The sequence below is a fragment of the Anoplopoma fimbria genome, chromosome 24 (assembly GCF_027596085.1).
Source record: "Anoplopoma fimbria isolate UVic2021 breed Golden Eagle Sablefish chromosome 24, Afim_UVic_2022, whole genome shotgun sequence".
Classification (NCBI taxonomy): Eukaryota; Metazoa; Chordata; class Actinopteri; order Perciformes; family Anoplopomatidae; genus Anoplopoma; species Anoplopoma fimbria.
The window spans coordinates 16664990-16809168 of NC_072472.1; the positions used below are offsets into that span (position 1 = coordinate 16664990).

The window sequence follows — 144179 nt, forward strand, 5'->3', positions numbered from 1 at the left end:
TGATTATAATGATAATAGCTTCAGGCATCTCATCATGTTTTGTATTTTGTGAGTCAGGGTCCTGCTGGCTTATGCAATACTTCCTTAAGACTGACAACAATACAACACAGTGGCTGAATGTATGAAAATAAGCAAAGAGTGAAAATCATATACTCTGCACTGATCTTTTACCACAGAAAGTTGTTTCTGTTTCCACGTGTCAGTAATTTGCATTTCAGTGCACATTGTTTATATGTTAAAATGTCTTTACACATGTTAGTGGAAAAATGGACCTACTCCTATATCTCAATGATGAAGTAAGTATGTAGATTATTTGGTAAATGTATAGCAGAAAAAAGACACACCACCACATCATAATGTTTCTCGGATGAGTGTAACAAAAGTGAGTCAATTAAGATTCTAATATATAGCATTGGTGAGGACACTAGGCAACCAGTGTTTAAGAAGCAATAAATCAGTGCATTTGCTACCACTTGCACAGTCTCTGCGATACGGCCTGAGATAATGCTGCTTGAGTGCAGGACTACTGCTGCAAGAGTGCGGCTCCACATCTGATCACAGCAGGGAGGGAGATAAAAAATGTATTTTAGGGAAAGGAGAGAGACCTACATGGCCTGTATACACACATTGGGTACACACACACACACACACACACACACACACACACACACACACACACACACACACACACACTCTCACAAGTCAGCAGTGTACTATTGGTCCATACTAAGATGATGATGCTGGTGTGTGCGCATCTCTTTCCTTTGCACCACACACACACACACACACACACACACACACACACACACACACACACACACACACACAGCAAAACCCAGCAGAGGCTGCACCGCCTCACACACCAACTCTGCAGTGACGCGAGGAGGAAGACGGGAGGCTGCTCTTATTATAATTCAACGTCAGACCAAGTTTGATAAACGTCCCCCCCCCCTCCCCCCCTCCCTCCCTCTTCTCGCTCTCTCTATCTCCTTCCCTCTCTCTCTCTCTCTCTCTCTCTCTCTCTCTCGCTGGCCCTTTTCAGTGGTCCTCATCCACAGTAAGGAGATAGGCTTTTTCTCTCCTCCGCCACCTCCATCTTTGAGATAAAGCACTGGCTTTAGGTTTCCAGCAGCAGCAGCAGCAGCAGCAGCAGCAGAAGAGGGCTGGCGCTGCGGTTGCGCTGGCACACATTCAGCGTGGGCTGCACACAGTGTGAGTGAGAGGGACCCGCCGCATCTTGTGGATTTCTTTTGCGTACAAGCCTCGTGTACATGGTTCTCCCCGCTCTCCCTCTGTCACATCCAGACCAGGAGTTGGTTTCACTTCCCGGAGAAAAATGTGGCATCGCGCAACAGCGACAGTCCTGGTTCTGTTGTATCTGTGGGGGGACTCGCTGGCCGGGTTTCCAAACCAAATCAACATTGGTAAGTTCAATGGGATACTCTGACTACATGTACATGTCTTTGTTCACATGGTCTAAATAGGACACGTCTCTGCAAGTCGCACTGATTATATGATTTGCATAATGTGTTACCAAGTTCACTTCTCATACAGCCAGAAGATTGTGGGATCCTGCGCGTCATTCTAGGTGGTTTGGTAAAAAAAAAAAAAATAGGACTGATCCAAATAGTGCAAACGTTTCAGTATCTGCAGTGCATTTTTTTTTAGTAAGTGACAGTCTAACACATTCGTTTATTTGCTTCCTTTCTATAAATGAACTGTTCAATTACAATATCCTGACCACGGGAGTTAAAAGAAAGTGCATTGTATGTAGTGAATTCATTAGAGCATTGTTATATGTGTGACATTTTCTTTCCTGTAGGCGGACTGTTCATGCGCTCTACGGTGCAGGAGCACAGCGCCTTCAGGTTCGCTGTCCAGCTGTATAACACCAACCAGAATGCGACCGAGAAACCCTTCCACCTCAACTACAATGTTGACAACCTGGAGTCCTCCAACAGCTTCTCTGTCACACACGCCTGTGAGTAGTTACACAACGTATGAACCGGTTGATGAGCAATTTCTCTGCTGCAGAACAGCAGGAAAAACCTCATGATTTCACAGTTTATGTTTTAAAAAGAAGAAGCTGTAATGAAGAAGAAATATGTATTGCTGTAAGTTTCTCAATGGCCAATTGGAAAATTGAAAGGCTGAAATTGGTGTTTGAATAAAATGAATTGGCCTAAAGAAAATAGAAAAACAGACACCTGCCAAGGGTCTGAGCTAATACAAAAACTCCTCTGTTATGCCGTCCAAAACTCACCAGCTGGATGAGCATGATGGGGCCTGTAATTGGCCAAACACAGTGATTTTGTAAACTGAGTAATTCAGTAATTCCAGAGACACTGTTGAGCAGCACTTAGATGACTGCACTTGAATGTGGGGAAAACAAACATTGCTATTCTGGTTGCTGTAGTATCTGGCTGTGACATCCGATAAACACCATAAGCGATCATTGCCTGTTATAAAGTGTGTTGCGGTGGCGGCTACTGGTTAAGTTGGTGGTATTATGCAAATTGTTGCATGTGATCTTGTCTTTCTCCATAAAAGTTCCTGTCTCTCCACTATCAAATGAAAACATCTAATTGTAATTTATTACCACTCAATATAATGCAGGATAGCCATCTTTAGGTTACCCATTTGTCCATGTATTTGGGTCCATCAGGCTATTTGATTGGCAACCCCTTTGATAATGATTTAAAATATCACATAAGGTTATACCAACAGCACATTAGCGTAAGCTCTTCTTTCTACACCTTTGATGTACAAATAGCCTACTGTATCAACTGTTACATGCTGTATTCCATGTAGTCATCTCTACGAACATGATGGATTTGATAGGAAGGGCTGTGGAGTGTGAGATGGCCTCATAATTGGTCTACCAGTCACTCCTCTGCCATGTGGGGCACCAAGCTCTGCCGGAAGAATTAATTTGTTATCCTTCTTCCCACCAACTGCACTTCACGCTTAAGGATCAGCTCTCCAAACCCTGTCAGCTGCTGTAGAGACGGCTGTGTAACCTAATGAAGTGAGAAAAAGGCCAATAAAGAGAGGAAAATTGAACACAATCGTACCTCATACATCTAGGGCTCGACTATGATGAAAACGCAAGATGGTGTTGAGATGATGTAGTCGGTGAGAGCAGCGGGAGATAGCAGTAGAAGTTTCAGTGAGATGCAGGTCTACACACACATCTTGATGCGGTTCGACCGCAGCCTTGCACTGTCGGATGCTGAGTGATCACATAGGGGCGTCTGTGGGGTCGGTGCTTAGCTCAAGGGCGCTTCAGCAGTTGTTACTGAGGAAGAGATGAATATTACATGCTTGGCTTGTCAAGATCAGGTGTAAAGCACAAACCTGTTTTTCATTTCAAGGAGCCCAAAAGCAAGCTGTTATATAAAACCCCTCATCCAGAAGGAACATTTCTTGTGACAGTGTCAATGAGCTGTTTTCCCTCCAGTCATCTTTAACCATGGGTGAAAGAAGGTCCTTTGCATTTAATCTAGAGGATAGTGCTTTTAATATTGTCATCTTATCTTCTGCTTTTATTATACAAGGTATTGAATGGAGCTAAAAATATGTTTTTCTTCACCATGTGGTGCCCTGTACAGTTAACCTGGGTGAAAAGAGGCCTGTTGAATTAAAATAGCAATAAATGTATATTTTTTGGTTCATGCAACTATTAAAGATTCAGGCCATAGCCAGGAATCCATCTGACTAAACCTGAATACATTTTTTTCTTCTTAAAGGTTAAAAATAAAAACAAGACAATCAGGAGGATTCATTTTGGCGAGATAAGCTGATGCAAGCTAAGCGAGATGCTTCCCAGTTGAAAAAGACCACAGAGCAGCTCATTATGCAGACCAGCCGGGCCAGATTGTGACTAAGAAATTGCTTAAAAACGCACCAAACTCAATTATTCTTATTTTTAGTAGTTTGGATTGCATAATGTCCTGCTTGCCTGGCAGGTGTTGATGTAGCAAATGAATGTGATTATTATGATTTGACACATTTCTATTCTGGCAAGAATGACAGGTTAGTCATTACTGTGCTTTCCCACAGCCCACATTGGTCATTTTTTTAATAATAGATTTTTAGGTGAGCAAGTGTTAAGAGGGGACTGTCTCCAAAACTTCCACTTTTGTATTTTGTATAGATAAGAGGAATTACTTTTTGCTCCTTTGTTGCGCTTGTTGTATGGCCCCTGAGTGGAATAATGCAGGACAACAGTGCTGTCCTCGAGCTGGGTCAGTATGTAATGATTGTTACAAATCCCTGATGGCAAATGACTGTGTTATTGGCAGTGTGGATCAATAGGTGGAAGGCTATAGTCCAGCAGCAGTGTGTGTGTGTGTGGCTCCAGTTTGTTCTCCAGTATGGAAAAATCAATTCTCACCAAGCTTTCATTTTCTCTATCTGTCTACTAATTTATGGCTGTTCTCCAACTTCCCCTGGCCAGAGACACTGAATTTGATGCAAACCTGTAAACAGCCAATGATACTTTGCAGCAAACTATTCCCAGATATTGCAACTTGATTGAATTGATGCCGACAAAGAGAACTTCACTGTGCTTGTTGTGTTTATTATCTCACCAATTTGTGGCTGGCTGGACGGGAAGCTGCAGGATGTATTGATGTGACACCTTACCCCAGGCTAGGACATATTGTGTGCGTAAATGCAGAAATGGGAAGGTTATATCCATTAAGACTGGGGTCAGGGCAGGAAGAGACAGCAAAGATAGAGCCCCTGGCCCGGCTGGACAATGGGGTAAAGGTTAAACCAAGTGCGTGTTGGATTATAGTTTTTGGAAATGCTGACACAGCAGACCGTGGAAAAGGATAATTTCGCCTTTTCTTCAAAGGATTTATTCAATGTATAATTAAGTATCCATGCTTATTATGCTGATTATCAATACACAATTCTAAAATGCTTGTAAATAAATTACACATTTTAAAACATTTATTTCTGAGTACATATTAACTTACACTACATGTTGCAAATGTCATGTCAAAAGCCATGCATTTTTAAAGACCTTCCTCCTTCAAATATCTTGTCCATAGTGGCAGCAACATTAATCTATTCAGACCAGAATTTTTCCAGAGATGAACTTTAAATTCAATAAAATGTCATTGTGACAGTGTGTTTCTTATTAGAGCGTTTGTTATAGCCACCCATACTCCCTCTGCTGTGACTCAACCAGTGTGATGCTGCTCAGACAGAGGCTAATGTTAGAGCACTTCACTGTGTAGGCAACGGACAGTTCTACTAATGCTGCATCGACCAGTTTATGCAGCCAGATCTCCTCCTCCTCCTCCTCCTCCTCCTCTACTTCTTCTTCTGCATTATTAGGACTATGGTGAATACATTGACTCATAAGACGTGTCCAAATAAGGACAATTTAGTTTTTTGCAGTGCTTGTATGCAAATTTGGTATGTGAAAAAGTATGCTTACAACACTGATGGTTTGAGCTAACACTATCCCTTTATTCTTTAACTTGTTGTTGGCATAGAAACGCTGCAGGCAGGGGATAGAGGAGCAGCAGCACACATCGGCAAACTTGAATGTGCAATATAAGATACTTCAAGATTAGATGTGTTTTTACTAACGAAGAAAAGGAAAGGATCATGTTCAGCTGGTGTGAAAGTCACATTGTTCAAAGCTAGCTGTGGAGGCTTAATTGTGAGCTCTAATGTTGTAGTATTTATTACTTTATTGAAGGAATAGAATAGAAATTTAGAAAGTGAGATGAGAAGATTGAAACAAGTCTCAAATGCTAAATGTACAGCCAGCATTAAAACTGAAAAGAGGGGAAAACAGCTCCAAAGGTCAAATTTACTAATTACAATGTTGCATCTTATTTGTGTCATTTGTGTAGAAACCAGAATGCAAAAAGGACACCTTGAGATATTACAGAGGGATTATGTGCCCGACTACTGTTGGTTGGGCGCAATAACTAGTATCTTATTGCCTCTGTGAGGTTACCAGGCAACCAGTGAAAACATAACATTTTGATTAGTAGGCTTTTGAGTTGCTGGCCTTAGGGCTGAGCCAAGCTAGCTGTTTCCCCGTTTTCTGTCTTTGTGGTAAACTGAGCATATTTACTGCACAAACACAAGAGCGGTAACAATCTTTTCTCTCAGAACTCTCAGGAAAAAAAGCAAATGCATAACGTATTTCACAAAATGTTTTACTATTCCATAAAAATGTACAAATGCAACATCTCACACACAGCCATCATTTCAGAAGCTGTGAGGTTTCTGAAAGAAAAAAAAAAGCTCATCAGAGGATGTTTTCACTAGTTGGATGTTTAGAGTTGAGAGCTTTTGAAAATATTAGAATATCTTAAAATAAATGTAAATTTGGCAATGCTTCACACAATTTTTGCTGTATTAACCATAGTACAACAAACATACGGGAACATAACTAAACAATACGTAACAATCTTGGATCCATCATAACTCGTAATTATTTAAACCAACAAATCATGAATGATGAATGAGCACCAGAGACAAGGTTGTCAAATTGTTTGGCCTGAGGGAGAGCATTCTGCATGGTAGTTTCTACCTTAATCCACACTCTCTCTGGCCAGAGTAGTAGAGGTGTATACATACACACACAATAAATTGTTATTCAATCTGTTTAGTTATTTTATTCATAGCAGCATCAGAGTCGCGGAGTTCACTGATAATCACAGGACAAAAACACAGTTTACGCCTAAATGCAATGATCAAAACATATTCATCACCTCCACTTAGATATTTGGACAACCAGACATCTTGTATGTTTGTTTTCTATTTGAAAGCTTTAAATGGATCCTCTGGATTTGGGAGCCCTTGAACAGAAAGCATGTCCTTTTCTGACGATGCACTGATAAAAATATCCAAGTTACTGCCGCTGCAGCCAGAGTCCTGTCAGTTCTCATGCCCTGCCCCAAGTTGACAAGTGCTCATCCTCAGATGTGTCATGGTGTTCTCATTGGGGAGCATAATAATAACAAAAAGCTTTCAGGATATCTTTACAATAATTGTGTCTAACTAAAGCATCATTTCACTTGCAGGCAATGCCGTTTACTAACCGATACTTTCACTGACATGAATACATGCTTTGACCCTTAGTTTAATAAGAGCTTTTAGGGCATATGGCTGTGGGGTAACACAACACTCATGGGTCATCATGCAGCGTGAATACATTAGCTGTCTTTGAACAAGGGAGTACTGATGCTAAAGAAACGTCCGCAACCACAACAGTAGCTTTTAAATAGCAGTTGCCTGAAGACAGATCAGTCAGTCAAGTGCAAAAAGCAAAATGTATTTGGCCACACAGGCTCACAGCACAGTAATTGTAGGAAAGAATCTTATTTCTTGTTTTTCCTCAAATGGTCATGAAGCCGTAAAATGGCGGAATAGCACTGGATAGGTTTCGGGGGCAAGCCACTGGAGATGTGTAGTTAGTCTTTCATCCTGTGCATCAGAATGTGCGTACATGTCAGCGCTGTAACGGAGCGACGGTGATCACTACTGACAAGCTACAGTGATGCTGCAGCAGTTTGTTGCAGTCTTACACAACGTCCTTCAGGGAGGCTGCCTCTGAAAGCTCTGCTGTTATTCACTAAATGTTACCTGAGATTATCCAAGGACAATTACAACTACACAGGATAACTTAAAATAAAACCAAAGATGCCGTCGGGGCAGTGAATAATTTAGAGGGGCTGCTTTTATAGAAAAAGAAAAGAAAAGTTGGATGAGCCCTAGCTGTTGGATGTCAAGAATTAAAATCACATCGAGTGCTTCAGTGTTTTTGGTGTTTTAAATTTACAGGAAACCACATTAGTTTATCATTCATACTTGATACTATATTTTCTCCGTAGTGAGACATTTGTGTCACGGTATTTTACAAGACTGAGCACCAGAGGTGATGATTAGAGTTAATGAATTGTGAAAATTTTAAGAGTTGTGTTTAATAATGCATTTTGAATCCATAAAATGATTTAATTTCATGGACTAGAATGAAGAATTTTGATTTTGTAATGAGTGAATTGAAATTACTTTCCATACAGAGTCATACAATTTCCCACCCTACCCCTTTTCTTGATGGGTTTTTGACATAAATCCATTTTTCAGTGTCCTCTGCAGTATTACAGAGTTACAACCTATCAAATTGAGTTGTTTTATTCCTCTGTTTCTTGTTACAGTGGTCCTTGGACGATGTTTTTGCAGTGTATGCAAAACATGTGTAGGTGGAGTGTTCGCAGCGCTTTTACTGCGGTGCAGTGAAATATTAAAGTGTATTCTTCCGTACAAGACTCCAATAGCCACAGGCCATCTCTGTGTATCGCTGCTGTAGATTTTCTTCAGTCGTGTTCTTTCAGCACGTGGGTTGAATCCAGTTGTATTTCTCAGATTAGGGATAATCCAACAGTGTTGCCATGATCTTTATGTATAATGAATATCTGCAGGGGGTAACCTGCCGGAAGAAAATGTGTGCTTTCACAAAGCTGTAATCTGTAGAGAAGAGGGAAGCCAACATGAAACCACACCGCCTCAGGAAAAAACACCTACTCAAGCTTCAGTCCCTGTATGCCCTCTGCTTTCTCTGTGGTCGGTCAACTGGGATGAATTGCACAACAATGCAGACTGTTATGCGGATACAAATTTTAAACGCTTGAATGTCATAACACAGTAATCATTTAAACCTGCAGATTTTCATTTTTCATAATTTATTGAAATTGAACTAGCACATCTTAACAAGCCTTTGAGTAGAATGAGTGCAGTTTATTAAACTCAAACTACAGCGGGTAAAATAAGTATTGAACACGTCACCATTTCTCTCAGTAAATATATTTCTAAAGGTGCTATTGACATGAAATTTTCACCAGCTGTCGGTAACAACCCAAGTAACCCATACATACAAAGAAAACAAAACAAATAAGTTCAGAAATTAAGTTATTTGTAATAAAATGGAATGACACAGGGAAAAAGTATTGAACACGCTTTTTGTTAGTAATGACAGCTTCAAGACACCTCCTGTATGGAGAAACTAGTCGCATGCATTGCTCAGGTGTGATTTTGGCCCATTCTTCCACACAAACAGTCTTCAAATCTTGAAGGTTCCGTAGGCTTCTTCTATGAACTCTGATCTTTAGTTCTTTCCATAGATTTTCTATTGGATTCAAGTCAGGTGATTGGCTGGGCCATTCTAGCAGCTTTATTTTCTTTCTCTGAAACCAATTGAGAGTTTCCTTGGCTGTGTGTTTGGGATCATTGTCTTGCTGAAATGTCCACCCTCGTTTTATTTTCATCATCCTGGTAGATGGCAGCAGATTTTTATCAAGAATGTCTTGGTACATTTTTCCATTTATCCTTCCTTCAAAAGAAGTTTGCCAGTGCCGTATGCTGAAAAACAGCCCCACACCATGATGTTCCCACCTCCAAACTTCACTGTTGGTATGGTGTTTTAAGGGTGATGTGCTGTGCCATTTGACCTCCAAACATGGTGTGTATTATGGCATCCAAAGAGTTCAATTTTGGTCTCATCTGACCAGACTATATTCTCCCAGTATTTCACAGACTTGTCTAAATGTTGTGCGGCAAACTTTAAACGAGCTTCGACATGCTTTTTCTTCAGCAATGGAGTCTTGCGTGGTGAGCGTGCATACAGGCCACGGCGGGTGAGTGCATTGTTTTCTTTGAAACAATTGCACCTGCTAATTCCAGGTCTTTCTGAAGCTCTCCACAAGTGATCCTTGGCTCTTGGACAACTCTTCTGATAATTATTTTCACTCCTCTGTCAGAAATCTTGCGAGGAGCACCTGGTCATGGCCGGTTTATGGTGAAATTATGTTCTTTCCTCTTCCGGATTATGGCCCCAACAGTGCTCACTGGAACATTCAGAAGTTTAGAAATCCTTCTGTAACCAATGCCATCAGTATGTTTTGCAACAATAAGGTTGCGAAGGTCTTGAGAGAGCTCTTTGCTTTTACCAATCATGAGATTTTTCTTGTGTGACACCTTGGTAATGAGACACCTTTTTATAGGCCATCAGTTGGGACTGAACCAGCTGATATTAATTTTCACTGACAAGGGGCAGGATTGCTTTTTAATAGCACCTTTAGAAATATATTTACTGAGAAAAATGGTGATGTGTTCAATACTTATTTTACCCGCTGTAGATGAGATGCTGTGAACAGTCACTACTTCAAAGCTCATGTGCAATTCAGAAACATGATGCATTTGGTATCTTTTTCATCAGCCATGTTAGAGGCTCAACATCAGTCCATCAGTCGGTCCCCCACTTTGTTCCAGACTGAAATATCTCAACAGCTTTTGGAAGAATTGCCTTGACATTTTGTCCAGACATTTCTGTTGCCAAGAGGATGAATCTAAATGAAGTTTGGGGATCCTCTGACATTTCCTCTAGTGCCAGCTGCAGTTTTACATTTTTGGTTTTGACTGAAGTATCTCAACAACCAGTGGATGGATTGCCAAGGAATTTGTTTGCAAAACTAATGACATATCCGTCTGCCTCAGCTGCACTTTATGTTAAGCACTATTCAGGAAATGTTAGCCAGCTACAATGCTAAGTTAAAATGATAAACACAATTCCATGTTTACGTAGCAAAATTAATGCAGTCAATCCAATCCATATGCAAATAACATCTCATAGTCAATTTCATTAGAGTCCATTGTGAATTATACTGTTTGTCAGTAGCCAGTTTTCCATTCAAATTTTAAGCTATTATTGTTAAATCCTGTGAAAAAGAAATGAGAATTAGGCGCATCTCCATCAACTTGGAGCAAATAAATTTGACTACAGCATTGTTTAGTCAGAAGTTGTGGCTTTAGGTTTTGCATTACGCATGGCTGTGATCCCCCAGTAAACAGAGTAGAAGAAGAAGTAGAGCTCGCTAACAGGCGGCAACCTCCAGTTCAGAAAAGGAATCCAATGCTAAAGAATTGCATTCTTTCTAAATGACCCTACTTCTCACTTGATTTATATTCTCAGTGAACATTGTGAACATGAATTTATGATCTCATTCACTAGTTCCAGGCCTTCCTTAATACAGCATGATGACCATTTCGTAATTATTATCTCATTTAGAGTAAAATAGATCATAAAGCAGGTAGGTCGTCGCTACCTTGTGATTGACAGGTAACTACCACGATGTGTTCTGTGTTTTTGTCTTACAACATTAACCTGCAACCTCACATGTTTTCAGCTAATGAAAATTAACTGTAATGTTTTATTACTTAATTATGTCTGTTTTCAATCCAAGCCTTTCATTTAACATGCAGCCACTCATGCTAATTCAAAACCTCGTCTGCTTTATTCTTTCAATCAGTACTGATGAAAATTGAATTACAGACTTATCTTTACATATCTTCTGCTGAGACATTGCCTATAAATAGAATGCATTTTTTCCCATGCCTGTGCATAACAATTGCATTGAAAAGTTAGCCACGGGGCATACATTGGATAAAAACATAATATATACTTATCATGGTTCTAAATTATTTAGGTTTTCCCGCATTATGAGCTGTAAAAACAAAAACTGTTGTTGAGTAGGTTTGCCTCTTATAGTCCAAAGACATGCAGATAATAAATAATTTACAGAATATAATATGATTCATATGTATGAATCCAATACCATACACCCACAATAACAAAAGTAAGTTTATCCAAACTCTTCAATGTTTCAATACATGCTGCCCAGTGCATGTTGGAAGGGTTTGACCCCCTACATGCATCTGTTAAAGCAAAAACTGAGGGTGAAAATTGGTTCTTCATGAACTTTGTGAACTCTGATGGTCGCATGGCTACAGCTGTTTAGAAACACCTGCAACGCTCTATAATGTGTTGTTGCTCAGGTGTCAGACACAGTCACAGATTTTCCCACAACATCCCTGTACGCTCTGTCCAGCTGACACTCCAAACAGCGACTGGCAGAATTCAAAGGCATGTTACCTGGAATAACAGGGGAGGGATCTTGGTTTTATGTTATGACCCTGCAAACAGTCATTCAGAAGATAGCACAGCATAGCTGCTCAGCTCATTTTTGCCAAGGAAACACTGATTCTGCGTGTCTGTCAGTCAGCACATTTCCAAGATTTGTTGCATCCTCTGTCCAGCCTAGTAATTGTTTCTCATTAGAAGATCCCCTTTAAAACTTAAGAGAAGAGAGATATTGAATAGAATAATTAGTCTAGTGAACTGGCTTCAGTTAGAGAAAATCTGTGTGGCATGATGGGAAATGGATCACCTTGATTGACAGTTCATAGTTCTTTCCACAGTTGTAAATCATATAAAGGTTCAGAACCCCACATGGGACATCAGGGGAAACCTGATGTGAGAACCAATGTGACATTACATACATTATTACGGTATACATTTGGCATTGTGATTCATTCAGTTTATGTCCCCCTTGGTATTGCATGTAATCACCATTGTGGTCCCTGACTCTTCATCTAGCGCCAATGTTAGCATGCTAACACGCTGAACTAAGATGGTGATCATTGCAAATATTACACCCTGAGCATCAGTGTACTGACTAAGCCCTAAACTTAGTAGTACTGGTTGTTGATTCCGTTTATAGTTTCCGACGTGCGCCCAGCGCGCTCCAATTACCGCAAAAACGAAGACAGTTCAGTTTATTTTGCTGGTTTATTTTCCTTCCAATAATACACAGCCGCAATAATTCTAACTCAAAATACATGTAACAAAACAATAAACCCGAATTCCTCACTAAACTAAGATGCATTAACACACGGGGACACGGGCACACGGGCACAGTCGAAAAACTGTTTGCTTCCCCATCAACAACAACCTGTGATCAGGTTCAATCAGGTTAAATGCCTCACTCTGCTGACCCGAGGTCAACTGAACCACACAGCCCCCTAGTGGCACGGGGTAAAATTACACGAAAATAAAGCACATTTAATATGGCTCCTACAATCAGTATGTTATCACTGCCATTGTTATCATGTCATGTTAGCAGGCTAGCATTAGCATTTTGGTCAAAGCACTACTGTGCAACAGTACATCCTGACACTTAGTCTTGTTAACTATTCATGCTATTATATTTGAAAGGTGCAAGTAAATCAGATGTTTTCGAGCACAAGGGCGGTAAAGAGGTCTTACATAATATAGTTAGTATAGTGTATAAACATGTATGAAGGATTTACTTTGTAAGGCTTTGAATAGATGTGAGAGCTCTTCATGCTTAAAGACAGAATTGAGAAACATGCTTCACAGTAGCTGGTTTAACGTCTGCTTGTTCGTTGCACATTCTGCACCTCTATAGGGCAAATGGTGAATATAGTGTATTTAGTTTTTCTAGTTTGTCTTTGACCCCATCCTTTATATTTTGGTAATTTTGGGACCGCAGCTGCACGTCTGAGTCAAGTCCTCTGCCTTCATCTCTTACCGCTCATGTGACCCTGGTACAAATTGGGTATTCCCATATGGCCAACACAGCCTCCCTCTCCCTCGGGGAAACAAACTGAAGTCCTGCTGCTCTTGTCTCCTCAAGTATCACTTCAGGCACGGCTCTCAGACAGCAGCAGAAAAATTACGTTCTACCAAGAAGCCGCACCCGCAGAAACAGGTTATTTGTTATTGTCACAAAAAGTAGAGTTGTTGTCCTCACTTTGTCCAAGTGCAGTATCCAATTCCCTCAAACCTTAAGGCTCTCACCAGTGACTCAGTCCAAGAGAACTCACCTCCTCATCTCAGCGTGAGGCCTCCTCTATCATTTTCCTCATTCTCACTTTCTTGAATGCAAGTAAAGATTTCTCACTGTGTGCGGTGTTCCCTTTTCAGGTGAGGACAGCAGCAATAGAGCTTTAAGGATTCACTTTGTAGACTCTGCTCTGCTGTGCACATACACCACAGGTTCATCCCTTAATCAGCAAGTTTTATGATAGACTCAAAAAAAATGATTCCTGCAGCTGTCAGCGGGATAGACCCTCAAAGCTACAAAGCCCCGAGTTTCAGGAAGACGTAAGATAGGGTTGGTGCTACTGGAGCTGCAGCATCAACTTGTTAAGTTGGATGAGATGGCAAGAGCTGAAGAGAAGCAGAGAAATGGTTGAGGGTGAACAGGAGAAAAGCAACAGTAAAGACAGGCAGAAGTGGGTGTTGGTGATGGAGGAAATAAGACAGAAGTGGACTGAACGAGAGGGGGATATTTTCCAGGTGGACATTAATCATGCATATAAAGCGTATTTGTATTCTGAACAGGAATGCACAGAGCCTGCAGTGCAAAGAAATAGCTCCACATCCCCTCTGTTGTAAAGTAAATAATGCGAATCTTCATTTCTGACCATGATCAGGGGGATTTACAGCAGCTGACTAGTGTTTACTGCTCCATCAGCCCAAATATATGATTTCATTGGTGCTTTAGCGGAACAGGCTGTCTTTTTCACAAAAAGCTATTGTTCCCATTTTGAGAAAAGAACTGAATGATATTAGATAATGTAAAATCTTTTATTGCTCCCCTCTATTTTCTTTTTATTAGCATTAGGTGAATATTTGAAAAATCTGAGTTGTGGTGAATAATGTTATCTGCCAAAAGAGCCACTGCGAAGCACCCTGAATCCAAAACTGGATAGAAGAAAATTCACTCTGACATTTTTTCAAGGGCGAGGCTTATTTAACTGTTTAGGAAAGGCCTATCGAGTCCTTATGTATGTTGACTTAAAATGAATGCTGAGAAAATGGAGGGACAGAGGAATAATAAAAATGAATGAAGGAAAGATTGCACCAAGCTATGAAGTATGTCTGTGTGTCTGAACCCCAACCTAACACGTGGAGAAATCATAGAACTGTAAAATTGAGTTCATTGTGTTTGCAGACATAAATATATATATATATATATTTTTTAATCAGATTTTACCATCTCTCTCAAGTGCAGTTAAACCTAGCCAGTGCCTTTTTTCCCACAAAGGGGACACATTTAAAAAAAAACTTTAAAAATATTTTTTATAACCTTTTGTGGCTCCAAAGAGGCTTAAGTGATGTTACTTGAGGCATCGTCAGTTTGGGTTTAAGACTACAAGTTTGAAAAGCCTCCTGTCAGTTGCATTGTGGGTAATGTGAGCACAGGGCGGTTACTGTGACCCTACAAAACACATTTTTGGCCATGACTCAATAATTCATACTATAATTTATACAAATTTCATATATGATAAAATTATGGATGTAATCTGCGACTTGACTGGTTGGCGGAGGCATACTACCACAAGGCCGTAATTCTAGATTTTTAGTCTGACAATGTGTGATGCTAAGGCAGTAGAGTACTCTTTTAGCATTTCTTTTGTACCCTTACTAAAAGTGAAATTCCTCCGGTTTCTTACAGGGTGGACTTTCCAAAGAGTTGCTGGATTTCAACCTACAAATACTATCAGTTAATAACATGATAACAACATAATTAAACATTGATTGGAGATACTTAGCAGCCTCACTGAACTGTGTTGGAATCAGAAATATGAGAGCAACACTACTGGTCAGAAATGTTGAACATTTGCTTCAGTTATTACTAACACAAAGACAATGGTCATATCCCTGATTGAGTCCGGTTTAGTGTTACTAAAACCATGTATTATGTACAAATAAAAAAATAAATGTTAGCACCTTGTAAGTCCAAGTGTCTGATGCACTAAATGTTTATGTCCGGAGCTTCAGAAGGCCCGCAGATGGCGGCAGATAGGGCTTGTTATAAATCTTTTATACTGCAGCACAGCCCGGCGCTTGCACATTTGCATGCTCATGTTTCAGGGTATTTGTCCATTAAAGAGCTGTGGCCAATGCACTGATTTCCCCATTATTTCTAGTTGATTACCCAAGCAGTTGCATTTAGACCAAGGAGAAGTGAAGGGCACCGGGCAGCGGAGCATGGCCATGGGGAGCAGACATCCCACATGGCACCCAATTATTCAGATCGCCGCTGTGTCACTAGAAAGATTAATGCCATCATGAATCCCCCCCCACACCTCAAGCTTGTATTAAAGTTTGTACCCTCACATTTGCCATTAGCGGACTCAGCTTTTTTAACTTTCAATATGTTAGGACATTTTGACCTTAACTTTGTTTGAAAGGCCAGTTTCCTGTCTGTCGGCATTCCTCCTGACTGAAAGAATAGCTGATCAGAAATGACTCTGTTTTGACTCTGTGCTGGTCCCTGTCCTAACCCTGCTCTCTGTCCCCGTCACCAGTCTGCTCCCAGTTCTCCCGAGGAGTCTACGCCATCCTCGGCTTCTACGACAGGAAGTCCATGAACACTTTGACCTCCTTCTGCGGGGCGCTGCACACCTCCTTCATTACTCCCAGCTTCCCCATTGACGCTGACGTGCAGTTTGTCATCCAGATGAGGCCCGGTTTGCGAGGAGTTGTTCTCAGTCTGCTGGACCATTACAAGTGGGAGAAGTTTGTCTACCTTTACGACACTGACAGAGGTAAGAGCGGCCCGCTTGGAGAGTAACACAAACACAGCTATTGCAACACCACAAGCTGTCAGTTGAAGGCAGAGGAGTAGTGCAGAACATCTCGTGGCTAGAGAAAGTGGAAAAAAGTAATTGGCACGCCAAGCCCTGCTCATGCAGAGGTGTTATTGTACAGAGTATGTGATCAGTCTTTAATATGTAAATCCCTCATTCCCAATCTCCATCCTAAGTGGTCTGATACATTTTAATCTATGCCGGTAATGATCCTGAATTACCTCTCTATGTGACTGAATGCTGCTGCAGTCAATAGCTCCTCGCTTTGGAGGAATGAGTCATTCACAGGTGCTGCTGATCTGCCGCCGTAGTACGACTCCAGCCGCCTGAGCCTCTAATCCTCTCCGATTATCATTTAGCTCTAATTGGATTATATAAAGAAAGAACACAACATACTGTAACTTCTGCATCTGCTTAATGGCCTCCCGTTCCACTCATGTAGGCCAACTATTTACAGACTTGGGTCTTTGTGTTCCTCTTGAGGGTCAGCATCTGGAGTGGCTGAGTTAAGAAAACAATTTGTCTGTGTAGATTGGACCACAAGCGGGCCATAGACTGTTTTTGGCAGCAAAGATATGTGTGATGTGCTTCCATTTGTGTGTGTATGTTTGTTTTTTTTTAACTCATGTTTAAATCACTCAAAAGAAGTAGAGATTTTCTAGGTGCAGTCTCTGCAGATAAATGTGCCAAACGGTTCAGAACTCTGCATTCCAAGTATTTTTAAACTGACATAGAGCATTTCTAGGACAAGTACACTCCTTCACTTCCCCCGCCTCACTTTATATATTTCAAGGTTAAAGTGGGTGTCTAAGATAAGGCTCAGTCATGAAACTTCTTTTCCCAGAGCCCTTTTGTGCATTTTTTTGTGATATTTTTTTTTATATAAATGTGTATATGTCTTAGACAAAGTAAAAGCTTCTTGAAAGTCTTATGACAAACAAAGATAAGAGCAACACTTCCATAATTGTGATGTATATGTTCATGCCATGTTTGACCTCATTAACGAAAGAGGTTGTTAGTGCTCTCAATGTGGGAGGGGACCTCGTTTCATTGGCTGGCTGATATGTCTCAGTGTTTTGGTGACAGATTGTAGAAGATGATAATTGGTTGGCTGGCGTGGTCGATATAAAATGATTAAGCGGTTTATAGCCTCTCTTGGGCACAATCACCCTTCTCAGAAGTGCTCCCTGATGTGACCCTTAGAGCTTGTACCTTTTTTTTCGGCCTCTCTCACCTGCTGTGTCGAGGCTGACGGGTCCACCATCTGTAAAACTCTGCCCGTTTCCACAGTGTGACGTAGTGGAAGCATTGTAGTTTAGGATAGATTCACACATGCCGCACAGCTTGTGTTTGCTGAGACGCTAGTTAGCCGTCCCATTTTGGCTGCCAGTCCCAGCCCGCTCCTCCCCGTCAAGGCCTTGAAGCAATATAGCCAACATTCGTCCAAATATCAGTTTAATCTTCATTATAGAAAGAGGGCTATATTTAAGACCGAAAGAGGAACTTGAAGGGGGTTCTCGAGAGACTCTTTTGTGAGTGACTGTTGATAGTTTGTGGAACAGTATGACAGTAATAGGCTGTCGAGGCGTTTTGCAATGCTACGTGAAAGGCCTGTCCCTTAACAAGACACTGACCGGAGCCTTTTATCAGAACAAAAGCAAAGGCATCTTAAAGTCAGTTTGAAATTGGAAAAATCATTCAAATGAAACAGTCGATCCCCTGCTGTCTATCTTGGGGAAGTGGACTCTGTATTCCCTTTCATCACAAACCATAAGATTCATTTTTTTTTTTTATATAGCCCAAAGGCATAACTACCATCAAAAAGGTATCTGTATGATAGGATTTTGACTGTAATAGAAAATAAAATGCCCAGAGATACCACTTAATGTACCCATGCATAAACCATCAAATATTACTGTAATTTTTTTATTTGTATCTCAAATTGGAAATAGCATCGTCATCAAATAGGTTCAGCTTCACTTTCATGCCTTCCTCTGACAGCAGTATTGTACTGATATATACTGCTTTAACTGACATACTTGTAGTAGTGATCAAATAACGAGAATGTTATGAGTTTGTCTCTCACAGCTGCTTCGTACAGATTCAGAGTCTGTTTCTGTTTCAAGCAGTCCGTGTCTCATTAGAAGAATTAATTCTTTGACAAATATAACTGAAACTACACAGATCTAAAAAAGCACAACAAAGACTTACGCCTTCACACACATGGGTCTTTAAAAATATGTTTTTCTGCCGCAGTGCATCATCACCTATTTATCCTGGACGTACAGGCTATGAAATGTCCTCATTAAACAGACTAATGGCTGCTGGCAGAAAAGACCTCTTGAACCGAGGAACATCTGGGCATAACCAGCTGGCCACTGAAAGTAGGACCACACCAAGTTATTTCATATTTACATAGTTTACTACAAATCACATATACTGCTTAAATACTTTACTAGGGGTGCCACAGTATACCATTCATGTCAGTTATTAAAACTTAAAAGTGCAATAATTCTCATAAAAACGATGCCAATTTACAAAATAATTCTAATAATGAACCAATCCTCCTTGGTTAAAAGCAGCTACAGTGTTAGAATGACAAAAAACATGCTGTGTATATAATTGGGTTTTGGCTACAGTTCTTTTAATGACTTCTACTGGTTGGCTCTAAGATAACAAAGATTGTACTGATGCCAAGAGAAAAAAAATTCCAACTGCTAGATACAATCTGAAAAACATTTCCATAGAAAGAATCAACAGACAGAATAACTTCTTCTAATGTGTGTCTTGGGGGTGATTTTGAGAAACGTTGTTTCATTAAGAAAATATTAAGAGAAGTACATTATGTTCCCCATTTTATACCGGGAGACTGTGTTGTATTACAGTTTGCATCTCTGTTCTAGTCCTCTCCTCTATGATGACCTCTACGTATTCTGATTAATGCAGTGGTGTGGATGTTGTTGCAGACAGAAAGTCTGATACTTTAGGACTGCAACTGTCTCAGCTTCTTTTTTATAATTATTTGTAGCATTTAATATATTTAGATGGTGGTGGAAGAAGTACTCTGAGGTTAAAGGCCTGCATTGAAAAAGTACAAGTTTTAATCAGCATTATATACTTAAAGTATCAAAGGTAAGATTATTCATCATGCTGAAGAATGGAGCGAGACTGTGTAACTTTAAACAGACTCAACCGCACAATATTCCTCTTACATGAAAAGTTGAGTTCATAAGAAATAAAACACATCCTTGTTTAATCCAACACAAAACAGGAGTTTTGCTGTTACGACTTTACTTAGGTTGATATCAGTATTATTAGCTTATGGTGGCTAATGGTAACTTACTTAAGATGGAATGTTTTTAGCATTTACAATCATCCAATGAAGCAACATAGTCGATCTTTAATCTATAACACAGTGATACATCAAATTATATGAACTTATCATATGTTTTGTGTCTGAAAATGAATTTGTTAAGTGTCTTTATCTGTGGGATAATTGCAGACCATTAAAGAGTATAATATTTCCATCTGAAATTTAATGGAGTAGAGTTCTTAAGTAGCATGAAATGAACACACTCAAATAAAGTCCAAGTACCTCAAAATTGTATTTAAGGACCGTGCTTTAGTAAATGTCCTCCAGATTCATGAACTCTACATAATGCAAACGAGATCTGAATCTCTTTTTGTTGCCATTAAAATGAAGGACTACAATCTAACAACCTTAACTGCATCTTTTTCCTGCATTCTCCTGCTCTTCTGACAAATTACGATGGTGGAGAATTTGCATTCTATGTGTAATCACACTGCCCTGCTGCTGAATGTCTGGTTGGTTTCGTCTCCGCAAGGAAACGTCTGATTAATTGCACACTGCTAAAGAGCTGCACTCAGCAGTCAGGCACACAGGCTCATTAACAGAGAGTGGGAGAGTGGGAGAGTGGGTGGGAGAGAGAGAGAGAGAGAGAGAGAGAGAGAGAGAGAGAGAGAGAGAGAGAGAGAGAGAGAGAGAGAGAGAGACCGTATGGCACAAAGCAGCTGTTCCACTCTGTGAACACCTTACAGCACCTTCACTTCGAGATGGACATATATCAATAGGCCTTGACCCCCTCCTCTCTGGGTAAATACTGTTTTCCTCCCAGGCCCTAATATTGGAATTCATCAATCAATCTCCTCTGCTTGGAGAGAGCTGTCATCCTCCCTGTTCAAGGACTCTATTATGCCTCATAGAGAACATAGAAAGAACAAAGGCAAGTGTAACTGGGAAACACATGTAACAGAATAAATAACTAGTGTCTGATAGGTACTTTTTAGTTAAATGTGTTTCAAAGGACTCTGTAGAGATGCAAATGAAAAAGTACAAGGCTGACACTTAAAGAAAAAAGATTCTCCAAGGTTAGACAGAACTGTGTCAAATTTAATAAACTTTCAAAAGAGAACAGTGTCTTTTTCTGTTGTTTTCTTAAGGAGAGCATGTTTATTTGGCTCCATGTTTTCGAGAATCCTCTCTGACTCAGTGAATGAATTTAAGATTATCTGTGGGAATCAGATTGCCTTAAATTTACATCAGGGAATGGAGTGTGTTTTGAAAGGCAGTTTTAGATGCTGTGTGAGTGAGTGTGTGTGTGTGTGTGCAGGGTGACGTCACCGGTGGAAACTTCAAAGAGCTGTGTGCATTCAGTGAAAAGATACAGCTGAGGCGGTAGCTGTAGTGTTTCTGCATGAACCAAACCTCTTCTGTTATTAAGTGCTCACTGCGCACTGCCAGACGCTCAAAATGGCACCAATAGATCCATGCTCATCCACGCATGCAGAGGCAGTGCAGCTTGAAACCAACATCAAACAACATGTAAGCTGCAGACTTTCTGCTCCACACTGCAGTGTCAAGCCCATTGTATCTTCGATTTCATGTATATGAATTATGAATACAAAATATCAAACATATTCCAGCCCAGGGAATGAGAATTCATAAAATGTGATGCTTGTATTTCCTGGCATTGGATGATTTGCAAGTTACAGACTCAGGAGATTTATATGACACACTTTGTCATGGACATTCTTGCTTTCAAACATTAAGACACATTTTCTCCATTGAACAGATTGGCCGACAGGCTTCCATTGCAGAGATGTGAACACGCTACTGTAGCTACAGCAACCTTCAGAACGACATTACATAACTTTAAACAGTAGCCTCCCTTTTTCAAATCTTTGTTCTGTGCTTGAAAAGGGGAGTTGCAACACTTGGCCTCATTACAAATAGTCTGTTCTCTGGGCAGCTCTACGTGACCAGCTGAATATATGCGAACAAAGTCAATACTGCAGCAATCTAGGATGCATGCATTGCTTAACTGGCAAAAGTGGACAGAAAATGTTCATGTGGATCATTCCTCTGTGTCCTTTTACACAGCTTCCCGGTATAGTTTGCTTAAAACAACCTATATTTCAGTGTAAATAAAAGGACACCTGTATCAGTGCAGAGATCATTGTTTCAGGACCTTGGACAGTTCCGACATCCCTCATAGCTTTCAATGCCCTCTGTTCTGTGAGCTGTTTCTAATCTATTATTTTACCATCCTTCACGTTTTCCTACTAATAAAGTATTTTTGTATATTACTGACTAACTAAACAATACACTTGAATTAATAGGTGGAGAAAGATAACAAATGTCGATGCATCCATGCAGGGATGAGAATACACTGACTACATGGTTTGAGTATAAAAATGTGAATCATGTGCTGTTGCCTGTGAAACAGCTCTCTCTACCACCATCATCAAAACATCCATAAGGGAATATGTTTTGTCAAAATGGTGTTCATCCCATTTGCCTGGTCGAGAAATCGACCAGGCAAATGTCTACACAGTTAACATAGGTGGAAAACACTGCTGTTTGAGGGAGTTTGAGAAGAATCTGAGCAGCAACAAGGATTTTGCTTATAGAGCTAATCCCTCTTAACTAACTCAAGTTCATTACATTTTAAAAGTTAAAAATGTAATCAACAAAGGAGTGCGTTGGGTGGGTGGAGGGAGTTGCACCGGCAGATAAATAGTGAGAAGTGTCAGGTAATAATGTTTGTGCTGTACACTTCTAGCTGTTGCTAGCTACACAGTTGTGAATGAGCCGATGATTGCGAAACATAAATAAAATGCTGTTTGTCAATACAAGCACGACTTCATTGCTCTGCCTGAACTAGTGCTACTGTTCATTAGAACAAATAAGCAGAAGGGAATGTCGGTGTGTGTTTAGTGTTAGGCTAATCCAGCAAATTAACTTGACAACCTAAATCACTTCATCATAATCTTAATGTAGTAGTGACATAAAGAATTCCTGCTACCACTGTATAGGTTGTAAAATGCTTGGCAGTGTTATTGCCTCACAGAATGCATTGTTAAATTGTCTAACCCTACTTATGTAGACACTTAGTGTAGATTTAATTTGTCATCTGAACATCATGGCCTAAAGCTACTTTCTTTTGATCACCCTGATGTTAGGCCATTATGTAACATGGTGGTGATGTATGATGAGCTGTAGCTCAATATCAAATGTCTGCCTATGTATGCACCAGGTTGTAGACTGGGTTTTCAAAAAGTAAAGGTATTAGAAAGAGTTTGGGAGTTTGGTAGACATTGGTGCCATTCGCCATGAGCACTGTCGCATTGAGTCACAGAGATTTCCTATCACCTATTAATGACCTCCAGAGGACAGACAGGAAGTGAAAGATGGAAAAACAACTTTTTGCAAGAAGAGTAGTGGTATATCCGATTGTGGATGTGTCGTATTGTTGCCTAAAGTGGGACAATAGTTAAATGTGTGTTGTAATTACTTTAGAGAAGCTGTTACTGTTATCTCACTTACTTGTGTTTGTTATGGAGGCATTTAAATTAATTTGAGACCTGCGACATAATATCAATGCTTTCCTTTTCTTTCCACCATCCTTATCATAATGCTGCAACTTAAAATTACAAATCAATACACATGGTAATTTTATTCATTGACTATCTAATGAGTAATCTGTAAAGTGTCATCCAATTTATTCTCCTGTTATTATTACTTTTTGCTCCTGTCGGCTCAAGGAGAATGCAGGGGCAAGCAGTTCAGGAGCAAGAGGTTTATTCCGGCAGCCCCTCAGCTCTACATTGTTGTCTCTGCCGCTCACAGAGAATGAAATAGCCCCGTCTTCAAATGAATAGAAAAGAAAATGAAGCTGTACGAAGACGAAGAGTGAGGGAAGGAACAGAGGAGTCAGCAAAGCCTTTGTGCCTAGTCCTGCGTCAGAAAACAGAAAATGGCACATGGGGCCAAGCACTGTCAGACATGCTGTCAGATGCACCGAATGTGTTTTACTCCGTGAATTCGTAGCCCCATTTCTCCTTTTCCTGTAAGATCCAGCTTGTCCTATCCAATCTGCTCTAACCTTTCTGCTTAACGTGGCCGTGTAAGAAACCAGGTAACTAATAGAGCGCCGCTCTGCTTTAATGGCACTGCTTTGTTTATGGCTCGACTCTTGTCTCTGCGCTGCTCAAATGTCTCTCATCTATTTCAGGACATTTGCTTTCAGGATAACACAAGGCCATTACAACAGTAGTCTTTTTGCATTATGAAAGAGATTGATGTGATGTGCGCCTCCCTTTTTTGCCCCAGAGAATACGCCATTTTTATTTGCTTAAGCGATGGGAGGGTGTTGTTTTTTAGGGGAGCTGAAACAGGCAGTTAGTGCAGCTCTCACTGATGGGCATGAGCCAGTTTGCTCCATTCCTTTTTATGTGGTTCTAATACAAATATATTCGCTTTATATGTATGTATGCTTTATGTTTTTATGATGGGAGAATCTGAAACATCTTTAAGTGCAACAAAAGTAATGAAATGTGAATACAGCTTACATAAATGATGACAGGAAACACAAGGAGAAAATTGTCAACATTCTGTTCACAACTTTGCAGCCGTCATTAAATATAAATAATCAGTTTGATAAGCTCTTATCAGAGATTTGGCAGGAGTGGATGGTGTGGGGGTGCAGGGCTCTTTGCAGTTCAGATGATTTGGAACAGGGAGCTGTTATCTGCATTGGTCTGTATTGGGAGTAGGCGTTGTTAGGCTAATTGTGCTCAAAAGTGTCCTTTCACTGACATTTGGCAGCTTTAATGGTTTTTATTTACCCGGCTTCTTTGTGGAGCCGGATATAAGCTTAGAGATTTTTGGTGATTCCTCTGAAGTAGGTTCAGAAGCTTTGTCTGAGTCCCCTTTTGGTGCCGCGCTTAACTTTGCGCTCCCAATGACAACAGCGCAGTTCAGCTGCCTGCATAAGAATTTTTTAAAGAGGTCACCTTCTCTAGGGAGGGGGAGGGACGACTGAGTCACAGTTGAGACCACACACCACGCTCAGCCGTCACATGTGAGCCGCTGCTCAAGACAGACAAGTAGAAACACACGGCCAGGTGCCAGCAAAGCATCAGTCCATCTCTTTCTTCCAACTCTGTTTGTCACAGAGGAAATAAATCTCTTGGTAAATGCATCATTCTACATTTGATCAAATATTTTTCATTCGGGATTTAAAAAATGTAGGCCTCAGCAAATTTTTTAGTGGAGGAAAGAAAGACAAAAATGAAACAACATACCATTTAGAAGATGCTTTAATACAACACACTATACATAGCTGAGAGTCACCTACATTTTCATTTTTCAAAGTTGAACCCAGTAGTGCTGTAACCCTTTCTAAAAACCAATCGTCTGAGCTGCAGAGAACATCGTATCAGAGGAGTGCTGTGTGCTACTTAGCTTAGCTGCAGGAATTCCAATATCATATTCTTGTCCCATTTTCTTTTGGGTTAATAGTATGTTAGCTTTTTAAGACAGCATATATTTGTGTTACTCTGTACCGGGTTTTTAGCAGTTGACATATTTTGGCCACCTCATTTAGTTTGCCCCTCAGCCAGATTGTTTTTGGTTCTCTGCACTGCAAATGTCACGGTCATTTGCATGATATTAAAACTAACCATCGTCACCATGTCACAGGTCTGGTTCATGCCAGCGCTTATCTATTCAAGAAGGCTATTGTCGTCTCTTCTTACTCTTTGAGAAGCAGCCACTAAAAACAGACTTTAGTTGTAAATGATGAAAGAGCAAGCTGTCCAGTTGAGTACTGGTGCAGAATGAACTGCAGAGGAAACAGATGTTGCAATAGCTCAAAGCTTGCTTTTCCCTTTTGTGTGTGTGTGTTGTGTTTCTCTCTATGTACTTCTGACTTAAAGGTGCTTGCATCACTCCATCAAATGTCAAGAAAGATTAGATCAGATTTACAAAAATCAGCTATGTAAATGTGTCTTCGTTTATCAACGTTATTCTTGACTTACAATATTTACAGCCTGACTTCCTATTAACATAAACTGCATTAATAACTGACAATTGCCTATTTACTTATCCAGCAGCTTCATTATCTTTTATTTGGAGTCGTCTTCTTGGTCACCTGGTGAAGTCCAATATTAACTTCACCAAAACCTTCTGATGAAAGATCCGCTATGTTCGCTAGCTAGTCGCTTACTTTGTCTGTCATGTGGTACTAAGCAGATAGTGTACAGTGGTGCTTTTTTGATGAAAACCGCTGCCTGTAGGCCACAAAAAAACAATTTATGAGAGCCGTTAAAGTGATGTATCATTAAGCGATAGCCATCAAGGACAGTAGAACCTCTCCACAACCTGACAGACATAAATTTGGCGAGTGTAGACCCAAAGCCACATTAGCATTCATTTGGAGTTGTGATTTTGGACACTTGACAAATGTACGTCCATGCCCGATAACTAAAATTTAGCACCGAGGCACTTAATGCTTTGCCTGACATCAGGGCAACGTTTGTAAAAACATTTTACTTGAGTGAAATAAAATTAGTTTTGCCCTGCTATATATAGCCTTGTGACATTATGGTCCTGATTTTGAATACGTATTATTTTTCAGGTCGGTGCTGAATAATTGACTCTCTAAAATGCCCTTGGTGGTTGTCCTGCCTGCTGGCTGTTGTAAAACGCCATCTGTTTACAAAGTCAACCAAAACTCTTGGACCAAAAGACTTTGTCATTTCTTCACCAACTGATAAATCACATCAGTGTTAATATTCACCAAGAGACCTTGGATGTCCTTTGACCTTCAGATTTCACATTTATAGTTATTGAAGTTAGAGTACACCATATGCCATATTGAGATAATTTCCCCAGTTTAGGACTTTCAAAATACAAGCTTTTATGTCCACATATCTTTAACATCGACAAGCTCATATAAATGTTAAAATCCCAAATATCCAGCTTAGTTTACAGACAGAAAGGGAATGAAAATAAAACTCTCAGGGAATCGCTTGTAAATCCCCCCAAATCCTTTTTCTTAAGCAGCTACTAACATGTCTCAAAGTGTCATGCAGATCCCAGCTTATGGTGTTCAGTGCTATGGGACAGAAGACTGGGAGGAGAGCTGACACTCAGCTTCAGCCTTTTGCATTTCCCCTCTGCCACCAGAGAGATTCACTGTGCTGGATTCTTGCATTGATATCTTGGACGATGACAGAGACGATCCAGTCTGTGGTCAGCTCTCGATCAGACTCTTCACAATAGACCACAACGGGACAGTTGCACTGAATCTCCTTTTTAAATTCCTTAACCTCCCTGACTGGCGGACATGTAGACACACATCTCTGTCTCTTCAGTCTGACTGGCTGGTGTGGTGGCGCCCAGCGAGAGCCACTTGTCTTTAAAGGCCATACCTGATCCGAGTGCTGTCTGCCGAGCACTTCACTGTGAAGGTCACCAGTATGGGAAATGGAGGGCAGACATGTCAGTTGAGCCGCTGTGCCCTGAATACTTAGGAGCTCTATTGGGAACATGCCAGCTCACATGTCCATCAGTGGCGTCACCAGTGAGAATGGAAGAGCGAGTTGAGAAGAGACGGTTCTTTTTTGCTGTGAATGGATGATTTCTGTAAAAAACATTTCTGATTCAATAATGCACATCAGTCAGAAGTACAAGTCAGCACTACCTTACGTGAGGAGAGTCGCTTTTTTTAAAACTCTGTTATTTGCACATGAATGCTAAAGACCAAAAGATAGAGATCTAAAAGCCCCCCTCGTGGCCCCAAAAGGACCGGGCTATGCTCTACATCTACTGAAGGAAAGGTCTTAACATAAGTAACTTGTCAGATGTATTCAGAATCAAATTCAGAGGACTACTAATTTCAAAATGTAAAACAAATCTGGGGGTGTGGCTAGAGGCCTGAGGCTACAGTTGCTGCTAATGGCATACACACACACACACACACACACACACACACACACACACACACACACACACACACACACACACACACACACACACACACACACACACACACACACACACACACACACTCACAGGGGAGTACTCTTTTAAGGAGATTCTACAACCTTGTACACTTTAATGAAACTAAATAAGAATTTAGCTGTAAGGGAAAAAAAGACTAGTTAACTCTTACAGTACATTAAAACAAATGGATGATGAGATTCATTGTAATAAAATAATCTGAGCTAATCTTCCCTCTGAATCTACAAGAAAACCAGTCTAGAGCAACTCCACATTCTCTGCATGTAGTTTGACTGGACTGGACTGCATCAGAATTTGACAAATTTGAAGGTATTGTTTGAAATACAGTTGGTCCTGTTGAGATGCAAAATGATGCAAAAGGATAAGATGTCTATAATTTAGTTTCCTCAAGCATTATACATACACAGACACAAAGATACACATAATATCCCCTGCAGACATGTTTAAGACATTCACAAAAAAGACAATCTAAAACACATTAGATCGGCTTCGTCCTCAATCAGTAAATTTGCAAATATTATCTATTTTAAAGTTTAACTAAGATGTCTCCTACTTTACTGAAAAGTCCATTCTCATTTATGTGCATTGGAGGCTTCAGGGCCCCACATCACACTAGTGTCATTTGACTAGCTGTGATGTCACAAAGTCGTGCTTTTACAAACACATCGTAAAATCAGCTTTAACAAACTTTCCTCTTTCGGTGAATGAATTTGAAAACAACCTTCTTGTTTCAAACTCTGCACAAACATCATTCTGCACAGTGAAGGTCAAACATCTAACTGAGGTAAAAATAAGGGAAATACATTTTTAAGTGGAGAGGGACTTTAAAATTCAGGTCTAATAGCAGTAACAATTAAATTATTCAAGAAATAAGGAACTCTAATATTAAAAGGGCATGTTCACCAGTCTTAGGGCCTCACTGAGGCTTTATAATACCCAAACCTTTACAAATAATGCATGGATAGCTGTTTAGCCAACCCAAACCCTGTCTAAAGTATTAATGAGCACTGATAAAAAAAACTTAACTTAGTAAAGCATGCATACAGGAGGAGATATAACAGCATCAGCAGCCATGATAGTTAAGAGTGTCTGAGCTGTGCTGCAGGGAGGTAGGTCATCACTTTACTGTGATACAGTATGAGAACCAGTTTCCATTTAGCCTGTGTAATGTAAGCTTCCACTAGAGAGGCTCTGTGGCCGACTTGTATTTACATAAACACATTTCACACCGGCTTTTCAGCACCCGTTATAATATCCCTTATTTTATGGAATCAGCAGAGAAAAGGGTAACGCAGCATGTGATGCTGCTTTGCTCTGCTCGTTTAATCCAGTCAGCTGTAGTGTGGTGGCTGTGGTAAACCTTTTTCAGTTAGTTATGACTCGATACTGCAGGTAATGAGCTCCCACCAGCACTCGACACATTGTGTGCACTGTTCTTCAGATAATGGAAATATGCAAATGTATCATGTACATTGTCATTATCTGTCTTGGGAGCTGTTTATTTATTCGGTTGTTTGCTTGTTTTTAATATATCTTCTGCTTGATAAGTTGCTACCTTTTCAAGGGTCATTGGTCATTCTACATGGTGCGTTTTTTAATGGCTCCAGTTCTTCCTAGTTTATACTTTCTGTCTCATGGCCTCATTAGACAATGGACTGGATTTGTTGAATTGCATCCATTTTTGTAAGTCACTTACGTTGAGGGGTTTGACACTGACATTAGATACCAGCTTAGATATTTCACGCAACTCAAATAGCTCACTGAACTCAAGACCTAAACAAAGATTTTCTGTCAATCAGCCAAACACTTTGTTTATGATATTCTTATACCTATGACTCACAAGAATAAATACAAATACATAACCTATTGGTATGAATGCACCTAATTTATTTGTAACAAATGCTGTACATAACAGTTTAAAATTAACTTTTGTGATGTAAAATTTCCTGTAATTCTGTTGTGTTTTAGTTATTTTGACACCATTATTGTTTGTCCCATAAGACTGGCAGCAGCAACATTGCAATACACAATTTAACTCTTAAAACTTAAGTAATCGTTTAATTTTATGATAATGTAAAGAAATAATATACAACACAAGTTGTTTAAAGTGCTTCAACTGTAAATTCGGAACGGTCCTATGATTCTTAACCTTTATTTTATTTTAATATTATTTTTTCAAAAACCCAAGATCATATTTTATTATCCCGTATGGTTGTAAGCATCTATGTGACCCTTAGCTCATGGGACAGTGTATGTGACAGTGTGTGTGAGCATGTCACTGTGTGTGCCCTCACATAACAGATGTTTTGTTGAATCAGCTCCATGAAAACGTCATATAGCTCAGCAGGAGATGCTTCTGGTTGACTGGAACAATACCAGAAATCAGACAATTCACCTTCCTTTTCTTTTATCTGCACCGACTACAAGGCCAAATTTACCAATGCCACCTAGTAGCTGATTATATCATCTCTGATTTTACCATAATGTCATATTAATGGATAAAAAGCTCAGTAGAAACAAAACTTTATGAACAAGAAGTATGATTTAAGGTGTGTAAATCAACCACAACATGTTGTTGTTTTTTCCCAGCCGAAGCTCTTGTTTCTTTTCCAAAATAAAATATACAAAAGCCGCAAGTGACTTTCCTCACCTTCACTGTTTCAAACAAATATAACAAAGACTTTCTTGCTTCTCTCCCTTTTAGCTAGAGTCACTGATGTCTCTCTTTTTGGCGAATGTAGAAAGTGCCTTTGTGGCCCATCATGACTGCTGACCATGTATCCTTAACCCCTTTAGTAAACGATCAGTGGAACCACACAAATTCCTGTGGGTGTTGGCTGTTCAGTGTCACTGCTCAGCCAAGGATCTGTTAGCTCAGCTTCTTCCTTTCATACACCTCATCTACTGATTCATCCCATGGCACACTGAGCTCTGCATTGAGTATCGCCCATTGTGCTTGCTGAACTGCATCATTAGCAGTCCATTTCACTACATTTGCTGGAGTATGTGCCTCATGTCTTATTGTTGTGTCAGTGCTCCCTACTTGTGTTAACTTTAGCCTTAAATTTGCAGGCGAAAAAGAGATAAGTGAAGTGACCTCCTGTGACACACTGCCAAGGCAGCATGGGACATAGCCATTTCCCAATTAATAGTTAGTTAATTATGCTCTGTAACCTCTCTATCTTTGTTATGGGCGTCACAGCTTTAACTTAATCTTTTGTGGGTATATCAACCTCTGTGGACTCTTGTTTCATCTTCGTCATTATTTCTAATGAGTTTTCTTATTCCTAAACCTTTGTAATGCAGCTCTTTCATAACTCAAGTTAAAAGTCATTAATTGTATATCTGACAGCATGGATTTATAAATATATACATGTACTGCAAAAGCATCCAATGCAAGAGCGTGGAATTCCCAAATTATTGTTATCAGTGTTCTTTCTCTTATCCATGTACTCTAGCAACTGTCCGTATTTCATTGTCTGGAGACTGTTTGAATAACACAGACCTTTCTATCATCATTTTTTTTATTTCTTAGGGAATTTTATGTTTCAGATTTTTTGTAGTTGGAATATAAAACTGGTCAAAAGCTGTTCAGGCATTAAACATGTTGCTAACCATAATAGAAAGCCAGCATACCCTCACAGCTCTTCTTTACAGCAATTTCGATTCTCACTCTCAGCATTTCCCTGCTGGTGTGCTCTTTAAAAAAAAAAAAAGAGTTGCGTGATGGAGCTCTTCTTCCTCTGCTCCTCCAGGTTTTGCAATCCTCCAGGCCATCATGGAGTCGGCTGTAGCCAATAACTGGCAGGTGACAGCTCGCTCGGTGGGAAACATTGTGGACCCCACAGAGTACAGACGCATCATCGAGGAGATGGACCGGCGGCAAGAGAAACGTTTTCTCATTGACTGTGAGGTGGGCAGGATCAACTCCATACTTGAGCAGGTATTGTATTGAGCCAACACACACTTCTATTTAACAAAAATAACTGGAGACAACGTTTCTGTCCTTAAACACCCTTATTAAGCCTTGTGGATCTGCATGTTCCAGTAGAGTAAACGCTGTATTTTCCTCAGTTTTTGCCTTGAACATCATCTTCATCTTCACACTAAGTGACATAAGGCACTCTCCTGGCTTTGTTTGTTCCCAACTATTCATTGATTTTTTCTTATTACCCTACACATCCAGAGTGCATCATGATTGCCTCAGATCTCAAGATTCTCATTTAGAAGACAATGTTAAGGCAGGCGAGATGGGTACTCTCAATTAAGGCTTGTTATTTGTTGTTTTTTGTTCGCACGTTGTTTGAGGTCACCTGGGTCTCATTCACGTGGAGGAATTAAACAGCTTCCTCAGCCTTGTTTCCTAGGTGATCATCAGCTACAGTTTTCCCACATGAGTCTTGATTCAGATTCAGTGTTTGTTGAAGCGTGCTGCTCACTGTGGCTGCACCGTGGAGAATACCTTATTGTCAAAAACGTATTAAATGAGGGTTAACTGGGAATTTACTTACTCACTCAGAAGATCATTAGTTTTCATTTTGAGGAATAGAAGCTCTGTAGCACATGATTATTTTTAAATGTATTTGCGCATTGAATAGAAGCCTTGATTTCACATCTTTTTTTTTTCTTCTTTTGATCAGTGGTCTACTACACTTGCTTCAAGAAAATGGATGACATTTTATGTGTATAGATAAATGTTGATAACTCATGGGAGTTGTGTATGTCAGTTAGTGTGATATAAAGGTGAATGAATGTGATAACACTTGGAAGTGTGAATTCACATTTAATTAGCCTGATGCCTAATTATGATATATATTATCTTTTATTTCAACTCATAGCTTTCTTTAGTGAGTACTTAACCCGATCCTTAGCTAAATGTGTGACCTAACTCTTAATATAAAATAAAGTTAGTGCTGACACTGAATATCTATATATATTTTACAGTTAAATGTATGACTTGCATTCAAGTAGCCATTTTAGTGACACTAAAAACTAGTTTAATGCGAGACTGCTCCCGGCATAAAAATTACAGCACTGGTCTCTTGAATCAACCTCTGTTTACAATTTTTCCTGACGAGCACCATTTTGTGTCCATACAAATAACTACTGTCCTGCCTTTGGAGGAAAAATGGAAGTAGCCTGACATTGTTATACTGTCGCACAAAGTGCTTGGTGAGAGGACAATAATCAGGGTAGAGGTGACTTGTTGAGCTTGTAAAGTGTGACACTGGAAACTGCACCTAAAACCGAATAGTTTTTATTGTGTAAGCCAAACCATAAACAAACAGTAGAGGGATTTGAAAGCTCTCATATGAGTCGTTTTTGAGTTCACTGACAAATGGCTGATCTTGATGTTTAAGTATAAGACTTTTTGATAAATAAAATGTGACCAATTTGACAGCTAGAAGTTGTCTGTTTCCCTCCAGTTTGGGTCATTGCAGCTACTGTACTGCAGCTACTCAGCAGTGCAACGTGTTAAAAAACCATTAAGCCCACAAGCATAGTTTGTTTTCTGCATGTGCTCATTTGAACCATTAAATCCTGAGCACATCTTAACCTTCTGTTCTTTGCTGAGATATTTGTCTGTAAAGGCTTCTGGCCTCTGCGTAATGATCTTCATTATTGCCGGCCTTATGAGTTTTACTCTGACCTTCACTGCAGATCTGTCTTCATTTTCTCTGACGTGGGGAAATATTTCTAGTGACAACACTGAATGTTTTCACTAATTAAGCGATGTTTGTTTCTCTCTGCCCTTCACGTTGATACAGAGGGTTTCTTCAAATATTCTCAAATTGCCTCCATATTAGATTGAAGTTATTGAAACAGATAGCTGTCGGTCACTTGGTGTCACGTCAGGCCGATCCGATCATAATCTCTTTACTGTGGCGGATTAATGCGAGTGGTGGCCTTGAAGGCAGCATCTGTCAGACGAGTGTCTCCCCAGATGCTTGATAGCAGCAAGACATGCCTGCGTCTCTAGAGAATTATTCCTTATACAAGCTGTGACATCAACACTTGCTTTAATGTAATATCACCTCCCAGTGTAAGTAGGACACACTGTCCCATAACAGCAACAACAATGAGCCTACTATAAATAGCCTACCCTCCTAGCTTGAGGGGAGATCTCTCACAAAGGCAGGAGTGAGCAAACACAACCGAGATCACTCAGACATCAGGAAGCGACCATCCTGGACATGATTTATTTTTAAACCAGTGTTTAGGATTTGACCCCATAAATGCTATAATTATGTAAATTCAATTATATTTTTACCTGCATTTAGACTATTATGTTGTGCGTTATAAATTATCTATATGCAGATATCAATCATTCATTTTGTGCTAATTACCTTTGTCAAGGTAGTTCCACTTGAACAGGGCTTTATTTGTTGATAAATGTTCTGTGGGTTTTTTAGCTCACCTCTCACCGGCTTTGAAAGTTTCAGTCTGCTCAGAGTAAAGATGGAGCGATAAACACCTTTAAGGCTTCTCATCTATAACAGAAGCACAGTTGATTTATAATCCCTGCCAGAGGACCTCGAGCCTTCTCCTTTACAGTGGACAGAAGATGCACAAGAGTCAGAGAGAGAAAAGAGAGCTGGGGGGAATTGAGCCGTGTAGTCTGAGTCTCCCTGTCTAGTACTGTGAAGGGTAAATGGGAGTGTGCTGAACACCCAGAGGTGAACTGGAGATTACATCTGTGTGGATGTTATTTAATCCTGTATGTGAATTGTAGTTTTGTATGCTGCTTTAGTGGTTTCAAAGGCCATGACATATAAAATGGTTTCTGTAGCATTAACATTTTCTCTAAGGGGGTGAATTTTTTTTATTTGTGTTTTGGTCCCGAATAAACAGTCAATTTAAACTAAGACTTGGAGCTTACGGCGATGCTAGAGGCTGTGTGAAGGTTATACTTACTTCACATACTTAGGTTGGTAATATTTTCAAATGTAACATGTTCATCATCCTAGTTTAGCCTGTTAGCTAGCATTTGAATAATTAGCAGTAGACACAAAGTACAGCTGAGGCTGATGGAAATGTCATTATTTTTGCAGGTATTTGGTCATAAATCAAAGTATTGAGCAATTGACAAGTTCACCTGGTGATGCTACATGAACATGATAAACACAGTCCTTAGAAATCGTAGTTCATGGGCCTTAAAGTCAATGCAAAATTTCACTGCACTCCTTGCTATACTTTTTGAGACATTACATTTAAAATCACTAATGTGAAGCTTGTGGAGGCTTTAGAGGAAAAGTCAGGGGACCACCAAAGTCAATAGGATTTATCCTCTGAGAACTATGAATGAATCTTCAAAATATAATGGCAATCCATCCAATAGTTTCACAAGATTTTGGAGCAGTAGTTGGATCCTGGTTGGAGCTGGCCAGTATTACGCTCTGATTGGCCAGTCTGCGTTTAAGGGGCCGGACTTAGCAATGGGTAAATTCCCCACAAATAAACCACAACAACAAGGCAACTATCTTGGCTCAGACCTTAATTTCCTTTTCTTTACTTCCATTATAAACAAGAAAACATGGCTTCTGAAAAAAGAAAAACAAGTTTTTGTAGAGTCTTCTTTGTGGTGCTGGCATCCAAACGGGACCCTAGAGAAATCTGAGTTTAAAGCAACCGAAAATGAAAAACAACATCAAACAGGCGTAAGCAGGAGAGTTGGCCAGTGCGCAACTGCAACAAGGGTAGTAAGGACGTTACAACTTCACACACATTTTTTATTTTGCTGAAATTGGCACGCGATCAGAAGACTGTTCAGAAGTGTGTAGCTGATGGCTGCTGGAAGCGGAGGAACCATCAGGCTGCCCACAATCCCAGGAAGACTGGCAAAAGAATTATTAAAAAATCCTAATTTAAGCACTTAAATTGCACTGAATCCATTCAATAAAGAATAAAGGTTATGTTTTTACATGTTTTAACAATTTAAATATTAATAACTGGAACTTAAGGGCTAGAAAGGAGCAAGGATATTAAACAATTTCAAGGTTTCATCAAAATCAGTCTTTCCTGTGTATAATTTGCAGATGGACAGAAAGACAGCAGTTTCATAATCAGGCAAAACTACTTTCCATTCAAAGATTCAGTTTTGAAGTACAATAGAGCTATTAGAGGATTTTTGGACTAATACAGCCATGCCCTTCCTCTGCTATATATTAATGCAATTCTTTGACAGTTAACTCATTCCTCACATTACTTCCTTTTTTATGTAGTGTAACAATAATTAGTTGACTGGTGAAAGGGGAGAGTCATCAACCTTAGGATGCCTGTTCCACTTCTGAAGAAGGTAGCTGACAAATCACTGTAACAAAGAGATGCCTCCATAAGTGGGAAGAGAGTCGAAACCCTTTTGAAGGCACTTGGGCAGACATCCAGCTCTGCACCGGACTGGGGCTCCAGTCTGCCTAATTAGTGTCGATTCCTGTAGGAATATTATAAGCTGATCGTTCGGCTCAGGCCTGCTTCAAATGGCACAGACCTGCTCGTCCAGACAGGAGGGCAGGAGGAGCCCCGAGGACGGACAAATAGAGATAATTGAGACCTGAGACAACTGCTCTCTGTCTGTCCTTCCTCCTGTCTCCATCACAACACAAGTTTATGGCCCCATATTTCTGATTACATCCTCCACAGAGAGGTGAATGCTAATGCATAGACATTAACATGAGTCTGTGTGTGTTAGCTATGATTCATTTGATTGCACTGCACCAGACTCAGTCCTAGTTTAAAGATTGAATAAAAAAAAGGGGTCTAAAGTTAGGAGTCATTTTGCATTTTTAGAAGAGAGTTAGAAGAAAAGATTGATACCACTCTGTCTGTTAAATATGAAGCTATAGCCAGCACCCAGTTATCTTAGCTTAAATAAATACTTTTAAAAGTGGTCCCACAAGCTTTGTTTGTCCTTGAAGGTTAACAAAGGGGCTGAATGTGCTGTATATCCTTCCTTATTAAAACATTTGAAAGGTAGATTTTTTTTGTTAGTGGTTAGGTTTTCTTCTTTTTTTTACCTTTACCTTAGCTGACTCATTGCAGCGTTTCTTGGCAATTCATCCGCACCAACTGTCGATCAGTGGAAGAGCATAAAACAATGCAGGAATGTGCATCACGTCACTCGCATAAATGTATGTCCTTTTCTCAGTCATAGGGAAAATGTCATGTTTTGGGCACACTAATTGCCCATTATAAAATCCAACAACATTTTGGCAGATATTCATGTCAGTCAGTCTTCTTGGTAGGACTCATAACAAATCCAATTTTTATCACTGCTGCAAGATAAGAACATTAAATGTAGAAAAAAGATGGCATTTAGACTCTCCTCTCCATTCAATGGATATTAAAAATGTAGGAGCCAGTCAGTACAATCACTGCTGCGGGTTCCTTCTTGCTTTCAGGCCTCAGGTCTTCTTTTCCCCGAGCTGTTTGAAGAAGCTGTTTTGTGAGAAATGGATTTTGACAGAAAGGAAGATAGTAGTCCTGTGACAATAAAAGTGAAGCTCTCTTAGTGACGGTAGTGCCTGACCTTATCCAAGTTCGTGGTGGTTTCACAGACAAAAGCGATTATCCCAGGGGACCATGAAACTGGAGCATCAGGATCCTAAAAATATTTGTTATGCCCAGATGCTTTTTTCCAGAACAGCAGTGCCAACAGAGGGATGGAGCAAATCCCACAGTAAATAGAATAAAATACTCCTTTACAAGAGCAAGTGTACTGCTCATGTAGTGGCAGAAAAAAAAAATTCTATAGTTATGCAGCTAGTTTATGTTTTTGAATGTCATCATATTTGTCTGATGCTGATCTTCACAGGGTTTTCTGGAGATAAAGATGTACATATATTACCTACAATTTTTTTAACATCTTTGCTCAACCAATCAGTGATAAACTATTCATGCTGATATTGTTTTTTTGTTGAATTGTGACACAATAAACAGCATTTTCTGATTATAATCCATTGTCAATGTAATATATAAATGCCATGGTATATTGGTAAAAACTATTGTATCAGTATGAATTTTAGATGTTTACAGTGAAACCAGAGGGCTAGAAAATTTACATTTGAAAAATTATGATAACAATAATTTTGTGGAAACTGAACATTTTTTTTTGCTTTACATAGCTTTTGTCTTTTAGTAATTTATTTATTTCATTTTGGTTTAATCGTTAACTGTTCTTACTTTGAACAATGTTTTTTAGTCAACCAGAGCTTACAGTTTTTAGTTTGGTGTTGGCTCACCAATTGATTGTGTAAGTATAAAAACGATCAAACAAACCAGATATCTGGTCAGTCTCCGTGCTCGTTGCCAACCAGATGATTACCAATGCAGCTGTCAGGGAGATTTCCTTTTCTTTTTTTTTCATGCAAGTCAAAACATTTTCAGATTGTCTTGAAAAAAAATATTTGACACAAAAGCCAAGTGGTAAATCTATTAACGAGAGGTGCATTAAAGTACATAAAATCAACAGTGAAGGACTGAGGCAATTTGACCATTTGGATAGTAAAATGCATTTGCTATACACCACAGCTTTATATTATGATTCATAAAATATTATATATTTAAATCATGGCTGCAGAAACTTGTAGCATTTAGCATTAAGCTGATGTTCAATAAACCAAGAAACGTTTGTGTTTATGACATTCCTTGGCATTCAATATAACTTTTCCCTCTCCTGTTTGACAGCCAAATAAAATAAAATCCCCAACATTATTGTTTGTTTTCGTGTTGCTTCTAGCTACAGTTAGCGATAAATGTTTGCAGTTGATTATTTTCTAACAGCTAAATGTGGTTTCAGTCAGAAACAGCAGTTGAGGTGTCAGTTTTGGATGCTCATATAGATGTTTGAAGTCTTGTGCTTTCTGCCTGAGTGTGCTGGTGACAAACGGGGGTTGTAGCCAGTCACTCCAGGCACTGCAGCTTCATTAAGTGCTCGCTGTGCTGCTACACTTGGGTCACTGCGGCTCCATCTCACACGGATGAAAGGAAATTAAAAGCTTTTCAAGACAATTTGTAAGACAATAAGCAGAAAAAGCATCTAGGATTTTTATTTTGGGGCTTATGAGGGAAAATGCAGCATGTGATGGGCTGTCAGAGTCGGTGGGGAGAGGTGCAAAATGCTGGGCACAATGAAATCATTTTGCATTTTCGAGGAAGGTAATTGGATTTATTGTTGGAATTTGTCAGAGTGTATAAGCCGGTCTGAGGGCTAACCTTGGAGCAAGGACGTTCCCCCTCCAGAGACAATTACGAGACAATAAGGGAGGAGTAAGAAGAGGAGTTTGAAGTGCACAGGTGTGAATGAAAGCACAGGTGTGAGAGTGCATGCACTGAATAAGAAACTGGGCAGTTATTACATCATTATACGCCAGGCCTAAATGAAATATATGGAAATAGCACTAGAGATACACCACAGGGATTCATGTTCTTGTTGCAGTGCTGTTGTAAAATCTCTCATCTGTATTCAAGTGCTCTATAAATTCTCTCCAACATGATATCACTATCACTCTGGACATCTAACATTTAGCTGCTTTCAGTGCATGAGCACACTTGTATCAAAACTGTGGGGGAGTGTAGAAAGTGAAAAGACAGGGAGGGAAAAAAAAGCAACTATCCACCCCCACAGTTTCTTTTTTGAAGCTTCGTAATCTACAATGCAGAATCAGAATCGAGGGAGATATGGAGAGAGAAAGGCAGCGCGTGAGATAGAGAGAAAGAGAGAGAGAGGTTTGGCCGGTGAAGAAGTTTAAAGAAATGAGCCAGTGCTGCTCTCTCTGTGTGTCTGCTCGCTTAGACAGGTGCTATACAATGTTTTGGGTTTAATTAAGTCTAGTGTGCGACTGACACGGGCGGAGCATAAAGCGGCAGACTGTAGAGCACAAGCAACTGCAGAGAGAGAGAGAGAGAGAGAGAGAGAGAGAGAGAGAGAGAGAGAGAGGATTGCCAGAGCCTTGACCTTATTTTACATGTTGAAGTTAATGGAAAGGAACAAGTGCTGTCATCACAGTTTGTCCGCTCTCTGTGTGTGTCTCATGCAAACACACACACACATACGTACAAATGTGGTGCGACGCTCCCACTCGCTCTTGCAAATGTCGCTCTTAAATGTTTTTTTTTTTTCATTCCCTTTTTTTTAACCAAATACTCTCTGTTATGAAATCAAAGGTCTTTGTCATCTCTGAATCCTAGCCCTTTAAAAGTTGTCAGTGTTATGAGACCGGTATGTGACTCATTGTGTGTCTCCTCCTGTGACTTGTAGGTGGTGACCTCGGGAAAAAACAGCAGAGGATACCATTATATCCTCGCCAATCTGGTGAGGACTTGCAACATGACACAATCCAACAAAGCTCAGAACAACACATCTCGATGTGATGCAATGCATTGCAAAAACATCCAACACTCTCTGTAGAATAGTCAAACTTTTCAAAAAATAGTGATGATAGACTACCAATTGACTGCAGTAATTAAACAGAACAAAGTAATGAGCCACTGATGGGAAAGCTAAAGCAGTTTTTTTTTCTTTGCTGCTAATGATTTCTCTAACCACTAACAGCCACTTGTGTTCTTTGCTCTCAGGGTGTTTCCAACATGAGCATGGACAGGGTCTTTTCTGGTGGAGCCAACATCACAGGCTTCCAGATCATCAACCCAGACAGCCCCATCGTCCAGCAGTTCCTCCAGCGCTGGGAGCGCCTAGATGAAAGAGAATTTCCAGAAGCCAAAAACACTCCACTGAAGGTCAGTGAGGCAGAGCCGCCAATGCTGCAGTAATATTTTATTAAACATCTTCAAAGACATTTTTTTCTCTCTTCCCTCCTTCTCCAAGTTTTTAGGTAGTAACTCTGTGAAACCAGAGAAAATATGTCATTCTGAATCATTTCAGTGAGACGCTCCTTAAATAACTTGTCACCTGCTTGCCCTTGAATAGCGGCATCTTTCACACTCGCGCAATTTTAATGTCAATCATAGTGTGAGGCTTTGATTTTTTTTACTTTTTACATCAGTGGCACTGCTCTCTGTGTTCATACACCAAGTACTGCTGCGGAGACGATAACCTTGCTTTGATAACAGCACAGTCTGCATGATGTGCGTCACTGCGGTTTCTTGTGACCTTTGTCTCAGTACACATCAGCGCTGACCCACGATGCCATCCTCGTGATTGCGGAGGCCTTCCGGTACCTACGGCGCCAGCGAGTGGACGTGTCTCGCAGGGGGAGTGCGGGAGACTGCCTCGCGAACCCTGCTGTGCCCTGGAGCCAAGGCATCGACATAGAGAGAGCCCTCAAAATGGTCAGATGTCTCTTCAAACAGCTCTGCTTTTTATTTTATTTACTCTAAAGTTTAATGTTTGCTTTATATCACTCTATTCTGCTTTGAAAGTTATAGATTGTATTGTTATGGTAAAATATATTTAATTGAATACAGCATGTTAGAACAATCTTTTTTTCATATCTTCATCACTTTGTCTAAGCAAAAAGTGAAAGCAATGTTTCTCTTCCCTTAAATATCTGTAACTTCCACTATTTTTGCACATTTTGCCAGACTTGTTACCCCTTCACACTGATCTGATCCCTTTGTCTGCCACAATACTTGCCTATAAAATATAGGGAAACCAAAAGGCACTAGAGTGAACTTTGGACGTTGTATTTAAAGACCATTTGTTGCATGTTTTCATGTTGAGTTTGCTCACATGTTGTACAATTAGGACAAGGGTTATTATTCTTTTCTTTGTGCCTTGCAGGTCCAAGTACAAGGTATGACAGGAAACATCCAGTTTGACACATTTGGTCGACGATCTAATTACACAATTGATGTGTATGAGATGAAGTCAGGAGGCTCCAGGAAGGTGAGTGTGCACACAGCCGTAAACCTCTGTCATAATTTGATATTTTGTAATCAAATACACTTAACAGGATCAGCATATGATATAGATATTAGAACTGTATGTTTTATCCACTAACATAAATCCAGGCAAGTTTCAACTCTTCAGTCAATAATTTTGAAGAACTTTAGTGTTTCCGAAAGAGCTGCCATGTGATTCCAATTATAAAATTTGATGCTTAAACCACAACCCAGCAAGTGGTGCGTCTGTCTAATCAGGTGTCTGAAGGGTTCATGCTGATGTCTGAATAAGCTGTCATCACCTGAAATTACATCAAGCAGACCAGCAAATTGTTGTATGTGGACTTGCTTTGCAAGATTTTAAATATCTGATATGTTGTGTATTATTATGTGTATGTGTTTATTTAAATGTGACTTTTTGAATTTCAGTCCAGTTTTCAATGTTTTCCTTAAAGAAATTCTCCAACATGGCCTTTAATCCACCATAACAATAAAGCTGCTAGGTGGGTGAGCATCTTGTGTGAGGCAGGCTTTAAAGCTTCAGTCCTTACAGAAGTATTGAGTTGCACCTTAAAGCGCACCTGATATTCAATTGATTGTTTTCTTTATGCTACAGCATAGAGATGTGCTCTGTCAACAAGATATCCTTTTTTGTGATGTAGCCAATAAAACCTTTTTATTTTACATTGTATTAATATACTTATCAGCCTTAGAGACAGACAGCAAAGAGCTAAGAAATGGGAGTCACAGCACACATTAGCTTTATGTTTGTACATTTGGCACAAAACAAGACACACGTCTTGTTTTGTGCCTTGGCTTAATGAACAAGAAGTGCACTCGTTCAGAAAAGTCATTCAGCCATTTAGCTTGACAGCTGTAGAACTTGTCAATGTATGCTAGTTAAGATGCTGAATCATTTGGTCCTTTTCTTCAACACCACTAACAAAACACTGTCTATCCCCTTATTAGCTTGTAAACTCCAGTTACCCGAGAAAGTTTGTTCACAAACGCATGCATCGACCTGCCTCTTCAGAAGATTGGAGGCAAAAAGGTCAATTCTGATATGTGTCCACGGTGCTACTTTCAATTATAAATCTATTAACAATACATTCGAAAATCACTAATGATTTTTGACAGCATATAGGAATAATTTCAGTAGGACTTTTACAATGACATATCTCCAGATACACTACACTCACACATGAACATGAACCCTTAGTGTGATCCCTCAAACTCTGACAAACTCCCAACAATAGCTGGCACCAAAAAGGAGGTGGCCCTATACTGTCCACATAGTTTAGCTCACATGGCAAAATGCATCACAGCGCCCTGCACATCCAAACAGTGTGAGACAATCTGCAGTGACAACAGAGTGAGTATTGTTCGTCATAGCTACCAGAAGTGGGAGACGTTGACTTCTTCTTGGCTGAATAAATCAGATTGTAACAGAAATAAACATAATTCATCCACAGGAATCATCTCAGGTTCAGTAGACACAACAGGCTAGTGTTTTGTTTTTGTGTTACATTATACTGTGTGTGTTATGTGTCGTATTAATAGAACAGTAGAACAACCTACTGCGCTGGCTAGATAAGGCACATTTAGACTATTAGATTTGTCTTGCTGGTAGTCATTGTATCAGTCTTCCAGAGCTCTATTGGTGCTGCTTTCATGTTATGTAAGAGAACATTTTTTGAGCCAGGAATAGCTTACTCCTACTCTGCTGAAGTGTAGCCCAGGTGAAGTGAAAAGCACCACTAACAAGCTTTTTATAAAATCCTACATCAGGCACAACTAACACTGTCTCCTGCTGTACAGATAGAGCCGATCTACTCACACATTCTTGGAGGCTCTACTGTAATAGAAAAAACGTCTTTCTGCTTCCTGTAATAACTGTGAACTTCTGTGTCATTTTCAGATCGGCTACTGGAATGAGTACGAAAAGTTTGTTTATATTATGGATCAGCAGGTCACCAACGAGTCCTCTTCTGTGGAAAACCGAACAATTGTGGTCACTACTATTATGGTACACTCTCAAGCAGGTTTTAAATGTTTCACCCTAAGATTTCTGCCACTCAAGGTCAAGGTGTCCATTGTTGCAATCTGTCCTGGGAGGGTAGAATTATTTCGTTTTGAGTTGCTTTCCATCCACTCACTACATGTTGAAACAGTCGATTCACAAAGAGTGTTTCAACTGTATCCGTGTGGGTGCCAAAGCATTTTGGTTTTTTTATATTACGGTGGGCTGTTGTAGTAGTGACATCACAATAACGGCTTTGGTAATGATAACTATAAAGATAGACACCATTGTTTCTCACATTCAGTGCATACGTAAGTAAACATGTTTCCCTCTCATTAAGTAAACTGTCAGTGACTTCGGGGTAAAATAGCTGTGTCTCACTGGAGACATGAAATGATCTGCACACAAGGAGGACATAAACAACCAAAGGCTGCAACCTTTGACTGTTTATCTCTTTGTTCAAATTTACTTTGGCACTGAATTGTAATGTATCTATTGTAGGAATCTCTAAAAAAAACAGTGCTCCCAGTGTAGCAAGCTTAGGGTTAGACACAGTGATAGTTTCTGTACACACCGTTGTCACAGTTTAGTAACCATCAGCCATTTTTAAATGTAACATAAGGTGCTCCTTATCTTACATTTAAAACCATGGCCTCTCGTTCCTTCTGACTTTGCCTATTATGTTTTCATCGTAGACAAATTCAGAATGTAATAGCCATTCTCATTTCAATGTGGAGTAACTCATTATCCTCATGACCAGGCAGTAAGTACAACAACAGTGAGGAAGGGAAAACAGAAGAGTAGTGTCACTGCATTATTTTCTCACTGCCAGGCATGCCTTTGATTTGAATAAAGACAACTATTGTTTTTGATGCATCACAGTCATGTCACTAACGTCATGTTGCTTTTCTTACATTCCATAACTTTAAAGTTAAATGTCATATTCAATGAAAGGCAATCCTATTATTATAGGGTGCGCCTCTTTCATTTTGTTTTTTTATAACATTGTACATGACTGCAGAATAGAAGAGAAGTTAAAGAGGGACTAGTTCCATCAACAAAGGAGTGAAACTGTTGGATGATGTGAATCAAGTATCAGTCTCCCTGATGATGGCTTTGATTGTTAGTGAAATAACCTCTGATAAAAATGTCCATGCCGTAAGGCAAAGTAAATCACCATTGCAGAATATCCTTAAAGTGATATTAGTTCATAATAATGAGGTTTGATAGCATTTCTGAGGAAATACATGATAATTTATTTAAATCCAAGGCACAGAGGTGATGTGGAATAGTCAAACGATATAATCAAGACAACAAGCAGATTATTTTATTGTCATGATAGAAATGAATGAAAAGAACCAGTATGACTTTTATTTTGGTCATACAACTACTCTTCTGACATGGCTCACATGTTTTTTGAGCTTAATATTTGTTTTATGTATGAATTGACATCCATGTTTTTGATGTACCTCTCTCTGCTGTCACTGACGTTTACTTTATGAACTGGAAAAGTGCTCCATTCATCTTGTCCTGATCCCTGTGCCACGCTGATGCAAAGCACATGCACCCTCCTCTATCATCCATTTCCACACTTTTAGACTGCGGATGGGGTTAGCATGAAGGAGTCCTGACATCCTGCCTTGCCACCTTAATACGTGTTAGATGCTTTGCTCATCCCGCTGGCCCATTTGACCTCTTGTCTGCTGCAGCGGCCGGCTTTTTTAGTCTGTCGAATCCCCAAATAACATGCCTGTAACTGATGCTGCGTAGATCCTTCTAAACTCTGCTCTGTTTGTCTTTTTATGTCGCCCACATCTGTTTGTCTGTCACCCCAGCATGTGTGCATGCTTTCAGTACCAATCACGTCACAGCCTTGTGTGACCCATGTGGTCTGGCCACTGTGGATGTGTGTGTGTTTCTTTACAATGAACTAAAAATGTGTCTAATTAACAGGAAGCTCCGTATGTGATGTACAAGAAAAACTATATGCAGATGGATGGGAATGACAGATATGAAGGCTACTGTGTCGATTTAGCTTCTGAAATTGCAAAACATGTGGGGATAAGATATAAGCTGTCAGTAGTCCCGGATGGGAAGTACGGAGCCAGAGATCCGGAGACCAAGACGTGGAACGGGATGGTGGGTGAACTGGTTTATGGGGTAAGTGTCAGTCCGCCTGTGTAGTTCATAAGGGGGAGGGGCTTAACTGTTCATCCTTTATCGTTTCCTGCTACTTAACCCTCTGTTTAGTTCAGAATATTTTAAAGCATACTAAATGAAATAAGTATCTTCCCCATTTAAACATAGGAGAGGTTTTTATAAAACTCACTCTACCCATTTCTAGTCAAAATAAACCAATGTTGCAAGATTATATTGAATATCACCATGTTAATGTACTATCAATCAAAGTGGGCTGAGTGGGTTTTGGAAAGCCCTTCTTCAACTATAAAATTGCCTAAACAGGGTTTTTATATCATGCATCTTGTGGCTCACTCACACTTGAACTGGCTTTTACAAGATGATTTGCATATTGTATGAGACCTCAGCTGCTGAATGAATAATGTTACGAATAGCTCACATGGCAGACTGGAATTAAAACAAAAATCTGCAGGCAAACCGTGATTCAGTGCAGGTTTCTCTATTTAAAACATGTGAATGCACTGCTCTTCTCTAGCCCTCTTAATATTGATAGCCAAGACAGACAGAGATGACCTTTGCTATTTTTATTATATCCAGAATGAATATTGGACACTTTGGGCTGAGAGGCCTCCTAACTTGATCTAAGATATGAATCCTTTTTGTTAAATATTTCCATATTTTGATGTTTAGTTACAGTACCACCAAGCATCTCAATGCAACATTTTGTCACCACAGTTAGAAACTAATTGACCAGCCTGCTAGGCGTTTTGCAGAGGATCTGATGGAGGTGAATTTAACAGGCTGATTCACTTTTCATGGACTGCTTACGTAAGCTCCTCCACCTCTGTCTTCCAACCCTCTGTTTGATTCATGGAGGAGATTTGGACCGAGACAAAGACATTAGCCAACACAAATGCTGAGTGACTCATTTTTAAATGGCAGATATCCTTCTCACAGGCATTATCACAGGTCTATTCAGTATATTCTAAGCTGTCGCATTAAACTGTGTCCAATCTCTTTAGTCCTTGAATTCACTTTTAAAGCTGAATGCCTGGGCACGTATATGTGATTAGAAGACAGTGTGACTTATATATAGTCATGGTTATTGCTTTGACTTTGAGTTTATCAGTGTTTCTTTTATTAAGTCAAAATGTTAACCTTTGGTTGGTTATTTGTTCTGTAAGACTAACTCCCAGTGTGCCTGTTCCCATTTTCACAGAGAGCTGACATAGCCGTGGCTCCTCTAACTATAACGTTGGTACGGGAAGAAGTGATAGACTTCTCTAAGCCCTTTATGAGCTTGGGCATCTCCATTATGATTAAGAAGCCTCAAAAGTCCAAGCCCGGGGTGTTTTCCTTCCTGGACCCACTTGCCTATGAAATTTGGATGTGTATAGTTTTTGCCTATATCGGCGTCAGTGTGGTGCTCTTCCTGGTGAGCCGTTTCAGCCCTTACGAGTGGCATCTGGACGAGAATGATGAGGCCAAAGACCCTCAGAGCCCCCCAGACCCTCCAAACGACTTTGGGATTTTTAATAGCCTGTGGTTCTCCCTGGGTGCCTTCATGCAGCAAGGATGCGATATCTCACCAAGGTTGGTTGTTGTGTTACTCCACCACCCCTCAGTTGTCCTCGTCATCTCTCTGCATTTTATAGTCCCATACATACATCTCCCTCCTGCCATGGTGCATATAGGTTATTTTGAGCTTTGGTATTGCTGCTGTCCTTCTAACTTCATGCTTCACTTCACTGCATGTTCCTTCCATTTCTTTCTCTGAGCACACACACCTTTGCTTTGAAACTGCATGCCGGCAGTGATGCTTTGCATCCACAAAATAACTTATATCCACCATGCTAGGTTATTTTGAGCTTTGGTATTGCTGCTGTCCTTCTAACTTCATGCTTCACTTCACTGCATGTTCCTTCCATTTCTTTCTCTGAGCACACACACCTTTGCTTTGAAACTGCATGCCGGCAGTGATGCTTTGCATCCACAAAATAACTTATATCCACCATGCTGAGGGCTGTAAAATGCAAAGGGGTCATTACATTTCATTCAGAGTAGCTGCTCGAATTCCTCATGACTCTTGGAGGGCTACCGTGTTTTTGCTGCATGTCCCATTTTACGGTCATCTCATTGGTGCATATAATGCATTTTGTGGGGGGGGGGGCCTGTTTCAATCATCTACATTACATTATTATTTTTTTCAATACAATGGTCATCCCCTCTATTTGTTCATCCATCCATCTCTTTATTCATCACTGTTGTGGTGTCCCTCGCCTCTTCTTCAAGGATTTTTGCTTCCATCATCCTTTCATCTGAGGCGCTTGAAGATTGTATAGCAGCTGGTTGAAGACCAAGAAGAGGTTTTCACAGGTTCAAACTAGTCTGAAATTGGATGAGTGATTGATGATTTGCTTCTGGAAAAATGGGTTTTTAATGGTGAAAACATTTAGCATATTTAACATTTCTTTTTTAAGGGAAACAGACAATAGATAAACCCTTTTTATTAGTATTCACTTAGAATAAACATCTGAAAGATAGGGACTAAAACTATGCAAGTTAAAACATAATTAAAGTATAAAAGTACAAGTATATATATATATAAAAAAGAAATATAATAATAATCTTAAAAATATATATTATAATAATCTAATAACCTGATACAGTGTATGTTCTTAATGAAAGCCAGTGAATGACCAGTGCATATGAATACACTTTCATTGTCTATATTGTGACTCTCCTGCTCAGTGGGATGTCAGCCTGGTAAGTTGTCCCTTTAGCAGGTTGAGACTCTGACTAAACATACTGTAAACTCAGGTACCCAGGTCTATAGTTGAGCATAACTCTTGTCAATGCCATGACAAAGCATAGAGGAAGCAGCTTCTGAAAAGCTGTAATTTGCAGAGTTCAATAATTTAGGAGGAAACAATCAATAAGGCAGAAAATTGGAGATCATATTTTGGCTCCCAAGTACATTAAGTTTTTGATGCAAACTGCTGATTCTATCTTTTTTGCTGACCAATACTATATAGCCCTATAAACAAGCAATTCCCAGGTCACTATAGTCACCAGAGGATGAAGTAAACTAAATATTTACAACTTAAAAAGCTCCACAAGAGTAGAATAAATCCATAAATAAGCTATGAAAACAATATATTAGGATAAATCCAGTGCAGTACATCTGCAATGCAGTGATGTGGTACAAATAGACCCTCATTTGAAATGAGAAATGGTAGTTCATCTAAGAGCAGCACATTTAGTAAAATATGTGTGTGATGGTGGTAGTCGGGGATGGTACCAGAGAGAATAGTCAAATTCAAAAATATGAACCCAGGGTTGCTCTGCAAGGCACAGATTTAAAGTCGGAGCCTTTACGCTGATCTGGAAACTGTGAAGAATTGGTTAAGGGCCAGTGAGCAGGATGGGAGTATCTCTGTGACGGAGCAGTTTGGCTCATCACACCCTGAATTCAGTAGCAGACAGAATCTCATGATTCTTTTACTTCAGACTTGTTCTGTCTTCTCTGGTCTAAATTTGTGATGGAGAGCAATACATTTTACAACAAATAAACTAAACGTTCTAACAAATGTCTGCACCAAAAACTGGCTGCAGCTTTAAACAAACAGATCCCACAAGTTAATAAACTTGCAACCTGAAACACCAAAAAAGACCAGGACCTGCTTTATTTCACCGAAGACAGAAAATGCACACAATATAGCAGTACTAACTTTGAGCTAGTGTTATCCTTGGAATTAACCCAAGTGATCTTGGACGGAGTCTGGAGAATCGCTCATCACAGGTCTGGCATCCTTCTTCAGGCTGCTGGAAATCTGAAATCTGAGTATTTCTTGGGATGGTTGCTCACCTGATTTAGCTCCAAAACTAAATGTGGACACATTTATATTGAGTTAATGAGGCTTATTATTACTTCCAACTAATTTATCAATCATCATTATCATCATACACTGAGTTAATGATACTTCTCTTAAATTAATTTATGCAAATAGCTTGGAGCAGCAGGGACATGGGGATAATATCACAGTTATCATCACTTAAAGTGGTTAACCTCTCCAAAAAGTATAAAAATCCTCAAATTAAGCACAGGAGACTCTACGGAAAATGATCTTTCTTCCCGTCCCTATATTGTAGATTCTGCTATCAGGTCTCTCTGTCTCTGTTTCCTCCTCTCAGATCTCTGTCCGGCCGCATCGTTGGAGGAGTGTGGTGGTTCTTCACCCTCATCATCATCTCCTCCTACACGGCTAACCTGGCTGCCTTCCTCACCGTGGAGAGGATGGTTTCTCCGATCGAGGGTGCCGAAGACCTGGCCAAGCAGACAGAGATTGCCTATGGGACGTTAGACTCTGGCTCCACTAAGGAGTTCTTTAGGGTGAGTGTCTCAGCTGGCTGTCATCCATGCTGTCGCTGCACTGTATAACGAAAGCCGCTCTAACAGTAGTTAAAGTTGGCCAAAAGTTCAGAGCTGAATAAGTCCCTGGAGCTCTTCTGTGGGTTTTGATTTATTACCTGCCAGGTAATAAATCGAATTAATAATCAATGATAGAATGTCTATAATAGTTTTTCCCCCCCTGATACAGCACTTCCAAAGTAGGCTTCTAATATTACAACTACACTTGATTAATTCAGTATATTAAAAATCAGTGGTACACCCAATTTAAAATAACAAAACTAATTAAGTATCACTAAAGGAGTTTGATTTAAAAGACATTGCTCATAAATGGAAAGCCTAGATGAGCTTATATTTTTTTAATGTAAGAGCAAGTGTAGTCAATGATTTTTACAAAACTAAATTATTGTAATAGGCCTATGGTTTATATTACATTTTTTCCACAAAATGAACTTCGGTTCTCTCCATCAAAATCTAAAGTTTTTTTTCTTTTGTTTCTTCACTCTTTCTGACAACATATATAATTCAGCTGTGCAATTCTTACATTTATGCTCCCTCATCCAAAAATCATCAGAGTCATAAACCAAACTTTGATTATACTCCTCTAATATTCAGATTAATTCTTATATACACTACTCAAACAATTATGTCAAGGTCACACTGTGCATAAACTTCTTAGTATAAAAAAAAACAGATAAAGCTGTAACCTTAAAACACTAATAATTCAACTTCACTTAGTGTTGCCATTATGAAAAAACAGATGACAGATTGTGTAAGCTTGAGGGTCTTAAGTGAATCATTTTGAAACCTATGTATCAATTTCAAATTCTGCATTAAATTGTGAAGATGTGGTTCTTTCTCAGCCTCTGAATTGTTGACCACATCTCTGATTTGTTCAGAGATTCATAAAGAATGAGTTCAGACTGATTATCAGGTCAGTTCTGTGTATGTGTTTGAAACTTGAGGGGAAAAAAACTCCCAAGAAGAACTACAAGATTATAATTCCAATTTGTGGGCTTCTGTCACTGAACTGCAGTTTCAAAGAAGATGTCCTATCCCTCGGAAATGGAAATGTCATTCACATCCATTGTACGACCCTGAGCTGTGTCTATTTTAAGTCCTTGTCGGTCTCTTGGTGTGAGTGCTCTGAGTGAGTCTGAGACGTTTGATAAATACAAACCCTGTGGACCCTGTTAGACTCTGGTGTGATCAGGAACACACTGTGTGTTGGTTTTTTAAGACTCTGCCTCGGTCCACAGGGAGTTATAAAATCACATATTACAATCTCAGACAGCTTGAGTAAAGATACTTAAATACAGCAAAGGTAGAGCAGCTTGTTTCTGTCTGTTAGGTTTGGTTATCTGCTCCATTTCACTCTCACAGCTGGCAGGAGAGGGCTTTATTGTTAGGACAGAGTCAGTCCAAACATAATCAAATAAAAGCATGCATAGCTCTAAAGAGAAAAGTGCATTTGACGGTGGAGAGGAATGATTTTGCAAGGATGTGAGTGAGTGGAGGCATGTGTAACGTTTCGGGGACCCTACCCATTTATAAAAGCGTTCAAGCAGAGTGGCATGGTCTGCTGTGTGCCAAGCTGAACTCGGGTCTAAAAGCATTGAATTGGAGCAATCAACATGATCGGTGTGCAGAAGGTCATCTGTAACTTGCTGTCTCCTCCACTGCAGGACTTTAAAACATTACTTGTGAAAAATGTGGGTGTTCAGAATAGATTTTATTTAGCGAAGAGAATGGGAATCCAACAAACTGCGGCATGTTGAAAGTTATTGATTATAAAATATAGAATTTTAACAGTTTCAAATATCTGTTAAGGGGATTTAGTTAATATAACATCTAAAGGGGAGGATAATAATTTCATATTAGATGTGGCTTTCTCTAAAATTACAAAATAAATGTATTTAATAGAGCACATCCTGAGTCACAAAGCTGTGTTGATTTTCTCCTCTTTTATTGTGTAATAATTCAAACTAGACTTCTGTGATTATGACTGCAGGGACAACAGATTTGAAATTAAGCAGGATACTACGGAACAATAATTCAGTTGTTAAAATAGAAACTTTCAGCAGACTTCTCCATTTGTCTTGTTAACTTAATGTTATAAAAGAGATGATGTAGTAAAGAGAGTTTTAAATATATGCAGCAGCCCTAAAATACCCCATTTGACATGTCTGTTAAAGAAACATTCAAATAAAAATATATCAAATTGATGTTTTTCTGAGGCTTCCTGGTGAATCATCGCATTGAAAGCAGCTCCATATACAGCGCCCGTTGTATGTGGCAGGCTGTAATTTGTCAAAGGTGCTCCTGAGGAGATAATTGACAGGCGTGTAGGGATTTCATCCTGAGTGACAAATATTCTGCCTTTCTTCCTCCAAACTGGAAATGTCAGTGCAGAGAAGCCATTCTGAGAAACACTTATTGAAATCTAGAGATCCAAAGCTAATGATTAATAGGAGCTGTAAATACTATTTAAAGAAGATCATCTTCAAAGAAGATCACACAGCTTCCGCATACACATAATATACAGTGATAACCAGGCTTTGCAAAGCTTTGGAGTTATAGTTTTACTCAACTTTTATCCTCAACTAGATTTATTTCTGCTAAATATCTGCTAAGTATCATATCTGGTTCAGGGTATGTGTACAGGATATTCAAAGAAATATGCTCATGCGCTTTCAATACCCCTGTAGTGTCTGCACACTAAATATGCAGCAGGAGCTAGCAGATGATTAGCTTAGCTTAATTTAGCATAAAGACTAGGAGCAGAGGGAACCAGCTAGGCTTGCTCAGTCCAAAAAATTCATCAGCACATCTGAAGCTCTTTAATGCCACATCCCATTTGCTTAATTCCCATTTTAAATTACATTTCCCTGAATTACTTCCAGCTAGCTGTGAGACTGGCAACTTATTTGGATCATTCAGTTTGTGTGCAATACTGTGTGTGTGTGTGTATATTTATAGAGAGATTAAAGCGGTGCCAGTGAATAATGTTAGCACTTGTGTGAACGGAGAGGACAAGTAAGAAGTAGTTTGTTTACTTTCTATTGCAATATCAAAGTGTTTTCGTCATCATTTTAACATTAATCACAGTGGTGCTGCTAATTCAGGTACATTATTCATTTGTTTCAACTGAGTAAATGAGTTTTAATTACATACTTCATCATGCACCTAACTTAGAATTGCATGCAGATAAAAATAAAACACCAGAGAGATTGCACATGCTTTGTTTGGCCTGTCGACTCTGTTACTGGATGACAGCGTGACAGACGCACACAGAGGGCCATGAATCACTCTCAGCCCTTCAGTCAGCTGCAGACACATGGTGTGGTAGCTGGAAGAATTTGAGTTGAGACCAGTTTATTTCCAGAATGATGAGGGGCACTAAACCCACATCCCTCACTTGCCCCGTTTGTCAGTTAAATTATAGTTGCTGCAACACAAGTCATAAATAACAATTGATTTATTGAAATAATTTGTCTTTGTTAAGCTGCGACTGCTGTAGTGAGAATTATGACTCTGCACGAGGAGTTGCACAGAATTCAACACAGGCGACCAACCTGCCCGCTGACAAGCAAGCGTCTTCATGTAACCCAGAAAGGAATCGCTGTTTTCACACTACGGCCAGGCCTGTCGTCAGCTATTACTGTCATTTTAAGAGTGTTTACATGAACCCTCAACCGAACTGAAATCGTGCATATGTCAAGAATGATTCACTTACTAGCCTGAGCCCACAATCCATTACATCTCCAGTGAATTATTTACACAACACAGCCGTACACACCACCAAGCTGACTTAGATTGTCAATTCCCTCTGATGTTTTCCTTTACTTTCACATACCAGATGTGACATGGGACTGACTCACACAACCACTGAACATACAATCTGGATAAAACCAGTCATGCACACTTGATTTCTGTATATTAAATACTTAAAATAAGCATGTAAATACAGACGATAGGGCCCGATTATCAAGGACAATAAATAAATAGAGCAATATGGAAGACCATAATCAGATAAATACTCCATTTCAAATTCCAAATATACTGTTTGTTGTTATTGAGAAATATATAAGACCATCAATAAATGATACAATGAAAATAAAATGTAAATCATATAAAATATTCTGATTTTCTCAGAGAACGTGCTCCAGAGTTTTGGAGGTCTAATGTCAAATGCTCGTTCATACGTTTACGTACTTCCTTTGCTTTATGTTGCCCAGGCGATTATAAAAACTGCTTGTCATGCCCTAATCACAATCCTGACCAGCATCCCCTTGAAGACATGTAGAAATATGAAAAGTTTAAACTCAAAATGTCCTCCGAGGCGCTTCTCCCCAACAGAGCTCAGCAGAAGGTCATATTAGCCCAGTTTGCTGCAGCTCCTCTATTCTTCCCCTCTATTGTAGACAGCTGTGTACTCCAGCTCCCCGGTGACCAGCGATCAGCCTCTCGCTGGCCATTTTTAGCAGCGTACTGAGTGTCAGAGGAGGGCTGTGCTGTGCATGTCTGTAGCTGCTCCAGCTGGCAGCTGACTGGGCCACAGAGGTGAATCCATCAGTCTCGGAGTACGCAGGTCAAATGTGTTAAAGACAGCCATTACGTTCAAACAACAAATAACACAAACTATATGAATTTGCATTTGGCTTGGACCATTGGCATGTGGATTCATTAATTATTTTGTTATAACAGATAGCTACGCAATAATAACAGTCAGATCATTGGTGGTTTTAATCTTTTTTTCGATGATGTGGAATACCAAATTAAGGGGAAAAACAGAAACATTTTGAGAAATGTATAAACCTAAATAAAAAATTAGAACATCTTTAACAGTAGATATTAATTTCCTTATTTCTGAAGACATTTGGATACAATGAGGAAAATTGTGAACATAATCTGTCAGCTGCTTTTAAAAAAAAGGTGTACTCAAAAAGACCTTCACAGGTGGTTGTCTGTTATATTTAGCATCATAACATATTAAAGAACAAGATTATTTATTAAAATGATACACATTAAAGTGCTGCTAAAGCACAGTAGTCAAACGATTGGACTGATGACTTATCATATTGAAATGGAAATTAAACTCTAATGACTGTGACTCCAGCTGTGACCTGCTGGTATGGACACAAACTGAAGAGGAGGAGGTCATGTCTGTCTGTTAATATTGATACCAAACATGGCCTGCATTTTGCTTCTGCTGAGCTGCCAGATTGTCAGACTTCATGCTGCTGGCAAAAAGCCATTTATTTAAAGGGTGAATCTACTCTGAATCAGAAGATGCAGAAAACTGTTAGTGCACTTACCTCTATTTGGGGAAATTTTGAAGCATTTCGCACTTCTGGCCACGCCCCAATCTGTGATGTCACAGCAGGTATCTTCGACATCATGGAGCGTGGCCGGGAAGTGCAGCAGCAGCTTTTTTCCCCATGTGATCCAGAGTTGATTTAAAGGATCAGTTTGACATTTTTGGAAAATATGCTTTTTTTTTTGCTCTTTTTTTCTGTGGGGTAGATGAGAAGATTGATACCACTCTCATGAGGAGAGTGGTATCAATCTTCTCATGTAAGTTTTCCCCAAAATGAGCTCTTCCTTTTACTCAAACCCACAGCGGCTCATTTTGTATGTTTTCATGGTTTTTAATTGCATAACTAAACTGTTTCTGTCTTTTCTCTGTGTCCTTAAATGCAGCGCTCCAAAATAGCAGTTTATGAGAAAATGTGGTCATACATGAAATCAGCTGAACCCTCAGTGTTTGCCAAAACAACACCAGACGGGGTTGCCAGAGTACGAAAGTCGAAGGGCAAGTTCGCCTTTCTACTCGAATCCACAATGAACGAGTACATAGAGCAGCGGAAACCATGTGACACCATGAAAGTGGGCGGCAACCTCGACTCTAAGGGCTATGGTGTGGCCACACCTAAAGGCTCTGCATTAAGGTGGGTGGGATATTATAACAATATCCTCCATGTTGTTATAGTATTCCACCTACCCTGATGTCTCCTTTTGCCATTCTCTTCTTCCTCACCCCTTAATTCTTCTTTTTTTCTCCAAGTTCATCAATGAGTGAACAGTATTATGAGTTTAATCAACACGTTCAGACTTTTTCTGTTCTGTCCTATCTATCTGGTTTGTGTCTCTGTTTCTTCTTTCTCTTAAGGTTGTTGGTTTATAAGTCACTCACTAAATCCATTTGAATGTCGATGTGTCATCTTTCCCAACCTTTGTTTGTTTGGCCCTTCAACCTCTCCTCCCTCCCGGTTTCTGTGGTGCCCTTTTGCATTGTTTTTTGCTAGTTACAATGCTGGTCTGTCAGTTGTGATGAATGTTAAGCTGCATGTTGGATGTTCTTATCTCTAATTCAACAATGACAGAATGTCCCCATCCCGCACACTTCAGTTACAAGCAATGTAACCCTCCATGCCACCTCTCTAATATTTAACATTTTCTTTGCTGTAACAATGCTTCTTACCCTTCCACACCAGTGAAATTCTTTACCAATTTGTCCCTTCCGTGCTCCCCTTATGAACCATTGATACTTATAACAATTTTTTACTAATATTCTATATTAGATTTCTCACGGACCTGTTCATTTTCTTACAAGCTATGTTTTATCGTTTCAAGAAATGCTGTTAACCTGGCAGTGTTAAAACTGAATGAGCAAGGCCTCTTGGACAAATTGAAAAACAAATGGTGGTACGACAAGGGAGAGTGCGGCAGCGGGGGAGGTGACTCTAAGGTCAGCCTCAATGTCACCAAAGTCGGGTATCCTAGAACAGAGTAATCGGCAAGGCTGGCGTCACACCGACTGTAGTCTTCGGGCCCAAATATCATATAATAAGTTAAAGATGAATTTGTTTAATTTTACATTTTTGCAATTGTGATCAACTGGGAACCCTTTACTTGGCTAATGGAGGAATATAAAGCAAAATAGTGTGAAATAAAGCAAAGTGCAGAAGTAGGACAGAGGAAGATCAGATTATAAAGTCCCTAATATTATCTTTGTGACAGAGTAGTTGTTTACTATATTTTTGGCCTGTAGTTATAAAAGACAAAAAACATATTTCCCTGTGTTTTTCATTTCTACAGGCCAACATGGCAGCTTTGTATCTTCATATAAACTAATGCCAGAAAAGCTAAGATTTGATCTTATTCCACGGTCAATATATCGTTATCGAACAATGTGCAGTACGAGCTATCCAATCTGCCGCCTGGGTGTTAGGGCAGGCACGGGGAACAGCGTTGTCTTGAGGGGACTAAGCATCGCAGGCAAACGTGAGAATTCTAATGACAGACTGACAACTAACGGTCCAAACTTTTTTGTCCAACATCCTTTCATCGAAATCCAGCGTAAGACTGACAGAAATCTTTGGTTGGTCTTGACTTGATCCAAGGCCAGTCAAAGTCTATCCATGGCCACCCTGACCTGGTAAACCCTGCAGTAGTGGAGCATAAGATACGACCAGGGGCTCCATTTGTACAAGAGGATTTGAATTGAATCTCTTTTTTGTTGAAAGATTTTTTTTTTCATAGTGAGCATAAAACTGATGTACAAATATGTGTAAAGATGCATTCAGACCTTAAAGTGAGACCATGTGACTTTTGCTACCCAGCGGTCACTATGGCCACAAGTGGATATTACAGGACAATGATGATAAAATAGTGTTTTACTTTTTGTTTTAATTTAGTAATTTATAACATAGAAAATTAAATTTTGACATACTACAACAGAGAGGAGTCATAGAATCAGGGTATGGATGTCAGTCACAATACCTATAATTTGAATTTTGCCACCAATAGGTCCTGCTCATGGTGACTAAGTGAGGCTGCAGAAAATAAGTATTGAAGTAGGGCTTAGATTTATTGCTTATAAATGTAACTTTTATTTTGTAAAAGGAAAAAGTGTTATTTTTTCTCTCAAAAGTCACATAGTCTCGGTTTAAATGTCATTTTAAAACAAAGAAGTGGCGTTACAATATAGAAAACGCTTAACTTATTATTGTTGTAAAGCCTTCTTACTTTTTCATACTTTACCTTTTTATAACAGAACAGTTGGGACATTTTTTTCCAATGAGAATTTCTTCAATCAAATCTGTTGTACAACCTGTCTATAAATGAGGCCCCTGATCTTTTTGTTTAAGGGCTCCGTATTAGCCTTCAGCTGTGGATCCATCTCTGCCTCTGCTCTTCAGCTTGTATCATGACCACAGTACACTTGGCATATTGCTAGAAAAGAGACGGGGCAAACTTTGCTGTTATTGCTTCTAGTCATCCATTCCTGAGTGAGCAGGACATGGATACTAACGGTGGGATAACGCAAAGAAGCCGTCTCCTCTCACTGGCAATTTGCCTTTGGTTAGAGAGAGAGTAGATGATCAGTGTAACACTCTCACTATCTGACTGCCACATTTCTTTGTCCTTATTTCACTTTCAGAAATGCAGGTGTGGGTAATTACACAATGAGATGGAAATATATTGTATGTAACTACCACTGAGATAATATGACATTCACAACATAACACTAAATCAATGTTATGTCAAAATTTGGCTGCTAAAATGGAATTCAGAATTTATATTTCTATACAAGAAATCAATGGAGATATTTTAAACCAAACAAAACTCCAGACAAAACGTTAATTCAATTATCTACAACTGTTTGATTAATCAAAGCAGAATGATGTAAAAAAACAAAACAATTTTTGTTCATACTGTGTGATGTCTATTTAATTTGACTTCATACAGTATTTGATTTACGTTCTAATTTGGCCATATGAGTCAGTTTTGTGCATGTTTTTTTTCATGTGGATTATTTTGTGTGGTCATGAGTGTTTTTAGTTTCTGTTCTCTTGTTTTGCAGACAGACTAAATAGGGAAGTTTTGATGTGACTTAAATCAGATGGAGCGGAGGTTAACACTTACAGGGGGTGGACACAATAAAAGGAACACCTGAATAATGTATCAAATTGCAACACAACAATAAAGACTATCTTTGTGAAGCTTAGACGTCTCGTAAGATGCGAGGTAATACTGCAACAACACAAACTACGGGCCCAAAACTTTACTATAGAGGTGAATCAATTCCGCTCAACAAAAACTGAAAAGTATTATTTTGTTAAACTTCACAAATGTAAGTTTTATAGCACTAGCTGTTGCATTGCATTGCAATAGATTGCACAGGTGTCCCTGATATTATGTCCACCTCCTGTATTTAATCATCCATTCATAGATTGTGATTAGAATGCTGAGGACAACCAACCTTAGAAAAAACAATTATCAGACATCTTTTTTAAAGTTCCTATGAAGTGGAAATCATATTTCCTATAGTGGCAGGTTTTTCTAAGTTAGCCATTTTAGTCAGTAAGTTTCATTAAAAAATGTAAATCTGCCTCTGAGGAGCTTTTGACCTTGCGAGAATCAAGGCACTTAAGATTAGATACATCTATCTGCTTCCTGGAGAAAATTATGTTAAATACAGATTTTAATGAAATCTGATTGGTCAACTAGATGCATAATTAAAGAGCCTTTGCATAATCAGTCACCAGAGAAAATGCAGAAGTGATAGAAGACAGAGACTGGGGTGGCTGATGTGAACTGCTGTATGCTGGTGCTGGTAACTATTGCCAACATGACAGTAATGTGTGTGTTTGTGTGTTCACGTCTTGAACATGCGCTTTTTAATGACCCAAGTACCAAGTACTTATCATTTTCACAATATATTCTGCCATCAAGGTTACATTTTTAAGATTAGGCACGCAGAAGGAGACATTAAATTAGTTACAAGTAAACAGATTAAAGATCCAAAGGTTTATATGTCACATGGTCATACAATATGTGCAGTGAAATGCAGGGTTGAAAGGCTAGTATGCAATAAGAATAATGAGGAGAGAGTAAAAATCAGAATGAGAGAAAAGGACATATATATATATATATAAACTATGAAGTGTAGAAAAGTTTTGAAAACTGAGGAGGATGTTCTGTTGGCAGATCCACATACATACTACAGTATAATCTGTATGTGACTTACTGTTTAGTATCATTTGTATGTTTTGCTCAGAGGGCCTGAACTGTGGTCCTTAGGAGCTAACTTACAGTTTCAGTGCAACTCAAAATCATCTTGTTTTATCTTGCTGCATTACACATTTTTCTGTTGTGTTGTAGATATTCATCAAGGGGAACAGATGTAGAGGGTTTTTTTTCTCCCTGTTTCTACAATTACAAATACAAGCAGTCTTTCTCACCTCTGAAGTCTCTTTGATCTTCAGCAGAGATGATTAAGCCAGTTGACAGTTATTAAGCGTTGTACTCTTTTAGATGTTAAATATTTTGATTAAATGTAATTTAAAGTATTGTCATCCACATTTGATCAAAAGTCTATAGTCAAATTTAAAACATGTCCTTCCAGCTACTGCTATAATTTTGTTTCTATGCATAGTGTATCGTATATATGGATGACATTCTGTTTTATTTAGGTTTTTAGATTAGAAAAGAAACAGGGAATTTTTTGTCTCTAAACTGTGAACATGGACAGTGCTCATCCGAGTATTATTTAGAAGTCCATGGCCACCACCTGGTGGTGTATCTGTAAGAAAATGCAAGTCAGTAGAGTAAATCCACCTACCCACAATGCTGTAGGACAGGGTAGACATTGTTCGATCACAACAAGTCATAACCTTTAACCAGCTGTAGTTATTTATATGTAACTAAAAGTGATTAAACTGAGGAGTATGAAAGTAAATTTATACAGACTCAATAACTGAAGCCAAAGTTTTTTTCTATGTTCATGCAGGTCAATGGTCAGAGTCAGCTACAGAGCAGCTGCCGCTCAGTGTGTCACAGAGAGACAAAAAATGGATAGAAGTAAATAGATGTTATATATTTAATTTGATTGTGATATACAGCGGGTAAAATAAGTATTGAACACGTCACCATTTTTCTCAGTAAATATATTTCTAAAGGTGCTATTACCACAAAATCGTCACCAGCTGTCGGTAACAACCCAAGTAATCCATACATACAAAGAAAACAAAACAAATAAGTTCAGAAATTAAGTTATTTGTAATAAAATGGAATGACACAGGGAAAAAGTATTCAACACGCTTACTGAAATTTATTTAATACTTCGTACAAAAGCCTTTGTTGGTAATGACAGCTTCAAGACACCTCCTGTATGGAGAAACTAGTCGCATGCATTGCTCAGGTGGGACTTTGGCCCATTCTTCCACACAAACAGTCTTCAAATCTTGAAGGTTCCGTGGGCTTCTTCTATGAACTCTGATCTTTAGTTCTTTCCATAGATTTTCTATTGGATTCAAGTCAGGTGATTGGCTGGGCCATTCTAACAGCTTTATTTTCTTTCTCTGGAACCAATTGAGAGTTTCCTTGGCTGTGTGTTTGGGATCATTGTCTTGCTGAAATGTCCACCCTCGTTTTATTTTCATCATCCTGGTAGATGGCAGCAGATTTTTATCAAGAATGTCTCGGTACATTTTTCCATTCATCCTTCCTTCAATTATATGAAGTTTGCCAGTGCCGTATGCTGAAAAACAGTCCCACCTCCAAACTTCACTGTTGGTATGGTGTTTTTGGGGTGATGTGCAGTGCCATTTGACCTCCAAACATGGTGTGTATTATGACATCCAAAGAGTTCAATTTTGGTCTCATCTGACCAGACTATATTCTCCCAGTATTTCACAGACAAACTTTAAACGAGCTTCGACATGCTTTTTCTTCAGCAATGGAGTCTTGCATGGTGAGCGTGCATACAGGCCACGGCGGTTGAGTGCATTACTTATTGTTTTCTTTGAAACAATTGCACCTGCTAATTCCAGGTCTTTCTGAAGCTCTCCACAAGTGATCCTTGGCTCTTGGACAACTCTTCTGATAATTATTTTCACTCCTCTGTCAGAAATCTTGCGAGGAGCACCTGGTCGTGGCCGGTTTATGGTGAAATTATGTTCTTTCCTCTTCCGGATTATGGCCCCAACAGTGCTCACTGGAACATTCAGAAGTTTAGAAATCCTTCTGTAACCAATGCCATCAGTATGTTTTGCAACAATAAGGTTGCGAAGGTCTTGAGAGAGCTCTTTGCTTTTACCCATCATGAGATGTTTCTTGTGTGACGGCTTGGTAATGAGACACCTTTTTATAGGCCATCAGTTGGGACTGAACCAGCTGATATTAATTTGCACTGACAAGGGGCAGGATTGCTTTCTAATTACTGATAGATTTCAGCTGGTGTCTTGGCTTTCCATGCCTTTTTGCACCTCCCTTTCTTCATGTGTTCAATACTTTTTCGCTGTGTCATTCCATTTTATTACACATAACTTAATTTCTGAATTTATTTGTTTTGTTTTCTTTGTATGTATGGATTACTTGGGTTGTTACCGACAGCTGGTGAAAATGTCACGTCAATTGTACCTTTAGAAATATATTTACTGAGAATAATGGTGACGTGTTCAATACTTATTTTACCCGCTGTATACCGTACCCTTTAACAGAATTATTATCAACAATTGTGGACTTTTAGCTGTTGCTCTCAAATGGAAGAAAGCCCCCCACTAGAACGGTTTTTTTTTGTCTGCAATTCAGCAATAGTGTCTCCAAAATGTGTCATTGTCCAAATAATAGAATTACGTATTATTGTGTGTAGGATCTTTACTGCATTGAGCTTAATTCATAAAGTGTAACAACCATTAAGTTGAAAGTTGATGCTCAAATCTCTCCCTCCTCTCTGCCCATCCGCAAAGAAGAGTCAAAAGGCAAGAACTGCAGTACTGACGAGGCTGCATCTGAGGAATTATAGTTTCATGTTGCATTTAATTTCATGGATCTAAGTTTCTACTTTTCAACACTCAAAGAAAATCTTCATTACTTTGCCTTCCAAAGAGCTCTGACTGGAGAACAGGACTGCAGATCATCCACCTAACATCATGCCTGACATCTTAATGTTTAGATTTTTCATTTTTTATTTTTGTATATATAATCCGAAAACATAATTTGTATTATTTTTGACACAAAAAGAACACAGTGGTGAATACAATATATTTTATGATGTTGGATTACAATCACCGATCTTACTTCTGAAAGGAAATAAGCCTGGAAATCTATCAGTCAAGGAAATTGAACATAATGTCTTGCAAAACAAAACAACCCAAACTATGACTGCCCTCACCAGGGATTTGGTTCAGAGACTCTTAAAACCAAATTTTTTGACCTCATCTGGCTCGTAACGATTTAAAAATACCCTTAGCTTTGGTTTTTTTGTGGGTTATTTTGTGAGACATTAGCCTATAGCTTATAATGAAATTGAAATGATTTTAAAATGAAATTAATTTGTCTGTCACTCAAGAAAGGGTTCCTGTTAGATCCACCTTGCTAAACGTCAAAAAGGCCGCCCATAGCAAAAAATAAGTGGCCTCAGCATTATTGCCTCTGTTTTCTTTCGTTCTGTGAAAGCTATGCAGCAGTTGCTTTATATTGCAATTTCAAATATTTTCTTCTCTTGTGATCAGTGTGTGCCGATTACTCAAAGCGATATAGGTGGGGTCTGGCATGCTAGGGTAGTCATGGATTATGAAAGGTCATATATTTACAAATATATATATACATACTGTAGTGTTGCTTGCTATCTGTGATGTGTTGGCCAGGACCCTACTCTATCGCTTTGTACAGTATAAAGTAGTTTAAAAAGTTTAATAACATAAAATAACATAATAAAATGTTATTTATGTTATTTCCCACGTGAAGAACTCCTGTAAACCTTGCAGTATTGAAACTCAGTGAACAAGGCATCTTAGACAAGCTGAAAAACAAATGGTGGTACGATAAGGGTGAATGTGGAACCAAGGACTCTGGAAGTAAGGTCAGTCGCTGCAGGTCTTTTTATACTGATTGAAAAGTGCATTTTGACCTAAATGTTCATATGCAAACATCTAAAGCATATATATATTCTCCCAGACATGTTCATCAGGACATGATATATCTGAACACAATAGCATGTGAAAGACAATTAAAGGTAGATTTACTTCACACATATTCTGATTTCTTTACACTCTGATCATAATTCATGACATTAACATGACTCCATCGTATGTAGACAAATCAGATTTGTAAAATTGCAGCATGATCACACACTGTTTTTATTCATACCATAGAATTTAAAAAGTTGAATCATAGAATTGAAACCATTATACTGCTATTTTGTCATCCAAACCTTTATTGAAATTTAGTTTATTGTTGATGTTCATTTGTATGCAAACTGAGTATATTAACTCCAATATAGCCGGCTAGTTTTATCCTTATTCTGACAAAGTCCAAACTGACATTGAAATACCATCTGAGCACAAAGTGGTCAAATAGTATCTAAAAGTCATGTCTCATATGTGGAGTGTCAGAGTAAGGAACTTTTTATTTTCCTTCAATGTTTATAAGCCACTGACTTTTTAGTTATGACATTTTTAATTTACTGCCTTTAGAAATACAAAAAGTCCCCAATGGTGAGAATGCAAATGGTGAAACTCACATAAATTAATTTCAATATCACTGTTTGGCGTTTAATAGCAGCAAAATGGTTCAATTCACCCTCCACAGCTTGCCACTTTGATTGTACAAATGCAGTGTGTTGAAGTTGAGCAGCTATGATAGTGAACCAAGGTTTTAATCTGTAGACCTGTACGACCACGACCGCCTTCCTCTAGACAGGGTCTAGTAAAGAGACCAAAAAGCAGGATAGAAAGCAACTCTGTCTACATTCACCTTCCCAGCTCTTAAGGGTAGCAATAACTTGAGAGGAGGAATTTAAGCCATTCATATTTATCTCACTTTTAGGGTAAATTAGGCATCTATATCTTAGAGGGTTTTGTAGATGCAATCAGCAGCCTCCTCTAGTAGTAACTGTGTAGTCATAGTGTAGCAGGATGTACATTGTGTTGGTGTGGGTGTACATGTTGTTTGATGTCATTCTCAGAGTGCCGGTTTAAAAAGTCTTAACGGTGGTCTTTACCTCCCCCAGGACAAGACAAGTGCACTAAGCCTGAGCAACGTGGCAGGAGTCTTCTATATTCTGGTCGGAGGGCTTGGCCTGGCTATGACCGTGGCTTTGATAGAGTTCTGCTATAAGTCACGGCAAGAAACCAAAAAACTGAAGCTGGCAAAGAATGCCCAAAACTTTAAGCCAGCCCCTCCAGCAAACACCCAGAATTTTGCCACGTATCGTGAAGGCTACAACGTGTACGGGACAGAGAGTGTTAAGATCTAAAGGGTATGTCCTTTACTGTTGCTTCTATGTATGTATCAGTTTAAACATTGGGTATATTAGTAGTATCTTATGTAAATCTAATGGAATACACTAATCTTTTATCATGAACTCAAAGGAACATTGTGCACGATAAATTAATATCTAGTGTGGAGTTGCAGATTGCAACCAACTTAATACCCCTCCACTCAGCCCTCCCTTTCCACGCGTGTCAGTGACTACAGTGACCTTCGGCTAGGGATAGGTAATATAAGGATTTTATTACTGCTAGGAGCTACTCCTATCAATACTTTCTTTATGACTAAATAATTGTAAATAAATACAGAACAGGATTAAAAGTTGATGAAGAGCTAATGACATATCCTACCATACCAACATAAAGGACCACCAATGTGCAAGGCAGTCTTGCACTTTCCACAAAGTTTTTTTCAGGTTATAATTCTGCCTGTTTTTTTTAGTCCTACTGTACAAACCATCAAGCTGAGAGGCAGTGTTCGTTATCCCAAATAAGCATAACTTGATGGCATAATTTACATGCAATGCACAACTCTCGTGCTTAACCAGCCTTTCTGAAAGATGTTTCAAGTCTTTAAATCCACTTGCTGTCTCCGAAAAGAAGACATGAAAAGCAGAACAGGCCTTTTTTAATATATATATATGCTAGCAGTTAACCAAGTTTTCCTTTAGAACCACTTGTGGTTGAATTACCTTTTCCTTCTTGAGATCTGATTAAGTCATCCGATTGATGTGGTCCCAAACATTCTATTTTTTAAATTTTTGCTTCGTTTTATTAACTTCAGGTTAATTTCTAGTTTATAACATGAGTTGTTCTGACTTGAAGTCCATTCATTTTAAATGATGAGTTTACTCAACATGACCAGCAAATGAGCAGACTTCCCAGCATGCCTTGTTTGCGATCTAAAACTCTTCAGGACTCCCACTGTTTTGTAATTTGAAGAGAACATACATTTGAGAAACTTGCTGTTTCTCTTTATTACATGTTAATCATTGTTGTTTCTTTTCATTATAATGAAAACAATGTGAACGTGATGAAGGTTAGTAACAAATGAAGTCCATAAGTGTGACATTGTGTTGAACAGTGCAGCTTTGTTCATCAGCAGGTTTGCTCATGAGATTACTTTGAATTTATTATTCAACACCTTTCTAAGGCAGTACTGGAACTTGTTTGCCAAACATGATAAACAGTGTAGTGACAGCTTTTTCATTGGATCCTCATCCTCTCCACATCTTTTTTTTTCAGAGATGAAACAAGTCGATTCCTACTGGTGCGTCTGGATTGAAACAGCCACTCTGTGTGACCCCGACACCCCGAGGCTGGCATCCTGGAGGCAACAGCCTTCTTTGTCATCAGCTTGGACACAAGCCTACAAGTCAACAAGTGCTCATTCGGGATTGTGAGACCCATCACACTAACAGAGGGCAACGTTGCAACAGGACTTTTGCTTCTGGAACATAAGATTTGCCTCTTGTAGTGCCTTATGGAGCATTTCGGCGTCATGGCAATGCAATCTAAATTGAATTCACTTGAAAAAATATAACAACAAAAAATCTGTGGAACTATAGGGCAAAACAGTCTTTCAAATGACAATTAAATTAACTGTTGTAATTTCAGTTGTTTTCTATTTTAAATAAGAAAAAAAAAGAGCCATGATTTGCAATCAAAACATACTGTAGTACTTATTAAGTCATTTGAATACTTTACAGGCATATTTCTGTGGTGAAATCTTAAGTTGGATAAATGTTCTATTTAGTGAAGTAAAGTTATTTTTCTTGTTTTACTATAAGACTATTTTCAGTTTCATAATATTAAGGCAAGCATCGATCAATAGGGTAAAGCTTCAAAAGTGACAAAGTTGTACCCTGTTTTAACTCAATAATCTGAAACTGCTAAGGTGGTGTGTGTTTTCACAGCCTGTTGGACATTATATACGACTGACTGTATCCACTTAGATGCTTCTTTTATTTCAACCATGTGGGACTGCATTTGTTTCAACTGCCACTATTTGGAAACAAGACCGTTTTTTATTGAAATGAGGTCGGCTTTTAATCACTTAGTGCCATATTGATGAAATCAAAAGCATTATAACTCCGTAAGAGACTATGAGATTGACCCCTGTTTATGTGACAGCATATTCAAATGGTTTAACTGAACTTATGGTTTACACTTTGTACACACTTAGAAGCCGTTTTCATGTAAATGCAGTATCTGCAGCTGTGAATCTCAACATTTTTTGGTAAATGATAACACACCTAGCTTCTTTGGTTGTGATAAGCTTTCTGTGTCTATGCATTATGCAGAAGGTGAGCTGTACATTGAGGAAAGAGCTACAAATGAAACGTTTGTCTGTTTGTACAAGTGAACTTTTTATAAACGGAAGGAAAAAATCAGACAAAAGCTACAAACCATGTGCGCCTACATTTGTTTAATATATCAGACTTAAGTATCCCATCCTTTTCTCCCCAGATAAAGTGCATGTGCATTTGGTGAAAGTTTGACCAAACTGCAACTCGAAATGGACCTTGGTTTAGTTTATAGCCCCATAATGGCATTTGATCCAGTTTGTTTTAGTATTTTCCAGTTCATTTGTAACAGTACCTCAACCATGAGAGTTGCATGTATGGACACAATGAACCTCTGAGGAGAGGTCATGTACAAAGGATTTTATTACATTTCCTTAATAAAAGCAGGTTTATATTCATCTTTTGCACTTTTCATCATTTGTACATGTACCAGATTTATTTATATATAAAAAAGTCTTAAAGAAGTCATAATGTAGCATGACGTATTAAGTCATAAAAAAGTCATGGTATAGCATGTTGAAAAAAGTCATGAAAAGGCTTTACTATAGGATGTCGAAAAAAATCATAGAATAGAATGTCGGAAAAGGTTATGAAAAAGTTGTAGTAAATTCATAAAATAGCGTGCAAAGAAAAGGCAAAGTAAAGGAAGTTTAAAAAGTCATAGTATACCATGTCATAAAAAAGTCATAGTGTTACATGACAAAAATAGTCATAGATTAGCGTGTTGAAAAAAGTATTTGAAAAGTCATAGTATAGCATGTCAAAAAAAGTTGTTTAAACGTCATAGTATAGCATGTCAAAACAAAGTCGTTTAAACAGGCCCTATTATGTTATTTTCCGGGTGCATATTCTTATCTCAAGTTACAGTTACAACATGTTTACATGCGTTAATGCTCATAATCCTCCTTGTTTATCTCATACTGGCTGTCCTGCAGCACCTCTTCTCAACCTCTCTCCGAAACGCTCCGTTGTAGCGCTGGCTCCTCCCTCCAGAATGCAAAGTCTGCTCTGATTGGTCAGCTAGCCCGCTCTGTTGTGATTGGTCAACGTTTCACATTTCAAAAAACTCTTCCTCCGGAGCTTCAGCTCCGTCTCTCTCTGGGTACATCCCAAGTCTCTTATTTGTCATTTCCTCGCTCCTCGCAGTCGTTCTGCACCGCCATATTGACGGCCGTCCCAAAGCTCTTATTTCGGCTCTGAGGAGCGAGGATCGAGGAGGGATCTCTGAGGAGCCATGAGCGAGGATGCACGAGAACATCCTTCCAGGAAGTGTTGTGAGGGCTGACACGCCCCCTCATTGTTCATCAGTTATTTGATTGGATGCTGCAGCCGATCGTACTGATCCGATATAGCTCGTCATCACTGGAGTTTCATACCAGAGTGATCACAGATTGAACAGATTGAAAAGTCAGAGAGAGTTGGAGAGTCTGTCTGTATGTCAGGAGAAACACTATTTACATCATTTATGTAATTTCCATTCAGTCACATGAGGCTAATAATTCCTGAGTGTCAGGTTGGATGAGTTATGTAATTCCAATTTAGTATAAATACTAAGAACATAATATAAATACACAGAACACAGTATAAATAATACTCAATGCAGGTTGTTAAACAGGCAACCGAGAGAAATACATTTATACTCTGGCAGTGATGATTACTTTGTTTCATTATTAATATTAGTACAGTGATCAAGTGTGCAGACACAAAATCAAAAGTCTCTCCAGCTGTTAAAGCCGACTGACAGCTGATCCAGCTGTGATCAGCGGCCGCCGCCATCAGAAACAGACGTCGCTTCAAGTGACGCTACAGAGAAAAGGACGTCTCATTTCTCTTATAACACATTTCCTCGTTTCCTCAATCCTCGCATGGTTTCCTCCTGGAAAAGCCAAGTGAGGGAAACGAGGATGCAAATAAGAGACTTGTGATATACCCTCTTTGTTGTTTGAGGGCGGGCCAAACTAGCCAGAAGGAGTTTTATGTCACTTCTGTAACATTATGACCTCATAAAGTTACAGAAGTGAAGGAGATAATTCAATCGAGACGTTTCAGGCAGCTCAGGAGCAGGGATTCTGAGGGGGAAGGGAACTCCTTTTAGCGTGGACTTCAGGTTTTACACTCTACGGACCTTTTACATGTAAAAATATATATATATATAACACACTAAAAAAGAGGGGAAAAGTAGAAAAGCATAATAGGGCCAGTTTAAACATTATAGTTTAGCATGTCAAAAAAAAAAAATCATATTATAGCATGTTGAAAAAAATCAGTACAGCATGTCAGAAAATGTCTTAAAAAAGTCTTAGTATAGCATATCAAAAAAAGTAATTCAAAATGTCAGTGTAAAAGTAAATAAAAATGTCAAAAAAAGAAAAAGTCGAATTAAATCACAGAATAGCATGTTGAAACAATTAAAGAAAAAGTATAGAATCTTGAAAAAAGTCAGTCATAGTAAAGATAGTCAGTCAAAAGATAGCATTTCGAATAATGTATTTAAAAAGTCATAGTATAGCATGTCTTAAGAGTCATAACAAAGTCATAGCATGCAATGTTGAAAAAAGTAAAAAGTTCACAAGATTGCATGTTGGAAAAAGTCATGAAAATGTCAGCGTAGCATGTCTTAAAAAGTCATAGGATTGCATGTCAAAAAAGTCATACTTATAGTAAGTTCGAATAAGCCATAGAACAGAATGTTATAGTGTCATGTGAAGAATGTTTTTAAAATATTCATAGCATAGCATGTTGAAAAAAAGACAAAGAGGTCCTAGAATAGCGTGTCGTAAAAAGTCCTAGTATAGTAAGTCCAAAAAGTCAGGAAAAGGTAATTGTACTGTTAAAATACAAAAAAAGACATAAATAAGTTTTATCTCAATATGCCCTAAAAGGTAATAGAAAACTCACGGTATAGTAAGTAAAAAAAAAAGTCTGAGCATAGTGTGTCGAATTAATTCATATAAAAGTTATATATTATATTTTAAAAAATACATCAGTTATTGCAAATTATTTCCAAAAAGTGAAAAAAATAAGTCATAGTATTACCTGACATTATAAGAAATAAAAATATGTCGATAAAGAGACACTTAAAAGCCACAGTATAGCATGTCAAAGAAACGTCAGAAAAAGTTCATAATATAGCATGTCGAAAAAAGTCATAGGCTGAGGTCAGGGAGTCCTTTTTGCTTAGGAAGATTCCTGACTTGACCCAGATGCAATATGCACATAAGCATGGAGGTTTCTGTGTTCCATGTTAGGAAAAACAGCCGTGAAGTTTCTACTCCGTTGATAATCAGTTGTTTGCAGATAAAGACAGACAGGAAGAGAGAAAGAAAGGGAGGAGACAATATCAAAGTGACACACTAGGAAAACTATTATTTATTATTTTTTTTGTTTTTTTTAAAAAAAAAGCTTACACTCATTGAGTACAGCAGATAAAATCTCCAAAAGTCATTTCGAAACAGTTGTATTTGGAGTACAGAGTGTCAGATTTTTTCGTCAGATTTTTCTTTACAATTCTACATTTGAGTCAAGGTTGAACTGGCATTTTTATAAATTATGTAAAAACCTGATTAACACAAAATCACAAAAGGACTGTGCGGGACATCAAAAAGAAAAGAAAAGAAATAACATGATGTGAATTTCATGTTACCTTCTTTATTATTGTACACAATATACAAACTGGTCCTTTGTATCACTTAACTCACTTTCGTCTACTGTCTTACTCGGATTAAAAGGTTGAGATAAATAAATAAAAAGTATCTAAGTATCTCAAAAGGATATGAGGTAAGTGAGAATGGAAAGCATGTTAACTCCAATAAAACGAGCAAAAAGCGAAGCCTGACAACATACAAAAAATACACTTTTTTCAAGCATGAGATTATTGAATCCATGACCAGGTGTTACCAAGAGATCATTCATACAGTAACCTATTTTCTAATTAGAATAATAACATTGTGATAGAGCAGCACATTGTGCCCATACTGAATAATCAAAAAGAAACAAAACATTTCAGCTGGTTTACTGTATAGTGAAACGGGGAAAAAAAAAAAAAAGTTGAGATAACTACAGCTAACAACACTTTGAAGGGGCGTTTACAGCAAAACAACACAGGCAGAAATGAGAGTACGACTTAACAACATAGTACAGAGATGGAGTTGCAGATGTCTCGCAGATAAAAAATACAGCTTCTCCAGTTCTGCTGTGGATCAGAGAGGAGGAAAGAAAACATGAAGTACCACATTGATGTTGTATTGAGAGATGTTTACAAAGAAGTAGAATGAGTCTTACCTTCACACATTATCTGTGCTTGTCAGAGGATTTATGAGTATGATTGTTAAGGGAAGTGGTAAATTAATCAACGACTGAATGTTGAAAAGTAGTAAAATCTGTTTAAGTCATAGAAGAGAGAGACAAGCCTCGTAGCATCCAGGCTGCTACTTTTACATCGTCTGTGATAATCAGTAGGTGTGATCCAACACTGTCACATGATCAATCTTTTTTTCCATTTCAGGAAATGAGGAAAAAAATAGATAAATACTTGTGAGGAATGCCAGAAACCGCCGGCCATAGAGTGAGTTAGCAACAGTATAGCGACACAATGGCTCTTTGAAATGTCCAACTGAAATTTGAGCAAATGATCAGTTTAGTTTAAAACATTGCATCAGAGAGAGCTGCGTTAATTGCCGGACAGGAAATTTGCCTTCAAATTAGAAAGGGTGAATAGTTAAAGGCTGCGGATTAGTGCACTAATTATGTTTACAAACAGGTTCTGATGTGTTCTCCATGAAATATTCCCCCCATTCTTTGCCTGAAATAAGACAGTTCCACATTGTGTCATGTTACTGCCATTTTAAGGTGGAAGTGCGAGAGTAAAATAGAGTAAGCATGTAATAACTCTCACTGTCAGAACGGTTAGATACAGGTCAGCACTGCATGTAATCTCATGGGATGTTAAAGAGTAATAATAATAGATTGAATCAGAACTACCAATTTGGCAATAGCTAGCCAGCTATCCTTTAGCTAGCAGAAAGACAGACAGGTTGGTTTAATCTGCTCTCTAGATGAATTTATAGATTTCAACTCTCTGTGCAGACATTTGTCCACCCTTCTGGCACTGAGAGAAATTACTTAAACACTGTTGACATGTGCTTTTGTATGCACAGTCCATCTGGTAGTTGTACTGATATGCTTTGGTACTTTAGAAGCTCCTCATAGTGGAGCTATCTACACCAAGTGACACTAAAACATTATGAAAAACACGCTAAACAGGAAGAACAAATATAATTATGCTTAAAATGGAGGTGCAGCATTTTATGGTTAGCATCTGCTGCCATCTTGAGCAGTTATCGAGTGCGTTCAGTGATACACAATAGATAAATGTGGAGATAATTCCCTCATAATAGAAACAAATGGAAAACCAATTTAGTGCAGTGGGTGGCTGTGCTGTACACAAGTTGAAACGCTGGTGCACAAATATTTATATAAAACTTCCTATATCAGTGATGACCACAAATGTTGGCTCAACCTAAACAGGCAACCTTACATGATCTAGTGAAGCATTGAGGTTAGAAAAATACCATTGAGAAAGACTGGATACCTTAAAATATTCACACTAAGCATTAAAACTCACCCAGAATTCTGATTTAGATGTCATTCTACGTTTAAGGATATTGCTTTTTCTCTTCTTTTCCTCCGCTGCTGTCCCTCTTCTCCTTCTTTTCAGATTTCTCTTTGTCATGTCTTGACTCCTGTTGCACAGCAACACAAAGAAATATAACATTAAAAACAGACCCGTAGTAATGGAAATGGCTGCATGAATATTCAGAATTCATTTCAAGTCCAAATCTATTATTCAAACAATGAAAAGACTAAAGTTTCGAGAGACAATAAGACTACAAGTTCCAGAATTAGAGGTCATGTACTCAACAACCAGATGAGGACAGAGTGTGACACTGGTGGAGGGTGACAAGCAGAATTTACCTTTTTGCCTCCGGAGGAAGTCCGCTCAGGTTTCACAGACTCGACCTTCTCTTTACTTGAAGATTTAGATCTTTTGATCTTCTCTTTTTCAGCTGAAAGCGGGGAGTCACAGGAAGGACTTGCACTCTTGCTGTTTTTGGAGGAATCTGAGAGGGAAAGAAAACACGAGTTTGTTTATATTTACACTGTACTTGTACTTCTGAGGGAATGGCTTTTTCAGATTTGTCAGGAACAAACATACTCGTTCCATTCTCATCCTTTCTACGTTTGGACTCTTGGCTCGTCTCAAGCTCATTGACAGCATAGTCCTAGAAGAGAAACAGCACGACAAACAGTAACTCAATGGTGGTAACAGAAAATCCTGACCATTACGATTTAATTAGCCAACTGACAGATGTTAGACCCAGTTCACAAAGTGTAGTGGTCTTGTTAAATACTGACTCTTTTCCTTTCTTTGCGATCCTTCTCTTCCTTCTTCTCTTTGGATCGGCCTTGTGTGTTGTCTGAATCTTTCTTCTCCATCTCCCTCTCTCTGCTCTTGGACCGGGAAACTGAATTGTAGTTGCCGTGGTGCTGTAAAGGCAATTATATATGAACCGAAAAAGACAAATAAAATATGTTTATGTTGTTAGGATTGCATTTATAGAGTGTTTATATAACTACAAATTAAAGTTAGTGGTACAAATAAATAACCAAATTAATTTAAAAGGAAAAAAAAGGGGGTGAAAACAACTAACTACTGAAATCCTTTTTGTTACTCCATATAGATCAGAACAGTGCCAAATATTGACAGATTACATTGCAATTCGCAAATCAATACCTATTACTGAGATTTAAATAAGTGGTAAGAATTTTGTCACCAGTATTGATAAAACTGACAACACTTTAAAAAAAAAAAAAACTGACTCAGCCATATAAAGCTCTATCCAATTCCAAAAAGCTATTAAAGCATGAACTTCTACACTCGCTGCAGTTCCTTGTCTACAAACTAATATGTTTTAACAAATATCACAACACGCTTTAACTAAGTCCCATGGGTCCTGTTGGTACTGCTGGATTAGTGACATTTCAGTGAAAGCAGGACGCTACAGTGAAGTATATGATGAACCACACCACAACAAAAATAGAAACTTATGGCTAAAGTCGGAAATATCTGGAGTTATTCTTTAAGGCAGTTGTCCATAATCTAATGTGTCAAAACAGTGGACAACACTTTAGTCCAAGTCCCCCTACTTAGCATTTATAAGCAGTATAAAAACATTTAATACATGGCTTATAAAACACTATATTTAAGTTGGAAAGAAATGTAAGTGTTTATTAATGAATAGATATCCTCCTGTGGACATACATTAGTGGATTGTGATGTATAAACAGATCACTGTTGATAGTATAATAAAACAAAGCTGTAATAAAAAATGTTACAGCAATAACATAGTTTATGTTATTAGGAGGACTCAAAGTAAAGTGTTACCATTCAGGACAAATAAACTTATTGTTAATGAGTTTGTCATGTCAAATAATAAATACGGTCCTAGGCAGGCCCCTTTAAGTTTAGTGACTGAAACAGAGAGCATTCAGCGACACACGCAAGACATTGAAGTCATGAAGTTTTTACCCCAACTGTTTTCAAAGTATCCAACCCGCTAGGACCTCATGTTTTATTGTCTTACAACATTGAATCGCAAAGAGTAACATTGACACTGATCAACAGAAAGAAGTGTCAGGGACAGATGTGCAGAGATGATACAAACATATACACATATACACAAAACTAGAATTACAGCCCCTACGAAATAACAGTTTTTTTTCCTATTTGATCTTAATTTAGGTCAGTTAGTTGTGACTTATTTATCTAGTGTCAAAAAAACAAATTACATCCAATGTGATGCAATGTTGGTATAAACATAACCTAAGCTGAAGACTCCTACAACTGGTGTTTTTTTTGAAACACCTGTTATTTTTCAATTTGGGTGAAATGATCTATTAATTAATCAATCAATCTAAAATCAATCAAATGATTTTGTGTAATATAAAAGAGGTTGCTTGTAGTGAAGAAGCCACAACGATCATCAACCAGCCACAGTCCTTCTCAGTTGTACTGAGCCTTCTTTGCATCTTAACTCATTGCTTTGGCCTTTAGCTCCAGCAAATTGGTAACGGTGACACATCAATCCACTACTACAGTCCTTTTTACAAGGTGTGAGAAGATGGAGAAAATAACAGACATCTAAAATGTATTATTGGTCAGCAGCTGTACACAGTTTGGGCCCCTGAACAAAGAAAACAGACAATCTGAGAGAAGGTACGAGTAGCAGAGTCAGTTCAAACCTTGGATGTGGACTCCTTGGGTTCGTTGCTATTGTCCTGTAGGGATGAATGGAGATGACAGATGAGCTGGGAGGGGGTGGGGGGTTGGAAGGAGGTTGTCAGACAGCAGTAGAGAGTTTGAAGAAGGAGAGGGGGAGCTGGGGCTGGCCGGACCAACAGCATACTTCTCCCTTGACCTCTGACCTTCAAGGGCTAAGGCTTTGACAAGGTTATTACATAAAGGAGAGTTCATAAGCTCAACATCTGGAATGTCAATACTTAGAATAGAAAACCCTGAGCATATATGAAATAACTGCTAGTCATGTTACTACAGGCATGTCTGCAAAATCAGGCACCATAATATAAAAGTCCTACAGCAAAACTTGTGTTCATTAAATCTTAAGTGCAAGTGTTGTAAATAATGTGTATGCGTGTGCCTGTGTGTGTAAGACAAATCACTTAATTCTTATGTGCTTGACTGCATCCCTACATAGGTAACTGTTGCTGTCACTTACAGTTCAGGAATGGATTAGACACAGGGAGCCTAATTCTCTGGTGGAAGGGTAAAATTAAGACCTATCACAAGCTTCCAGTGGTTTGGGCAACGCTCCAGACGATTCAGGATTCGCCCGCTCTTTCCCTCACTCTCTCTCTTTGTAGGGGCAGGCTTACTTTCCTCTGCATTTTTGGCTGATTCAAAACTGCGACATTCATTTTCTCCGTCGATCTCAGTTTGCCAGGAGGTAGTAGCGACTGTTGATGCTGATGGCTGGTAGTTGTGGGGATAACGTTGCAGGGGCCGGCAGGACTGACTGGATAGCATCGCGTGAAGTGAAGTCGGCATGCAGCCCGTTTTAACAAACGGAGATAGAAGGGGGACCGATGACTCAGCTGCCGCAGACGGGCGCTCCCGCAGCAGATAGGCGCTCCTATGGCAGAGTGGCTTGCTGGACATCTGACTCTCCGCTGGATCCGGGCACGTTGAGGGGGACGTAAAATACTTGACATCACTTTAACCAGGATATCTTCTCAGCTCGCAAAAACAGGGGAAAAAATCTTGGACACCATTTCAAGCAGTAAAAAACTGCTGTATATATATATATATAAAAAAAAAAAATTGCCATTGGAGAAGGCGAAAGCTCTTGATTTTGGCAAGCCGTTTTACTTCAGGTTGGATATTATTCTCAAAAAGCAAAAAATCCACAAGGAATATAGAAATGCTTAAAAATCTCTTTCTTCCCAAGGCACACTGACTGCTTTCATTAATATGAAAATAGATAAATATTTCAATATGAAAATACTCAATATACACAATATTTTCTTGACTAAGTCTTTGAGGGGGTTTTCTCCCAATTCTGCAAAATATTAATGCTGATGTCCATGGAATGATTTCCAACTCCCATGGATTTGGTTGGGGTTTCCAGATGCCATGCCTGCATGTACGACAACTCTCCTTGGTGATCTTCAGGGCTGCTGGATTGTGCAACGGCGGGGAACGCTCCGGCAGATAGAGAAGAAACTGGCACAGCCTTCCTCAAGCCATACTAACCTTAACAGACGAGGAGTGGGACGGAGAAGAGTGACTGTCGATCTTTCGTCTTTTGTGATCTGTAAAGACAAGAAGAGTGAAATTTGGGTTTCATCCCAAAAGTTTCCATAAATTCACTCATGTCTAACAGACGTGTTGTAAGGAACGAGAAAACGCCAACTCCTGTTTCATTTGAATATTAAATGTGTTGAGCATCATCCATCTCCTTATAATCCTAATTATACACCCATGTGATTAAATAACCTAAAACAAGAAAACACAACAAAGCTTAAAACTTTAACTACTTTCATAGACAGTGGACGCGGACTGAGCATTCAAAATGTTTCTGTGCATTTTAGGAGCAGTGTGGGCAACAAATAAGCACAAGCAGCAACCAGAATGGTCTCTTACCCCTCTCAGATTCGGCTGACTCCAATCTGGGAACTGGTGACTTTAGGGACCCGGCCACTGCACTCCTGTCTCCTTTCTCCTTGCTCTTGGACTCCTTGATGGCATCGCGCTCCCTGGACTCCATGGGCTCCCCGTTGCCGGCCTTGGCCTTGTCGTCTTTGCTGCTCTTTTCCTCAGCCTTCACCTTCTCCCTCTCCGCCTTGGGGGTCTTCTCCTTACCCTCCCGAGCCACACGCTCCTCCTTCCCTGCTCTCTCGTCTCTCTGCTTCTCCCGACGGTTCTCCGCCTTTGTCTCGGGAGTGCTGCCTGGTGTCTTTTCCTTTTTCTCTTTTTTCTCCTTCCCGCTCTTCTCTTTGTCGTCCCGCTCTTTAACGGCTTTGGTGCTGCAAAGGGATGAATTTTGCATTTTTTTTTTTACTAAATTGGAATTTAAAAAAGTTTCATACTAGCTGATCATTATACAGTTATAAACATAGGCTAAGTGTCATAGCAGCTATTAAGACACGTACCTGTTAAGAGCACCGTTCCCGTTGCTGGTGGTCACTTTGGCCGCTGCACTGTTGGCTTTGTTCACTGGCTTTGTGGTCCCCTGAGATTTATCCTTGCCCCGATCTGCATTAAAAACAAATCAAGAACTTTATGAGCACATAATATATTAATATTACTGACATGCATACCAGGATTTGTAGCCTCAATGTTTAGTTTTATGGCACTTACAATTTAAATTTAATCAGCTATAAAATAATATTACAGATATCATAAAAAAAGCTTAAAGCGTTTTGATATTTATTACATGTAATGAAATCTGAAACAGAATAATTAATTAGTGGCAATGGCACCGCAGATCAAAACAAAATCCAAGCAATACCATATTGTATTTGGTTTCTTACTTGTGAACTAATGAAAATTTAATATAATTGCATTCAAACAGCCTCACTCACCACCATCCTCGGACATCCCGTCCTCTGTCTTGCTAATGCTGGTGACAGGCTTGCCTGTGCTGCCTGGGCCGTTCTGTTGAGTGGCAGGGGTGGCACTGCGTGCTGGCTGCTCCTTGTGGTGAAACTCATTCTCTGGGACCATGTGCACCTTCTGGCTTTTCAACCGACCTGAATAACTATAAGATGCATAAAGGGTTTGCACAAGGCAGAGACAAAACTTCCAAAGAACAAGTGTCACACATTGTTAAAATGTTACTTTAAAAACAGAAACTGTAGAACGCAGGTGTTTAAGCACAGCAAAACATTTCCCTGCAAATACAAACCCCTGCATACTAGAAATAAAGACAAGCATGGGTGGTGGCGATAAGGATCTACTTAGGTACAGACTTCCACCAAGAAAAAGATTTGTCCCTGAATGTTTTCATAAATGTGCTATCAAGCAAATGACATAAGAGCAACTGGACTTGATGGAAAACTCAATACTGCATAAGGAATCGGAATTATAGACACTGTAGAAAAAAATGCCACCCATGTCCACTCTAGAACTACAAATATTAACACATCAGCCATATTGCAGAATGTTAATAACGTCAGCGGACTGTCTAACCATCAATTTTCCTAAAAAAGCTCATATAATTGTGCTATAGTCTACACTTGCCACTCTTGTTTTTCAACAGATATCTATATAAATCATTTATAAATTCAACAAATTAAATAACGCTAACTACTCTTTTTCCAGGACCCTATCTTCCCAGGTTTTCCTTTTTCACCACACACATAATATATGTTAACTGTATGCTCCTCAGAGAGCTGAACAGCACACAATGCTGTGTTACCCCATTGCTAAGGCATAGAGGTCTGGCCTCTTATCCTTCTCCTCAAGGCAGATCTTGTGGACACGACACTCCAGCGCTTGGCCCAGATTCAGGACTTTGGGGTAGCAGGGCAGGATCTTGGTGAGCACGATGAGAATATTACGGATGTGGGTGTAATCTCCCGTCTCCAGGCAGTGAACTGAAGCCTGGATGGAGCAGAGACAGAGGACGTGATCTTAGACAAATACACACCTTCCACAGAGCTCTGACTGACATTATCTCAACAGAAATTTTAAGAAGGAAACAAAAGATAAGGAAGAGAAGCTCACTTTAGTCAGCATGTAGTGCCATTTGTGCACCACATGCCTGAAGTTCTCATAGTCCAGCTGATCAGCTTTGTTCCCGCCATCGAAGCCTGTGGCTCTGAAGATGGTCAGGAAGCCGGGGTAATTGACGCACTCCTATGACCACAAGATAAAACGAGATATTAATTCCCAGCACATCCTACATCAGAAAATTCTACAACGAAATCAAACTGACAGTGTAGAGAACAGGTAGAAATGGACACCTTCTCATAGATTGCACGGTCGCTGTGCCAACGGGTCACCGTCTCCAGCATGCAGCAGAGGAAGCGTCCATAGCGGTGAGACTCGTTTTCCGTACAGCTGGCTACAGTGTAAATGATGGCGGAGAACACCTGCAGAGTGACACAATGTAGTGTGTTAATTAAGTGTTTGAAAAATGTATTACATCAGGAAAAAGCAACAAAGTTTGCCAGGTCAGGCTTTATTTTGAGTTAAAGCCTAGTTTAATTAGTTATGATCATAAGTGTATACGAGTCTAACGTGTATGTATAGAGGTGTCTTACCCTGTCATAGCACAGGAGGGTGCAGAAGTTGGGTGTCTTCTGCTGGTGGACCAGCTCGACAAAGCGAGCACAGTACACAGCGTCGATGGACGAGAAGATGCAGCGGGGGAACAGACAGAGCTGCAGAAACTTTGTTATGGTCTCGTTCTTTGTAGATTCTGTCAGAAAGCATTAAGAGTTGTATAAGTAACAGACACAGATAACTAACATTTAGACAGTGGATTTACCTCAAATATTGATGCTGTGGAGTGCAATGACTTGTTAAGCTTTTATCTTTTGTATATACACTACTGCTAAAAACTGGGGTCAACTGTTATACTGATATTTCTTTTTGATGACAAAAAGGGGTTTCATTCAGACACCAAATGCATAATTTACATTTTAAATACTTTTGCCTCCAAAAGAAGAAAGATGAAATGATTCAAACTTTCTTAAAATTGATGTCCCCACAGTGTTACATGCCAGGGAAGAAAAATAATGTAACAATGATCCCCCCCAAATACTTTATAGTTTTTAGGTCCAGAGAAGCAGTGAGCATAGATGATTATTGAACCACAATAGAGCAACAATCCTTTCATACTAAATTACATTATAAGGACTATATTTGGAAAGACTTTGTATCCGTCTGGTTTGGTCTATCAATGCACTTCAAAGATCATCATTCTCCAAAAGATGCACTGTTTTCTTCTCTCAACAGACAAGTCACAGCATTGTGGAAGACGGTATATACGTAAGATGCAGTGTCACAATAGTGTCACTGGCATGAAAATGAGGATACTTACTGGCCAACAACCAGTTGTCTTTCTCCAGTTTGAGGCGGTGTAGAACCCTTTGGACGTGCTCCAGCTGTTTCTTCTCCTCTTCCTGCAGTTTTTCTTGCAGGGCAGTGCAGCGCTCCTTCTCCTTCTTTTTCTTATTCATGGGCTACATTGAAAGGAAAAAAAATTCACACAATATTAGGGTGTCCCTGAATAAGAATTTACAGTCAAATCTGACTTATTGTGATTGGAAATGTACATTTCAGTCTTTATTCAATTTTCACCATTGTAGCGATCCACAGAAAGAAAGGACAACAACAGGAAAGCAAAGGGACAGTCAACAGGAGAGAAAGATGCAAGCTGCTAACAGCTGTCATCGCATCGCAAACAGCTGTTTCTATGCACCTCCCGAACTGATTTTAGAGAATGGTTCATAAATTCTAAATATATCCAGTTTTCTTACAGTGCAATGTTCTTAAGCAAGAATTTTGATTTTTTTTTTTTTTAAATAGCCATGTTGCTATTTATGAATGATTAAAAATCCTTTGTTTCATTACCACATTTTCCCATCACTGCGACGATTTAACTTTTTGCTTTAACTAATCAGACTTTTTAGATCGAATCGTCGAATAGTCAGGGTGCACCCCTACACAACACTGACAGTGACCCATAACTGTCATACTCTTTTACAGCCCTTAAACAATCACAGAGTCTTGCACTATTTTGTATTAGCTGCTTTTTGTTATCTTAATGTACAGGGATTCTAGTGCGACAACTATTGTAATCCACACTTTAAAAGTTCTTTATAAATTGTAAAAATGGTCATAAAAGGTGTGTAAGTTTAGGTCGTTTAGCAACAGCTGTGGACCAACTACTCACTATCTCTGGATTCTCCTCGATGGCCTTGATCTGGACCTTGAGCTTGTTGACCTCACGCTCGTAGGCAGAATGTGGAACGGCCAGGTCATACATGGTGAGGGACCAGAAGGTAGCGTAGAACTGGGGGCGGAGGTCGTCCCAGACCCTGGCAGGATGGAGGGATACTACAGCCTCGTGCACTGGTGTCATCACCTGCTCACAGGCCGCCACGTACTTGTGAACCTTCTGCTGCTGCCGGTTGCCTTTCTCTGCTTTCTTCAACTCGTCGTACTTTGACTGCGGGTAGAGAGCATAAAGTTAGGGCTGCCTTTTCTCCAAATATCCCCAATAAATGTTTGTCTTGATTTGAGATATTTTCCTACTGATAAAATACATCTATGCAAATAGCACAAAGAGGTGATATGTGAAAATTCAGTTAGAGTATGAATAGTGACCTAGAAAAATAAGCTGCACATTGCTCCATTTTAGCTGTCAAAAGTAAGAGATGATCAGAGCCGAACAACATGAACTAAAATTTTCTATAAAGAAACTATCAAAATCTAAGTAAAGTGAATGGCCTGGGCAAAAAAAAAAATTACCTGATCAATGCCATTATTTAACAACTAAAATCTCTCTCAGTAACAGAAATGTGACATGATGCAATCTGTGGCTCTGACGGAGTAGTACACTCACCAAAATCTGATGGGCGTACATCGGCCTAGACAGGAAGAAGGCCGCATCATGGGGAGTGTGGAACTGGTTACAGAGGATGTCAATGGAGGGAACCCGCTTGATGTAGTCCTCAGTGCTGAGGTTGGAGGCCAGAAAGCCACCAAACTGCACCAAGGTGTCATGACACTGCAGGAACACAAATAATTATATAAGAAAAGAAAGAAAGAGATTCATCTTGTTAGAAGGTGTGTAGTAGAGGTCAACCGATAGTGGATTTTTAAAGGCCGATATAATAACAATAGTTTGGAGCACGAAAAAGCCAATAGCATATTAAATGGCAATCAACCCTTCCCCGTAAAAAAAACCCTTAAATAAAAATCAATCAGAATGAACAAGTGCTGGTGTGTAAATTCAGGTACATTCAACTGTTTACTTTACTGCTATAAAAAAATAGATAGATTAGATAAACATATTTAGAGAGGGTGCATACCTGGTCATAGAGGTGGCCAACAAGCTTTAGATGTTTCTCTCCACCCTCTAAGAAAACAACCCCATTTCGTTGCTGGGCCATGAGTAAACACAGAGGCAGGGCCAATTCGTGGTCCAGCAGTGCATCCTTCAGACGCTGTGACGACTTCTTAGTGTTCCTGATCTGGCCAAAGTAGCCACCCTGTTGACAAAGGCACATCCATAAGAACAATGATCTGAGCTCATGTGAAGCACTGGTCAAGATAGTCACACAGAGAGTACATCAGCAAATAATAACTGTATTAAAGTCTATTTACCTCAGCTTTGAGTTGCTCCCCTCCGGTCATTGCCTCTAACTGCTCTGAGGTCATCTCATCTGTGATCTCAATGCCAGCCATTTTCTGCACCACCTCTTTTAGGATCAACAGGTCAAAACTACAGAGAGAGGAAGTACGTATAAAGCAATGCGCATTTCCTGACACGTTAAAAGATGCAAGGAGTGAAGCAATAGTAAGGCATGGGGTGTCCAAATAACAGCTTGCATTTAAAATATAATACAGAATGTGATCAGTTCAACATCCTCCTAGATTATTTAAAAAATATTAATTTGTCAAAATGTTTGTATTCCCTACAAGGCAATGTGAATAATGTGACTGCTTGTCAATAGCTTAATTGTATTAAAGTATTAAGACAAATTTTGCAGAATACGGTGTAGTGAGATTTGCAGTCATAATAAGGCCGCAGTGATGCTTGGACTCAGCCAATCCTGTGAACCAGTCATCCTGCTATTTGTCGTTTGGAACTACTTACCTCTTCCCTGCTTTTAGCTGATTGGTGACATATTGAAGAAGACCAGCCAACTCTATTGGGTATTTTCTGAACACGGCTCCACACAGACTTGCCAGGCCTTGGTGGACAAGACGAACAGGTGTATGTCAGATTCTCATTAAAACATCAAAGAGTTTCTCTTCTTTTGCATGCAAATGAATGACTGCTGTACAGTTAATATGAAGCCACATACTCTGAAGCCACGATGAGATGGTGGTGTCGTCATGCTTCATCTTCTCCTTCTCGGGATTGGCCAGAGCCTCAATGATGCAATCTGAAGACAGAGTTAAGTGGAACAACATAGAAACCGGAAAGAAGCCCTTCACACAAACACCCCACTGCTTCCAACCACACACTCAAACACATATGTTGTTAACTGACTGAATAGTGTAGGATACAGGCCAAGACATCATAGTTGAGGGATGTGAGGTATTTCAATGAGTCCACCACTGGAACGATAAGGTTGTCGTACCATTGGATCTGAGAAAGCATCTGAAATAGGACAGAGGAGGGGATTAGATATCACCAACTTAACAGGATATACATTTACTGGACCTGATCCACTTTACCTCCACTGTAGCCTGTGGAGGCAGAGTGTATCTGTTAAAGTAATCCTTATGGTAGATGTGCATTCAAACTTCAATATCGACTGTAGTGATGCGCAGGTCGACCCACTGAGGAGAGCAGTGTCCCGAGTACAGACACATTGTGAATAACAGTCAACCTTCTCTTCCCCGCTCTCCATCACACACACTCTCTCACTCTCAAATACACACAGACAGCAGGCTCTGCAGCTCTCAGCCATGTACGACTCTAATGCATAGAGTTGGCAGATTCTGGGTTGTGTTTGGATGTTTCCCAGTTTGGCCCAAAATTACTTTTTCCAATACTTACATTGGCAAAGATAAGTCTGTGAATCAGGGGATTTTTTTGGGGGGGGAGGTAAATCAACTACCCATTATGAACATTAATTTACTTCTTTACTATTACTTTACTAACGTTGCGTTACTATGCATGAAAGCCTCCTTCAGGATACTTGGAAGATAAACTGGATAAGAAAATCACTAGCAGCCAGGGGATTTTGGGGCAATTTCTGTCATAGTAATTTGGTAATTTAATGGTCTGCCTCCGAAGAAGGAGTGAAAACTGTCAAAGAGGCACTGTAGCGGGGCAGCTGCTCAGCATGCATGGCAGAGAGAAAGAACAACCCACATTTGCTGTTTGTTGGAAAGACTGACTAATGGTTTTGACAAGTTTGATTTCATTTCTGTCCAGTGTGAATGAAGTGTGTTTTATGATGACTTAACAAGCTACTTAGTTTGTGTATTCCGAAGGTGTATGGTTGTTTTTTTATTGTGCAGCTGTAAGAATATTTCCTTCAATGACATTTTGAGAGTTTATATTTATCATACTGAGAGAGCTTGTGTAGCAAACTCAAACAAATAATGTGCAATGAATGAAAGCAGTAAAAAATCATCTTTCTTAGTCAATAAAGCACACACTGGGAAATGTATTTCTTAAGTGGAGAATATTTACCATCAACACAAAAGCGGCAAATTTTCCCTTTAGGGCAAGTGTGAAAGGTTTTATCACAGCAGGGTACTTTGCTCAAGTTGTAAATATTTCAACAATTTATTTACATATTGTGTTAAATGAGGCAGCATGAGTTAAATTTGTAAACATTTTTATGTCAAAATGATTGCAAATGCAAAAGACCATGACCTCTGTAATGTGTACCAAGTAATTGTTTTGTCAGTGCAGCAAGAATACAGTGTCAACTTTTGGGTTAACATGTGGCTTTTGCTTTGATTCATGAATGCATGACATGTAAGCGGATCACTAGGTGTAAGCAATTTTCCGAGGGGACGCTAAATTGGGAGGACCAGAAAAATATAATTCTATAGGTAGAGAGAAAAGAGCTAATGCTGTAGACATATCGTTATTTAATGACATATTTTCTCTAGCAAAATCTGGAATTAACATGTCTTTGTAGTTTGTTGTCATTGTTCCAAATGGCACTTAAAAGTAGAATCTAAAAAAATCACAGCAAAATACACTTACATAGTCAAAGAGGATAGTTGGATTGCTATGGCTCAGCTTTCCAATCTGCCTTCCAGATTGTTTCACATTCTCTTTGGTCAACCGCCTATGGAAGGAGAAAAAACACAAGATTAGAAACCGCAGATTAAAAGCACAAGATGATGGAAAGAGTGCTGTAAAAACCTCCCTTCTATAAGCGTCACAGCAATTGAAAAAACACTCTTATGGTTGTCAGCTTAAGATAAAGTATTGATTTGAATCAGAATATTTTTTGAATACTGTAATACTTTTGTAATGTAAAAAGTAATCATTCCAAGTCAAATTTTTAGTTATTGTGCTGTCCGTGTTTAACGGTCCTTTCAATACAGTTTAGCTTGAGAGTGGAAACAAAACATCCACAGATCTCTGCATTTTTACTAAACTAACAAATATTATTCATATGCATACTACCATTTGTCTTAGCACAGGTTATTTTATTTGTCTTTTAAAGTCATTAATGAACATGGGAAAACATAAAGAATAGTAATACAAGATATTAATAGTCAAACGGTCTTGGACATTTTATCCTTAAGATTCTTAAGATGACCGTGAGCAGGGTGAACCAGCAATTAAGTGGAACCTTCTGTGTAGCCGAAGGAAGAAAAAAAAAAAGTCCTTCAGGTCCTGATGGTAGTGAATTTCTGCTGATAATGTGGTATGTTCAAAGCTGAATTTCTTGTCCAAAATGTTTCAGTATCTAAAGTGCTCCAACCTCTGAGGCTACTTACCAAAGATGATGGTAAGGTTATGTGTGATGCACAATGGGAATTATGTACACTACAAGGACACATGTACTGACCTTGTGTTTTCATTGGAGACACAACAAAAGTCAACTAACGCTACAGACAGATGACAGTAATGGTTCGCTGGGTTCTGCAAAATGACTTACTTCATAATGTATTTGGCCCTTTCTACAGTTTGAGCTTTGACTTTGACCAGCAGCGGATGGCTGGTATATGTCTCATTCTTCCACTGTCCATATAACCGGTACCTGAGGGAACATAGATTGAGGAAGCATAAATGAACAGTAGGCTTAGCTGCACAGCATTAAGAAACATGGGAAGGATGAATAGACACATAGCATTTGTAAAAAACCCACACACTTTCTCACAGTAACCTTAAAAAAACAGGTAACATAAACTAATCAAGTCGTCTTTAAGAGCTTGCAATTCAAAACAGTCCTTAAATTATGCTGCTATGTGTGTGACTAATGACAGTTAGCAGAGAGGTTAATTTCTACCTCATTTGCAGTCAAATATTCAGTTTAATAAACTAGAATTAGCGCCTCAAGGTTCTATGCTGCTGCCAACCCAGTAAGTTGCAGTTTACATCCATGTCTGTCCAAAAATGTCATCACTTCATAATTGTATCCTATTAGACATTTGTGTGAAATTGTTATTATTTAGAATTAGAATTCTTGAGTTATGGCCAAAAATGTGTTTCTGGAGGTCACAGTGAACTCTGACAACTAAAATTTGTATCTGTTCAACCTTGTGTCCAAATGGATGATTTGTGCCCGATGTATTAAAATTCCGGGGAGTTTCTGAGATTTGGCACGAGAATGGGAGATACAGTCGTAGTGACACCCAAAACATTAATGCCTCTGGCCATGGCTGTCGCCAGCGCAGAGGCATGAAAAGGGATGCTCTTCAACAGATTTCTTACTCTTGAAATAATTCAAATCAAGTATAAAATTCTGGCATTATTCAGAGGCAGGAAAAAAACGCTAGAATGCATGATTTGATGAGCTCAGTGTGATTGTGCGTGCTACTCTTTCCATGCCAGCTGGTAAATAGCATCCCTGAGCACTGCCTGAGGGTTTACTATCCAACAGCTTAATTTAACAGAGCCACATGTAGTGTCTGTGTGTATCTCACCTGTGCTGGTAGGGAAAGAGTTTGAAGAGACCCCACAGCTCCTCAGACATGCAAGCATTACACTCCATCAGCGAGAGAGAAGGGAGAAGCACCTGGTCTGCAATGCTCAGGAAACAACTCAAAAGCGTTTCCTGCAATGAACAATAAACGTTAATACGGTCCTGACAGTAACATATTTAACAGAGATATACTGGCAGATCTATTATTATCTGTTATTAATTTTATACCTACCATTTTTTCTTTGTAATCAGATCTGCCATCACTTTGGTACTGAGAAGCAAAGGACACCAAATATGAGTCAAAAAAGAATTAGGCTATAGTGCAGATGTAGTAATGTTGTGGTGACAGTTCTGTACCTCTTTCATGAAGGCCTTTCCCAGACGCACAATCTTGGCAAAAAGAATAGCGTCGTGGGAGAGGTGAGGGCCCAGGTAGCAGATCATGCTAAACGTGTCCCTGCGTAGGTCCTCGAAGATCTCTGCTGGGCGAGGGGCCCGCTTGTTCCTCAGTGGACGCAGTACACATCCTCTTGCCCCTTTTGGGAGGCCAGCCCTGTGAGAAACAGACCAGTGTGTCAGAGCCAGCTTTTCCTGTTTTTGGCTTAGATATTATTTATATTAATTTTTTTACTACACTTAAAATATTGGCATAGTAAGTTTAAACAGTGAAATGACAGGTACTTGTGCATGCTTTTGGGTCTAACTACACATAGTGGGCAGTAAGTGAAAAATGGAAAAACAATCTGCACCGTCTGTAAAGAGGCTCCACAGTCAGATGCACAAGCTGGCAGAGTGCCAGCGCAATGGCCTTGTGAGAAGTAGCATAGAAGGATGGCATCTGGTCCATAATACTCTGGGCGTGGTGCCAGTCTCCAATTCTAAGCAGCGCTTCCAACAGACCAAGCTTCTGGTTATCGGGTGGCTGTGGGTACAGAAAGGAGCAGCGACTGATTATCTTTGTATTGTCAATAAGCCAAAGTTCGTTCAATAAGACAGTTAGCACAGCTGCTTCCCCCTCCAAAGTGATGGATTTTTAAAACCATTCCTATCTATATATCTTTGTCATGCTTTGAAGGCTAACATGATATATTATGCAATGTTAAAAGTGAAACAATTCAGAGGTTATAGGATATAAAGTTGATTACTGTAGGTGTCATTTTCCATATTTTCACCGTATTAAATCTCAACAGTTCAGAATATTGGTTGTTATTTCTTAATTTTAATACCATTATGTGTCAAAAATGCTAATGTAGTAAAAGTAACAGGTTAACTTGAGTTCAGGTGAAGCGAAATGTATTTGTTTGCTTTATAAAGTTTCTTCCAGTCCTGTTGAAACTCATTTCAGTAATATGTCAGTCTCAATCCTCTGGCTCTCAACATCCATCCAGACTGAAAGCATTCCTCCAAAACAGGCTTATATACACACACACAACTGCTTTGATACCTTATCGTTCTTCTCCTCCTCCTTTTCTTTCTCCTTGTCTTTGTCTTCACTTTTCTCTGAGGGCAACACGACCATGACCAGCTTGCGGGCAATCTGCTTGGCCTCTGTGATATCTCGTTTGTGTTCCTCTACGATGTTGGCATCTACTGGCATAAGCTGGAATGACATAGGAATCAAGAGAGCCCAGTTTTCAGTCTCGGAACAAATTGTTCTACAGTGGCTTCATATTTGATGTAGGTGAAATAACAACAATTATGTATTTCACGCAAAAGGTCTTAAGTTATAATGAAGAGAAAACACTTTATAATCCTGAAGACATCCCAGCTTTAGGTTTGCAAAACTCATATTCCCAAATTGATTGGTGATCACTTTTAGCTAATGTGAGGAGTAGCTGGACTCAAGCTGTTCCTTTTCCTTACATGTACGTAGAGATCTTCCAGCTCAATCAGGTTATGGTGAAGCAGAGCAGCAGCAATGTGGTAAAGTGACTTGGGGGTTTCCTCATTGGGCTCCTGAATAAAGACACAGTGTAAAAAAAAAAAAAGTTAACAGCAAAAACTAGACACCCTCTTGCAATTGGGCCACATCAGACGCAACGCCAAATCAGGGCCAAAGGCTCAAAGTGGGAGGACCAATGGCCCCTTATAGTTTGAGGTTGCTTGGATAGAGCATTTTTTGTAATTCAAGATATGTGGCAATGGTCTCAGTAAAAGGCCCAGACAAACACTAGAATATCACTAGGAGGCATTTCAAAATATACGAATAGAAATAAGCATCTTATGCTATTGGACAAATACTCGCTTTTAGTAACTTTGATTACCCATTTTTGTAATTCTCACCTGGTAGAATTTGAACTTAAAACCCAGGATGTGGCAAAGGGTGAGTGGCTCACACATGTAGGACTTTATGAGAGACAGGAAGAACTCATCCTGGTCCGATCGACTCTCATACACCTCCAAGATTATGTCCAAAACACGATTAGGGTCCAAGTTGAAACATCCTGCAGGCAAAAGAAATTTGGGAGGACTTAGCAGGTGATTGGAAAAAAAACTGATCAGTCAGTACACAGTATTTATAAAAAACATGGACAAAGCAGAATATATACATAATGAAAGACTTGTCCACACAAGTAAGTCTTCAGTTAATGGGAACAGGTTATTCCTCTGTGCGACTGGCTTTAAAGTGCAGCAAACTCTAGCCGTGAGTATGGTTGAGACTACTTGTATTCTTTAGTAAGACAGAGTAACACGACATCCAATGCAGTCAACCAGAAAAAGACTTGTTAGGTACCTATGAGGGACTTGATGCTCTCCAGGACAATGTGGCTGGTGATGTTGCCCGAGAGGTCTTGGCCAAGCTCGGTGATTAGTTTGGCGTAGCCCTCATTCTCCTCCCTTAGCAAGTTAAACTTCTGTTGCTTGTAACTGATAAGAAAAACAAGATTACAAGAATGAAATGCACATTTTATATTTAAGTACAATATATCTACATCTCTGATAAAGTGTGCACTCTACTTACAATAGTTTAGTCTTGATTTTTACAATCTTCTGATTGAACTGATGAGCTTGTTTTATAAGTCCAAGAGATTCAAGGGTTTCTGGATCCAGCCTCTCTTTCATGATGGCGTCTGGAACCAAAAACTGAAAGAAAAAAAAAAAATGTTATTAGTTCACCCACTCTTTATAGTAATTTATTACAGACCTGGATATCAAAATCAGTAATTCACCAATGGAGGTGTTAACCTTATCCAGTTTAAAATTATTATATACCAATAACACAATCGCACATTTAGGACAATGACATTTTTTGAGTAAATAGCTGGGATTCAACAGTGACAATTAAGTAAAATGCTAGGTCATACAAGCTCTCGTATTTTGATAATACAAATAGCTTTCTTCAGGTAGCCTTTGTATTCAATTCTAAGTTCAAGAAATGTCTGTTATATAAAATAATTTGATGGTACTACAAAAATAGTATTCTCACCAAACATGCTCCCACCAGTGTTGTGTAATGGTCACGTTTGATTTTTTCTTCCAGTGCACCAGTCTCTAAATCTGTGGAAAATATAATTTAAAAAAAACATTATGAAAGTACAAATATTCCAAACTTGGTTAAGACTAAACACTATTACTATATTCGGCTTACTTGCAATGCAGCACTTCAGAAACAATAACTCAATGCTTAAAATAAAAACCCAAATTTACCTAGTATACTGAACACATCTGCTAAAATTGATGGCATGTCATCTCGGAGTTCCTGAAAGAAAAGCAGAAGTCGATTGAAATTTTGCAAACATAACATAATGTAGAAATTCTGAACCCATGTGCCAGAAAAAACCACTGCAATTTCTTGGGAGACACCAAGCATGATGTAATACAGTAAAAAGTACAAGTAATGAACAAGGAATAAAGGCTTTGTCTCTTTACATGTACACATCTATGTGTTTGTTATCGTTTTAACTCAGAAGCATTTGTACCATCATGTCTCCAAGGACGTTGACGGCAAGATCCAACTTCAGGTTCCCCAGTACAACTTGCCAGCAGAGCTCATATAAGGCTGCCTGTATATCTGGAGGGGTAAAAAGACAAGACACAGTTCAACTTAAACTAAATTGATAGAACTGAGAGGAAAATACTCTTTGATTTTAAATGTGAAAACAACAAAGAATTGGCTAGTCTGTGTCAGCCTTAAAAAGACTAAACACTGCGAATTATAGCCAAAAAACCTGAATGGCACTAAGGCACTGATCTTTATCAGGCAGGCAGTAGGAATCAGAATTCCATTGCGAGGGCTTGGACCACTCATAAATTAACAGACAACTATCATTAGCTATGTTAAAATAAACTTGATTACTTCTTCAAAACGTTTCCGTTTGCATTCTCACTAAAGTTTACTGGTGTGCAACAATAAAAACGTTGTGACATTCAGCAACTAATTACACTGATGCAAACACACTGGTGTGACTGGGATATATGCAAGATGCATCTTGACTGAACGCTGTCATATTAGAAAAAGAAGTTATCTGCAGTGTGGCAGTATTTCAAGAAGCTGGAGATTAAATAAACAGGTGTTGTTTGTGAGGAATGTCAAAGGAAACAAAAATTTCCGGGAAAAACAGGCAAGTTACCAGTTTTTTTGGTGCCATTTATCACTGTAATTAATAATTATTTAACTAAGGAGAATAATGTTTAAAGGACATTAACAAAGCATGTTGTGGATGAATATAAACGTAAATCTGTTTAATGGATACATTTTCCAATGAACATAATAAAATGATCAACAAATATAACTGGCATATAATTATATAATTTACTGTTTGCCAATTTAAGGCTTGCTGCCATATTCATATCCTTACATCCATACTTGTATCACCTCTTCTGACATCAGAAACATACCAGCTGTAAACTGACAACAACAGGTTCTTCTTCTTTCAATTTGTCTGATATATTTAACACATTTTGGTCTAACTTTAGAGCCTAAGCTTAAAATATTCCCATTACTTGGGTCGAGCTACTCCAATTCCCATAATAGATGTGTGTCTGTGTCTACAACAGAGACGTTTAAATACATTGAGGGGCAAACATAAAACTAACAGAACAGTAACAGTCATTGAGGTCATTCTCAACTTACCTCTAATCTCACTTCCATGATCTGTTTTCTCTGTGAGTTCTTTGCAGAGTTGTACGCTGTGAAATAAAGGGACAAAATTCTAGTCAGGTAGAGAACTCAAACATGACAATCTATAGCCTTTAAATCTGCTTATATTTAACAGAGATACAGCCACTCTAACATTGCTTTATAAAGCTCATTTAATTCCTGAAAATTGGTCATAGTTATTTGCACACCAATAGACACGTAACATCAAGGCCGACTAGTTGACAGCTCAATTGGGCTCAAAGAACTGGCGCTGACAAAAGCAGACTGATAAGATAATTTGTGCCATCTCAATGTCTTATTTTAAATCTGACAATTCTATATGCACTGCAGGGACTACTGTACATGCAATGGTCAGTCAGAGATGCCAAACTGACATTCTAGTGTCAGAACCCTGAGGTCAAACAAAGTGTGGTTGATATTATGGCGAGGTTGATAGGCTATGTCCGCTTCTTCAGGCAGAAAGGTGTAGCACTGAATGTTTTTAAAACACACTGTGCTTCCTGACTTTGGTTAAATAGGTTGTTTCACTAGCACACCTGATGGATGTATCAGACACATACAGATCCAAATGTCACCATTACGTAAGGCGACTTACATTATTTAACCTGAAAAATAGTTATGTAATAACAATGCGATATTTAATATAGCGATGATGTTACTGCACAGGGTGGCAGTCTTAACTGACAAAGGAGCCTGTAAGGCTTGTTGACATTGGGCCTTTAACTATGACCCTCAAACTTGAGGAATTATAAACTGTGCAACCCAAACAGAGACACTATGATCAAGTATCAAGCTATTTTGTGTTATTGTAAATAATTATTTATTTTTTCAACAGAACAATATTTCTTAAGCACTTTATGTGGTGACTGGATTGACTGAGGCTTTGCAGCTTTATCCAGCTGCTGAGACTGCGCATAATTAGAAATATGTTAGAATCAGGGCACATGAGGGGATCTGTACCAGAGACATGCAGAAGGATGAATATTAATATATTTTTTTAAATAAATATAAGTTTTTGTTGCCATTTGGACGGTTAATAAGTTGCTAATGTGTTATGATTATCCAAAACAAATGTCTGCCGTAGTCTTATATATATATATATATATGACTAGAATGGAGTCATCTCACTGCAGGCCTTACTTTGATATGTATGCACGGCCTGTCCGTGATGGCTGCGCTTAACATACTAAATCTAAATCTTCACGACACGTTTTCTCTGATGATGTATTCATGTGTTGGGCCGAGCTGAAGCTGCTGCCTGGTGGGAGTAAACACTGGTGGACGTTGATGCTCGCTGGGTCTCGACACCCATCGTTAGCTGTGACACTGTTGATGAGCGGCAGGTACAGCCAGAGTGAGCTAACCTGCTATAACGTTAGAGAGCAGCCGTTTCCCTCCACTGCAGCGACCATCGTCCTGACTGTGGACGTCGCACGACGCTGGTCGCACGAACATGTTCGTCCACTGCTCTCCTACTGACAGCAAACTCTCCAACTATCTACGATAACTCTGGCATCAAATGCACTTCTATCAAGAAGCGTGGACTGTGTAAATGAAGCCGGGGGGGCAAGGCTACATGGAGGCTAACTAGCTTAGCTCTGATAGCCGCAGTGTTTACAACTTGAGAAATGGTTTCGCGCTAGCTTAGTGAGCTAGCAGCGTTGCTAGCATGCATGCAGCGTTAGCTTTAGTACATTTAGGTAACTACTGCGTCCCGTCAGACGACGTCAACATATCGTATTCTGTCTTATTCCAACTATTTAGAAGATGTGTTCATTTGTCCAAATAGAGACAGTAACGTAGCAGGCCACTTTGGATGTGTTTCTTCGTGCTAACGTTGCCGCTCAGCGAACACACGTCGACTGGCCTCTCTGGCTGCTAGCGACGTTTTTCTCGTAGTTAGCTCGTTTCCGCCAACAACTGTTAAACCTCTGCAACCTCTGACGCCGCACTGGAGTTCAGATCTACTCACAACTCGTGTTTTCCTGATTTTTCCCAGTTTTTGATCCATTCACCAGGGAGGATAAGTGTCGCCATCTTCCATCCACACAGCCCGGATGTCTAAGTCGTCATAGCACACACAGGGTCAAATGTGGTGGTTAGCCTCGCTGCTAGTCCACCGGTGCATGGTGGGACATTGAGGGCTCCTCCGGGGCTTTGTTAACGTCGGAGGGATAACACCACGGTGCACAGCGGGCTTCACTTTAGTCTACTTAAACTTTAACAATAATGTCATTTACGAGTTAAACTACATTTCAGTACCTTTTAAAAAAACAGAATTGCTAACCAACAGGGGTTGGGTTGCATTAGAGTACAAACCACGATTTCCAAAATCCGCATTGTGTGTCATCTTTTTTTTTTATTTGTACACCCAATTTGGAATTATGGATTTAAATCATCACACAGCTGCAGAATATTTAGGAGTTCGTGTTACATCTTGGACATATACAGATATCAAAAAAGGATGCAATGGGATACACATAGAGTAAAAACACAAGTTTAATATACACAAATATTAAATGTCTAAACATACAGATGTATGCACATTTTCAGCAGTTCAATGCAAAACAGAAAAGATTCAAAATTATAGTAGACATTTACTGCCAACTCTAAGATGCATTTTTTTAAACCTGCTTAATACGACTAGTCAGATTGTATATGGTTATGTTCAAAACCACATAATCGTTTTCTCCACATTATAGTGAGATTCTGAGGAAATACAGGATTTGTATTTTACTACAATATGATTACACCATTTTCCCAAAAATCTTAATCTGCCAACCAGGCCAATACACAGAGGTTAAGAAACATCACAGCAATCCATTGAAAGACAAACAAAAACAATGTACTCTATGTGTATATTTGCAAATTAGTAGGTTATCTTAGAAAAAGTTACATTCTACTTAACCTTTCCCTAAAATTTCAAGAAAACAGAAACTGCAAATATAAAGTCATCACAGATTCACAATATATTACACATCTGTATTTGTATAATATACAATCCTGATACTATGATAGATGATTTAAGGAATCTAAAACTTTGTCATTTAGAATATCTCTATCACTCATATACACCCGATAGTGAATAGGAGTTTTGGCTTTTTGAAGGAATCCTCTGCACACGTGTCTAATGGAGTAAAATAACAACAATGCACACCTTTCGCAACCATTTTTAAAATCCAATCTTTTAAATATTGTAACAATGGCATGTCTTTGTTATTAGATATTATTATATATTATACAGCAGAGAAAAATAGTCAACATATAGGAGAGATTACATGTTTAAGATTGAGTCAAAATGTATCTATGACACTTTGAATTCATCCCAATATTAAAAAATAATTTTAGATGCAGCCATCAATTTGTCAAATTACTACATTTGAGCAATGCATTAATTTTGCCCCCATTTGTTATAGAGAGATTTAAAGAAAAATACAAACAGCTGGCCATATCTATAGTAACATAATCATTTTCATTAAAAAGGATTATTTCAGCATCTATGTGAAATAACATGATTAGAAACCATTCATTTACATTTGATTGTCATTACAAAATATCTATAAATCAAATTCATCTATAAGGTATAAAAGCAGAACACACACATTTCTAAAAAATACCATCACAAAGAAATCTGAGAATGTCGTATATCATTTCTGGCAAGGCCTTTGAACAGTATGAGACGCCAGTTCACATTATACTTAACTGTGTACATGTTTTGATATATGGCTACATGCCATGCCAAAGTCTACAGTTTAAAAGTACAGCAGGTAAACACAATATCATTGACACCTTTACAATGTATCGCAGTCTAATTCAATAGCCCTGCAATTAATGCTGCCTTTATAAAGCTTATAATGTTCAATTTATGTTTGGATTGTGTCAGAGAGGCATTGATTGAAGCTTATGATCATTTCTGAAAATATGGCTGTAAAATGACCATAGACTTGAATTAATACTTCTGTAACAAAGTGCAGTGTCATTATATTTTTCAACAACAACTGAACGCTACAAGCATCACAAAGGTTTAATTATTTTGCAGGGTTATTATATTTCTATCAGCTGGTGCTCATGAAATCGTGTTCATCACTCATGTATATTGGCCATTATGTATTTACATCAGACAATTTTTGTCTACTGAATGAAAAAGATTAAAGGTAAATATCAATTTGAATTTGAGTCGGTTATTGTCCCCTCGCCATGCACCTGCCACATAATGTCTGTACTGCTTCAACTTCGTGAGATAAGCTAACATCAAGTTGATTTCAGCGTAACTGAACAAAAACAAACATTTATGCTGCAGCGTGACAAAAGTCCTGTGTGTGAAAATATCTGAATAAAATTCAAATTCAAGCTCTCGCTCTAAGTTTTAACAAAGTGTTAAAGAGGCAAACATTGGTGTCTCACAAATCATAGCAGTCCATTTCGCTCCATTCTGATTTTCAGTCATCCATCTTATCGTCCAAGGATTTTGATAACATCTTCTCCTCGATTCATCCAATTTGTTTTAGAACATTGAAACATTGAGAACCTAAAGACACACGAAAAAACAATCCCATTAAGAGGAAAACAATGTATAGGATTTAGAAAGAACCAGCACAGTGCTTTTATAGACATTTCAATGGAAGTTTGATGCTTTTTGCTATTGTTGCAAACGAAATCCATTGTAAATGCTGTAAATCCTATCGATGCCATCCTATATGATGGAGAAAGCTACAAATGTTTCAGAGCCAACAAAAAAGCATTGCTTAAAGGAAGCAGCAGGTGAGTATTTGATACTCCAATTTGTAATACCAAAATGTATGGATAACATATTATATTCCTTATTATTTTTAAATGGTGATTCATTATCATAAAAAAAGTTACCTCAAGAAAACAGGCCTACAAATCATGAGCAATCTTGACCACTCACATTTACCTATTACATAAATCAGATAAGGAAAAGGCATTGTAAGAAGTTAATAATCCTTACCGAATCATCCATGATGGAAGATGGATCAAAGTAGTCCGGTTTCAGTTCAGTTCTTTCTCTGCGATTCTTTGATGCTGGCTGAAAAATAAAAACTCAGTCAGAACTATGCTCCACAAAATGTAAAAAAAAAGATCCTACATCAACTGTGGCAATCAAATCTGACAATTATGCTGATGTGTAAATTCTAATATTTGGCACCACAGGAAAGCAACAACACTTTTTTTTATTTAGAAGAAACTAAAGCATAACTGGGTCATACAGACAGTTAAAATGTGGTTGAGGAGCTCGTAACATTTACTGTAAGTTCTTGACCATGAACTGCTTCAAGGCACTTTCTCCATTTGTGGTCCCAGGAATGCACATGACCAGTGGCTATAGTGTGGCTATAAATGGCTATAATCAACAATATATCAATTGACAATGTGAAACACTGACAATGTGAAATGGGTCGCTCAAAGTGATGAAATACAGATAATCGTCACCTGAATCTGCAGCTCCTCTCGGCTTAACGGAGCTTTACAGTGAACTTTCGGCACACATGTTTAGCTGACCGGCCCATAAGTTTACTATTATGTTTCACTTTCACAGCTCTCAAAAAATTGTTTTCAGCTGTTTTGAGAGAGAGCGTTCTAAAAACAAACCTTACACTAGCTGTTCACCACCATACACAGTTAGTGGAAAAAGTGGATAATTTAGCAGCGACACAGTCAGATATTTCACTCAGTAGTCGGTAGAGACCACAAAAAGTGCTAAAATCACAGTGAATGTTGGACTTGCATTCACTGTGTGGACAAATACACGGCTCCAAATGAATGATGATGTTGCTCCGTGACAGCTGTATGTGTAAATGAGCAGTTGTTTGCTAAGTTCACTATATCAAAAGGTTAAAACTTAAATGCCGATGATATGTCAGTAATGTGTTCACATCATGTTTCTTCTGGCCCTAATAAGCATAGAAATTATTGCAGTGTTTAATTACCAAATCAATGTCCATTGTGTCAAAATCCATGCCCTCATTGATGTCCTCCAAGCGGCCCTCTGATGACATCATCACATCCTCCACTATTGGCTCCTCATCGTCCTCCATGAGTCCTGAGCCTCGACGACTGAGGAGTACACATAGAAACAGTTACGTTTACCAGGTTTCCTCCACATTCAAACCTATCTAATGTACACTGAAGAGGAGTGGTTCCTTACATTGCTTGCTGCATGTGGTTCCTCATCTTGGCATAGTGCATGCTTACTCGCTCTTGCTGCTGACGGGCCTCAGCTTGTTGTCTCTGTGTCAACATCCAAGTAACCTGGGTACTGTGGGTACAGTGTTCAGTATTAAACGTGACTTCATAATGAGCTGTAAACAGCAGCAAAATGTAATTTTCATTTCAAGGTGAGGGTTGGGAGAGAAAGATTTCCGTACTTGTAATCAATGGCAGTCTGGTGGTGATGGTGCGGCTGCTGCTGGAGAGGCACAGGCTGATGGGGAAGCTGCTCTGTTGGCATGGTGAACGCGGCAGTGTAGCTGTCCTCTGGCCTCATCTTCTTTGGATCCCTCAGTACAGTAGAGGTGAGGTGGGGCGAGTGCATCATCACTGGCGTCTGCACGTTCTGCTCACGGTTCATCCAAATGGCATCACTACTGCTGCAGCTGTTCTCTTCTGCTATAGAAGAAAATGTATTATTAAAGAAATTATTAAAAAAGAAATTATAAAATGACAGAACTCCTTGTATTTTCAGAAGAGGTTCTTAGGAGGTTAATGTTGCCTACTGACTGACACACATTGTTGAAATATATGTGAACAAAAGAACAGTATTCCCAGCTTTTGACTGTGAATTTGCCATCTAGATACTTAAACAGCAAACAGTTAATACTATTATTAAAAGGGGGCACATACTTTTTTTTTCTTTTTAAAGTACGTTTGGTGCAGATTATCTCATGCTGCATGTCAATTCATAAAGAACAAAAAATAAATCTTTGCTCAAAATTTGCTCACCTTCAGGTAATTTCCTTTTGCTAGCAATGGCTGGCTTGGATTTCTTACTCCTGGTGGACCCTCGACTGCTGATCCCACTAATGACAGACATGGTGTCATCGTCCCCTCCCACCTGCAAGGAGTTCCTGTAGGAGATGAGGGGCAGCCAGCAGTCCTCTCGCTGCAGGGCCATCTGAACCGTCATGAATCGCTCCAGGTACACGTGTCTGTGGAAGTGTCAGAATACAAAGTTAGGATCTTCAGAGTTCCTCTTCAGCTCCATGCTCGACACAGACTCAAACCATGACACGTGTCTTGCAGCTCAAACTTACACTGTTCTCTTGTCCTGACGAATCAGTTTGCTGGAAAACTCGCTCAGGATATCCAAAAAGGCTAGATTGAGTGGTGGACTACCCTGTCCTTGGGGACTAGGCTCCTTAAAAGCAAACTCAATCCCATCCCTAAAATACAGAGGGAAATAATGATTTGCCTTGCTCATTGAAACACAGATGTCACTGTAAGATCTGAGTTGCATGCAAAGCCGTAAACCACAAGGTCTCGGGTCAGAACTGTAACTTACTTATGTAACATGGCAATAGCCTCCCTGGTCTTCAACTGATCCAAGCCAAAAGTCAATGAGAAGCGTCGTGCAAGCTCTTTTATGCCACAGAAGGCTGACGTTGAGCGGTCGACATTAAAGCCAAGTTCAGACAACATCTCATTGAATAACTACAAAAGAAAACAAAAGAAATAGACTTTTTTCCACATTTGGTTTCAGGTGGTTTCACAGACTTAGATGTCTAAATCCTAGACTAAATGCAATGTGTTCTGCTATAACTTAAGCCAGATGTATCCTAATATTTCTTTAAATTATAAACAAGTTTAATAACGACCACCATTTTCCTGTTTCCGTGGCACACTGGAGCAAGCTTGTGTAAAAGTGATGCCTCATATATTAACATGAAAGTCTGTGAATGTTTTAGATTTTGTTTACAATACTCTGGCAGATTTGCTTGCATCTACAAATATATATATAAAAAACAGGCAAAGAATCTTACCATTTGCAGGCTCAAGACGAGTGTCTTTGCACATTGCACTTTGTCGATTTGTCTTGTTTTACTCAACGTTTCCTTGATGATATCTCCGTAGTCATTGTAAAACTAAGAAGAAAGAGAGGGAATACTGGTATTAAGAAGAGCAGGGTGGGAGGAATTTATTTTAAGTGATTTAAAAAAGGGGTTTAAACATACCCTCATATACTGTTTAAATATATCTGCTCCGGTGTTCATTTCCACCACATTGTAAATGATTAATTTACAATAGGCAGCTAAAAGGTTTCTTCGCTTGTGCAGAGCCTCAATTTTACTAGCTTCATCATCTTGCTGTCCGTCTGGAAAATACAAAATAATGCAAATATATAAAAAAACAAAACTATTTATCATTAGAAGTCCATGCCCCCTTACTTTTCAAATGTTAGTGTGGTTGGTTGACACAACGGTGACTGACTCTGACCTGTGCTGTTGGTGTCATCATCCTGATCAATGAACACATGATCCAGAATGAAGTTGAGCAGCTCTGCCTGCAAAGAGGAGTCTGGTGTATAGACCAGAGGCTCCAGTTGTTCCCGGCCTGAAGACATAATTTGGTGACTGAAGATCAATAGCAGATCACATAGTATGGTGAAGGCCTGGAATAAACACAGCACTTCAGCATTTATGAACATTTTCAGTGGTACTGAACAATGGCCATGTAAAAATTCACCAATAAAAGAACAGTCCTATCAGCATAACCCCACCTGTTCTTTAACTGCGTTGTTGATGCTGTTTAAGTAACGCTGACACATTAAGCAGAAAGCTCTCATTTGCTTTCTCAAGGTCACCATATCACCCTAAAAGGAGCAAATGTTCAGTTAGACGGTCCCACAAGTGGACAAAATACAAGCCAAGTATTGACAGATCGATATGAATAAAAATAATAGTTCAGTAGTCAGTTAAAGTTAAAAACAGTACATCAGTATCATAGTTTAAACCAGCTACACTTGATGGAAGCTGGTGTGCAGGTTTAATACTTACTGAAACATTCTGCGGTCAATTAGTGCCAAAATCAGTCTTTGAGAATATTAATAGTTTCTTTATACATTTTGTTAGAATGACATGAAGATGTGTAAAGGTACAGTACTTTAAAACTACCTAGTGTCGGCCATGTTGGGAATACCACTTGGCATATACAATCAAAATCTTTGACCTCTTTTAAGAGGTCTGTGGTAATCATTATGTAGTTAAATGGCTATTAGCTGCCCATTAGAAGATAAACTACTTGCAAACAGACTGTGATGCTGTAACAATGTATCTTTTTGAGAAATGTATGCATAGAGATGTGTTGTTTCTTACAGTGATATCCTTTTTACACCTTTCCTTGTATACTTATTTTGCCAAGTATAGCAAAAAATGTGTCATAGACCGATATGTAAATACCTTTAATGAACTGCCATCTGAAACCTTCGCTAGATGCCACAGGATGATGTAATGTGTGCACTGCATTGAGTGAATCACAATCTGGGGTAGAGGAGGCAAGCAGATCAAATGAGCCGTACTATTCCAGACCGTGCATTTACATGAACTTAAGAAACCAGGTTACGCACGTAATCAGAACACATTTATACGCATTATAGTGACCTAATTGAAGACTGCTGATAAATGCAACAGGTCAGTTATCATAATTCTCCCGAACTTCAACCTTAGTCCATGTTTTTATTGACTGCATTAGTTACAGAAGAAGCCGCACCCTCACAGCAAGAATGTGTGTGAATTTCACAAAAAGTTGATGTTCCATGGTGGAGAGAGATGAACTTATTTAGACTCCTAGAGGCTACTTGAGAAAGACTTGAGAAAGAAGTTATTTACAAAGTTGACGAAGACTATGCTATTACCTGCTCAGGCATGTCCCCGTTCTGCAGACCTGTGTTAAGTAGCCTGTAGTTGCTGGTGAAGAGATCCCACTTAGAGAGGTCATGTGCACTGGAAGCAAAAAGAAAGCAAATGATAAATACTTCATAATAACATTCATGCAAATGTCATTATTCTTACCTCATAAAAGTAAAAAAGAAATTCAACTTTAATGCTAGAAATGCTATTACTCTCTCTGAACAAAAAACAATGAATTGAAACCACAATGAATGAATGTGAACTGCTTTACTTGTGGAAAGCGCTGATCTTCTTGAGTGTAGATAGAACCTGGTAGGCATCATCTTCATCTGGTTCTTCACCCTGAAAGACAAGAGATCAAACCTGTCATATCCTGGATATTCAACTTAGCCTCTCCAAATGTGAACATGTTTTCAAACATTCCACTCAAAGAAAAATCCTGCAGCACCCACCTCTTGCAGGAAGTCCTCCAGGAGTCGATTGAACTTGTCTACAAGCTCATCGAGAAGCTGAGAGCGAGCGATGTCCACCCGGTTGAATATGGTGAACTCTTCGTTGCAGAGGGAGTGGTAGGTGGTAGAGCAGACCTCCAGGACCTCAGTGTCTGTGTGCTTATCCTGGACCTCCCAGATTTGCCGCAACAAGGCATCCAAATGCTTAATGAGAACATGAAAGCACAAAACATCGTTTAACTGACAATGCTTGCAATCTACAAGTTGCATAATAAAGAACAAATGTAAAAATTGACAAACCTTTTCTAACCGGCCTGTTGTGTAGATGTCAAGATCAAAGTACTTTGGTATTTGTAGCAAATTGGTCACCTTATCAATATCAACGCAGTACTGTGACGAGAAAAGAGAAAGCCTTTAGGTTGAACGGTTACAAATCAAACCTGTGGTCAACTCAGACTTCTGTTGACTGTAGTGCAGAACACAAGTAATCACCTTTGCCAATAACAGAGGCAACGCAACTGCAAACATCTCTGTGATCCGTGTCCGATCATCCAGCTGTGTTTTTTTCTCTTTTGCAGTCAGGACCTTATTCATGCACAAAACCCAACAATGTTAATAACACAAAATAATTTAAGAAACAAGGCTTTTCTATGTGAGCATGAGGGCCAGACACTCACCCTTTTTCCTGTGCCTCTGCCGACTGGAGGGTGGCATTCACAAGCCTGTCGGATGGCACAGATCATCAACTCAACCAGAGCCGTCTCCTGGCGATCAGTCAGTGCTAAAGATTGCAGACGCAGACAATTACTTCACAATGTAATTTTTAAAAACTAACTAGTACCAAGAAAAGAAAAAAAGGAAGAGAAGAGAAGGAAAAAATTGAATGACATATTTTCAGAATGATTCCCTTTCCTCATACTGGAGCTGAAAATCTGAGCCAATATTTTTGTCTTAAAGAGTGGATCTTTACCCTCCTCTCCTGGTATGGGCTCATCCAGCAGCAGGCTGATCATAGTCTCCCAGTCCTTCAGCAGCTCTGACCCACAATCCCACAAGCTATCCACCAAGTAGGCCCCATGTTCATGGAGCTGTAAAACATCAAATGGTTAAATGGTATTAGATCAAATTCAAACATAATGAAACAAGGTAGATTTATTGCATACTATCAGTTTAATAAGAATAACTGGAATGATTGTATCTCATCCAAAACTAAAATAAGATCTTAACACTCAAAACGAGATCAACAGATTTGTTAAGATGGACATTTTTATTACAATGAGGTTAACATTTGGAAGTAAGAGACAAAGGCCTGGTTACCTCGCTCTCCAAGAAGAAGAAGACAGTAGTCTTGATAAGACTGCCATTGAGGCTCTGCCTGCCCCTCCTGGGTAATCCCTCCTCCTCAGGACCTCGATGGCTAAAGAGCCTTCAAACAGCACAATAAAAAAAGAGGCTGTTAAAAATGTCTGGTAAAGGTACATGGTGGGGCTAAGGATCATTTGCCTTTAAAGACCAGGAGTCACAAATAAACAGATTTGGGGATATCAAAGGATATCCCCATTAAAGTAGCTGTTTTCATGCTTCTTGATAGTAGAGCTACAAGTTATATGTACATTCCACATGTATTTTTCAATATTATTTCTATAAGTATGTATTATTTATATGCTCTGTTGAATGGGTTGTTTTATGGATTCAACATAACATTGTTATAATTCACTATTGTTACTACTTTAATATATCTAATGTAATCACACACTGGTAATTTGGCAGGTACATCAATTCTTTGCACGTCTGCTTTTGCTGTGAAATTAGATAACCTTTTGAATCCAATGTAAGCTAAGGTGAATAGTAGCTTACTCTAAACCAGCTTCTTCTACAACATTTCTGAAACTCATGTAATGTGACTCACTTAACATAAAGGTGTTGATGATAACCACTTCCATTAACAGTTCAGTTGTTTTAAAAGTTTCAAAAGACACAACAAAATACTTACTTCTTAAACAGAAATTCTCCTGCTGAAACAGCGATGGGTCGATGTGCTGAGTACACCAGATGATACACACTCTCACAGTCCTCTGCTGTCAGGACCTCATCACTACTCCTTTTAGATGAAATGCAAACATTCTTTGTTATAAAAAGGCCAGTTTAATCAATTGAAGATAAACTTTTAGATGTATACTTAAAGGCAAATGTGAAAAATAGTTTGTTTAAACATTCTCAAAGAGGCTTTTAAGATTAGAGAACACATATGAATATTGAATCTAACAAAAATATGGTCATATTCTCCTCATTTAAGTCTGAGTAACATCAGCTATAAACAGAAATGATGACTGAGCACTAATGGATAATGGTATTGTCTCAGAGTTGAGCAAAAATACTGCAATATAAAATCCCAATCTGTAGTGAGATTTTTATTTAATGACTTTAATGAGTATTTAGAATCACATTAAATGACTTCATAAAACAAGAACAAAAGAAGAATAATTGTAGTCAAGAAGAGGGAAAGTTACTCACTGCAAGACAAGTGTCAGAAGTTTAATGGCTTGTACTGCAACATCATATTCCTTGTCCAGAGTCATAGACACAATGCGGTCCTGTCAACGAGAGTAGGTTTGTGTTTCAGATACAGTTCCTTAGCTAGACAATCTCTGTAATATAAGCTGTCATCGGTATACTGAAGTGAAAATTCTGTCATTACTCTTTAGTTATCGGCATATGAAGACACTCCAGTGAAACGTCTGTAAATGTATAACACATTTCAATGATGCTGAAATTATTATGCAATTGCTGGCTCACCTTGAAGCGACTTGTGAAGAGCTCCAGTCGTGCGCCAAGCTCTCTGCTGTAGAACAGCCCTTGTAGGGCATTCAGACACTTCAGTCGCACCTCACCTTGCTGGAGTCACAGCAGAAATACATAAAATATCTACCATATTTGAATTTAGGCGTTACTTTGCCTTTACCCTAAAGCTGTTAATATTATGCACCCCCTTTAGAAAAAATATAATGATCTTCGTCAATAAGAGTATTTTTTTTTTCATTCCTTTGCCACAGCCAAAACAATTAATCAGATTTTGATACAAAAATAACAAGGACTCCATAACATTTAGTCCTCCAACAGTCTTATGCTGATGTGGATGAACTTCCCTTCATGATTTAGATCGTTTAAAGAGCATATGTCATAATCTTACCCTAAAAACAGGAACCTTTTGTGATATATCACACTACAAAATTCACAGCAAAAATCTCCAAGCAAAGATGACTACATAATCTGTAATTGTGAAATTATTAATCAATAGGATTGGTTAGTTTGATTTACAATGAGGTTAGAAGTTGGTCTAAATTTGGACAATTTATTTTTGTCACTTACTTTATCAGCTTTTCTTAACTTTAAGTTAATTTGTAGTTTGGACAAAAAACAGTGTCTGTCTGTTAGCTCACCTTGTCATGCATTGTCCAGCCCACATACTTCAGGTAGCTGTCATTGAGGAAGGCGTCACTGTACAACTTCATCCACACTCCAATCTCCTCAATACAAATAGCTCGGATTTCAGCAATGGCATCCCTGGCAAAAAAAGAAGAAGAATTAATTCAATTTAGTCATTATTATTATGCAACATGCCTTTGTGTCAAAAGCATTGTTCAGACTAAACTAAAATCACATGGACTCAAAATTGGTGTTGATATTATTTTCACACTAGAGGGCGCCAAAAAGCCAACAATGAACATTGAAAGGTCCCTGCTGGAAATCTAACAGTCAGCGTACAGTGTGTAAGTAAATCAAGGATTCACATACCGATATCTGTGAACAAACACTCCTTTGAAAATTGCATTCATCATGTTTTCAATTTCATCTTGATTTTCTTGAAGCTGAAAGATAGACAGAGAGTGATATTTTTTAAATGATTTGCATGAAAACAGCAAAGACAAAAGACCCTGGTTCCACCCTCAAACACACAAAAGTATGACATTTAAGAGGTTTTGCTGGAAGAGCTCTGTTAGAAGTCATTTTAGCTACGATAAGGGGGAGGTTGGCATTACACTATATTTTTCTTAATTTCAACAAATATGTCTTGCTTTTAGAAATCAGCAGCTTTGGCAGCATCGGTATAGTCGTATTAAAAGGAACAACTACTGAAAGATATAAGTTGATAAAAAACCCAATATGATGATATGGTAAACTGAATAATATTGCATTAGTGTGTCTTAGTTATATATTTCATTATGGCTACAGCTGGAGTGTAGGACTTTTCAGTATAAATTAACGTTTCCTAGATTCAAGCCTCTGCCTCCCTTGGAGCCAAAAGTTCGGTATTGCAGGTTTAATTGTACTATTAAAAGTCCAACAATTCAGATCAAGGCATTATTATTTCAGGTCAAATGTGAAATTCTTTATGCCCTGTGGAGTAAAGCAGACTCTACATGACAGGTCTAGAAAATCTAAATACATGAAAATTGGTAAATGCCCCAATTTCTCCTAAATCACTCGTACATGCCACATATGAAACTAATCTGTTTGTACAAGTGGTTCTTGCATGAGGCCCGCCATAAATTTAGATTAGAGTAGACTCTTGTGATGATTTATTGTCATGTAGCATATTGCAAAGTGCATATAAATAGATAGTTAAATCAATTTACATAATTAACAACAAACAAGAATAAAATGTGCACTGTGAATGAATGCAGCTATGATATGTCATTATTTTATCTATGAATGTACATCAATATGAGTTTACAGTTAATTATAATTCCACCTCTGCATTGAGGTTGATTTAAAGCATTTTGCCGCTAACACTCGTCGTCTTCTTGCTTCTTTACAGTATATTTTGTTTGTAAGCCCACTGCCGCTTCTGAGAATACTGCAACAAACAGCACATTGAGCATAAACGCCTCTGTGTGTGCCCAGATTTTGCACGCCATCTGGGGAGTTTCGTGCCACGGTACCTCGCAAACAAGGCTTTACTGTTACAGCGTTTTGGAGTGATAGTCAAAGTGAAGTTGCAAGTGTTAGACAATTTCTATTTCTTCTCACCTCTTTACGCTTCTGTAACAGCAGCTCCAGCCTATCATTGGCCCTTTTTGCAACAACCTTGTTCCTCTCTGACTCGTACTGTCTCTGCGTGTTGTCCATGTTGATGCTTAGGTTGAGAGCAACATTCACCAAGGCCGTCATCAACTTCATGGCTGAAGGAAAAAAAAAACAAATTCAGAAACAGGTCTGGAGGAATAACAGCTTCTGCACAATTACAGCGTGAGTGCGCAGACAGGCCTCGAGCAGAAATGCAGAAACGCGCAGATGGAAACTGACCTGCTAGTGTGCTTGTATGTCTAAAGGCCCTGACCTGTGAGTCAGACAGGCCGGTGAGCAGCGAGATGACTGTGTCCATCATATACTCGTCGTAGATGATGCTGTACTGACACTGACGAACCAGAACTGCAATGAAGTCACCGAAGCTGATCCGGAATTTCTTCCACTGTGGTCCTGACATAGTTAATGGATAGTCACCGCTGTCCTGTTTGATGACATCAGAGAGATGATTAGATTCAGGGGATTCACATTGGTTTCATACTGTTCACTTCCCTTAATGTCTGCCACATGCTTATATCTGATAACTTCCACAGATTTATTCTCTAGTTTATTAGGTTAAGTAACTGAATGTAAAAACACAGCCTGCATCACCTCATCAAACTCCTCTGTCATTTTTCGGATGATTTCGGAGTTCTGCATATGTCTGAACATCTCGCCACTCACAGCACCTGTGGGAAGGATCACACAATGGCGGTCAAGTTCAGCATTTTCATTTGCTTTCAGGCACCTGACCTGCTGCGTATTTATACAGATGTCAGATATTCACCTTTACAGCCGGAGCACTGAATGAAGAAGTTGATTAAGTCCAGGAGAGCATGGTCCCTGTCATGTTTGTATGCCTCAATCCAGTCATCAACAACGGACTAGAAAAAAAAAACATGACCATGACAAATACAACTTTCAAATTTCGCTGGATGTTCAGGTAGACGAAAACAAACCGCCCAATACAATTTGATCCTAAAAAATGAAACCCACAGCTACCACACCAGGGAGACATAATCTCTTCACCACAGTAGTGTGTACCCACCTGTGTGGCACTCTTCCCAATTTTAACCACTTCGAACAGGGTCATGTTCTCCTTCCCGTTCTCCTGATAATGGCCATTCACCCTGCCAACACCGGGGGTCCTTCCTGCTGCCCCACCTTTGGCCTTGTCCCCGAGCGCCTTCTTCCCTTTCTTGGCTGCCTGTAGGGGAGAAAGGTTTTAAAAGGAAAATGAAAGTGTGTTATTGTGTTGAGCATCATAACTCTGAGAACAGTGCGCATGCATTTAAAACGTGTGTGTAGACTAAACAGCTGATCAGGTAACTGGGAAATTAAAAAGCTGTCACAGTGTGGGACTAACTCACATTACAGACATTTCATGTAGACAGTGATGTGGTATTAACTTATTTTCTGATCAAACACAGCTGTTGAGTACCATCCCACTGTTTCTACTCTGTTTAAGTCCTGTGATGTACTGGGAACCACTCCAAGTTATTTCATGGCCTTCCACTCAATTCATGTTGCGATTGGCTCAAGCCTCCCTGTGAGCCTAGTTACACATGGACAGATATGGAAAATGAATTAATGAAGATCAAAGCTTTGATAAACATACCATGCCCTTTCCTGTCTTTGCATGTTTGCCATCAGGATCCTCAAAGTCAGTATCAGAAGACAGCTGAGATTCTGCCTCTCTGTGCACAACAAATGAAGTCATTAGAAACATAAGAAAGAATTCAAAAATAACATTTAAGTTCATAAGGGAACATGACAGTGTACATGAATGGATACAATCAAACAAACACAAAAGAAACATTCAAATACATGATAATACACGTCTATGATGCTGTGCTTACGGAGCAAATTGAAACTCTGTGTGCAAATCCTGCGCTGCTATCATTTCTTTAACATTTTCTGGATCTGCTGAAGTGGGTGCGTCTACTGCTCTGGACCCCAAGCAAGAAGGTTTCAGCACCTGGAAACAAGACAAATGAGAGATGTTTGTTGATGAATGAGGACATTGACACTTGCTGCAATAACTCACTCACAGATCACAGTATATATCTTATATAGATGTCAGGTTCTACACCACATGTAATACTGAAGACCAGGGATGAAGAGAACATTTTTGTTTATATTGTCAGAGAGAATATAAGATTTCCCCGCTGCAGGACTAATAAAGGATTATCTTATCTTATATTGTGTTTCAGTCTGGCAGTGCACCACTCAAACACATTGGTGACATGAAACAGCAGTCTAGCTACTAAGGAAAAAATGTGTGACTGATTTTCCTCCATTCATACAATAGATTGTGAAATTTTGCTCATCTACTGACTGTTTTTTTCACAAAAAAGCAAGCTGGAGGCAGCCCTACTTTAATCACACATCTTGTTCAGAGCTCTCCTCAATACCCAAGCTTTTGTTTAAGCCTTAATGGTGCTGCTTCCCTCAGTCATGATGATGATTGGTGTAACATTTTTCCAGCCATTCATTGAATAAAAGTGCCAAATGTGTTGTAGTTAATACATCACATACATGAGGATTGTATGCATGTTTAATTTTGTATGCCAGTTAACTTATTTTCATATTATTTTAAATTACTGTCTGGGTTTATTGACCGCTCAGATTTTGTTAATAGCCAATTCTAATCAAGCACAAAAATACACGAGGACTGAGTAAAATGTGTGGGAGTATTTGCAGTTGAGCAGTGAAATTGTATTTAATGCTCAAAACCATGCCGATTTTTTTCTTTGTCTTGATAAGTGAAATGATACGTAATGGACAGAGGATATTCAAAGGGTGATTTTGTTTAGTGTTTAACTTGGTAGCCACACTGACAGGCATGTAATATGTCCCCTTCTGTTAGACCCTTAATCGACCTCTTGACATAGGTAGCTGGTATTCTAAAAGGCAAAAACTGGTCATTTACCATTTGCCAAGAACCATTGCTAAATCTGAAACTGAGTTCCTGCGGAGCCAAAGGAGTGAATGACAGCATGCATGTTGCAGACATGATTAATATTTTTCTGGGCCCAACACAGTATTATTTTAAACCACACCACTAACCCTGATGCATGTGTGTGTGTGTGTGTGTTCCAAATTAGGAAAATGTGATTAAGTTGAAGTGTTTCAGTTGAACTCTGCACTTGCCATACATGAATAGGCCTGGAAACCATGTAAAAAAAAAAAATGTCATGTGCTGACACCGTCCTACAGCCACGACTGGAAGAGCTGGGTGTTTCTCCTTAAATACATACAGGAGAAACACCCAGCTCCTCCAGTCGTGGCTGTAGGACGGTGTGACGTGTTTTGTAGTGCGAGGGAGAAATAAATAAGTTCGTTTGTGAACCAGATATAATTATTGTTTTGTAAGTTGGTGAGATTGATCAGGACAACCAACATAAGGTAGGAAGATACCGGTGCTTTCTCAGAACGGTATCGAAACATCGCTGCAGATGTCGTCAGAGAAGGGAAACCTGTGGGGGCGTGTCTACACGACACAAGTGAAACAGGCAATCCCGGAATTGTGTTTTACTTGATCTGACATAATGAGAGGTCTGACTTGGTTTTCCAAGCACCCCAAAAAGGGGAAATGCGTACTTGGTTTGATCCCATCAATTGGACGTGCGTTACTTTCTTTAGACCACAAATGTAGCTCATCAGTGTGTACACCAGGCTGTTGTGCTAGTGGACGGTCATAGGACTACGTTAAGAAGCAAAGTGATCCCAAAACAATCTCGCCACACGTAGTTGTTTACTTCTGAACTACAAACGCAACTACAGATGTTTCTGAAGCTGGTGGTTCCTCTCCTTTCCTCTCTCCTCTCTCTTCCTGACGTGCCGTCCGAGCAGCTCTCGGCTAACGCAGAGCTAACCTTAAACACATCTGATGTCAGCCGACACATCACCTAGCTAGCTAGCGTTAGACCCTCTCATCGGACACTTCGTCCGTATCGAGCCACTGCCTTTAGGATTAGGATTCACTTTAGGACTTGTGATACATCGTCACCATTAGATGACCGTTTGCTCTGCTAGCATAGCCGTTAGCTGTAGCGAGCAGACGGGACCACCGACACCACGCAACACCCGTGGGACTCCTCGGCATTAATAACAACAACAACAACGCTACTTTTACTTTATTCTGATAGAGTTTTATTCCCATGTCAATGCTCCTGAAGTGCCTGGTCAGCTAGCCAGCACAGCAGCATCAATGACAAACTCCCTGGACGTCGACGTTAGCCATCCGCCATTTTACAACTTCACGTTACTTACCTCGTTTCAAACCGGAGCCGGACACAAACCAAAGGATCCAAACGTTGCGGACTTTGCAAAGAGGGCGCTATCGTTATTGTCCTGCACAAACTGTCATTTCCCAAAACTCATAAATAATAGTTTTATTTGTTAGCTGGCATTAAGAGGCTCCTTGGTGGCTAGCATAGCAAGGTACACTTTGTATTTTCGATTTTATGCATGTAGCCCACACACACCACCTGTCGGCGGCTCCGTGAACTGCCGGTAAGAGGCCACATCATAGCAGCGCTCTGACTCGAGCTTCGGACTCTCTACCTACCGTGTGACTACGGCTGGACCAGCTGTTTGACTCACTGTTGGAAAGCATCCACTACAAGCAGCAACATCCACGTCTGATATGACTCTGCATTACTCTGTTAGTGGAGAGGCAGGGTAAAAAGATGTGTGGGTTTCAAAATAACATGTATAAACATGTTCAATTCTCAGGAATTAAAATAATCAGGTGGTTAACTTTGAGTTGTGTGACAGGAGGAATAAATATTCTCAAAACATTTCCAAACCATCACCCCTTCACCACCCAAGAGATCAAAGTCACTAGTTTTGACCTCCTCTGTCTATTACATGTAGTGTTAAAGAGCAAGCTGTCCTCATGTTTTATCCATTTTTGTAGGTTACTTCTATGAAGTAGGCCAATGTAATAAGTAGAAGAAATACCACAAAGCAAACAAAAGTAGGTGACCAATATTGGTATATGTAATTTACATAAAGAAAACTTGGTTCAATTTGATAATGTGGGTACATTTTTGATCATGATGAACAAATGCCCTTCAACTACATGACCCCCTCAAAAAAAAAGACATGCATGTCGTGTAGCGTGTAGAGTGAAACAATTTAGTTAACCATGTGATGCAAACACATCAACAAAAGCTTCCAATCGTATTTTTGCTTTGTACAACACAAGTGTTATTATTGTTTTTTTAACCCCAAATCCCCCTGAAGGCCTTAAGGCAATGCACATGATTATTCCATCATATAACCTTATATTTTGGTTGCTTAGTTCAAGGTATCATGAGTGCCCTCACACTGGATTGAACTCCGTAGACTGTCCACCAGACCAGAACACTACTATTAATACAACTTTTAACTATGTTCATTTTGGTATTTTGAATATATTAACACTGATATAAATTCATATGATATAAATATTATTCTTACTTATATCAATACTGCTGTTAGACTTGAAGATGGACAGTTCTTCAAAATTCAAACTTTGTTTAGTTGTATATTCCTAAAATTGAGTTTAACCAAATGACAAAACCGAATTGTTACTGGAACTCTGGACAAAACATAATTGATCTGCCAAGTGTAATAAGCTTTCCTTGCTGGATATGTCTATTTGAGAGGGGATTCACATAGTAAAAGGAACTGAGAGTCAATTGGGGCCCAAACCTATGGCCCCGTGGCCCCCTAGTGGATTAATCCGATTTTACAGCTCTGAAATGGTTTGCTCTTTCTTGATTCAAAACCTGCTTGTTCAAAAGTTGTACAAAGTGAAAACAGTAAATAAGGAAAAATCTCTTCACACCATTGACAGCTTTGACATTTTATTGTTCCATTAATCATGTCTTACAGGTTTTGTAAGCAGTACCAACTTTAAAATCCACCAAACTGTTAGTAATTATGCCTAATTCTATAATCCATATCATATCTCTTTCTTTTACATCAGAGTGTTTGTATACAGGATGATCCATTCAAAGCCATATCTTCATAAGGGAGTGGAAGATGTGATGGAAACAGCTGTGATGTAGTGCAGTGTCACACATAAAAAGCTCAAGTCACACATGAAAAGCAAAGAAAAGTCTAAACATCTGGCAGGCCACACTTGTATAGGGGTTTGATTTCCTGCCGGCGAGGTTTCATCTACATGAACTCGTTGAGGAAGCTATGGACCGTCCCTTCAGGTGTCTCCTCCAAAGGCTGGCCCAGACAACAGGCAGGCACCACGAGAAGATCAGGATCCTTGATCTCGACTTCAACCTCTGTGATGCTGTTAGGAAATGATACAAACATGATTCATTTTATCCTGCGCAGCAAACAGATACTAGAAAGGCGCATACATATACCTGGAGTGCTATTTTCCCAAGGATTTAAAAACATTTTACCAACCTGACCATGAATGATGTGGACTCATGGTAGTACATCGTGCACACAGGCAAACATCCCATGGTTACAGACATGGAGTAGTGGCCTGAAAAAGAGAAAGACAGAAAACAATCATTTCAATATTAACTGTCACATAACAAGGCACATATTCTTGTTATTTAACATAATATTTTGTAGCATTTCTCTCACCTTTCATGTCTGGCATTGATCCTGTCCATACGTTGGTTTTTAATCCCTCCCCTTCAATGGATGCACTCCCAGTGTTCACTGTACCCAAGAACGTTGCATCGTCGGGGATATCCAGAGGGTGCTGAGTGCATTGCAATGTTTTTTTCTCGCAGCTCTGGTTTTTGCTGTCAATCTCATAGAATATCCCCTACAGGATATGGATACAGATTCAGATGTCAAGGCGCAAAAACAGCATCAAGTGATCTGTGAATTCTTTTTTTTGTGAAGAAAGAAATCCCCTACCTCATCGAAAAACATCAGCAGATCCAAACCCATGGACGTGTTGGTGGGGTGGCTCTCGTTTGATCTGAACCGAAGCTTCTTGCCCATTGAATCATAAGTGAATGCACCGAATGCTTTCACGTCACCCTTCAGTGATAACTGCAGTTTCAAAGAACAACATGCATTCAGAGACAAAGAGTTCAATGCTAGATTTGTAAAATGTTATAAAAAAAAGTAGAAGAAATACAAATTGTCTTGAAAGAAACATTTAAAAAACTCACCACACTCATGAATCCTGTCATATTGGGTGCATCTGAAATACAACAGTGTCAGTTAGATGAGCATCAAGCATGCTGATAACAAAATATAACACATTGGACACATTTTGAAATAATATAACAATGGACTTTAGTTTAGTAGTGACGCAAATAGGAAATGTTTTGATCTTGAAAGCTACCTAACACACACAGATAACTCAAAATCAAATTGCAGTAAGAACCAAAATGATGGAACTACAAATTCTTACGACAAGGCTGATGATGCTGATCTGCACGGGTGCTGGCAGTCAGGCACATGAAGACGACGAGCGCAATAGCTGCATACATTTTTCTGGTAAAGAGGGAGTCACAAAATACAGGTCGAGATGGCAAAAGAACTCTAAGTGCATCTACCTTTCAGTGAAATTTCTGCTGCTTTTATAGGGATAAAGTCAAATGAAGTCAATAAGTATTACGTAAAAGAACCCAGGACTTCAAACATCAAGCTGTCCAAACAAATTAAACCCAGTTGGGGGTGACCCAATACAACAACTACCAAGACTATCTTTTTCGTTTGTGATTTTGCAGCTGTCCTCAGATGTTTTGGTGCATTGCTTATCTCTGGCCCTTTCGGTCAAACAGGGACAATTATGGAGGTTATAGGCTCGTGGAGCAAAATAGTCTTTATATAACGTTAAGTAGCCTTGTTAAATTATATGATTTGTGTTAATAGCTTCCGATTTACAATGATGATAAGGTCAAAAGTACTGTAGACCTGTATGCTGTACATTATGTGTCAACAGTCACCTATCTGCACACAGATTCACACACGAGGCGGCCACCCACCCATCAGGATCTAAAGTAACATTGAATTCACACAGTGATGGGAGACATTTTGGGGTTCAGTATCTAGCCCAGGGATACTTTGACATGTGGACTGGAGGAATGAAATGCTGATCTTCTTATTAGAGTATGACCCGCCTAACCTCTGAGCCACAGCGGCCTCCATCAGTTAAGTTTGAGATTGAATCTTTCCTTTGAACAATGACTTTCTGTCCCATAATGGCAATGGACCCACATTTTATGTCATCTTAGGCTCAACAAAGTACTTCCTCCTCACTGTTAGCTTGTACGGATACAAGATGGCTGCAGGTCCCTGACATTATGTAGGATCACCCAGACACATTAAAAGACATTCAAAATACTTTGAGAAATCATTTGTGGCTTTTTTTTTCCATAAACAAGTACAGCTGCCTTTTTTAAATTAAATTCTGCACATACATCACTCTGCCGATGAAGGTAAGACATCCAAGTGAATTAAAAATAGATTAAATACATTTCTTAGTCAAGGTGGGTTTCACATTTGACTTAATTTTAAATTGATGGGGTACTAATTTTACAATTAACATATTATTTAATTACCTGGGTATTTCCTTTTTGTCAGAAGTAGTCAAATCTGTTTTCAGGAGTGGAATCAAATCCCATCAACCTTGATTTGATGTGTTCTCTCAATTGAAACCTTCCTGCATGAACTGGATTGTTGATCATACTCAGGATATTTAAGTACTACTTTAACGATCTTTATGGCTATTTAGAACTTAGGTGAAAACCACAGAAAAAGGGTTTAACCATCTGCCAACTTTAACATGTTTTTATTTATTACTCAAACTACTACCACTACTTAGAGCCTGCCCTCAGATAAATGTTATAATGAATAACAGTCGTATGCATAATGTATCACAATGCACATAGTGAACAATCGAATAAAAATAAAAACACGATATGAAGTTGTACAATAAACTGAAGAGTCTTGGCGAGCATTGAATAAGGCTGGCCCTTTAAAACACCCTCGCTCACCCTTTCTTTTTTTAAAGTGATCCAAACTAAATAGAAAGCCTGTGGAGTTTATACCAGGTCAAAAGCACGAGCCAGATCAAAAATGTGTTGTTGTCACAACTACACTTTGTGCAGCTGTCTTTTGTTCTTTTACCCATCAAAATGTGCCTGTTGTGTCCTTGCTTTCAAGCAAACAACTTGATGCACTTGATCAGTCAGGTGAGAAACAGCAGTAACTTATGTCTTTATATAATTATTTTTTATATAATTGATATGATTATTACCTAAATGTTTAACTGGATTTGTTATGCACTATTAATCGGCAATATTCTTTTAAAGCTTTTTAAACACTAAAATTGCTCAATAGCTTCTTTTTTTTTAATCACAGCAGATAAAATAATAATAAATAAATAAAATATAATAATACTTTGTTTATCATAAGCTGAATAAGAGAACTGGATGTCTGTGCAGAAGTGATTACTGTTTGTGGAAGAAGTAGTACATAACAAAACTAAAAGGGTTGCCTGAAACCACAGATGAATGAGACTGAAAATAGACTGAGAGTAAATCTTGAGCATCACAAGGGAAATTTGACATAACTGTATGAGGGGAATATAGGAATGGGTTACTAAAATGAGGGAAGCCCTTTTCCTCATGCACCCATTCCCCTTTTACTGACCATATCAAGACAGTTCAAGAAGAACTCAGCATTTTCTCTCTCTGAGAGGAAGTCAGCGTTTTGATGAACCGTGACTCACCCACTGACCCAGAGTTTCTCAGTCATAGTTTCTTTGCATTCTCATTTCCTTATGTTAACTGTAGTAGTGGCCTACAGTATTATTTGTTAAAAAAAAAATAATGACAAATAAAGAGCATATACAATATTGCCCAAAATCCAGTGTAGATAGTATAGGGGATAACATCATGTATTATTTCTGTTGAATATTTTATCATTTTGAATCAAATTCCTAAATCAGAATTGATATACTTCCATTGAGAGCATGCATCCTTTGCTTTTGAATAATGAAAGAGGTCTGGAGGTCTCACAAAGCAAACTGCAACCTGGAGAAGGCTTGGTTTGCAGTGGCATACAAGATGGTGAATTGTCAGCATAAACATTGACATTGCAATGTTGCTGTGAACTGAGTCTGAACTCAATACTACTATTTAACCGCTTTGCTGTCTTTTATGCCCCTACAGATTTATTACTGTATATGTTTACTGTATGAATGAAATATGTAAAGTGATTTATAATAATTTAAGTGTTTAGATTAATTACATACTGTACAAGAAAGCCATGGCATATAAACATATCTGGCCAGCAGTTGCTTTTACGCAGCAAGGACTTGATTAAACACTTATAGCAATACATTTATTCACCAATATACTTAAACTAGAATTTTGTATCAATGACAACACTATATGGAGAAAGTCTTGTAACCTACAAGTCATTAATCATTTAACGTATTTAGACACAAATGTCTTGGGGTTATAGAGTACTAAACTGTAAATCAGTGACAGAACTATTACGTGACATCCATGGTGAACACTGAAAACCTCCGGCACAGCGGTGCTTAAGTGGCTACAAGGAAACCGTCTAGACTTTCCTGCTGCCCACTGATATACCAGTGTGAAACTGCCACACCACAAAGAGGTAGGCTGAAACCACCAGTTGTTTAGTGTTTCTAGTGAAGAGGAATTTTCTAGGTTTTTATTCAGATTTTTTGATGTTGCATAGGACATATCTCAGAGGAAATTTCTCAAAAGACCTAATCTTTGCCCCGTCCGTTTCTTGTAGTCATACTGTAACTTTTCTTGTCACCATGTATAGTCATATACCTGTTAAATCCAGAGAAATAACCTAAACCTGGTTGTAACCTGGTCCTATGAAAGCTATTAGAATGAGCTTGATTTTTTTTTCTTCTCATGTGTGGTGTCTAAATTAAAAAATGTAAACTTAAAAAAATGACAATGAGAATTGTGTCATTAGATTTAATTGTTACCATTGAATAAGATGCACATTTTAATCTCCACTATTGTCTATATAAAATAAAGGAAAAGCAGAAGGAGCATTTAACAACCACTACTGTGGTCACAAAATAAAAATCCATATACTTTCATGTTAAATACATTATATTTAACACTTTCTTTGTTTTTGTTTAAGTTCCATTTAGGCCTTTATTCTGGCATTGTGAACTGGCCCATCCGATCCTATCAGGTGTGGCCACTGACCCTCTATCTTAAATAATCGCATCCTCCGAGAATATACATGCCCTTACTCTGAGGACAGGTGGTTTTGGTAGGTGGTCTGAATCAAGTCTGAACAAGTGCAGCATAAAAAAAGCCCCAGTGACAATCAGGCCTTATATCTTAATGATAGATCACTTGTATTTCATTTAAGCGCTGGAATGTACAACATAACTGGAAATCGAATGAAGTAAAACACCAGCATTCAAACTTTAAAATCATTTAATGCAACATTGTTAAAAAGGATCAGCAGTGCTGTAATTTGTACTCTAAACCAATTTACACCTGATAAATAAACAAACGTATTGGTACTGTACGTATTTCCAACTTTATTTCTTTCAAGATGACTGATCATTATAAAAAGCTTTAATCAACTCGGTATTGTCAGTGTGTTGACAGATATCTCCCCCAGTTGTCATTCATTTGAATGTTGGGTGACTTCCCACATTTTAGACATTAGATTTATCTCTGGTTGGGAATTTACCTCCAAAGAATTATCAAGCTCTTCATGAGTGTGTGCAATTTTCTGGAAGCGGGAGCTGTTCCAACACTTTCAATTATAATACCAAAGAACATTTTAAAAGAACATGCAGGATCAGACTATATCAATCCTGGAGATGTGAATGAAGGATGTTAAATGGCCATCTATGATCAGATCTACAGTAAACGACATATCAGGGTTATGACTGTAATGATTCTGGACATAGCACGACACAGAAGTAATCAATGGAACAGGAAAGTTCATGTTTTCAAAGCAGGCAAGGATCAAAATCAGGAGACCAGGTAAACAAATACGAAGAAGGCTATGCACAATAGACAATCTGAAAAAAAACTATAGAAAACCAGAACAGAAGAAGAAATAAACTAAGGGTTGGCAGGGCTCTTGACAATGTCGAGGTTTAGTCTTCATTATTTCCCTCATAACGATGACTTTGCATGGCAGCAGTGATGCCTTGGTATTAACCTCAGATCCAGTGACTCACATATATTACATAATGATACTAATAATATCATCACTATCATCATCTTCATTTTGAAGATAATTTTTTTTAACAAACAAGCAACAAAGTGCTTCACTTTTTATTCTCAGTGACAATGCACATTGATCAACATTACCGTAAATTTGCCATTGTTAGCAAAAAGGCTCATTTTCCACTGTTGTCCCTTGGCCTGGTGTTAAAATATAAGGCAATATAAGGCAGTGCATAAAAAAAATAAAACAATAAAACCAAATTGAAAATAACAAAGGTCGGTAAAAAATAAAATGCAGATTCAGACAAAATCAGGATATGAGCTTGCATTAAAGTATCTACTAAGATGACAAATGCACTGTTCCCTCTAGTTTTAAACTCATAGAACGTTTGGGGAGCCAAAGTAAGGAGGCTTAAACAAGTGGGATGTGGAGGAATAAAATAGATGTAAGTGAAAAATACTCAGGAACAGAAATTGCCCCTGGGAACTATATAAAACACCTTTTTTCCCAAAAATGACATTCAGTGATAATGAGTCATAAGGACAGTAAATGTGTGTTTCTGACGGAGATTTAGTGAAACTGCGCCAGCCATTACTCATCTCAATCATAAGACTCCTCAAATATTCCCTCCAGATGTTGAGACTGAACTTTACTGCCTCTTGAAAACAATTTCAGATTTTAGTTTTTATGAACATCTTGCCACTTACACTTAAAATAATCATGTGATGAAGCTCTGCGTGAATTAAACTTTATATTTATTTATTAATTTCTCAAGTGCAAATTAAAAAACATTGTTGTAATAATACCAGGGAGTAAAAACCTTAATTAGATTATAAATTAAATCAGTTATTAAGTCAGGATTTCAACATGCAGAGCAATAATAAAAGAGACATATAGTTCACACTTTATTATACAGGCAGATTCCCATTTTCTTTCCTTTCTTGTTTAACTTTAAATATCCTGGTTAAAAGGTGATGCGCCTCAAATCTGCAACCGCACTCTGAACTTAAAGCCACATAATGTGAGTAGAAACTGTTTATTATATAAGCTTAAAATGTTCCTTTAGATAATAGGAATAATAGACTAGAGCTAACCCAAACATTTAGTCAGTGCTCCTGAAAACACTCATTTCCCAAATTCGAAAGAAAGAAAAAAAAAAAACGCAATGAATTTTCTCTGTAGCTCACTTCCTAAACACACCTACCTCACTTCTAGCTGAATCATATTGGTGACCACAAGATGCTGAAACAGAGAGTGCAATAGAGCGACAGAGGAAAAAAATGAAAAAACTCCAGATCTGTCAGAAACCGAAAGCAAGCTCAAATATATAAACAGTACATGAGCCTTACCATAGCATGAAGGTATCCTGATCTTGTTCACTGCTGATCCAAGGTAAGCCTGTCTTATGCGTAAGACCATAGTTTGATGGCTTGTGTATTTGTCTATATACATGTATATCAATTTAGATACAATTTGTAGACAATTGTAGAAACAGATGCATAGTGTGTTTATGGCAGTGCATATAAATGGGATCATTGGTCTGGAACTTTTTGTTTTTATATCTTGAACACACTTAAACCGTTTGACATGGACTACTTAAACTGTCCATGTCAAACTTCAAGTAAAAAAGCTTGTCAGAAAGCTGCAGTGTTTCTGTAAGCATTGATAACATCCAGTGTTTCTTATCAGTTCAGTTCTTAGAACTTTTCTGCTGTTTATTTCACCTGAGTGAGCTTTTGTTATCGATAATTGGTAGAGATCATTGAAGAACAATGTCATGGTTGAGAAAGATGTTGATTCATCAGGAATACTTTGTTTTACTGACAACAGCCACTGCAACTGAATTAAGTGACACCAAAATAAAAAGGATAATTTGCATTTTTGTTGCAACAGCAGCCAGAGGTAACGTCTGTAATCTGCTGACTTGGATTAAGGACCTCGAACACAGACACATTCCTGTGAAACCATTTAGAGGAATCAAGACACTTCTATTTCCACGCATGCACAACCAGACCAAATGTTGTGTCACTGAATTACGCATACATTTTCTAAGATAGAAGGCATGCCGTGTGGTGGAGGTTGGAGGATGTGTGGTTGGATTTTCTTTCAGAAATATCAATCAACTTCCTTCTGGACTCTAAGTATGGAAATTGACAGTTAAGTTCCCATAAATTGAATCCGTGTGCGTAACAGGAACACTGTAGTTTGTGCTGGAAGTGATACTGTGGGTCCCCCTTTTTTTCCCACAGTGTTGTACATAAAAGTGTTACATCTTGAATTGTAAACATTAGATGATATTAACCCGCATCGCTGGTCATGTCACTGTTTCAGATGACTGTTTGTTGGTGGGCTCTCATCCTCCTTTGCTGTATGTTGGACTGTATGGAGTCCTCTTCTCCATCTCCAGTCCTCCAGAGGAATAAATACAACAACTCCTTTCGTCTCACGAGGTCCACCCGAACTCGTGTCCAGCAGCTGCAGAGGAAATATGTGAGTACTGAAAGAATTCCCCCTGCTCATCTGACTGGTCAGCGTATCCCTGTGAGCTCTGTACACAGCCAGCATTAGATTTGCTTAATTTTAAATATTGAATGGTTACCATGTTTACTTTTACAGAAGGAGCAGCAGTTGGGCAATAAGCATTTTGAAGACAGAAGTCAGCAGTTAAAAGACCTGCCATTGCTTTCTACAGATTTCTACAGCTGGCTAAAGCTGACGGTTAGTATCCTCTTCCAAACAATGCAATAAAAAAAAACCTCTCAGTGCACTAGGGCCTGTCATAATAGCGGGCACCAGGGCATGTCGTAACTATCTTAGGCCACTGGTTTTTACACTGAAAAACACATTCTCAAAGCTTTTGAGAATTTCTTCCTCTGAGGAGAAAACACAAAACCTGATAACATCTTCTGCAAGCCTGCTCTTGCAGAATGTAACATTTCAGTGGAATTCCCCTTTACAACTTCAAGCATAATGAGGGTTTTGTGCAACATTGTGATTATGTAATCATGTGGCTGTGTCTTGTTGCGCATCCAGGAATGGGAACGACTGCACGCTGCTTTCTGGGACATGCAGGCCTATTGGAAAATGCTGGAGCAGAAGAGAAAACAGATGGAGAAAGAGGAGAAAGAGAAGATGTTGGAGCGGGCGGTAGGCACCACTTTACCTCAGAGCATCAGGCACATTCAGCTGGACCTGAGGGACCTGATGAGCCAAGTCAGCAGTCAGGTATCCACAGTCTTCTTACTGAAAATCACTCACATTTGATCCTTTTTTTAGACCACACATATACTTTGGAGGAAGTGATACCAGGGTCTGATAAAAGATTGTTTTGCTTTCTTCTCCAGATGAGTTACATGAATAGTTCTTGGACAAAGCCAACCTCTCCTACACCCTTGAACCCACAAACCAGATCCAAAACAGTATGGGACAGCAGAGTGGAGGGTTACATCATTCTGAGGGATCTAGACCTTTACCTCACCAGGCTGGCAAGAGACTTCCTCCTTCTGGCTTCAAATACACATTAATGACCTAATGCTGAAAACGAAACCCTGACAACACACACACACACACACACACACAGAAAAAGCTGAAACGGCTTAAATGAAGATCAGCACCTAATTGGAATAATAGTTGTGATACTTTAAATCAGTGTTTTAGTTGTGTTGTCAACACTTAACATGAAGCTCCCATTTTACCTAGTCATTTATTTTTATACGATGTTTTACTGCATATTTAAGGGTTTTCTTGGGTATTTCCAACAGTTTCTGTCTCACCTCTAACTGTAAGTTAGCAATAAGCTGCCAGAGAACACTTCCCAACATGCTGTTTTTCCCCCAAGCTTCAGTCTACTGGAATTTCCAAATATATATTTGCTATTTATTGACATATTTATTAACAAGCTATTTATTTCAAAGTGGTTTATTTTCAATGTCTCTTACAATACAGAGATACAGTGTTTTACATTATTGTATTTTATATTTGATAAAGTGGAAATATATTTATGTATGAGTGACAATAAACAGATGAAGCAATTGAAACAGTGACGACTTCATGTTATGATTTTCTAATCTTTAAAAAAAATAAAAATATCAGTCATTAATGCAACATTAAAGAAATTCTTGTAATTATGATGACGCATATGAAAGGGATCTTCCTTCTGTTGAGTATGTTGTGTGTGCTTGTGGTATCGTCCTGACGGCTACAATCTAACACGGATTGAAAACTTCTGAGGGGCAATCCTTCAGTCAGCTAAAAGGGTTACCGTTTGTCTGATTGCTGTTTTCAGTTTCTTCATGTGGTGTTGATCTGAGGGGCAGTCTGCAGAAGGAAATCAGATTGAATACAGTCAGCTGGCCGAAATGTTATTAATATAAAAAAAAAAACCAACTTCCTCCCTGCAGGCTACACACATGACATCAGAACAGCCACTGACTCACCACTAGCAGATGTCCTCGCTTGCCTTTGACCACCTTTAGCTCAGAACCCCTGACGAAATCAATGATTCCTTCTTTGCCTCGAGCCATAGCGAACCTAATACTGTATGCCACAGAGGAGGTAACAGATAAGAGACAGGATAAGACATGAGTACTGTTGGGTTGCCAATGACCACCATTGAGAAGCAGTCAGAGAAGCCTCACCTGCCCGGGCTGATGTTGACGTAGTTGACCTTGTTGGCCATCATGGCTAGTTTTGTCACCAGCTCAATCACATGGTTGCAGTGCAGTACCAGATCACCCTGAGGGGGACACAGCTGGATTTAGAGAGGTTGCATGGGTGTGCACTAGTAAACAGCCATGACTGCTGGGTCTTACTGTACCTTCTGCTTATTGTCCTCGTTGGGCATGTGCAGAACAAACATCCCGTCGCTGAGAGAGCTCACAGAGATGCCTGTTAAGAGAGCAAACCTGGCTTGGATTCATTAAACTAATGAAAATAATCACAATGACCGTATGTCCCCTTCTCCTGATTTGGTTTCATTATAAATGGTCATCCTCTCAGTTAAATGTATCTTTCTGAGAGAAACACTGGTCACAGGATGACAAAAGCATTGGACACGGACATTACTTGGTTGCTATGGATATTTCTGCAGAAGTACAGTAATTGATGTCTTATGACTGCTGAAGGTCAAAGAAAAATAAATCTAATTTGAAAACTGTAGCAACTTAATAACGCCTCCTTAGCAATAGAAATGAAAATGAGCTCTGCAGTGGTCATGGATTCAAGGACATTGATCAATATCTTTACATTATACATTTTTCAAATTGCCTTTCACCTCTCAGAGCTGTGTAGTCGATCCTCTGTTTGATCTTGGTCTTGTCAACTAGCACAGCAAAGGTGTTAGTGAGTAGAAGCTGGCGAATGCGAGGCTTGAAACCCCTCCTGTCATGCTTTACGACCGAAACACCATACTGAAAAAGCACAAGGAAACACATGACTGTGAGGCAGCTGTAAAGTTATGTAGCTCTTTTATTACATTGCAAAGGATAAAAGACAAAGGTCTACCCACCTGCACTTTGTCATTGCCAAGGGTCTGGACAACTTTGAGATTGATTTGTTCCCGTTCTATATAAAGCAATGGGGGAGTGTTATTACAACTTTTGTATGGTGTTAGTTTGTACAGAGGTAATTAATTGATGTATCAACACGTACCCAGCCTGGAGTCCAAAAACAGCCTCCCAACACCCTGAGGATAGCTGTCTTTCTGATCCTTGAAGATCTCACTGGCTACAACCTTCTGCATCATCTAGAGCAAAGAAAGAAAAATCAGGCAAGATTAAAAGAAATGCACATTTAAAGAACAACAACTAATAAGGCCATGTTTTCTGTAGTAAGTGTACCTGCTTCTTCCATTCAGGCTGGACCCTCCTGCAATACTTCATGACCATGTTTCTCATATGCAGTCTCCGCAGGTGCTCAGAGGTCTGTGGGGCACAGTGGAATTAACGATGCAGAATTTGCAATAATAACTCTGCAGATTCCTACTTACTTTAACTATTTATACATTATTTAATCTGTATGTAACAACGTGAGTTAGCAGAATGAGCCTCTGGGTACCTCAACAAGGGATGGAGGAGGTGTTGGCCAGTTTTTGTCCAAAACACTCTTGGGCAGGGTTTTTTTTAGATTCTTGAGGAAGGAATAGCGCACATGATCAATGAAATATTCATTCTCAGGGCAGTATTCCTCATGGCGGTAGATGAAGCCTTTTATGAGCCTGAAAAATAAGATAGATACATAGAAGGAATTTAACTGCATGCAAAATGCAGTCGCAAACAAAAACAAACAGTAACAAAGTATCAGTGAAGCACCTGCGTATTAAATCAGCAGCCTGTCGACGCCGCTTAGCCCTCCTGCGTGCTTTCATCCCACGCCACCCAGACTGGATTGTAATCACTGAACAGAGACATACATGCTTAGATCACCACAACTACTTTCACACTCGGTCAAAGAGACCATACCAAGGTTAGTAAAGCATAGAAAGTCAGCTAAATAGATTTGTCGTTAAGTGAGATTAAGTGAAATCTACACAAGCATTTGCACCCAAACACATGAGCTGGAAAGTGGAACGAAACTTATATGGCCACCCAAAAGTATTTTCATGCGCTTGTCAGGAAAGAGGAAACTAGAGTTTGTGCAGAATGCTAAATTAAAATGCATCACAATTATGAAGAAATAAAATATAGAAACATATTAAACCTGATTAGTGGGAATGCATGTATTTAATTAAGTTTTAGAGATACAGTGAGACTTTAAAGGAGACATAGGAATCAATAGTGGAAGTTGCTCTGACCTGCACGTCTGATGCGCTGGTACTTGGCTCTCTCCCTGTAGCCTCTCCATGACGTCTGCAGGGTCAAAGCTAAACAACAACAAATAAAAGAGAGTAAAGCTGGATATATGCCTTTCCAACGAGTTGCTGCAGTGGATGCTGATTCATAGTTCAGCGTAGGAGTTAATCCACTGATTAGATTCATTGTGACAGAATGTAATGATTGCAATGATGTTTGCTTTTTAATATGTGTTAACACAGCAATGAAAATATCTCACAATATGTATCCACCTAATACAACAATACCTCAAATTATGACCTCAGAAAGAGTTGGATCAACCCCTCTCTCTGACACCATATACAAAATATAAATTGACTTCACAAAGGTAACATTTGACTGTGAGTCAATAGACTTCCTTTTCATTTCTATTCTGATACCCCAGTGTTACAATCCTTACCAATGTTACTCACCTATCTCTGGCTTTTTTGCTTCCAGTGCGTCTTCTGTGGCGAAGAGAGTTTTTGGGAAACGGATGAAGATTTTTGACCTGCAGAAAGTAGACAAAGAAATGTGTGATCAACATGACACTACAATCCCATTTGATGAACACTTCAATTCAAATTTCTTGCATGGATGTGTGCATTTAGTCTGGATGGCCCCATAATCTGAGGTGCCCATCAAGCTACTCATGGACCACAGTTGCCAAACTCTCCTTCCACTACATCACCTGCCCAGTTTGTACTCCTCTGCTTTGTAGCCTAGGTGGTTGACCAGTGTGGAGACACCATCCGCGAGTCTGCCGTGCCAATTGGGCCACGTCTCAGGACACAGCGGTTTATACCTGTGGCCGTTTGTACAGAGTTATAATTACAGTTGGCTGAACATACTGTCGAGTAAACAGAATAAACAATCACTTGAGCTGTGAGCCATTCAGAAAGAAGGTCAGTCACCTCTGCAGGAAGGCTTCAAAGCGACGTCGATAGGCAAAGCCAGCTCTCCTGACCCTCAGGTTTTCCATCAGGCCCAGGTACTTCACCTGGTGTCTGACCAGAACTTCATCAAACCGTCCTGCAGGGAGAGATCTTATTTATTTGTGACAATAATACATTTATGGCAAAGCTCACAGCACACATACTATACTATATTGCCTCTCTCTCTCTCTCTCTCTTTAATATATATATACTGTATATATATATATTCACTCAAATGATGGAACAACTGGGCCTTCATTTATTTTATATTTTTTGTAGACACCTGCCTTTGTATCTAATTTCCCTTGTTTTTATTATGTGCTTTTTCATATTTTGGTAAAAAAACCTTGTATTCTGATTATATCCTGTCTCTTTCACATTAAAATACTTCACAGGGCAATTCAGAGGGGACAATATAGCACAGCTAACATTATTTAAAAAATGTTTTAACTGCTTGTATTTGAGAATAACAGTATTTTAATATACAAGAAATTCATATTACAAGATGTCAAAGTATACCTGGCTGCTTGGCATCATTAGGTTTGATACAGCGCACGTAGGATGGCTCTTTAGACATGAGGATCTCCATAAGTTTCATCAGGCTGTTTTTAAACTGAGTGGCGGCCTATGGGGCAAATTAAAAAAAACATGAAACTACGGTGAATTCTCTGTATATATATGTGTATTAAAAGAAAGAAAGAAAGGGTTCATAGGTTTCTTTGTTATCACTATCCATAAATAACTGGAAAACTTTTGATTAAAACCACACCTAAAAATGATCAAAAACAGCTAAGAGTAATAGAGAGGGAGAAAAAATGAGTGAGAGAGAGAGAGAGAGAAAGAGAGAGAGAGAGAAAGAATGAATGAGTGGGTGAGTGAGTGAGTAAGTGAGTGAGAAATTCTCACCATCTCTGGCCGTTTCTGGTCTATCACTTCCTCTCTGCGGAAGCAGTGACTTACAATCTGGTTGTCTGACTGGCACATGACCTGAACAGAAACCAAACATCACAACCACATCTCAACACGAGACACACACACCCCCCTCCTCCTCTTCACTCAATTTCTTTTAAAGGTCATGGTGAGATTCTAAATTGTCCATTTGCATTATTCTTACCTCTTTCAGGTTCCTGTTCAGCAAATCATTGTTCTTGTCTAGGAAACCTGAATGAGATAAACAATAACACTTGTCATTAAGAAATCAGTGGGTTGTGGGTCATGCTCTAAAATAACTGTGGAATAAATGTATGATTAAAAAGCCAACTGGTTGATCAAGTGATAATTACAGCTTTACCATTGACATTGTAGTTGACCTCCCCAGCATAATGCAGCAGCCTGAACTCCTCCCTACTCATTACCCTGCGAGTTTTTCCATTTGCCAACTTGTGACTGAAAAACATACACACACAGAGAGGTTAAAACATACATCGGCTTGCAGATGTAAAAAGCTCTGGTGAGAGACTTTGTACTGTTGATCAAAAGAATATGTGATATAAGACAATGCTTACGTGACAAAATGTGGATGGCCGCCCAGTGTGTCTTCCAACTTCTCTAAAAAGGAGACGTCACAGGTCTCTCCAGGTCTCAGACACTCCTCATCCTGAATAAACAGTCACACTATTTAACTTGACATACAGTGACAGAGGGTAAGTCAACATCATATACATGAAAAATATATAAACTAGAGTTTTTGTGCCCACCAGAATGGAGATGATGCCTTTGTGCTTCTCCTCAATCAGGTCACAAATGATCTTGTTGTCAAAGTAATGCACCGTCTCCCACTGACATTAGAGGGAAAGAGAACAATGTTGTGTTAGCATGGAAATATAAATATCAATAAGTATATCCAATGTTTTTGTTTTGACTACCCAACCAACAATCAACTCACTGTAATCCCCTCTGTCTCATACTCCTCCTGCTCAGATCTCAGGGTGAGCTCAATGAACAGCTGCTGGAGCTTCTCATTGCAATAGTTAATGCAGAACTGCTCAAAACTGTAGGGAGAAGTATAAGGCACCTTAGGCCAAATCCATGCTGGAGTGATGTGCAAAAGCTATGTGCATTAGAGACAATTACTGACAAAGAATTGGGTCAGAGGCAGATTAAGATGCGACGGAAAGAATGGAAATGAATATAACTCATACCTATTGTGCTGTAGGACCTCAAAGCCATAGATATCTAGAAGCCCTATAACTGAGCAGCCCTTACCGCTGTGGTAGATTTCCTCCTACATAACGTAAAAGATACACAGCATGCAATCAATAATAAAAAACAACAATTGCATGTTGTTTTTGAGTTGTTATCAGAACTGTTACTCGACCTTCAGAGCTAGCGACTGATTGATCTTCTCCACCAACCAAGTGAAGGTCCGCCCGTACACAGCCTTGGCTAAGGCATCGCGGGCGGACTCTGCCTGCTCAAAATTTAGGGGGCTGATCATCTGTAATGCACAAACACAAAATTATAAAATCACAAGATACACACCAAACAAGTGAACATGTGAGGAACAAGGACATGAAGACTGTCACCTCCTCTCCTTTGGCAGTGAGTTTCTTGTGAGTGAGCGCCTCCCCGAGCGCTGAAACATCGACACCCAGCAGCTGGAAAACAACAACACATCTGCTGTTAGCTTTGCCTTTTTGCCAATGTTTTTGCATATTTGAACATCCATTAATACTAGTGGGACTGTTCTGACCTTCGCAAGATTTGTTATCTGAGTCTCAGTGGTGATATAAGTTTCTCCTTCCTCCCCTTCCCCAAACTGAGTGTTTCCCAAGTGGAGAACGCTGGCGATGATATTCAGCAATTTCTGAGGTCAGACACAGGAAAGACAGTTAACAACAACCTCACAGATGTTTTTAAGGTTGTTTTTTTGGACTAAAAGAATGTTTGGAGAGTCAACGAGAATATGATCATCCATACACAATCAGAACCGGAGACATTTTAGGTGAAAAAGTGTTTTTCAATAACCCTCTTATTTAAATGTCACAACAAATGCTTGAGGCAGCAAGCTGATATTAACAGTGCATGATTAAAAACTTTCAAAGAAGCCTTTGCAAATGTCTCATGAAGAAAACATGTTTGGTTAGTGTAAAAAAATTAAATAATAATAATAATAACAAACAGTGGGTCATTGCTTATATCGGATCCATTCCTATGACTTAACTTTTTAAAGTTCCAACTTAATGTGAAAAACCAGAGAATATAAGTGAAAAACATGTCAAGGCTGTGATGTTCTGACCTGCACTTCTTCCTCTGTGAAGCCAATGACAGACAGGGCCTTCATCACAACTTTCCAATTATTCTTGTCACTGACGGAGCTGAGTCTGGGACAATTGCCCTGAACAAGAAAATAAATATTACACCAGAATTGATCTCAGTAGGAAATATACCTAAAAGAAATAAGTCATTAAACCTCATAACCACACACACCTTCACCAGATAGCGGTAGTCCTGAGGGTTCCGTTCCAGGGCCAGTGTGGTAAGCAAGTTGTCGTCCCCTCCCTCCAGAAGCTGATAGAAGATGTGGAAGTTCCTCTCACCGTGGTTCTGGTGCACTACACGGGATTTCTCCAGCAGGTAGTTCAGAATGTGACCGCCCACTGGTGCCCCCTAGGAGGAGATATGGGAAACAGCAGGTTTAGTACCCTAGAGGTTTTAATGTTTGAGCTTCTATCAATGAAACAACTACTCTAACCGTGTTTATCAGTATGATATAAGCACATGTGATTTCTATAAATAGTATGAAAGGAAAGAAGCATGTGTTTACCCTAAAGTCAAACTGGACATCCATGTATTTTCCAAAGCGGCTGGAGTTGTCATTCCTAAATGTTTTGGCGTTGCCAAATGCCTGCGCAAAGCAACAATAGCCCGGAAATTAGAGGGAGGAAGTGAAATTAAGAGCACAATACAATAACAAAAACAAACAATCAGGAATAAATATTAAGAAGTATTTACAAATACAAACATTCAAAGGTCAGATCAACCAGATAATCACATAATATAATCCTATATTGTGAAAGTCAAATAAGTCTAAATATACTGTGCTTTTAACTGATTGTGGCTGTTTGAACAGTTTAAATACCTCCAGGACAGGGTTAGACTGTAGTAGGCGGTCACCAAGGGTAGCCATGTGTTCATTAATGGGGCAGGTGACAGCGTAGTAGAGGAGGATCTTCTTGGACGCTTCTGTTTTACCTGCTCCACTCTCACCAGATATCATAATACACTGGTCCTTCCTCTCGGTCCGCATGGCCCGGTAAGTGTTGTCTGACAAGGCGTAGCTGAGGGAAAAAACAAAAGCGGCTTCAACTACAGATGAGCATATAATTGAAACATGGTGGAGGAAAGGTCACACAAACATTTCAATGGGTGCAATGGAAATTGTGTTTTTCTGTTATGACTGTTATAAGTTTAATCTTTGGTTTACATGCTTGTTACTATAAAATCTATTTATTTATTTGATGTTTAACTTAGAGAAATAAGTAGGCTCGCATAACCACATGGGATCCATCATATATGACAATTTGTACAGTTTTCTTTTTTAAATTCTCCTTTAACACCAACTCAAACATAAAACATGAGCCTGCTGGCGAAAATTAAATATCTTAAAATACATATGTCATGTATACAAATAAAAAAATGAATAGAGAAAACACTTAAAGCCACATCAACACAACGAAGGAAAACAGCAAAAAAAACAACAGAGAAACCAACAGACTGTAAACAACAAAAACAACAGGATGGCGAATTAAAGAGTTTTACTTTAAAAGACAACAATCTCTTCGCACATAACTTTAGTTTTGTCACTCTTATGTAGCATATGCACCAAAGTAATCATTACAAAATTACATTTCCCTACAAATTATAAGAATACATAAACCTGGTAACCTGCAGTCTAAAGTTATGAACCGTTATACAGTGTATGAATAGAGCTATAGAAAGCCTCTGTGGAGGTTTCATAATTAAGGCATATAATACGCACATACCAAGGACATCATTACGTATGTCTATTGCATGCTTCAATTAATCTTGTTTGATCACAGAGAATCAATTTAGCAATATATGGCTCTCAGCATGCCATGTGATTATTAGCTGGGCAGTTGACAGCAGCGGGGAGGGGAGGAGTTTGATAAATAAATGTCTGAGGACCATGAAGTGACTCACATGTGCGGCGATATCTCATAGAAGCTGACCCCTCTGTAGCGTTCCATCTGCTGCTTGGAGTAAATCTCCAGCTCTTTGTAAGGGTTCACCGACACCAACACTGAGCCAATATACGTCTGAGGCAAAACACAAGAACACATTTAGTTATGCATCACCACAGCGACTGAAATGTTTCGGAACATACGAAGAAAATTGGCTCTATTACGTAGATGAGATTTTCCCCGAAGCGTCTTCGTAGGTTCTCTATGAAGGCTGCCTCGCTGTTGTAGTTTTCCAGCAAGACAAAGTCCTGCACCCCGACCCTGTCCCGGGCAGTCAGGGCACTCTCCATCACCAGGCGCATTCTTCCTTCAACATCCACCTCCTACAGGAAGAGAGGGAAGGAGGAACATTACGGAGAGGAACAGAAATGAAGCAGAAAGTTCAGCAGTACTGCAGAGAACAGAAGATCTCTGTTTTTACTGATTACCTTCCAATAGATACAATTACACTCTGTTGACCAGCAGGGGGCAAAATGCATGATACACTTTACCCAGTTATGAGAATTCTACATCTGTCGTCAATATTACAATAATTGCAACATAATTATATTACAGGATAGAAGCTATGAATGAAGAAACACACATTAAAAAAAATATCTTCTAAATATCAGGGCAAATGTCTCATGAAATACTGACCACAACACCAAAACGACTCTGCAAAAAACACAAAGTAAGAACAGTTCCACCAAACCTTGCCAGGATTAAACAATGAAGACATTAAAGGAATCCAAATGATAAGCAGACAGGATGGATTATTTTATTATGCTGTAGTCAGATAGTATATTATGATGTTTGTACGGTACACACAGCTTTATATCACCAGACGAGATTTAACCGATGCCATAAAGAAAGCCTGTGTACATGTCAACCCCACTGTTATGGCAAACATTATAGGGCAGACAGGAAATAATTACCAGACAGCAGGGTGAAATTCTATATGCCCTAAGTTAAGATATTACACACACAATCACATGCACACTCATACATATATACATGCAGATAAAAGAGGTCAATACTTACTGATAATAAATAAATAAATATCCAGGCGCACAATTCAGTGTGTAATCAATGCTCTACAGATGAGCCAAACCATCTGCACTCCATCTTCAGTATCAAAGATACATTTATGAGAGAAGCCCTGTTGTTTTTCTTTGAACATTCATAAAAAAAAATAAAAAAAGCACAAAGTGGAACAAAGGGGCTAGACTTCCACAGGACTTCTGTTTTTCTTGAATGCAAGAGCCTCTCAAGGGTCTCATTTGGCTGGATAATGCCGGTAAAAGGTCATTATCTCTGGGCACTGGAAGCAGGAAAATCCTTTAAAAAACAAGAGGACAACAGTGGAAGACAGCCAAGAAGCGAGAGCAAAGGGAAGTCACTGGACATTTCCACTGCAGCCCCTCCTCTCTGCTTCACCTTGGAGTATTGTTCTCCCACTCCTGCAGGTGGGCTTCCTACTGATAGTAATTACAGTTCCCAGATTTTCCAAAGGATATAACTAAGGAATGTTAGGGTGAAGTTCGGGGCAGGCGTTCAGTGGATGCCACTAAATGTTTCTATGTTGTGTGTCAGCAGCTGTCCATGCTTTTATACACTGAGGATTTATTTTTGCATGCATGGTCAACAAGAAACTTGCATCCATGACTATTATAGGCAATAGTAGTATAACTAAGAGTGGATACTAAAAACTATCCTTATATAGTTGTAAAGGATGCCATGAAGGTGCAGTTGTGGCTGATTGCAGCATTTCCTATAATTCTTTGACAGTGTTGACTTTAATTGCAAAATAATATTAATTTGCTTGTTTTTTTACTTTATCAGTCCATGTGGTTGCAGCTAATCACATATAATGGCACATAAGTTGCACATTGTTAACACCTCCATGTGTTCAGCATACACACCAACCTTTCACGGTAGGTCGTGCTGACCATCACTACCTGGCTCTGAACTGTAACAGACTCCTTTGGCAAGAATCTTCCATTCCATCCTCCTCAGATCTCATACCTTTTATATTCATCTGTGATGTTATTAAGATGTTCTGTAGCTGCTGTGCTGGCAGTGCCTGTGCAGTGTCCACTATGTTCACTTTTTTTTTTTTTACCATGCAACACAAAGCAAACATTGTTTTCAAGGATCTATCTCTCAGCAGTCATGAGTACTTTTTTTTCCTTCGAATTAGTTTCTTTGCTTTTATCCCAGGGATTTTATTGCCATAACATGTGGAACAAATTTTAATGATGAGAAGCCTCACACAAAGCACATCTGCCTCTATGGCTGGGGTAGAGGAAATCTTCAAGGATGTGAAAATCATTCTGATGGAGATACTGTGGCGAGATACGCTCAGAATTACAGGTCTGGGATGGAGATTAAACCAGAACACAATGTAAACCTTGCAGCTTTGCTGTCAGTGAACTGACCTGAGGCTTTGTTGCTACAGCATTGAGAGTCTGATCTAAATGACAGGCTCCCAGCAGGGCTTGGATGCTATACTGGGATATATGACTCTGATAACCAGTGAGCTTCAGAGAAATCTGCTGGTTGGTAGGTGGAGCAGCAGTGACAACCAGTGAGGAGGCTACCCAAACAGTGGGACTTGGCTCCAGGCCCCGTGACTAAGCTCTGCTGGGCCGACTACATTCGGATTGTCTTCCTTATAAGGCATGCCCCACTACTCTGTCCCAGGGCGAGCTGCTCTGGTACCGCAGCTGGCTCTCTACCACTCATGTGTCAGTAATGGATATGGTGGAAAAATACCAAGTTTATCCTTTTTGGGCTGCTTGGGTTAAAACCTATAAAACAAAAACAAAGCACCTACTGACTCATACAGGGGCAAAAAAAGAAAAAGAAAAAGTTTCTAAGCGACTCATTGTTCTGTTTTGCTTCCCCCTCTGTGACTGAGACAGTGAATTGGTGGATCGGATCTTGTGCTTCACTGTGTAAGCACAAGATAATGCAAACACACATAAAATACAGTCAGTGTGCAGCACTAAACATGAAAACAAGGCAAGGAGCATCATGGTAGTCAGGATCTTACCCTGCCTTGGTACCTCATCCTGTCCTGTTGTTGTTGGAGGAAGGCTATATTGGTGGTCCCCCCCAGGCTGGTGCTCCTCCTCCTGTGTCAGACAGACTTCTCAACTTCTCATCCACCTTTGCCCCATGAGTTACACAGGTAACTTTTCTTCTTCTCTCTCCCCCACGTCAGTTACTTTCTCACTTTCTCTCAGCTTCTTTCTTCACGTCCTCCCTCCTCTTCGTCTGGCTCCCCTGTGAGGAAAAAGCACACGCACTTAGGCCAAAGACACAAACAGCTCCTCTTGTTTATAACTTCAATTCATCTTCCCTTTGACAGGTCAAGTAAATGTCCGCCTCTCCACGAGTCCCTCTCCTTTCCTCTAAACTAAACTGTATGAAACAAGGGCAGGAACTCCACTCACACGTCACACAACTGGACCAAAAAAAAAAGTCAGGGGAAAGTAAGCTCTTGGGAAGAGCCAGAGAGCCGAGAGGGTTTGGAAAAATTTGCTAAGAGCCCCAAACTACAAACATGTAATCACTATGCAGCTATATAAAAGGAGGAAAAAAACAGAAATCACATGATGAGGTCTCAGTACATTCTTTCTTTCCTTCCCTCCCTGTTGAGTTTGCGCCCTCCCTTTTCTCCCACAAGCTGAGACAGATTCAGAAGAGATGTAAGTAAAGACAGTGTTTCACCAGCAACACTGCCCGTCTCCTCGTGGCTGTCTTCCACTGTTGATGAAATAACGTTCACCATCATCATATTGTTGCTCTGCAGATTTTTGAAAGTCTGTTATTGTTTTAGTCTGAGCTGTTATATTTCCCAACTGGTTGGTTTCCCGTAATACACTAATACTGCAACAAGTTGCCATAATAGTAATTTTATATAAAATGGTAAAACGGTTTCCTGACTTCTCTGGTTAAATGCATTTCTGGGGAGTGCTGTCATGAACATCTCTGTGAGAGAACAGCGCCCTCCTCTGGTTTGCCTCCCTTTTGTTTGCCCTCACCCCATTTCCCCTTACTGTCTCCACGCCTCACTCTCGTTCCTTTGCCAGCATCATCAAATATCCAACGCTGAGGAATCTGAATAATGTTGCCCAGATGGCGACAGCCTCTCGCTTTTTTTCTCAATCCCTGGCTGTCTCAATACTTTTTTAGAGCAAGGAGGAAATGTCTCAAATGGCTTTTTATGGAGTTATTTATTCGTTGTACTGTGTTTTCTGTTTTTTTGTGTGCTGTAAAAGCTATGTCTGATGTTTGAGGTCTGTATGAGTTGTTTAAGTGGCAAATGAGTTTCCCCAATGGGGATTAATAAAGCTTTATGACTAACTAACTATCTAACTAACAAAAAACTCTTTATGCTGCTCCCTCCCCACAACTCAATATATTGAGTGTCTCAACTAGGGAGAATTGATACTGCCGCATTCATTAAACTATTCATAAGATGATGTGCAAATTGGTGTTACTCAAAACCTAAATATAATGTAAGCTTTGGTGCCAGGTCTACCCTCGTGAAGTCAAGTCAAGTTTAGATATCTTATTTTTCTCACAAATCAAAAATTGGCCTCAAGGAGCTTTCACTCACTATTTCCTCACTTGAACGTTTTCACACAAATGTTCTGGCATATCTTTTCTTTATGAAAATATGCCAAACACAAGGAGTTATGTGGTCTGTGTACTTCAGGATGCACTGTATGTTTTTTCTTTTAATGATTTTGAAGTAAACATATGAAAATGAACACATGCTGAATACATGTGCCTATTGTTGGGAGTTATGTTTTATGAAATATGAGTGCAGTATGTTGATCAAGAGTGAATGTGTTCACAGGAGCAGCATGGGTCGATGCCTGGCTACCAGGGGCTCACTTGTGAGCTCCACTTTCAGGCAGAGCTGCAGGCGCAGGCCCAAGTATGACTCAGAGAGGTGTCATGTGTCATGCAGGCCTTGCCTTTGGTCCGGACCCTCTTAGAAAAAATTGAATTTGGGAAGACTTCCCCAGCAGCTACTGCCTACAAAAACTCAGCTCCCAGGGTCACATGGAAAAACAGCTACTCCACCACCGCAGGGATCACTGGAAGAGGCCGTAATTTATTCTGAACATAGCAATTGACCAAAATGTGTGAATTAATAAAAAAAGAAAACATAATTTTTAAATATGAGACACATTTATTCCGCTGATAGGTGTTGTAGAATCCTCAGTTCCTGTTCACATATTCACAATTGGGCACGTTTTGGTTTTCCTTGGGTCATCAGAAAAGTCAACTTGAAAAGTCTAAACCATGCATAGACATCTCAGACAGAATCAACTGCAGACAGATTGCTGGCAGTACTTTTGACTCACTTTTGAAGGGCATCCAAGACATAGCATATGTAACCACATGCATGTGGAAAACATGAGGGTACTCTCCTAACACATCTGGTTTGTCTACTCTGCACACATAGCAGCATCTGGCACAACCTTACTGCCAATGAAATAAAAAAAAGACACTGAAGACAACCAGAGAGAAACTACAGTTCCACAGTAGCATGCATCTTCACCACCTGAGCTTGTGATGTATGCTCCTGCAGTATTTCCTGCTGAGTTTTTCCAAGAAGTGTTCCTATCTTTGTTTAGCAGTTCCTGTAAGAAGATTTCCTTCCTAGCTGTTTCCTAATGTTGAGGGTCTTACTACGTAAACATTTGTTTGAGCTCAGTTCTGATGTGACCCATACCGTTCTAGTTCTTAGTTCTATCTCCTAAATTGTACATCTAGCCGCTTTAAATGGATTAAATTAGTTTAAGACGCAGAGAACCCAAGGGTTTTAACACTTGCCAAAAGTGTACCTGCTATCAAAATATGGATGGTAGCACTGAGTTGACCAACTTCCTCTCAGGATTATATCCATTTACTGTCCACCTCAACTGTCACTACTTCCATTTCTGTCAAACTCAGTACCAAAACACTGAAATAAAATATCTTGTTTTTACAATGCAACCAAGAGCCTGACTTCAATTTCAGATAATTACAATAATCAAAAAAGAATTCTGAACATCTGACAAATTATGGAAGAAATCCAAAGAATCCTTGCATAACCTTCCACCCTCCTCTCATAAACTATCTGCCTGCAGGTTTGTACAGTGTTTGGGTCTGAGGTATAGTAATCGCTTTTCCTCATTTTGTATTTAAATTGCTATGGTTTTCCGATTCAATATCACAATGAATCACAGAGGAATGATGACTTATTTGGGCGGGGTGGAAAATTGGTTTCTCTTCACTTCCTTCCTATTCTCTCTCTCTCTCCTTCTCACACACACACATACACATAGACACCTTTTGTGAATAAATGAGATAGTGTGGGATTCAGATAAAATATTTAACCCCTATCTAGCTCATCTAAATCTACCCATGCTAACTTTTACATAATGATATTTCTGTCTTTCTTCTTTCCTTCCTATCTCTGACCTGTTATGTTGCATTATGCATGCTTAAATGTAGAGCTATTATGGAGTAAATTACAAACTGACAAAAATATGTGAATGCTGTGTGGGTTACTTAACCTAGGCTTCCTAACTGTTGGTAATGTCCTTGGTTGAGGTGCTTTTTTGTCACCCATCGTCAATCTGCGCTGAACTCCATCGACACCCATCTGCTTTCCCTTTCACCCCGCTCTAACCTCAACTGCCTCTCAACCCCAGATACTTGTTACACCACAAGAGCTACAAAATTGATCAACGTGTAAAACAAAACGCCATGAATCTACAAGCTGTGGAACACACACTTATATATGTTGTAGGAATTTAGAAGCAAAGACACAAAACAAATATATATTGGGGATGTAGTTTGTAATCTTAAGTGTTCTGTCTTTTTAAAATAATCAACACAGTCAACAGGAGGATGAGGAAGAGGGTACAGGACAATAGTGTAAGTTACCTTACCTAGCATGATCCATGGAACAATAAGACACACTAGACACAACTAGATCAACTCCTCTTGATGATATGAATTATAGGAAGGCTTAGGGCTCTGCCTAGTGGTAGCAATATCAATTACACAAAACTGGCTCCCATGACTACATTCTTTTGAAAGGGATGGGATGGCTTGACGTTATATTTGGTTTCCAGAAGAATGGGAATGAATCCGAATGAGCTTGATGACTGCTTGACTTTATCTCTGATGCCGATAACAGATCCACTGTCTTATTTTATAATCAATAAAAGAGCCCTAATTTGCATACAGGATTTCTACACTGTGATAATTCTACTTTAATTCAAGCAAAGGATCTCAATATTTCTCCTACCACCACCAAGCACAAAAGCTTTAATCAATTTAACTGAAATGCAGTACAAGTATGATCGGAAAAATGTAATGCATCTTGCACATCACAAAACTATAGACACACAAATACACCTATAGAAAAATGATGTACATGCATATCTGAAATAAACACATATAAATATGCCTACCTGGTATTCCTTAATATTCAGAGTCATGAACAGCCTCACTGAAGTCGAACAGTGAACACCTTCTCCGTCTCCAGGTGCAGTCTGATGGTGGCCACAAGTTAGACTAAATGCACTCCCACTGGCTGAATCCAGACGCATGAATGGAAAATGCGTGGAATCTTTATAGAAAGTAAAAACTGCGAGCACATGAAGCCCCTGCTGCAAAGGTGAATTTCAGGTCGTTTTTAGCCCATAAATCCGCTAGGAGGCGGCAACGCTAAAGTTAATCATCATAGTAATCAGATATGATGCGGATGCTGGTGACTGATGCCAAGTAGCCTCTGTTAAAGGTGGAGGAGCTGAATGATACCATATTGAGACCTTAGACAGGCCAATTTATAAGTAGGCGCTATTAGACTATACGTGGCTGCCTTCAATACATCTGGCTGTCTAGGTGTATGGAGTATAATTTCTGTTGAAGTGATATACCCTTGTTTTGCTCTATATCTGGGGAAACACTAAGGTCTCTCAGGGTCATGCTGTAGTCTCATTCCCCTCCAGTCTGTTTACTTAAAAGTGAGTTTACAAAAGACTTTAGCAGTTTATGTTTTTCATACAATATCATGTTATTACATATCCCACTGTTTTATATTTTGTTGTGATTTAATGCTATCCATTTTCATCATTAAAAATGAAAGCTTGCTATTTTCTAACAGAACTTTACTAAGCAATAATGATACAGTATGTAACTATTACTTACAACGTTTAAAACACAAACATTAAACCTAATATTTATTTTATACAGTTGATGCTCACTTTGGTCAAAAACAAGAGTTCCTCATGAATTAACGACAATTTATGTTAAGCTAGCCATGTTGGCTAACTACTAAGCTAACCCAGCTGCTGCTGTCAATTGTTAGCGGCTCAACATTTAACGTTAATGCTAACTTATGCTAGCTAAGATATCAGTTATCAGGCTCCTCTTCTGTGGAACCAGGTTCCAGTTTCAGTCCGGGGGGCAGACACACTCACCACTTTTAAGAGCAGGCTTAAGACCTTCCTTTTTGATAGCGCTTATAGTTAGGGCTGGTTCAGGTTCGCCTTGGTCCAGCCCCTAGATATGCTGCTATATGCCTAGACAGCCGGGGGACTACTTAGAATACACTGAGTTCTCTCTCCTCTTGTCTCCCTCCATCTTTATGTATTAATCTCCTATTTATGCACATTACTGATTTTGCTTCTTCCCCGGAGTTCTTGTGCTTTCTCGCCTCGCAGGTTCCCAGGAATCGGGGTTATATTTGGACTGTCATCGTGCCACCTGCTGAGGCCCTGCTGACACCCACTACTACTACCACTATCATTATTAGTCACATTACTATTATTATTGCCTGTACTATTACGCTTATTGACTTGCTTGTACCCTGGAGTCTTTGTGCTTTCTCGCTTCGCAGGCTTCTATAAATCGTGGCTGTACCTGGACCATGGTCGTGCATCCTGCTACGGCCCTGCTGACACCGACTGCTACCACCATTATTATTACTTGTCACATTACTATTACTATTACCTGTACCATTAAGCATTTTAGCTTTACTTCCACCCTGAAGCCCTTTTGCTTTCTCGCTCTGCAGGTTTCCATGAATCGTTGTGGTACCTGGACCGTAGTCGTGCCTCCTGCTGTGAGCCGACTGACACCCACTGCTACTTCGATTATTATTATTAATCACATTACTATCCCTATTTTCATAACTATAATTCTACTGTAATAATTGCTGCTGTTATTATAAGTAGACTTATTATATGAATCATTTATGTCATATACATTGAATGTGTTGTATCTCTGTTATGCTGTTCATTCTGTACACATGACATCTATTGCATTCTGTCCATCCTGGGAGAAGGATCCCTCCTCTGTCGTTCTCCCATAGGTTTCTTCCTTTTTTCTCCCTGTTAAAGGGGTTTTTTAGGGGAGTTTTTCCTGTGCCGATGTGAGGGAAGGACAGAGGATGTCGCATGTGCACAGATTGTAAAGCCCTCTGAGGCAAATTTGTAATTTGTGATTCTGGGCTATACAAAATAAACTGAATTGAATTGAATTGAATTAAATTAAGATTAGAACAGCTAACGTTTCTGGTTGTGTAACTTAAGCTAGCACCGCTAATTATCAGAGCAAAGTCCAAACGTATTGTTAGTTGGTTTACTTTAACATACTAATTAATGTTGTAACGTTACAGTAGCGTTAGTATTAAAATAAAACCACCCACTAGGTTAACTTCAGCTTGTAATCTACACTAAAGTAACTGCAACATAGCCGATAACGTTAACCTATATCACATGGGTAACGTTAACCTATATCACCGGTAACGTTAACCTATATCACATGGGTAACGTTAACCTATATCACCGGTAACGTTAACCTATATCACCAGTAACGTTAACCTATATCACATGGGTAACGTTAACCTATATCACCGGTAACGTTAACCTATATCACATGGGTAACGTTAACCTATATCACCGGGAACCTTAACCTACATCACATGGGTAACGTTAACCTATATCACATGGGTAACGTTAACCTATATCAACAGTAACGTTAACCTATATCACCGGTAACGTTAACCTATATCACCGGTAACATTAACCTATATCATGGGTAACGTTAACCTATATCACCGGTAACGTTAACTTATATCACCGGTAACGTTAACCTATATCACATGGGTAATGTTAACCTATATCACTGGTAACATTAACTTATATCACCGGTAACGTTAACCTATATCACATGGGTAACGTTAACCTATATCACATGGGTAACTTTAACCTATATCACATGGGTAACGTTAACCTATATCACCGGAACCTTAACCTATATCACCGGTAACGTTAAACTATATCACCGGTAACGTTAACCTATATCACATGGGT

The 144179-nt window shown here is 39.1% G+C and overlaps 5 protein-coding genes across 9 annotated transcripts; 1 reads left to right on the plus strand and 4 right to left on the minus strand.

The window, feature by feature from the left end:
- The first annotated feature begins 1336 nt into the window (after positions 1-1336).
- Positions 1337-68193, plus strand: gria3a (glutamate receptor, ionotropic, AMPA 3a). The gene is made up of 16 exons (XM_054625269.1): positions 1337-1424; positions 1823-1981; positions 16210-16449; positions 31576-31763; positions 40077-40130; positions 40394-40555; positions 40940-41107; positions 41559-41663; positions 43578-43685; positions 45633-45839; positions 47038-47411; positions 50013-50211; positions 55933-56180; positions 63988-64102; positions 65252-65500; positions 66756-68193. Exons 1-15 carry the CDS (start codon positions 1337-1339, stop codon positions 65495-65497), a joined length of 2661 nt encoding a protein of 886 aa, XP_054481244.1. The 3' UTR covers positions 65498-65500; positions 66756-68193.
- A 2979-nt stretch (positions 68194-71172) lies between these two features.
- thoc2 (THO complex 2) lies at positions 71173-95458 on the minus strand. 3 transcript variants are annotated; one of them, XM_054625250.1, is made up of 39 exons: positions 95272-95458; positions 93273-93328; positions 92119-92210; positions 91847-91898; positions 91626-91696; positions 91161-91282; positions 90933-91066; positions 90482-90642; positions 90062-90154; positions 89643-89798; positions 88948-89120; positions 88556-88751; positions 88431-88469; positions 88200-88330; positions 87212-87313; positions 86305-86389; positions 84642-84735; positions 84437-84517; positions 84226-84322; positions 83733-83850; positions 83438-83617; positions 82969-83133; positions 82297-82572; positions 81442-81583; positions 80660-80817; positions 80360-80488; positions 80121-80252; positions 79813-79997; positions 78977-79152; positions 78545-78647; positions 78036-78418; positions 77646-77704; positions 76118-76153; positions 74231-74362; positions 74031-74097; positions 73790-73935; positions 73481-73557; positions 72098-72134; positions 71173-72005 (listed from the first exon to the last, which is right to left on the minus strand). In XM_054625250.1, exons 1-38 carry the CDS (start codon positions 95334-95336, stop codon positions 72107-72109), a joined length of 4692 nt encoding a protein of 1563 aa, XP_054481225.1. In that variant the 5' UTR covers positions 95337-95458; the 3' UTR covers positions 71173-72005; positions 72098-72106. The 3 variants fall into 3 exon arrangements, with proteins under 3 accessions (XP_054481225.1, XP_054481224.1, XP_054481226.1); XM_054625249.1 differs by having other exon boundaries at positions 71173-72008; XM_054625251.1 differs by lacking the exon at positions 72098-72134 and having other exon boundaries at positions 71173-72008; positions 73440-73557.
- Positions 95459-95774: 316 nt separating this feature from the next.
- Positions 95775-113139, minus strand: stag2a (stromal antigen 2a). 2 transcript variants are annotated; one of them, XM_054625141.1, is made up of 34 exons: positions 112957-113139; positions 110541-110659; positions 110300-110378; positions 109730-109888; positions 109469-109565; positions 109294-109370; positions 108922-109126; positions 108646-108797; positions 107410-107483; positions 107055-107178; positions 106411-106509; positions 106129-106208; positions 105608-105715; positions 104932-105040; positions 104585-104702; positions 104292-104395; positions 104107-104199; positions 103915-104004; positions 103615-103818; positions 103434-103504; positions 103168-103255; positions 102713-102793; positions 102034-102126; positions 101751-101925; positions 101489-101628; positions 101297-101398; positions 100819-100967; positions 100571-100699; positions 100260-100465; positions 99686-99923; positions 99466-99576; positions 99248-99374; positions 98269-98346; positions 95775-97827 (listed from the first exon to the last, which is right to left on the minus strand). In XM_054625141.1, exons 2-34 carry the CDS (start codon positions 110582-110584, stop codon positions 97804-97806), a joined length of 3828 nt encoding a protein of 1275 aa, XP_054481116.1. In that variant the 5' UTR covers positions 110585-110659; positions 112957-113139; the 3' UTR covers positions 95775-97803. The 2 variants fall into 2 exon arrangements, with proteins under 2 accessions (XP_054481116.1, XP_054481114.1); XM_054625139.1 differs by having other exon boundaries at positions 99686-99926.
- Positions 113140-114524: 1385 nt separating this feature from the next.
- epd (ependymin) lies at positions 114525-116214 on the minus strand. Its single transcript, XM_054625142.1, has 6 exons — positions 116075-116214; positions 115830-115861; positions 115570-115707; positions 115288-115474; positions 115102-115183; positions 114525-114982 (listed from the first exon to the last, which is right to left on the minus strand). The coding sequence occupies exons 1-6, from the start codon at positions 116151-116153 to the stop codon at positions 114856-114858; spliced, it is 645 nt and encodes a 214-aa protein (XP_054481117.1). The 5' UTR covers positions 116154-116214; the 3' UTR covers positions 114525-114855.
- Positions 116215-124652: 8438 nt separating this feature from the next.
- myo1ca (myosin Ic, paralog a) lies at positions 124653-137356 on the minus strand. Of its 2 annotated transcripts, XM_054625204.1 has the most exons (33): positions 137244-137356; positions 136841-137073; positions 133971-134129; positions 133766-133881; positions 132684-132882; positions 132369-132449; positions 132032-132211; positions 131841-131939; positions 131295-131408; positions 131128-131199; positions 130920-131039; positions 130744-130826; positions 130488-130593; positions 130300-130380; positions 130108-130199; positions 129894-129988; positions 129717-129763; positions 129509-129589; positions 129122-129227; positions 128582-128699; positions 128359-128472; positions 128102-128178; positions 127652-127720; positions 127170-127254; positions 126916-127075; positions 126699-126782; positions 126511-126604; positions 126368-126423; positions 126134-126269; positions 125678-125748; positions 125499-125596; positions 125298-125397; positions 124653-125178 (listed from the first exon to the last, which is right to left on the minus strand). In XM_054625204.1, the coding sequence occupies exons 2-33, from the start codon at positions 136856-136858 to the stop codon at positions 125152-125154; spliced, it is 3138 nt and encodes a 1045-aa protein (XP_054481179.1). In that variant the 5' UTR covers positions 136859-137073; positions 137244-137356; the 3' UTR covers positions 124653-125151. The 2 variants fall into 2 exon arrangements, with proteins under 2 accessions (XP_054481179.1, XP_054481180.1); XM_054625205.1 differs by lacking the exons at positions 136841-137073; positions 137244-137356 and adding an exon at positions 134827-134894.
- Between the last annotated feature and the right edge of the window lie 6823 nt (positions 137357-144179).

Bases quoted from the DNA above. Each gene is read 5' to 3' on its own strand.
- myo1ca (XM_054625204.1), bottom strand. The intron at 130,381-130,487 runs GTGAGTTGATTG...CTCTAATGTCAG, and splicing joins ATGAGACAGAGGGGATTACA to TGGGAGACGGTGCATTACTT. The intron at 126,270-126,367 runs GTGGGTAGACCT...GTGCTTTTTCAG, and splicing joins TTGGCAATGACAAAGTGCAG to TATGGTGTTTCGGTCGTAAA.
- stag2a (XM_054625139.1), bottom strand. From the start codon at position 110,584: ATGATAGCAGCGCAGGATTTGCACACAGAGTTTCAATTTGCTCC. The intron at 101,399-101,488 runs GTATGTTTAAAC...CTTTCTTCTTAG, and splicing joins TATTTAAACAGTATATGAGG to TTTTACAATGACTACGGAGA. The intron at 100,466-100,570 runs GTAAGTTTGAGC...ACACTTCCACAG, and splicing joins CGTCAGGACAAGAGAACAGT to ACACGTGTACCTGGAGCGAT.
- thoc2 (XM_054625250.1), bottom strand. From the start codon at position 95,336: ATGGCGACACTTATCCTCCCTGGTGAATGGATCAAAAACTGGGAAAAA. The intron at 83,134-83,437 runs GTATGCACCCTC...GTGTTCCTGCAG, and splicing joins TTGGCCACCTCTATGACCAG to TGTCATGACACCTTGGTGCA. The intron at 72,135-73,480 runs ATATCCTTAAAC...TAACAATCATAC, and splicing joins GGAAAAGAAGAGAAAAAGCA to TCATAAATCCTCTGACAAGC.
- epd (XM_054625142.1), bottom strand. From the start codon at position 116,153: ATGTATGCAGCTATTGCGCTCGTCGTCTTCATGTGCCTGACTGCCAGC. The intron at 115,862-116,074 runs GTAAGAATTTGT...GTTGTATTTCAG, and splicing joins TCAGCATCATCAGCCTTGTC to ATGCACCCAATATGACAGGA. The intron at 115,475-115,569 runs GTAGGGGATTTC...CATATCCTGTAG, and splicing joins TGCTGATGTTTTTCGATGAG to GGGATATTCTATGAGATTGA.
- gria3a (XM_054625269.1), top strand. From the start codon at position 1,337: ATGTGGCATCGCGCAACAGCGACAGTCCTGGTTCTGTTGTATCTGTGG. The intron at 1,982-16,209 runs GTGAGTAGTTAC...CCCCGTCACCAG, and splicing joins CTTCTCTGTCACACACGCCT to TCTGCTCCCAGTTCTCCCGA. The intron at 64,103-65,251 runs GTCAGTCGCTGC...TACCTCCCCCAG, and splicing joins CCAAGGACTCTGGAAGTAAG to GACAAGACAAGTGCACTAAG.